The sequence below is a fragment of the Petromyzon marinus genome, chromosome 56, assembly GCF_048934315.1.
Source record: "Petromyzon marinus isolate PM22_M1 ecotype Great Lakes invasive population chromosome 56, UKy_Petmar_22M1.pri1.0, whole genome shotgun sequence".
Classification (NCBI taxonomy): Eukaryota; Metazoa; Chordata; class Hyperoartia; order Petromyzontiformes; family Petromyzontidae; genus Petromyzon; species Petromyzon marinus.
Window position 1 is genome coordinate 3,755,951 of NC_133722.1, and position 105,784 is coordinate 3,861,734.

General features: G+C 53.5%; 3 protein-coding genes across 7 annotated transcripts; 1 reads left to right on the forward strand and 2 right to left on the reverse strand.

Moving 5' to 3' along the window:
• The first annotated feature begins 2,035 nt into the window (after positions 1-2,035).
• Positions 2,036-37,897, forward strand: AGMO (alkylglycerol monooxygenase). 4 transcript variants are annotated; one of them, XM_076052466.1, is made up of 14 exons: positions 2,036-2,147; positions 10,132-10,284; positions 18,579-18,706; positions 19,516-19,667; positions 21,074-21,177; positions 27,469-27,564; positions 29,443-29,509; positions 29,928-29,993; positions 32,364-32,443; positions 33,113-33,247; positions 34,200-34,316; positions 34,559-34,641; positions 34,894-34,984; positions 35,368-37,897. In XM_076052466.1, exons 2-14 carry the CDS (start codon positions 10,162-10,164, stop codon positions 35,422-35,424), a joined length of 1,299 nt encoding a protein of 432 aa, XP_075908581.1. In that variant the 5' UTR covers positions 2,036-2,147; positions 10,132-10,161; the 3' UTR covers positions 35,425-37,897. The 4 variants fall into 4 exon arrangements, with proteins under 4 accessions (XP_075908581.1, XP_075908582.1, XP_075908585.1 ...); XM_076052467.1 differs by lacking the exon at positions 2,036-2,147 and adding an exon at positions 8,274-8,373; XM_076052470.1 differs by lacking the exon at positions 2,036-2,147 and adding an exon at positions 9,602-9,790.
• A 7,504-nt stretch (positions 37,898-45,401) lies between these two features.
• LOC116954742 (tetraspanin-31-like) lies at positions 45,402-62,217 on the reverse strand. Of its 2 annotated transcripts, XM_076052473.1 has the most exons (7): positions 62,039-62,217; positions 61,728-61,987; positions 53,188-53,355; positions 49,013-49,093; positions 47,449-47,565; positions 46,701-46,802; positions 45,402-45,787 (listed from the first exon to the last, which is right to left on the reverse strand). In XM_076052473.1, exons 2-7 carry the CDS (start codon positions 61,788-61,790, stop codon positions 45,713-45,715), a joined length of 606 nt encoding a protein of 201 aa, XP_075908588.1. In that variant the 5' UTR covers positions 61,791-61,987; positions 62,039-62,217; the 3' UTR covers positions 45,402-45,712. The 2 variants fall into 2 exon arrangements, with proteins under 2 accessions (XP_075908588.1, XP_075908587.1); XM_076052472.1 differs by having other exon boundaries at positions 61,728-62,217.
• Positions 62,218-99,815: 37,598 nt separating this feature from the next.
• LOC142905648 (cyclin-dependent kinase 5 activator 1-like) lies at positions 99,816-104,160 on the reverse strand. The gene has a single exon (XM_076052471.1). The coding sequence runs from the start codon at positions 103,584-103,586 to the stop codon at positions 102,570-102,572; it is 1,017 nt and encodes a 338-aa protein (XP_075908586.1). The 5' UTR covers positions 103,587-104,160; the 3' UTR covers positions 99,816-102,569.
• Between the last annotated feature and the right edge of the window lie 1,624 nt (positions 104,161-105,784).

The window sequence follows — 105,784 nt, forward strand, 5'->3', positions numbered from 1 at the left end:
GGAAGTTGCACGCATGCGTTCGTTGTGAGTGTTCGCGCAGGAATGCGACGCCGATGCCGAAGTCCTCAGTTCTCAGGACGGAGTCCCTGCTACGTTGGGATGGTATTTGGCCAATGCCAGGGCTACGTTGTGTGGCCTTTGGGAAGAGACCGGGCAAGCCCTGGGGAATACACTCCACGCGGTACAGGGGCTGGGGGAGAACTTGTCTCCGTTTCCACGGAGAGAGCGGAACCAGAGTCCGGAATCTTTCCCCGGAGACTTTTCTTGCTGTGCGGCACAAGTGTGTCATACCACTGCGCCACTCGGCACGCCGCGGTTCGGTATGCGGCGTTTTTTTAAAACTACGGGCGGCTCCTCGGACCTATGTCGGGTTTACGTTCCTCGTAAAGGTTGCCGTTAAGTCGAAACTACGTAAGTCGAGACCAGGGGCGGAGCCACGAGGGGGGGGGGGGCTGGGGGGGGCTCAGCCCCTCTCTGAAATTTTGTGAAAGTCGGTAATCGGGATAACCGGATATCCGGCTGCTGCAAAATGCTGCAGGCTGCCACTTTGTGCTGCCCTGCTGGTTGCTACCTTGTGCTGCTGCCCTGCAGGCTGCCAACTCGTGCTGCCACCTCGTGCTGCCCTGCAGGCTGCCACCTTGCGCTGCCCTGCAGGCTGCCACCTTGTGTGCTGCCCTGCAGGCTGCCACCTTGTGTGCTGCCCTGCAGGCTGCCACCTTGTGTGCTGCCCTGCAGGCTGCCACCTTGTGTGCTGCCCTGCAGGCTGCCACCTTGTGTGCTGCCCTGCAGGCTGCCACCTTGTGTGCTGCCCTGCAGGCTGCCACCTTGTGTGCTGCCCTGCAGGCTGCCACCTTGTGTGCTGCCCTGCAGGCTGCCACCTTGTGTGCTGCCCTGCAGGCTGCCACCTTGTGTGCTGCCCTGCAGGCTGCCACCTTGTGTGCTGCCCTGCAGGCTGCCACCTTGTGTGCTGCCCTGCAGGTTGCTTGAGCGGCAGCCTTTCGAACTTATTAGCCACATCGGCGGCTCCGACCTATTAATAAACTCCGCGTTCAAATCCAATAAAATGTGTTTTATACATTTGTGGCGCCCATTGTAAAACAAACACACTGGATATCTCAGAATATTGAAGTCAGCCCCCCCCAAAGTCAAAATCCTGGCTCCGCCCCTGGTCGAGACCCATTTCCCCCCCCCCCCCATCAGAAACAATGAGATAATAGCGAGACACGTTCCTGGCCAAGGGTTCTGATATGCCACTTTTTTTTGTTTAAATACGTATGAATACCTCCAGCATATTTAATCAACTACCGATCGTATATAAGGTACAATAACAGCCTTTGTAAAGTGTTCATCCATTTTTAAGGATGACATCGATAAATGAAAAATTATCTTTGGTTCTTTTGGTAAAGTTCATCACGTAGCTAGAAATAAAACAAAGTCGCGACGTTTCGATCGCAACACAAGCCGTTGCCTGATGACGGCCGCTTGTGTTGCGATCGAAAGGTCGTGATTTGTTTTTATTTTATTTCTTAACTACGTGATGACTTTACCGAAAGAACCAAAGAGTATGGATTCCTGCAGTCACGAAGGCTTCAAATCAAAAATGCTTTTTAAAAAAAAAATCAACGAACGATGGATGGAGAGAGGTCGTGGCCGTGGTGAGGCGGACTGAGCCGCAGAAATAAACCATGGCCCAGAGTCTGCCGTCGTGCCGTGAGTCACAAACTCGGGCCTGGGCAAGCTGCGACCGGGCGACGTGAGTCCGGATCGACGACGCAAATCCGAACAGCACTTAAGTGGAGGACCGCCTGGCACGAGGAAAACAAAACGTCAAGCCACCATCCACTGTTCCGCACCCACCACCCACCCTCCCCTCCCATCACCACCCAAATACCAACTACCCTCCCATCCACTGGTCTGCACCCATCCACCCACCACCCTCCCATCTCCACCACCCACCCACCCTCCCCTCCACTGGTCTGCACCCACCCACCACCCACCAACCCTCCCATCTCCACCACCCACCGTCCCCACGGCGACTTGGTCCATCCTACAGTGCTCTCTTGAGGACGCGCTGACTTCCGCATTTCCGAACGAAGAAGACCTCGCTAGCAGGGGACTCGTCACTCGTCACACGCGCGCGCACCAAGGTGAGTTGGGTGGGAGGGGGTGAGTTGGGTGGGAGGGAGTGAGTTGGGTGGGAGGGTGAGTTGGGTGGGAGGGTGAGTTGGGTGGGAGGGTGAGTTGGGTGGGAGGGTGAGTTGGGTGGGAGGGTGAGTTGGGTGGGGGGGTGAGTTGGGTGGGGGGGGGTGAGTTGGGTGGGGGGGGGTGAGTTGGGTGGGGGGGGGGTGAGTTGGGTGGGAAGGTGAGTTGGTTGAGAGAGTGAGTTGGGTGGGAGGGTGAGTTGGGTGGGGGGGGGGTGAGTTGGGTGGGAGGGTGAGTTGGGTGGGAGAGGGTGAGTTGGGTGGGTGAGTTGGGTGGGGGGGGGGTGAGTTGGGTGGGAGGGTGAGTTGGTTGAGAGGGTGAGTTGAGTGGGAGGGTGAGTTGGGTGGGAGGGGGTGAGTTGGGTGGGAGGGGGTGAGTTGGGTGGGAGGGGGTGTGAGTTGGTGGGGGGGGGTGAGTTGGGTGGGAGGGGGTGAGTTGGGTGGGAGGGGGTGAGTTGGGTGGGAGGGGGTGAGTTGGGTGGGAGGGGGTGAGTTGGGTGGGAGGGGGTGAGTTGGGTGGGAGGGGGTGAGTTGGGTGGGAGGGGGTGAGTTGGGTGGGGGGGGGGTGAGTTTGGTGGGGGGGGGGGTGAGTTTGGTGGGGGGGGGGTGAGTTTGGTGGGGGGGGGTGAGTTGGGTGGGAGGGGGTGAGTTGGGTGGGGGGGGTGAGTTGGGTGGGGGGGTGAGTTGAGTGGTGGGGGTGAGTTGGGTGGGGGGGGGTGAGTTGGGTGGGGGGGTGAGTTGGGTGGAGGGGGTGAGTTGAGTGGTGGGGGTGAGTTGAGTGGTGGGGGTGAGTTGGGTGGGGGGGTGAGTTGGGTGGGGGGGTGAGTTTGGTGGAGGGGTGAGTTGGGTGGAGGGGTAAACACGCGAGGTGCAGTCTGCACTGCGCTTGTTGGAGAGCCAAGCCACAACATTTACAATCTTGAGTCCGACGTTTCGCCAGCAATCACAACCGGCTTCGTCAGGCGACAAGCCATATTTGTGGAGAAATCTTCCGACACACAATCGATGCGTCGGAGGTGGATTAGACAAACCTTTACTGGTTGGCTGTGTCGGGTGGTGGCGGTGTTTGACGACACATTTATACATTTGTAGTGGTCGACTTGACGCGGACAACTTTATTGTTTTCTCCGACACCACTTTTATTACAACTCTTCACATCACGTCTGTGACTCTTCACGTCACGTCTGTGACTCCGTCATGCCGCTTAGCCGCAGCTAGCTCGCCGCCCGTCTCGCTCACTCTGCTTCCTCCCCTATCCCTCACTGTCACTCTGCGTCGTCCCTGTCTCTCTTCATCACTCGCTGTCTCACGCTGTATCCCTGTCTCTCTTAGTCGCTCGCTGTCTCTGTCTCTCTCTGTTGCTCGCTGTCTCTGTCTCTCTCCCGCTGTCTCTCTCACGCTGTATCTCTGTCTCTCTCTCTGTCTCACGTTATATCTGTCTCTCTCCCGCTGTGTCTGTCTCTCTCTCTGTCTCTGTCTCACGTTGTATCTCTGTCTCTCTCTGTCTCTGTCTCACGCTGTATCTCTCTCTCCCGCTGTATCTCTGTCTCACGCTGTCTCTCTCTCTCTGTCTCTGTCTCCCGCTGTATCTCTGTCTCTCTCCCGCTGTCTCTCTGTCTCTGTCTCACGCTGTATCTCTGTCTCTCTCCCGCTGTGTCTCTGTCTCTCGCTCTGTCTCTACCTCACTCCGTCTCTGCTTGCCTCTACTACTCTACTGCTAGCCTGTTCTGTCTCCGTAGTCTTCGCTCCGCTTCTCCCCGACCTGCTTCGTTCTAGTCCCAGCGACAACAACTCCCCTCGTTCTTCCCGTCTCACGAAATATACATCCCCGTTCTCATTACCAACCAATCAACTCGGCCGCGTGCCCCCGACGCCCCGCGTCCGCCCCCCCCCCCCCCCAGCACGTGTTACTTGCCCCCCTCTATTCCCAGACATCCCGGCTCCACTTCGCCCTTGACAGCAACCCCAGCCAATCACAGCCCTACATCGCTCCCCAGCTTAGTTGGCCCGTCAGTACCGCACAGGTTCACGCCGCCGCAACCTGGGCCGGCCCAACGTGACCCCACCGTCCGTAACTCGCGCGTCTTGAACGTCCAACGTGTTAATCCGCCGCACATTTACGCGATCTTAACCCGCGACAACAACGAAACCCTGCGTTATGCTCAATGTCTCTCAGAGAGGCAGCCACCCAAGAAGAAATAGGCCCAGCTCAAGCTGAGAGCCAGCAGCAGCAGCAGCAAGCCCTGCGTCTTGGATGATGTTGGTCGCGGCGGCAGCAGCTCTGCTGCGTGACAGACAGACAATGAGCACTGGGCAAGCGGCCTTCTCGCCAAACAGAGATGTCCCTTGCCTCTCTCGGTCTCGTGCTCGCTCTTTGTTCACGCGTAGAGCAACTCGGCCGTGCACCCCTGCAGAACGCGCGCAAAGTGACGCACGCACTACAAGTCACACACACACAACAAGTCACACACACACAACAAGTCACCCACACACACACAAGTCACACACACACACAAGTCACCCACACAAACAAGTCACACACACACAAGTCACACACACACACAAGTCACACACACACACAACAAGTCACACACACACACAACAAGTCACACACACAACAAGTCACACACACACAACAAAGTCACCCACACACAACAAGTCACACACACAACAAGTCACTCACACAACAAGTCACACACAAGTCACACACACAACAAGTCACACACACACAAGTCACACACACACAAGTCACACACACACAACAAGTCACACACACACAAGTCACACACACACACAACAAGTCACACACACACACAAGTCACGCACACAACAAGTCACACACACACAACAAGTCACACACACAACAACAAGTCACTCACACACAACAAGTCACACACACACACAAGTCACACACACACAACAAGTCACACACACAACAAGTCACACACACAATAAGTCACACACACACAACAAGTCACACACACACAACAAGTCACACACACAACAAGTCACACACACACAAGTCACCCACACACACACAAGTCACACACACAACAAGTCACCCACACACAAGTCACACACACACAACAAGTCACACACACAACAAGTCACACACACACACAAGTCACCCACACAAACAAGTCACACACACACAAGTCACACACACACACAAGTCACACACACACACAACAAGTCACACACACACACAACAAGTCACACACACAACAAGTCACACACACACAACAAAGTCACCCACACACAACAAGTCACACACACAACAAGTCACTCACACAACAAGTCACACACAAGTCACACACACAACAAGTCACACACACACAAGTCACACACACACAAGTCACACACACACAACAAGTCACACACACACAAGTCACACACACACACAACAAGTCACACACACACACAAGTCACGCACACAACAAGTCACACACACACAACAAGTCACACACACAACAACAAGTCACTCACACACAACAAGTCACACACACACACAAGTCACACACACACAACAAGTCACACACACAACAAGTCACACACACAATAAGTCACACACACACAACAAGTCACACACACACAACAAGTCACACACACAACAAGTCACACACACACACACAAGTCACCCACACACACAATAAGTCACCCACACACAACAAGTCACACACACACAACAAGTCACACACACACAAGTCACCCACACACACACAACAAGTCACACACACAAGTCACCCACACACACAACAAGTCACACACACACACAACAAGTCACCCACACACAACAAGTCACACACACACAACAAGTCACACACACACAAGTCACACACACACACACAACAAGTCACCCACACAGAACAAGTCACACACACACAAGTCACACACACACACACAACAAGTCACACACACACGTCACACACACACACACACAAGTCACACACACAACAAGTCACACACAACAAGTCACACACACAAGTCACACCCACACACAACAAGTCACACACACAACAAGTCACACACACACACAACAAGTCACACACACACAACAAGTACACACACACACACAAGTCACACACACACAACAAGTCACACACACACACACAACAAGTCACACACACACACAACAAGTCACACACACACACACAAGTCACACACACAACAAGTCACACACACACAACAAGTCACACACACACACAACAAGTCACACACACACACAACAAGTCACACACACACAACAAGTAACACACACACACAACAAGTCACACACACACAACAAGTAACACACACACACAACAAGTCACACACACAACAAGTCACACACACAAGTCACACCCACACACAACAAGTCACACACACAAGTCACACACACACAACAAGTCACACACACACAACAAGTACACACACACACACAAGTCACACACACACAACAAGTCACACACACACACAACAAGTCACACACACACACAACAAGTCACACACACACAAGTCACACACACAACAAGTCACCCACACACAACAAGTCACACTCACACACAAGTCACCCACACACAACAAGTCACACTCACACACAAGTCACCCACACACAACAAGTCACCCACACACAACAAGTCACACACACACACACAAGTCACACACACACACAAGTCACACACACACACAACAAGTCACACACACACACAACAAGTCACACACACAACAAGTCACACACACACAAGTCACACACACACACAACAAGTCACACACACAACAAGTCACTCACACAACAAGTCACACACAAGTCACACACACAACAAGTCACACACACACACAAGTCACACACACACAAGTCACACACACACAACAAGTCACACACACAACAAGTCACACACACACAAGTCACACACACACACAACAAGTCACACACACACACAAGTCACGCACACAACAAGTCACACACACACACAACAAGTCACACACACAACAACAAGTCACTCACACACAACAAGTCACACACACACAAGTCACACACACACAACAAGTCACACACACAACAAGTCACACACACAATAAGTCACACACACACAACAAGTCACACACACAACAAGTCACACACACAACAAGTCACACACACACACACAAGTCACCCACACACACAATAAGTCACCCACACACAACAAGTCACACACACACAACAAGTCACACACACACAACAAGTCACACACACAAGTCACCCACACACACAACAAGTCACACACACACACAACAAGTCACCCACACACAACAAGTCACACACACACAACAAGTCACACACACACACAAGTCACACACACACACAACAAGTCACCCACACAGAACAAGTCACACACACACAAGTCACACACACACACAACAAGTCACACGCACACAAGTCACACACACACACAAGTCACACACACACAACAAGTCACACACAACAAGTCACACACACAAGTCACACCCACACACAACAAGTCACACACACAACAAGTCACACACACACACAACAAGTCACACACACACAACAAGTACACACACACACACACAAGTCACACACACACAACAAGTCACACACACACAACAAGTCACACACACACACAACAAGTCACACACACACAAGTCACACACACAACAAGTCACACACACAACAAGTCACACACACACAACAAGTCACACACACACACAACAAGTCACACACACACAACAAGTAACACACACACACAACAAGTCACACACACAAAAAGTCACACACACACAAGTCACACACACAACAAGTCACCCACACACAACAAGTCACACTCACACACAAGTCACCCACACACAACAAGTCACACTCACACACAAGTCACCCACACACAACAAGTCACCCACACACAACAAGTCACACACACACAACAAGTCACACACACACACACAACAAGTCACACACACACAAGTCACACACACACAACAAGTCACACACACACAACAAGTCACACACACACAACAAGTCACACACACACAACAAGTCACACACACAACAAGTCACACACACACAAGTCACCAACGCCCCTGACGTACCATTGGACTGTGGGCTGGACCTTTAGACTCCGCGACATCCACCGTGCCGCCACTGGGTCACGGCGTTGCTGGGACGCACAGCGGTGTGACAGAGAACAGTCGGACAGAGGTGAAGGGAGTGAGTCTGTGAGGCTGTGTCTGTCGGTGTGACAGAGAACAGTCGGACAGAGGGAAGGGAGTGAGTCTGTGACTGTCTGTCCGTGTGTGCTGGCAGAGGTGAAGGGAGTGAGTCTATGAGGCTGTGTCTGTCGGTGTGACAGAGAACAGTCGGACAAAGGTGAAGGGAGTGAGTCTGTGAGTCTGTGTCTGTCTGTCTGTGTGACAGAGAACAGTCGGACAGAGGGAAGGAAGTGAGTCTGTGGGGCTGTGTCTGTCGGTGTGACAGAGAACAGTCGGACAGAGGAAAGGGAGTGAGTCTGTGAGGCTGTGTCTGTCGGTGTGACAGAGAACAGTCGGACAGAGGTGAAGGGAGTGAGTCTGTGAGTCTGTGTCTGTCTGTCTGTGTGACAGAGAACAGTCGGACAGAGGTGAAGGGAGTGAGTCTGTGAGTCTGTGTCTGTCGGTGTGACAGAGAACAGTCGGACAGAGGTGAAGGGAGTGAGTCTGTGAGTCTGTGTCTGTCTGTCTGTGTGACAGAGAACAGTCGGACAGAGGGAATGAAGTGAGTTTGTGAGTCTGTGTCTGTCGGTGTGACAGAGAACAGTCGGACAGAGGGAAGGGAGTGAGTCTGTGAGTCTGTGTCTGTCGGTGTGACAGAGAACAGTCGGACAGAGGTGAAGGGAGTGAGTCTGTGAGTCTGTGTCTGTCTGTCTGTGTGACAGAGAACAGTCGGACAGAGGAAAGGGAGTGAGTCTGTGAGGCAATGTCTGTCGGTGTGACAGAGAACAGTCGGACAGAGGTGAAGGGAGTGAGTCTGTGAGTCTGTGTCTGTCTGTCTGTGTGACAGAGAACAGTCGGACAGAGGAAAGGGAGTGAGTCTGTGAGGCTGTGTCTGTCGGTGTGACAGAGAACAGTCGGACAGAGGTGAAGGGAGTGGGTCTGTGAGTCTGTGTCTGTCTGTCGGTGTGGCAGAGCACAGTCGGACAAAGCGAAAGGAGTGAGTCTGTGAGTCTGTGTCTGTCGGTGTGACAGAGAACAGTCGGACATAGGGAAGGGAGTGAGTCTGTGAGTCTGTGTCTGTCTGTCTGTGTGACAGAGAACAGTCGGACAGAGGTGAAGGGAGTGAGTCTGTGAGTCTTTGTCTGTCTGTCTGTGTGACAGAGAACAGTCGGACAGAGGGAAGGGAGTGAGTCTGTGGGTCTGTGTCTGTCTGTCGGTGTGACAGAGAACAGTCGGACAGAGGTCAAGGGAGTGAGTCTGTGAGTCTGTGTCTGTCTGTCTGTGTGACAGAGAACAGTCGGACAGAGGGAAGGGAGTGAGTCTGTGGGTCTGTGTCTGTCGGTGTGACAGAGAACAGTCGGACAGAGGAAAGGGAGTGAGTCTGTGAGGCTGGGTCTGTCGGTGTGACAGAGAACAGTCGGACAGAGGTGAAGGGAGTGGGTCTGTGAGTCTGTGTCTGTCTGTCGGTGTGGCAGAGCACAGTCGGACAAAGCGAAAGGAGTGAGTCTGTGAGTCTGTGTCTGTCGGTGTGACAGAGAACAGTCGGACAGAGGGAAGGGAGTGAGTCTGTGAGTCTGTGTCTGTCAGTGTGGCAGAGAACAGTCGGACAGAGTGAAGGGAGCGAGTCTGTGTCTGTGTGACAGTAAACAGTCGGACAGAGGTGAAGGGAGTGAGTCTGTGAGTCTGTGTCTGTCTGTCCGTGTGTGCTGGCAGAGGGAAGGGAGTGAGTCTGTGAGACTGTGTCTCTCTGTCTGTGTGTGCGAGACAGCGCGTAGGGCTGTCAGAGGCGAAGGCAGCGATGTCGCCAGGAAGAGACGCTCCGCTCTCCGTCGGAGAGGGAGTGCGCATGATGTTTTACGCCCTCTCGCCGAACGAGTCCTCCTTCGAGACTCTGCACGAAGTCCCCAATTACGTGGCGCAGGTAACCCAGCCCGGAGGGCACAGGCAGGTGCCGCGCTGCGACTCGGAGAGCCTTTGAATCGCTCGAACTCCACTTTTTTTGTTTGCTTCATTGCCGCGCTGAAGTTCGATTCGTTTGCCTTGTTTTGTTTTGTGTTTGCCTTCGTCATTTCGGGTGAGAGCCGTCTGTGTGTGTTTGTGTGTTTGTGGTGTGGTCACTCGGCCTTGAACGAGACGATAATTCCCCTGTTTCACCCCCCACCTCCACACGGCAACCCCTGGGTGGCAGGTGGTGTCTGTGGCAAAGTGGTGTCTGTGGCAAGGTGGCAGGTGGTGTTTGTGGCAAAGTGGTGTTTGTGGCAAGGTGGCAGGTGGTGTCTGTGGTAGGTGGTGTCTGTGGCAAGGTGGCAAGTGGTGTTTGTGGCAGGTGGTGTCTGTGGCAAGTTGGCAGGTGGTGTTTGTGGCAAAGTGGTGTTTGTGGCAAGGTGGCAGGTGGTGTCTGTGGCAGGTGGTGTCTGTGGCAAGGTGGCAGGTGGTGTTTGTGGCAGGTGGTGTCTGTGGCAAGGTGGCAGGTGGTGTTTGTGGCAGGTGATGTCTGTGGCAAGGTGGCAGGTGGTGTTTGTGGCAAAGTGGTGTTTGTGGCAAGGTGGCAGGTGGTGTCTGTGGCAGGTGGTGTCTGTGGCAAGGTGGCAGGTGGTGTTTGTGGCAGGTGGTGTCTGTGGCAAGGTGGCAGGTGGTGTTTGTGGCAGGTGGTGTCTGTGGCAAGGTGGCAGGTGGTGTCTGTGGCAGGTGGTGTCTGTGGCAAGGTGGCAGGTGGTGTCTGTGGCAGGTGGTGTCTGTGGCAAGGTGGCAGGTGGTGTCTGTGGCACGGTGGCAGGTGGTGTTTGTGGCAAAGTGGTGTTTGTGGCAAGGTGACAGGTGGTGTCTGTGGCAAGGTGGCAGGTGGTGTCTGTGGCAAGGTGGCAGGTGGTGTCTGTGGCAAGGTGGCAGGTGGTGTCTGTGGCAAGGTGGCAGGTGGTGTTTGTGGCAGGTGGTGTTTGTGGCAAGGTGACAGGTGGTGTCTGTGGCAAGGCGTAGGTGGTGTCTGTGGCAAGGCGTAGGTGGTGTCTGTGGCAAGGTGGTGTCTGTGGCAAGGTGGCAGGTTGTGTCTGTGGCAGGTGGTGTCTGTGGCAAGGTGGCAGGTGGTGTCTGTGGCAAGGTGGCAGGTGGTGTCTGTGGCAGGTGGTGTCTGTGGCAAGGCGTAGGTGGCAGGTGGTGTCTGTGGCAAGGTGGCAGGTGGTGTCTGTGGCAAGGTGGCAGGTGGTGTCTGTGGCAAGGTGGCAGGTGGTGTCTGTGGCAAGGTGGCAGGTGGTGTCTGTGGCAAGGTGGCAGATGGTGTCTGTGGCAAGGTGGCAGGTGGTGTCTGTGGCAAGGTGGCAGGTGGTGTCTGTGGCAAGGTGGCAGGTGGTGTTTGTGGCAAGGTGGCAGGTGGTGTCTGTGGCAAGGTGGCAGGTGATGTCTGTGGCAAGGTGGCTGGTGGTGTTTGTGGCAAGGTGGCAGGTGGTGTCTGTGCCAAGGTGACAGGTGGTGTTTGTGGCAGGTGGTGTCTGTGGCAAGGTGGCAGGTGGTGTTTGTGGCAGGTGGTGTCTGTGGCAAGGTGACAGGTGGTGTCTGTGGCAAGGTGACAGGTGGTGTCTGTGGCAAGGTGGCAGGTGGTGTTTGTGGCAGGTAGTGTTTGTGGCAAGGTGACAGGTGGTGTCTATGGCAAGGTGACAGGTGGTGTCTGTGGCAAGGTGGCAGGTGGTGTCTGTGGCAAGGTGGCAGGTGGTGTTTGTGGCAAGGTGGCAGGTGGTGTTTGTGGCAAGGTGGCAGGTGGTGTCTGTGGCAAGGTGACAGGTGGTGTTTGTGACAAGGTGACAGGTTGTGTCTGTGGCAAGGTGGCAGGTGGTGTCTGTGGCAAGGTGGCAGGTGGTGTTTGTGGCAAAGTGGTGTTTGTGGCAAGGTGGCAGGTGGTGTCTGTGGCAGGTGGTGTCTGTGGCAAGGTGGCAGGTGGTGTTTGTGGCAGGTGGTGTCTGTGGCAAGGTGGCAGGTGGTGTTTGTGGCAAAGTGGTGTTTGTGGCAAGGTGGCAGGTGGTGTTTGTGGCAGGTGGTGTCTGTGGCAAGGTGGCAGGTGGTGTTTGTGGCAGGTGGTGTCTGTGGCAAGGTGGCAGGTGGTGTCTGTGGCAAGGTGGCAGGTGGTGTTTGTGGCAGGTGGTGTCTGTGGCAAGGTGACAGGTGGTGTCTGTGGCAAGGTGACAGGTGGTGTCTGTGGCAAGGTGGCAGGTGGTGTTTGTGGCAGGTAGTGTTTGTGGCAAGGTGACAGGTGGTGTCTATGGCAAGGTGACAGGTGGTGTCTGTGGCAAGGTGGCAGGTGGTGTCTGTGGCAAGGTGGCAGGTGGTGTTTGTGGCAAGGTGGCAGGTGGTGTTTGTGGCAAGGTGGCAGGTGGTGTCTGTGGCAAGGTGACAGGTGGTGTTTGTGACAAGGTGACAGGTTGTGTCTGTGGCAAGGTGGCAGGTGGTGTCTGTGGCAAGGTGGCAGGTGGTGTTTGTGGCAAAGTGGTGTTTGTGGCAAGGTGGCAGGTGGTGTCTGTGGCAGGTGGTGTCTGTGGCAAGGTGGCAGGTGGTGTTTGTGGCAGGTGGTGTCTGTGGCAAGGTGGCAGGTGGTGTTTGTGGCAAAGTGGTGTTTGTGGCAAGGTGGCAGGTGGTGTTTGTGGCAGGTGGTGTCTGTGGCAAGGTGGCAGGTGGTGTTTGTGGCAGGTGGTGTCTGTGGCAAGGTGGCAGGTGGTGTCTGTGGCAGGTGGTGTCTGTGGCAAGGTGGCAGGTGGTGTTTGTGGCAAGGTGACTGGTGGTGTTTGTGGCAACGTGGCAGGTGGTGTCTGTGGCAAGGTGGCAGGTGGTGTATGTGGCAAGGTGGCAGGTGGTGTCTGTGGCAAGGTGGCAGGTGGTGTCTGTGGCAAGGTGGCAGGTGGTGTCTGTGGCAAGGTGGCTGGTGGTGTTTGTGGCAAGGTGGCAGGTGGTGTCTGTGGCAAGGTGGCAGGTGGTGTCTGTGGCAAGGTGGCAGGTGGTGTTTGTGGCAAGGTGGCAGGTGGTGTCTGTGACGAGGTGGCAGGCGGTGTCTGTGGCGAGGTGGCAGGTGGTGTCTGTGGCAAGGTGACAGGTGGTGTCTGTGGCAAGGTGGCAGGTGGTGTTTGTGGCAAGGCGTAGGTGGGAGGTGGTGTCTGTGGCAAGGTGGCAGGCGGTGTCTGTGGCGAGGTGGCAGGTGGTGTCTGTGGCAAGGTGACAGGTGGTGTCTGTGGCAAGGTGGCAGGTGGTGTTTGTGGCAAGGTGACAGGTGGTGTCTGTGGCGAGGTGGCAGGTGGTGTCTGTGGCAAGGTGACAGGTGGTGTCTGTGGCAAGGTGGCAGGTGGTGTTTGTGACAAGGTGGCAGGCGGTGTCTGTGGCGAGGTGGCAGGTGGTGTCTGTGGCAAGGTGACAGGTGGTGTCTGTGGCAAGGTGACAGGTGGTGTCTGTGGCAAGGTGACAGGTGGTGTCTGTGGCAGGTGGTGTCTGTGGCAAGGTGGCAGGTGGTGTCTGTGGCAATGTGACTGGTGGTGTCTGTGGCAAGGTGGCAGGTGGTGTTTGTGGCAAGGTGACAGGTGGTGTCTGTGGCGAGGTGGCAGGTGGTGTCTGTGGCAAGGTGGCAGGTGGTGTCTGTGGCAAGGTGACAGGTGGTGTCTGTGGCAAGGTGGCAGGTGGTGTTTGTGGCAAGGCGTAGGTGGGAGGTGGTGTCTGTGGCAAGGTGGCAGGCGGTGTCTGTGGCGAGGTGGCAGGTGGTGTCTGTGGCAAGGTGACAGGTGGTGTCTGTGGCAAGGTGGCAGGTGGTGTTTGTGGCAAGGTGACAGGTGGTGTCTGTGGCGAGGTGGCAGGTGGTGTCTGTGGCAAGGTGACAGGTGGTGTCTGTGGCAAGGTGGCAGGTGGTGTTTGTGACAAGGTGGCAGGCGGTGTCTGTGGCGAGGTGGCAGGTGGTGTCTGTGGCAAGGTGACAGGTGGTGTCTGTGGCAAGGTGACAGGTGGTGTCTGTGGCAAGGTGACAGGTGGTGTCTGTGGCAGGTGGTGTCTGTGGCAAGGTGGCAGGTGGTGTCTGTGGCAATGTGACTGGTGGTGTCTGTGGCAAGGTGGCAGGTGGTGTTTGTGGCAAGGTGACAGGTGGTGTCTGTGGCGAGGTGGCAGGTGGTGTCTGTGGCAAGGTGGCAGGTGGTGTCTGTGGCAAGGTGACAGGTGGTGTCTGTGGCAAGGTGGCAGGTGGTGTTTGTGGCAAGGTGACAGGTGGTGTCTGTGGCAAGGTGGCAGGTGGTGTTTGTGGCAAGGTGACAGGTGGTGTCTGTGGCGAGGTGGCAGGTGGTGTCTGTGGCAAGGTGACAGGTGGTGTCTGTGGCAAGGTGGCAGGTGGTGTTTGTGACAAGGTGGCAGGCGGTGTCTGTGGCGAGGTGGCAGGTGGTGTCTGTGGCAAGGTGACAGGTGGTGTCTGTGGCAAGGTGACAGGTGGTGTCTGTGGCAAGGTGACAGGTGGTGTCTGTGGCAAGGTGACAGGTGGTGTCTGTGGCAAGGTGGCAGGTGGTGTCTGTGACAAGGTGACAGGTTGTGTCTGTGGCAAGGTGGCAGGTGGTGTCTGTGGCAAGGTGGCAGGTGGTGTTTGTGGCAAAGTGGTGTTTGTGGCAAGGTGGCAGGTGGTGTCTGTGGCAGGTGGTGTCTGTGGCAAGGTGGCAGGTGGTGTTTGTGGCAGGTGGTGTCTGTGGCAAGGTGGCAGGTGGTGTTTGTGGCAAAGTGGTGTTTGTGGCAAGGTGGCAGGTGGTGTTTGTGGCAGGTGGTGTCTGTGGCAAGGTGGCAGGTGGTGTTTGTGGCAGGTGGTGTCTGTGGCAAGGTGGCAGGTGGTGTCTGTGGCAAGGTGGCAGGTGGTGTTTGTGGCAGGTGGTGTCTGTGGCAAGGTGACAGGTGGTGTCTGTGGCAAGGTGACAGGTGGTGTCTGTGGCAAGGTGGCAGGTGGTGTTTGTGGCAGGTAGTGTTTGTGGCAAGGTGACAGGTGGTGTCTATGGCAAGGTGACAGGTGGTGTCTGTGGCAAGGTGGCAGGTGGTGTCTGTGGCAAGGTGGCAGGTGGTGTTTGTGGCAAGGTGGCAGGTGGTGTTTGTGGCAAGGTGGCAGGTGGTGTCTGTGGCAAGGTGACAGGTGGTGTTTGTGACAAGGTGACAGGTTGTGTCTGTGGCAAGGTGGCAGGTGGTGTCTGTGGCAAGGTGGCAGGTGGTGTTTGTGGCAAAGTGGTGTTTGTGGCAAGGTGGCAGGTGGTGTCTGTGGCAGGTGGTGTCTGTGGCAAGGTGGCAGGTGGTGTTTGTGGCAGGTGGTGTCTGTGGCAAGGTGGCAGGTGGTGTTTGTGGCAAAGTGGTGTTTGTGGCAAGGTGGCAGGTGGTGTTTGTGGCAGGTGGTGTCTGTGGCAAGGTGGCAGGTGGTGTTTGTGGCAGGTGGTGTCTGTGGCAAGGTGGCAGGTGGTGTCTGTGGCAGGTGGTGTCTGTGGCAAGGTGGCAGGTGGTGTTTGTGGCAAGGTGACTGGTGGTGTTTGTGGCAACGTGGCAGGTGGTGTCTGTGGCAAGGTGGCAGGTGGTGTATGTGGCAAGGTGGCAGGTGGTGTCTGTGGCAAGGTGGCAGGTGGTGTCTGTGGCAAGGTGGCAGGTGGTGTCTGTGGCAAGGTGGCTGGTGGTGTTTGTGGCAAGGTGGCAGGTGGTGTCTGTGGCAAGGTGGCAGGTGGTGTCTGTGGCAAGGTGGCAGGTGGTGTTTGTGGCAAGGTGGCAGGTGGTGTCTGTGACGAGGTGGCAGGCGGTGTCTGTGGCGAGGTGGCAGGTGGTGTCTGTGGCAAGGTGACAGGTGGTGTCTGTGGCAAGGTGGCAGGGGGTGTTTGTGGCAAGGCGTAGGTGGGAGGTGGTGTCTGTGGCAAGGTGGCAGGCGGTGTCTGTGGCGAGGTGGCAGGTGGTGTCTGTGGCAAGGTGACAGGTGGTGTCTGTGGCAAGGTGGCAGGTGGTGTTTGTGGCAAGGTGACAGGTGGTGTCTGTGGCGAGGTGGCAGGTGGTGTCTGTGGCAAGGTGACAGGTGGTGTCTGTGGCAAGGTGGCAGGTGGTGTTTGTGACAAGGTGGCAGGCGGTGTCTGTGGCGAGGTGGCAGGTGGTGTCTGTGGCAAGGTGACAGGTGGTGTCTGTGGCAAGGTGACAGGTGGTGTCTGTGGCAAGGTGACAGGTGGTGTCTGTGGCAGGTGGTGTCTGTGGCAAGGTGGCAGGTGGTGTCTGTGGCAATGTGACTGGTGGTGTCTGTGGCAAGGTGGCAGGTGGTGTTTGTGGCAAGGTGACAGGTGGTGTCTGTGGCGAGGTGGCAGGTGGTGTCTGTGGCAAGGTGGCAGGTGGTGTCTGTGGCAAGGTGACAGGTGGTGTCTGTGGCAAGGTGGCAGGTGGTGTTTGTGGCAAGGCGTAGGTGGGAGGTGGTGTCTGTGGCAAGGTGGCAGGCGGTGTCTGTGGCGAGGTGGCAGGTGGTGTCTGTGGCAAGGTGACAGGTGGTGTCTGTGGCAAGGTGGCAGGTGGTGTTTGTGGCAAGGTGACAGGTGGTGTCTGTGGCGAGGTGGCAGGTGGTGTCTGTGGCAAGGTGACAGGTGGTGTCTGTGGCAAGGTGGCAGGTGGTGTTTGTGACAAGGTGGCAGGCGGTGTCTGTGGCGAGGTGGCAGGTGGTGTCTGTGGCAAGGTGACAGGTGGTGTCTGTGGCAAGGTGACAGGTGGTGTCTGTGGCAAGGTGACAGGTGGTGTCTGTGGCAGGTGGTGTCTGTGGCAAGGTGGCAGGTGGTGTCTGTGGCAATGTGACTGGTGGTGTCTGTGGCAAGGTGGCAGGTGGTGTTTGTGGCAAGGTGACAGGTGGTGTCTGTGGCGAGGTGGCAGGTGGTGTCTGTGGCAAGGTGGCAGGTGGTGTCTGTGGCAAGGTGACAGGTGGTGTCTGTGGCAAGGTGGCAGGTGGTGTTTGTGGCAAGGTGACAGGTGGTGTCTGTGGCAAGGTGGCAGGTGGTGTTTGTGGCAAGGTGACAGGTGGTGTCTGTGGCGAGGTGGCAGGTGGTGTCTGTGGCAAGGTGACAGGTGGTGTCTGTGGCAAGGTGGCAGGTGGTGTTTGTGACAAGGTGGCAGGCGGTGTCTGTGGCGAGGTGGCAGGTGGTGTCTGTGGCAAGGTGACAGGTGGTGTCTGTGGCAAGGTGACAGGTGGTGTCTGTGGCAAGGTGACAGGTGGTGTCTGTGGCAAGGTGGCAGGTGGTGTCTGTGGCAAGGTGGCAGGTGGTGTCTGTGGCAATGTGACTGGTGGTGTCTGTGGCAAGGTGGCAGGTGGTGTCTGTGGCAAGGTGACTGGTGGTGTCTGTGGCAAGGCGTAGGTGGCAGGTGGTGTCTGTGGCAAGGCGTAGGTGGCAGGTGGTGTCTGTGGCAAGGTGGCAGTTGGTGTCTGTGGCAAGGTGGCAGGTGGTGTCTGTGGCAAGGTGGCAGGTGGTGTTTGTGACAAGGTGGCAGGCGGTGTCTGTGGCGAGTTGGCAGGTGGTGTCTGTGGCAAGGTGACAGGTGGTGTCTGTGGCAAGGTGGCAGGTGGTGTCTGTGGCAAGGTGGCAGGTGGTGTCTGTGGCAAGGTGACAGGAGGTGTCTGTGGCAAGGTGACAGGTGGTGTCTGTGGCAAGGTGGCAGGTGGTGTCTGTGGCAAGGTGGCAGGTGGTGTCTGTGGCAATGTGACTGGTGGTGTCTGTGGCAAGGTGGCAGGTGGTGTCTGTGGCAAGGTGACTGGTGGTGTCTGTGGCAAGGCGTAGGTGGCAGGTGGTGTCTGTGGCAAGGCGTAGGTGGCAGGTGGTGTCTGTGGCAAGGTGGCAGTTGGTGTCTGTGGCAAGGTGGCAGGTGGTGTCTGTGGCAAGGCGTAGGTGGCAGGTGGTGTCTGTGGCAAGGCGTAGGTGGCAGGTGGTGTCTGTGGCAAGGCGTAGGTGGCAGGTGGTGTCTGTGGCAAGGCGTAGGTGGCAGGTGGTGTCTGTGGCAAGGCGTAGGTGGCAGGTGGTGTCTGTGGCAAGGTGACAGGTGGTGTCTGTGGCAAGGCGTAGGTGGCAGGTGGTGTCTGTGGCAAGACGTAGGTGGCAGGCAGTCCCGTGGCATCTGCGCACTCACGTCCTCACCCTCCCGGGCGCGCCACGCGGGCCGGCGTGCGAGGACGCGGGAAGTCGCTCGCAGCCCAACGGAGCGCGCCGCTCGGCGCTGTCCGCGTGCCGCACGCAGGCGGTGCCGTACTTCTGGGCCATGATCCTGCTGGAGGTGACCCTGTGCTGGTACAAGGGCACCCGCCTGCCGCGCGTCAACGACACCGTGAGCTCCGTGTCGGCCGGCATGCTGTCCCAGCTCGCCAAGTGCGTCGCACGCCCCCTGCCAGCGACACCCGCCGATGGCAAACGGGGGACAAAAAGATGTCCCCCCGCCCCGCCGCACACCCGGGTAGCCTCCGGACGGGCTGGGTGGGGGGGGGGGCTGTTAGCGAGCACCTGTGAAGGCGCACGAGAGGGGGGTGGGTGGCCGGCACCACGCCTGGCCGCCTTTGTATCACCCCAGTGGCGATGTTCACGCGCCGCACCGCGCACTCATTTGAGGTTGAGTCGACCTAGGGGACGCCCAGGGACCAGTTCAGATAATCGTCACCGGTGTTGGCCGTGAGTGGGAATCGAACTCGGGTCGCCGGGTTTGTAGCGCAGCGCGCACACACGCACACACACGCACACACGCACACACACGCACACACACGCACACACGCACACACACGCGCACACGCGCACACACGCACACGCACATTCACGGAGGGCTGCCACCTCTGAGATCAAAACACAACCGGGGACACCAATCATGGGCCAGGTCACATCCTTTGCAATGTCGCCAAGCCGGGCCTGACACCGAACAGAACCGCACTTGCCCTTTTTCCACTTGTCGTGCACGGGGGCCGTGCCAGAGCCAGGCTAGAGCCAGCTCGGCACGCGTTGCTTCTCCACCGCGCATAACCGTGCCACGCCTCCGTGTCCTCACTTGCCCTGCTCGAGCCTCCCCCCAACCCCCGCCTCGCCGCGGCGCGCCCCCTTACCGTGCCGGCGGAAGGAAAACAAAAACCGTGCCTCGCTGGCACCCGTGCTGGCACGGCTTGCCCAGGCTGCGCTCCGCCTTCCGCTCCCAGGTTGCTGACGCGCAGCGTGGAGCTGTCGGCGTTCATCTTCGTGCACGACCGCTACCGCGTCGCCTCGCTGCCCTGGGACTCGCCGCTCACCTGGGGCGTGACCTTCCTCGGGGTCGATCTCGGCTACTACTGGTTCCACCGTCTCGCGCACGGTGAGGGCGCCCGCGTGCCGAGGCGACGGGGAGGCGCGCCCGCCGACGTGAACGCCGCCGGCGCCGTGCACAGTCTCGGTGCGGGGCAATCGGCCGCGTTCTGTTTGGGCGACTCGGAGCCTCGGACGATCGGGCGGCGGTGGTCGGCGGTGGTCGGGTTTGACGGCACGCGCTTGCATCCGCGCGATCTCACCCGGCGTGGAACTGAAAAAGTCATGGCACACGTGGGCAAAGGCGCGTGGCGATCAAACGCCCAGGTCGCCACTGTCTTCCAGATTTTGTTTTTAATGGCGCAAACCTCCGGTCGGTGATGTCGACCGGGCGCCGTGACGCGATCGAATTGCAGCGCAGGCCGAGATCGGAATCTTGATCATTCGTCCTGTCCTGGAGGCATCCGATGAGCTGCGACCGTCTTTGTCTTCACAGATGTCCAGTAAGGGGCACGGCGGCGGGGGGGGGGTCAGCGAGTTGTCTGTGTGTGTGTTTGTACATAATGTGTGTGTGTGTGTTTGTACACACACACGATAGTGTAGCGGCTAGCACGCTGCGCTATGAACCTGGCGTCCCGGGTTCGATTCCCGCTCACGGCCAACACCGGTGACGATTATCTGAACCGGTCCCGGGCCTCCCCTAGGTCGACTCAGCCTCAAATGAGTACCTGGTGCGGTGTGTAAACATCACCACTAAAAAGACAAAGGCGGTCGGGCGTGGTGCTGGCCACCCACCCCCTCGTGTACCGTTCCGGCCTTCATAGGTGCTCGCTAACAGCACTTGCCCCTACAGTCTGTTACAAGCTATATGGGGGATCTTTGTCTTTGTTTGTACATAATGTGTGTGTGTGTACGTAGTGTGTGTGTAGCACAAGCGTCGTGGTGACGTCACCGCCACTTAGGGGCGAATGGCGGGTGTTGTTATTATTGTTTACACACGCTTTATATTTAACTCGCTCCGTCTGTTGTCGTTGTTGTTGTATCCTCAAATCTTGTAACGTAATTTTAACCCACTTGCCAATGTGGTATCGACTGCAAAACTTGGTATACTTATGTCATACTGACGACAATACGATATTCTATAAAGAAATATATGTAAAACAAATATTTAAAACAATTTTTTTATGTTAAGTTTCGGCTTGGGTCTAATTGTCCACGCTCAACTGACGTTGGCTGTAAATCACCACGGGCCCCTTACGTTGTGGCAAGCTTTGCGGCCACTTCATATAGTCGTGGAGTTCTGCCATTACGAGTACGGTACATTTCATTAAAGCGTGTTTTAAAACAAGTATTTTAAAATATATTTTTTATTTTAAATAGCCGGCCGGTTCTCGCGTGTGACGCAAGGCCCACAAGGAGCGGACTCCATCGCTCCATCTCTCTGTCTCCCTCCCTCCCCTCCCCGTTCTCGCGCAGAGGTCAACGTGATGTGGGCAGCTCACCAAGTCCACCACAGCTCCGAGTACTACAACCTGTCCACAGCGCTACGGCAGTCCGTCGTGCAGCCGTACACTTCCTGGGTGTGTGTGCAGTGTGACACTCCACCTACAACACCTGTGTGTGTGTGTGTGATAGTCACCTGTGTGTGTGTGTGATAGTCACCTGTGTGTGTAGTGTGATAGTCACCTGTGTGTGTGTGTGTGTGATAGTCACCTGTGTGTGTGTGTGATAGTCACCTGTGTGTGTGTGATAGTCACCTGTGTGTGTGTGATAGTCACCTGTGTGTAGTGTGATAGTCACCTGTGTGTGTGTGATAGTCACCTGTGTGTGTGTGTGTAGTGTGTGATAGTCACCTGTGTGTGTGTGCAGTGTGACACTCCACCTACAACACCTGTGTGTGTGATAGTCACCTGTGTGTAGTGTGATAGTCACCTGTGTGTGTGTGATAGTCACCTGTGTGTGTGTGTGTGATAGTCACCTGTGTGTTTGTGTAGTGTGTGATAGTCACCTGTGTGTGTGTGATAGTCACCTGTGTGTGTGTGATAGTCACCTGTGTGTGTGTGTGTGAGGTGTGTGATAGTCACCTGTGTGTGTGTGCAGTGTGACACTCCACCTACAACACCTGTGTGTGTGTGTGATAGTCACCTGTGTGTGTGTGTAGTGTGTGATAGTCACCTGTGTGTGTGTGTAGTGTGATAGTCACCTGTGTGTGTGTGTAGTGTGATAGTCACCTGTGTGTGTGTGTGATAGTCACCTGTGTGTGTGTGTAGTGTGTGATAGTCACCTGTGTGTGTGCAGTGTGACACTCCACCTACAACACCTGTGTGTGTGATAGTCACCTGTGTGTGTGTGATAGTCACCTGTGTGTGTGTGAGGTGTGTGATAGTCACCTGTGTGTGTGTGCAGTGTGACACTCCACCTACAACACCTGTGTGTGTGTGTGTGTGATAGTCACCTGTGTGTGTGTGTGTGATAGTCACCTGTGTGTGTGTGTGTGTAGTGTGATAGTTACCTGTGTGTGTGTGTAGTGTGTGATAGTCACCTGTGTGTGTGTAGTGTGATAGTTACCTGTGTGTGTGTGCAGTGTGACACTCCACCTACAACACCTGTGTGTGTGTAGTGTGTGATAGTCACCTGTGTGTGTGTGTAGTGTGTGATAGTCACCTGTGTGTGTGTGTGTGATAGTCACCTGTGTGTGTGTGTGATAGTCACCTGTGTGTGTGTATGATAGTCACCTGTGTGTGTGCAGTGTGACACTCCACCTACAACACCTGTGTGTGTGTGATAGTCACCTGTGTGTGTGTGATAGTCACCTGTATGTGTGTGAGGTGTGTGATAGTCACCTGTGTGTGTGTGCAGTGTGACACTCCACCTACAACACCTGTGTGTGTGTGTGTGTGATAGTCACCTGTGTGTGTGTGTGTGATAGTCACCTGTGTGTGTGTGTGTGTAGTGTGATAGTTACCTGTGTGTGTGTGTAGTGTGTGATAGTCACCTGTGTGTGTGTAGTGTGATAGTTACCTGTGTGTGTGTGCAGTGTGACACTCCACCTACAACACCTGTGTGTGTGTAGTGTGTGATAGTCACCTGTGTGTGTGTGTAGTGTGTGATAGTCACCTGTGTGTGTGTGTGTGATAGTCACCTGTGTGTGTGTGTAGTGTGATAGTCACCTGTGTGTGTGTGTGTGATAGTCACCTGTGTGTGTGTGTAGTGTGATAGTCACCTGTGTGTGTGTGTGTGATAGTCACCTGTGTGTGTGTATGATAGTCACCTGTGTGTGTGCAGTGTGACACTCCACCTACAACACCTGTGTGTGTGATAGTCACCTGTGTGTGTGCAGTGTGTGATAGTCACCTGTGTGTGTGTGTGTAGTGTGTGATAGTCACCTGTGTGTGTGTAGTGGGTGATAGTCACCTGTGTGTGTGTGTGTACTGTGATAGTCACCTGTGTGTGTGTGTGTGTGATAGTCACCTGTGTGTGTGATAGTCACCTGTGTGTGTGTGTAGTGTGTGATAGTCACCTGTGTGTGTGCAGTGTGACACTCCACCTACAACACCTGTGTGTGTGTGTAGTGTGATAGTCACCTGTGTGTGTGTGTAGTGTGATAGTCACCTGTGTGTGTGGTGTGATAGTCACCTGTGTGTGTAGTGTGATAGTCACCTGTGTGTGTGTGCGATAGTCACCTGTGTGTGTGGTGTGATAGTCACCTGTGTGTGTGTAGTGTGATAGTCACCTGTGTGTGTGTGTGTGATAGTCACCTGTGTGTGTGTGTAGTGTGTGATAGTCACCTGTGTGTGTGTCTGGTGTGATAGTCACCTGTGTGTGTGTGTAGTGTGATAGTCACCTGTGTGTGTGTGTAGTGTGATAGTCACCTGTGTGTGTGTGTAGTGTGATAGTCACCTGTGTGTGTGTGTAGTGTGATAGTCACCTGTGTGTGTGTGTAGTGTGATAGTCACCTGTGTGTGTGTGTAGTGTGATAGTCACCTGTGTGTGTGTAGTGTGATAGTCACCTGTGTGTGTGTGTGTGATAGTCACCTGTGTGTGTGTGTGATAGTCACCTGTGTGTGTGCAGTGTGACACTCCACCTACAACACCTGTGTGTGTGTAGTGTGATAGTCACTTGTGTGTGTGTGTAGTGTGTGATAGTCACCTGTGTGTGTGTGTGGTGTGTGATAGTCACCTGTGTGTGTGTGATAGTCACCTGTGTGTGCAGTGTGACACTCCAGCTACAACACCTGTGTGTGTGTGTGATAGTCACCTGTGTGTGTGTGTGTGATAGTCACCTGTGTGTGTGTGTGAGGTGTGTGATAGTCACCTGTGTGTGTGTGCAGTGTGACACTCCACCTACAACACCTGTGTGTGTGTGTAGTGTGTGATAGTCACCTGTGTGTGTGGTGGTCACCTGTGTGTGTGCAGTGTTACACTCCACCTACAACACCTGTGTGTGTGTGCAGTGTGAGACTCCACCTACAACACCGGTGTGTGTAGTGTGTGATAGTCACCTGTGTGTGTGTGTGATAGTCACCTGTGTGTGTGTGATAGTCACCTGTGTGTGTGTGTGATAGTCACCTGTGTGTGTGATAGTCACCTGTGTGTGTGTGTAGTGTGTGATAGTCACTTGCGTGTGTGCAGTGTGACACTCCACCTACAACACCTGTGTGTGTGTGTGTAGTGTGTGATAGTCACCTGTGTGTGTGTGTAGTGTGATAGTCACCTGTGTGTGTGCAGTGTGACACTACACCTACAACACCTGTGTGTGTGTGATAGTCACCTGTGTGTGTGCAGTGTGAAACTCCATCTACAACACCAGTGTGTGTGTGATAGTCACCTGTGTGTGTGTGATAGTCACCTGTGTGTGTGCAGTGTGACACTCCACCTACAACACCTGTGTGTGTGTAGTGTGTGATAGTCACCTGTGTGTGTGTGATAGTCACCTGTGTGTGTGCAGTGTGACACTCCACCTACAACACCTGTGTGTGTGTGTAGTGTGTGATAGTCACCTGTGTGTGTGTGTAGTGTGATAGTCACCTGTGTGTGTGATAGTCACCTGTGTGTGTGTGCAGTGTGACACTCCACCTACAACACCTGTGTGTGTGTGTAGTGTGTGATAGTCACCTGTGTGTGTGTGTGTAGTGTGTGTATTGTGTGATAGTCACCTGTGTGTGTGTAGTGTGTGATAGTCACCTGTGTTTGTGTGTGTGGTGTGTCATAGTCACCTGTGTGTGTGTGTAGTGTGATAGTCACCTGTGTGCGTGTGTGTAGTGTGTGATAGTCACCTGTGTGTGTGTAGTGTGATAGTCACCTGTGTGTGTGTGTAGTGTGATAGTCACCTGTGAGTGTGTGTGTGATAGTCACCTGTGTGTGTGTAGTGTGTGATAGTCACCTGTGTGTGTGTCTGGTGTGATAGTCACCTGTGTGTGTGTGATAGTCACCTGTGTGTGTAGTGTGTGTAGTGTGTGATAGTCACCTGTGTGTGTGTGATAGTCACCTGTGTGTGTGTATGTGATAGTCACCTGTGTTTGTGTGTGATAGTCACCTGTGTGTGTGTGTGTGATAGTCACCTGTGTGTGTGTGATAGTCACCTGTGTGTGTGATAGTTACCTGTGTGTGTGTGATAGTCACCTGTGTGTGTGTGTGCTAGTCACCTGTGTGTGTGTGGTGTGATAGTCACCTGTGTGTGTGTAGTGTGATAGTCACCTGTGTGTGTAGTGTGTGTAGTGTGTGATAGTCACCTGTGTGTGTGTGTAGTGTGTGATAGTCACCTGTGTGTGTGTGGTGTGATAGTCACCTGCTTGTGTGTGTGTGTGTGATAGTCACCTGTGTGTGTGCAGTGTGACACTCCACCTACAACACCTGTGTGTGTGTGGTGTGTGATAGTCACCTGTGTGTGTGTGTGTAGTGTGATAGTCACCTGTGTGTGTGATAGTCACCTGTGTGTGTGCAGTGTGACACCACCTACAACACCTGTGTTTGTGTGTGTGTAGTGTGATAGTCACCTGTGTGTGTGTAGTGTGTGATAGTCACCTGTGTGTGTGATAGTTACCTGTGTGTGTGTGATAGTCACCTGTGTGTGTGTGTGCTAGTCACCTGTGTGTGTGTGGTGTGATAGTCACCTGTGTGTGTGTAGTGTGATAGTCACCTGTGTGTGTAGTGTGTGTAGTGTGTGATAGTCACCTGTGTGTGTGTGTAGTGTGTGATAGTCACCTGTGTGTGTGTGGTGTGATAGTTACCTGCTTGTGTGTGTGTGTGTGATAGTCACCTGTGTGTGTGCAGTGTGACACTCCACCTACAACACCTGTGTGTGTGTGGTGTGTGATAGTCACCTGTGTGTGTGTGTGTAGTGTGATAGTCACCTGTGTGTGTGATAGTCACCTGTGTGTGTGCAGTGTGACACCACCTACAACACCTGTGTTTGTGTGTGTGTAGTGTGATAGTCACCTGTGTGTGTGTAGTGTGTGATAGTCACCTGTGTGTGTGTCTGGTGTGATAGTCACCTGTGTGTGTGTAGTGTGATAGTCACCTGTGTGTGTGTGCAGTGTGACACTCCACCTACAACACCTGTGTGTGTGTGTAGTGTGTGATAGTCACCTGTGTGTGTGTAGTGTGATATTCACCTGTGTGTGTGATAGTCACCTGTGTGTGTGTGATAGTCACCTGTGTGTGTAGTGTGTGATAGTCACCTGTGTGTGTGTGTGATAGTCACCTGTGTGTGTGTGTGATAGTCACCTGTGTGTGTGTGTGTGTGATAGTCACCTGTGTGTGTGTAGTGTGATAGTCACCTGTGTGTGTGTGTAGTGTGTGATAGTCACCTGTGAGTGTGTGTGTGTGATAGTCACCTGTGTGTGTGTGTAGTGTGTGATAGTCACCTGTGTGTGTGTGTAGTGTGATAGTCACCTGTGAGTGTGTGTGTGATAGTCACCTGTGTGTGTGTAGTGTGTGATAGTCACCTGTGCGTGTGTGTGATAGTCACCTGTGTGTGTAGTGTGATAGTCACCTGTGTGTGTGTGTAGTGTGTGATAGTCACCTGTGAGTGTGTGTGTGATAGTCACCTGTGTGTGTGTGTGTGATAGTGTGTGTGTATGATAGTCACCTGTGTGTGTGTAGTGTGATAGCCACCTGTGTGTGTGTGTGATAGTCACCTGTGTGTGTGTGTAGTGTGATAGTTACCTGTGTGTGTGTGTGATAGTCACCTGTGTGTGTGTGTGTGTGATAGTCACCTATGTGTGTGTGTAGTGTGTGATAGTCACCTGTGTGTGTAGTATGTGATAGTCATCTGTGTATGTGTAGTGTGATAGTCACCTGTGTGTGTGTGATAGTCACCTGTGTGTGTGTGGTGTGATAGTCACCTGTGTGTGTGTGTAGTGTGTGATAGTCACCTGTGTGTGTAGTATGTGATAGTCACCTGTGTGTGTGTGTAGTGTGATAGTCATCTGTGTGTGTGTGTAGTGTGATAGTCACCTGTGTGTGTGTGATAGTCACCTGTGTGTGTGTGGTGTGATAGTCACCTGTGTGTGTGATAGTCACCTGTGTGTGTGTGATAGTCACCTGTGTGTGTGTGTGTGTGGTGTGATAGTCACCTGTGTGTGTGTGGTGTGATAGTCACCTGTGTGTGTGGGATAGTCACCTGTGTGTGTGATAGTCACCTGTGTGTGTGATAGTCACCTGTGTGTGTAGTGTGATAGCCACCTGTGTGTGTGTGTGATAGTCACCTGTGTGTGTGTGTGTGTAGTGTGATAGTTACCTGTGTGTGTGTGTGATAGTCACCTGTGTGTGTGTGTGTGTAGTGTGATAGTCACCTGTGTGTGTATGTAGTGTGATAGTCACCTGTGTGTGTGATAGTCACCTGCGTGTGTATGCGTGTGGTGTTGCAGGTCTTTTATCTGCCAATGGCCCTGTTCATTCCACCACCAATCTTCATCGTTCACATCCAGTTGAACCTCCTCTACCAGTTTTGGATCCACACGGAGGTACCCCAAGCCCATCCCTCCACGGCCAGTGGCTGCGGAGCGGCAGCGCTGCATCCCACACTTTTTACGGATTTTAAATCTGGGCTGGTGACGCGTCGACGCCGCTCGACTCTCGACGCCGGCCGGACGCGTCACGAGCATCCTCAGATCAGCGGGGAACGGCGGGGTGGGGGTAGCCAGCCGAACGGTGAGCCGGTGCCGAATTTCTCCTCCAAGCTCTGTCGTTCCTCTAGCTATGAAGCTGTGGAACTCTCGAATCAAAAGGCCTCCTCTCGCTGTCTGTGTTGGCTGAGGGCTTTCGAGCAGTCCTGAGCCTGGCACCGCGCCTCTGAGTTGTTCACTTGTCTGCAAAAAAAATCTGTCCCGTGATAAATGAATATTATCACTGGGGGGGCGGGGGGGGGGGGTGGCACGTGCCCCCTCAATGATCCGACCAAAATCCCTAATTTCGATCGGATCATTGGGGTTTATTAGTAATAAATCGGTTATCTTGCGACCCCCACTGCCACTGTGTAGCGTATTATTACGTGCCAAGGACTCTATGAAATGATAGGACAATAGTCTGAGTCCATAATTGGCAATAAGTGACGGCAAAGCGGTTAAAAGTGACTCACAGAATTGTGCTCAGCTGCGTCTACAGAGTCCACGACTCCCCTGAAGGCATCGACACCTTCAGCGAGCGCCATGCCGATCACTAACAACGCGGTTCCAATTCGACCCTCGATCGATGGCTGTGTTATCGCCACACAAGCGTCGAATAACAAGCAAGGGACAAGTCCTTACTTACTAACAACTCCTTACTTACTAACAAGTACTTACTAACAAGTCCTTACTAAGAACTCCTTACTTACTAACAAGTGCTTACCTACTAACAAGTACTTACTAACAACTCATTACTTACTAACAAGTACTTACTTACTAACGCTTTACTAACAACTACTTACTAACAACTCCTTACTTACTAACAACTCGTTACTTACCAACAAATCATTACTTACCAACAACTCCTTACTAACAAGTAATTACTAACTAACAACTCCTTACTTACTAACAACTCCTTACTTACTAACAACTCCTTACTTATTAACAACTCATTACTTACTAACAACTCCTTACTTACTAACAACTCCTTACTAACAACTCCTTACTAACAACTCTTTACTCACTAACAACTCCTTACTTACTAACAACTCCTTACTAACAACTCTTTACTCATATTCTTAGTTTTTTCGGTAAAGTCACGTTGAAGAGAAACAACAAAATAACAATATATATATAAAACAATAAAAAATTCTCACGACGTTTCGACCATAACTCAAACGGTCATCATCAGGTGTGATGATGATGACCGTTTGAGTTATGGTCGAAACGTCGTGAGAATTTTTTATTGTTTTATATATATTTTGTTATTTTGTTGTTTCTCTTCAACGTGACTTTACCGAAAAAACTAAGAATATGAATTACTGCAGTCACGAAAGCTTTAAATCAAAACTCTTTACTCACTAACAACTCCTTACTAACAACTCCTTACTAACAACTTATTACTTACTAACAACTCCTCTGTCATTTTTCATTTCTGGAGGGGTTGCCCCCCCCACCTGAACACCTGAAAATCCTGGCTCCGTCATTGTCTATTATTGTTCTTCGTCTTTTTCTTTGGCCGATTGAATTCGAAGGGCGACGAAACCCCGGGCGCCCGGGATCTTTCGCACCCCTCGTGAGCGCGACGGACGACGCGGAAGCGTTTTACGGTTTCATGCCACGGCACCGCAGTGTTAAACCGGGGCGGCCCGCTGGATTCGAACCGCACAAAAAAAAACACCCCCTCCGTGACGACAGCCGCCGCGCGAACTCACGCGCGGGACGTTACCGTTGCAGATGATCTCTTCCCTGGGACCTCTCGAGCACGTCCTGAACACCCCGAGCCACCACCGGGTCCACCACGGTGAGCCCGCCGCGTCTGCGGCGCGAGCGGGCGGGCGGTGACGCGCGTCCCGCTCGTGTCAGACGTTTCACATCACGCCACACGGCCTTCCTTTCTGGGAGTGCATTGGTTCGACGTGAGCAGCAGCAACAAAACAACAACAACAACAACAAAACAACAACAACCCCGGGGGCTGGTTTCGGCAGTCGGTGCCTCGTCGGCGGAACGAGACGCGCTCGTGTGATTGGCCACGTTGGAGGTTGGCCCCACAAATTGATTGGTGGGTCAAAGTCAACCGCAGTTCGAACCTCACTCAAAGGGTTCGGGTACACGCCCAGCAAGATGCAGCGTCTCTCGCCGTTGTTGTTGTTGTCGTCGTTGTCATTGGTGTGGTTGTTGTTGTTGTTGTCTTACCACGCGTGTCGTGATCGTGCCCTAGGCCGCAATCCGTACTGCATCGACAAGAACTACGGTGGCACGCTGATCATCTGGGATCGCTTGTTCGGTAACTCGCTCCCCTCCAAGGCACCCACGCACGCTCCTACACACTTACACACGCACGCTCCTACACACACACACACACGCACGCTCCTACACACACACACGCACACACACGCACGCTCCTACACACACACACGCACGCTCCTACACACACACGCACGCTCCTACACACGCACACACGCACACACGCATGCTCCTACACTCGCACGCCCCTACGCACGCACGCTCCTACACACACACACAAGCACGCTCCTACACTCACACACAAGCACGCTCCTACACACGCACGCTCCTACACACACACAAGCACGCTCCTACACACACACACAAGCACGCTCCTACACACGCACGCTCCTACACACGCACACACGCACACATGCACGCACGCCCCTACGCACGCACGCTCCTACACACGCACGCTCCTACACACACGCACGCTCCTACACACGCACGCTCCCACACACACACACGCACGCTCCTACACACACACACAAGCACGCTCCTACACACACACACGCATGCTCCTACACACGCACACACGCATGCTCCTACACACACACACGCACGCTCCTACACACGCACACACGCACACACGCATGCTCCTACACTCGCACGCCCCTACGCACGCACGCTCCTACACACACACGCTCCTACACACACACACAAGCACGCTCCTACACTCACACACAAGCACGCTCCTACACACGCACGCTCCTACACACGCACACACGCACACATGCACGCACGCCCCTACGCACGCACGCTCCTACACACGCACGCTCCTACACACACGCACGCTCCTACACACGCACGCTCCCACACACACACACGCACGCTCCTACACACACACACAAGCACGCTCCTACACACACACACACAAGCACGCTCCTACACACACACACAAGCACGCTCCTACACACGCACGCTCCTACACACGCACACACGCACACATGCACGCACGCCCCTACGCACGCACGCTCCTACACACGCACGCTCCTACACACACGCACGCTCCTACACACGCACGCTCCCACACACACACACGCACGCTCCTACACACACACACAAGCACGCTCCTACACACACACACACACGCACGCTCCTACACACACACACACACACGCTCCTACACACACACACGCACGCTCCTACACACACACGCACGCTCCTACACACGCACACACGCATGCTCCTACACTCGCACGCCCCTACGCACGCACGCTCCTACACACACACGCTCCTACACACACACACAAGCACGCTCCTACACTCACACACAAGCACGCTCCTACACACGCACGCTCCTACACACGCACGCTCCTACACACACACAAGCACGCTCCTACACACACACACAAGCACGCTCCTACACACGCACGCTCCTACACACGCACACACGCACACATGCACGCACGCCCCTACGCACGCACGCTCCTACACACGCACGCTCCTACACACACGCACGCTCCTACACACGCACGCTCCCACACACACACACGCACGCTCCTACACACACACACAAGCACGCTCCTACACACACACACGCATGCTCCTACACACGCACACACGCATGCTCCTACACACGCACGCACGCGCTACACAAGCACGCTCCTACACACACACGCATGCTCCTACACATGCACGCTCCTACACACACACACTCCTACACACGCACACACGCCCCTACGCACGCACGCTCCTACACACACACACACACGCACGCCCCGACACACGCACACACGCACGCTCCTACACACGCACGCCCCTACACATGCACACATGCACGCTCCTCCACACGCACGCACACACGCACGCATGCCCCTACGCATGTTCCTACATACGCACACACACACGTTCTTACACACACACACCCGTACGCTTCTACACTCGCACGCACGCTCCTACGCATGCTCCTACGCATGCATGCTCCTACGAACACACACCCGCACCCACGCCAAAGTCGGCGCAGGCCAGCGGTGGCGCGTCCGGTTACCGCTTGCGGCAGAGGCTCGCGGTTTCGACTCCAGTGGCCGCCCTGGTTAATCCTGCTGTGCGGTATTAACCATAGATATACCACGTGCCATCGTCCGCAAGAGCTGCCCATCGTGGCCTAAACTTTCCAGATTACGAAAAGGAATGGCCCCCTTAATTACTCAACCGGGATTACGCATCTCGGAATTACTGCCCCCCCCCCGAGCCTCCCTACCGGCGAAAATAATTCCCGCCTGCGGGCCCAGCTGGCGAAAGTCACTTTACACCGCACGGGGACAGCTGCCGCTGGGGGTTCTCCTCTTTGCGACGATGGCCCGGCGTGGAGGCGGGCGGGGGCCCCCTTCAAACAAAGGCGGCTCATTATCGTCGCTGTCTCTTGAAGGGACCTTCCAATGGGAGAGCGAGAAGGTCGTGTACGGACTCACTCACAACATCAACACCTTCAACCCCTGGGTGGTGCAGGTTAGTCATCGACCCTGCGTGTGAAGGTCACATTTGGAGTTTGCGTCTCTCTCTCTCTCTCTGTCTTCCCACCGTGGTCCCGTTAATTTTTGCCCGGGCCCTCCGGTTTTTCCCCTCCACATTTAGAATCAACGTCACGCGCTTAGAGAGTATTCGGCTGCTGTAAATTTCCACGTGATGATGACGACAAGCCACTTCGTTGAGCAATCATTCGTGATAGCCAGGTCACTTCTGAAAAAGAGCTATACAGCTCAGTGGGGCTTTACCTAGTAAAGTAAAAAAATATATAGTTGAGTTCAAAGGCGCAGCCCTGCAATTGCTGGCTCCCGCTACTGCTGGCTGGCAGCAGGACTTCCTACACAAGACTGAGCGAGTTCAGAGAGCCACTCTCGAGGGTTTCTGGAACCGACTCTTCATACGCCGCCCAGATGCCGAGAGAGGTTTAATGAGTTATCTTACGCTCGTTAATTCGCTCCTTGTGTTCTTATAAGATTTGATTTCGAGCCGATGTCTGACGCAACCGATTTTTTTCTTCGGGTCGTGAATTTGAAACAGGGGACCCCCCGTGAGCTTTTAGGGTCCCTACGTTTTTGCTTGGGTTCGCTTCTGCCTACCACCACCATCACCACCACACGTTGACTCGTCTTCTGCCAACGTTTCGGTTCTCAGTACGTCCACTTCCGGCACATCTGGCGCACATTGTGGACCACGCCAGGCTGGTGCCACCGCCTCTGGGTTGTGATCAAGGGCCCCGGTTGGGCCCCCGGGAAGCCCAGGCTGGGCTGCCTCGAAGACATCCCCAAGGTCTCTGTCTTCCGTCCCTCGTGACATCTGGCGTGGCGACCCCTGGCCGTGACCCCTAGTATAGCGACCCCTGACCGTGACCCCCTGGCATGGTGACCCCTGGCCATGACCACCAGCATGGCGACCCCCAGGCGTGACCCCCTGGCATAGCGACCCCTGCCCGTGACCCCCCGGCGTAGCGACCCCCGGTCACGACCCCCTGGCATGGTGACCCCTGGCCATGACCCCCCGCATGGCGACCCCTTGCCGAGACCCCCAGCATGGTGACCCCCGGCCGTGACCCCCCGGCGCGGCGACCCCTTGGCCGTGACCCCCCCGGTGCTGCGACCCCTTGGCCGTGACCCCCCCGGTGCCGCGACCCCCGGCCGTCTTCAGGATCCTGAAGACGCTCGACGCAGGTTCAAGCGACGCGTCGCGAGCCTCGTGCAGCTCAGGCTGGTCGTGAGAATCGCTCTTCGACTCCACCGGCGGCTGGGCTGAAGCAAAAGCCGCGTGGCGCCACTCCGCGCGGCGGCTTTGCTGGCTTGCGTGAGCCGGGTGGCGGAGGGTTGCGCCGCGGAAACGTGACCCGATTATTTCGTGGCCCAGCCGATATATTGTTTTTTTTTTAGTTCTTTACACGGATCAGTGGCTCCGGAGTCTCGCGTTTGACCCAGACAACGAATCGGCATCCACATCTGGCGTGGCCGGAATTGATCTGTACAAGAGATCTGGTGCGGTATACGGGTCTTAGCTGCAGCCAACTGACCGGCGCCGACAGGGCCGAGAGGCTCACTGGGAGACGTCTCGGGTGGGGCCCTCGCTCGACAAAAAGTGAAGCGAAGCTCGACCGGCACGGAAACGGCGCCGTTACGGCTCGGTCGAATCCCCGGCACGGCGTGCGGCCGGGGAGGCCGGCTCCCATCCAGCGGCGGGTTGACGAAGGCGGGGGCGTGCGTGCGCCCGTGTGCAGATAACGGGGGGCGAGGCGCCGTACGACCCCGCGCATCCCGGGTGGGTGCAGGCCTACGTCGTGGCTCACTACGCGCTCGGCTTCGGTGCCTACGAGAAGCTCATGGCCGGCGGCGAGGTGAGGACGGGGCGGTAGGGCGCCTCGCCCCTCCCCCGGCGAGGGTGAGGGGCGACCGGAGCGCTCTGCGCGCTGCTCAGTGGATTTTAGATCCAACGGCCCCGTTCTCACGTGGCCACCTCCCCCCCACACACACCTCACCCCCCCCCCACACACCTCACCCCCTCCACCCCACACCCCCCCCCCACACACACCTCACCCCCCCCCCCACACACCCCGGATGTCGCCCTCTGCCCCCACAGGCGGCCACGCAGGCTGAAGTTCTCGCGCTCCTCACGTCCATCCTGCTGGCACTCAGCAGCTACAGCTTCATAATGGACAAGCGGTGAGCGTCCTCCCCCCCCCCCCCCGTCTCGCCCCTGTTCCCCCCCCCCCATCCCTCGCCCACCCTGGTGCAAGATGCGATTTGGCGCTCGGCCGTGCCACCGTTCGATCCGTGGGCGGGGGGGGGCGAGCGGAGAGGGTGGCAATGGGCACGGGCCCCCTCGCGATACAGCACTTGCCCTAGCAGCCCGTGTCAGCGACGCGGGGGCGGGGGGTGGTTGGTGGTCTGTGTCTTTGCCCGCGTGTGTCGCAGGCCGTACGCTGCCCCGGCGGAGGCTGCGCGCTGCGCGCTCCAGCTGGCCTGCCACCTGCTACAGCTCGTGGAACTGGGACTCGCCGCGCAGGTACCGGTCGTCCGCCGGCGGGGAGATCGTGCGGCCCGCGGCGTCGCCGTCGCCGCCCCCTCGCCGCGTGGCCCCCGGAGGTCACTTGGAGGAGGGGGGGTGGGGGGGGGGGGACCTCGAAGGCGGCTCTGCGAAGGCCACTTCCGCGGGCCCGTTCAGCCTGACGTTTTAGAATCTCGCCTCCCGTTTTGGCACGGTCGGCTACGCGCGTCGCGAAAGAAGTTCTGCGTGCACACATAGACCGCGCCTCCGGTTGGCACGGTTGTTTATGTACGGTGCAAAAGAAGTTCAACGTACTTACACACACAGAGAGCCCGGACGTGAATTTTCAACTCTTGGTGAAAAGGTTTCTGTGTCCTTCCCCCCCCTCCCCCCCCCGCCAGGTGGTGTTTGCATCCTCGATGGTGATTTGGAGCCTGAGAAGCCTGAGAGTGATTTAGCTTCCGTCACCAGAATCTCCAGCCAGCCGACGAGAAGCCGCAGCCGGATCCGTGGGACGTCATCGAGGACAGAATGCGCCGGAGGGCGACGTGGCACGACCACAATGCCCCACGGTCCAGGTGGTCGCTCCCCCAGCTGACTTGATCACTACCCACAAGGCCCGGTCGTGCACGACGCCATCATCCCTCGCAGCCACCGCTTCTCAGCCTCTCTCTCCTCACTCACTCCACTCACTCACTCCACTCACTCACTCAACTTACTCCACTCACTCCACTCACTCCACTCACTCACTCAACTTACTCTACTCACTCCACTCACTCAATCACTCACTCCACTCACTCACTCCACTCACTCACTCCACTCACTCACTCCACTCACTCACTCAACTTACTGCACTCACTCCGCTCACTCCACTCACTCACTCTCACTCACTCACACTCACTCACTCACTCCACTCACTCACTCACTCAACTTACTCCACTCACTCCACTCACTCTCACTCACTCACTCCACTCACTCCACTCCACTCACTCAATCACTCACTCACTCCACTCACTCACTCAACTTACTCCACTCACTCCACTCACTCAATCACTCACTCAATCACTCCACTCACTCACTCCACTCACTCACTCCACTCACTCCACTCACTCACTCAACTTACTCCACTCACTCACTCCACTCACTCTGCTCACTCCACTCACTCACTACACTCACTCACTCACCCCACTCACTCTACTCACTCTACTCACTCCACTCACTCAATCACTCACTCACTCCACTCACTCACTCCACTCACTCACTCCACTCACTCACTCCACTCACTCCGCTTACTCCACTCACTCACTACACTCACTCACTCACCCCACTCACTCTACTCACTCCACTCACTCACTCCACTCACTCACTCACTCCACTCACTCAATCCACTCACTCCACTCACTCACTCACTCCACTCACTCACTCACTCCACTCACTCTACTCACTCACTTACTCCACTCACTCACTCCACTCACTCACTCCACTCACTCACTCCACTCACTAACTCCACTCACTCCACTCACTCACTAACTCCACTCACTCACTCACTCACCCCACTCACTCACTCCACTCACTCACTCCACTCACTCTACTCACTCACTTACTCCACTCACTCACTCACTCCACTCACTCACTCCACTCACTAACTCCACTCACTCCACTCACTCACTAACTCCACTCACTCACTCACCCCACTCACTCACTCCACTCACTCACTCCACTCACTCACTCCACTCACTCTACTCACTCACTTACTCCACTCACTCACTCACTCCACTCACTCACTCCACTCACTAACTCCACTCACTCCACTCACTCACTAACTCCACTCACTCACTCACTCCACTCACTCCACTCACTCTACTCACTCACTTACTCCACTCACTCACTCCACTCACTAACTCCACTCACTCACTCACTCCACTCACTCTACTCACTCACTTACTCCACTCACTCACTCCACTCACTCACTCCACTCACTCCACTCACTCACTCACTCCGCTCACTCCACTCACTCACTCCACTCACTCACTCCACTCACTCCACTCACTCACCTCACACACTTACTCCACTCACTCCACTCACTCTACTCACTCACTCCACTCACTCACTCACTCCATCTCTTGTAACGCCCCGCACAAACTGGACACCTTTATTGATTAGTTTCAGTAGTTTACAATTAAGAATTAAAAATAAATTGTATGCGCCCACGATTCATGATGTGAGGGACAAAGAAAACCTCTGCCCCCCCCCCCCCAAAAAAATACCCAACCAAGACCCCCACCCCACCCCCCCCCCCATATGGGAGTGGGTCTGGGTGGACCCTCGGGTGCTTAGGGCTGCATCGAGAACATGGAAGGGGAAGGATATCATCTGTTCCTTTCGGGGGGGTTGATAAAATGAAGTACCAGCCGGTGTGGATTTTACATGATCATAGAGACCGTCCATAAATGACGTCACGCATCTCGGGGGGGGGGGGTCAGATATTTGTGACGATGTGTGACGAGGGGGGGGGGGGGTTTGAGAAATGTGACGTCACATCAAAATGCGCAACTTTAAATAAATGTACACGTTCTACTTAATTTAATAGACTTTTTAATAAATGTGTTCTCCTACAACATCAGAGTGCAGCGCCACATTAAATACCCACTACAATGACAATAGTTTAAAGCGATTTGAAGCATGGTTTTTTTTTTGAGGGGGGGAGGGGGCGGGGCAGAGCTTTGTGACGTCATATTTGAGGGGGGGGGTCTGACTTTTTGTGACGCCGTGTGACGAAGGGGGGGTGGGTGGTCAAAAATCGTCCAAAATCGCGTGACGTCATTTATGGACGGCCCCAAAGCAAAACGGAATATCAATGAGCAGTTGTGATCGGAGGCCATGGACTTCGTGTGCTATCGTCGTTTGTAACAATAAACGATATTTTCTTGACGCGTTTGGCCGTGTCAATTTTGCTACAATTTGGCTGCTTGTGTGGGCAGGTGGAATCGAACCGGCCCCTCGTTGGATTGCAAGCCCAGTGTGGTGACCCATCACATCACTGTGGCAGCATACAGATATTTAAAGCTGTCTTGATGTGAGTCTACGGGTCTCTGTGCGAGTCCATGGGCGTCTGTGTAAGTCTATGGGTGTCTGTGCGAGTCTATGGGTCTCTGTGCGAGTCTACGGGTCTCTGTGTGAGCCTACGGGTCTATGTGCGAGTCTACGGGTCTCTGTGTGAGTGTACGGGTCTCTGTGTGAGTCTACGGGTCTCTGTGTGAGTCTACGGGTCTCTGTGTGAGTCTACGGGTCTCTGTGTAAGTCTACGGGTCTCTGTGTAAGTCTATGGGTCTCTGTGTGGGTCTACGGGTCTCTGTGTAAGTCTATGGGTCTCTGTGCGAGTCTACGGATCTATGTGGGAGTCTATGGGTCTCTGTGCGAGTCTACGGGTCTCTGTGTGAGTCTACGGGTCTATGTGCGAGTCTACGGGTCTCTGTGCGAGTCTACGGGTCTCTGTGTGAGTGTACGGGTCTCTGTGTGAGTCTCTGGGTCTCTGTGTAAGTCTACGGGTCTCTGTGTGAGTCTACGGGTCTCTGTGTGAGTCTACGGGTCTTTGAGTCTACGGGTCTCTGTGTGAGTCTACGTGTCTCTGTGCGAGTCTACGGGTCTCTGTACGAGTCTACGGGTCTCTGTGTGAGTCTCTGTGTCTCTGCGTGACACGCGAACTCATCCCAATCGATTTGCCCAACTCACCCACCCACCAACTCACTCGACCCTAACTCACTCGCTCACCCACCACCTCACTGGTCCTCGCAAAACAAGACTGCCATTCTCTCTCTCTCGAGCGCTCGGCCGCTTAAATAAGACAGATGTGGGGGGCTGGGTGGGGGGTGGCAGCTCCGTGGTTGATCGACAGTTCCACAGGAGTTGGGTGACGCGCGATGCAAGGTCGGCCGCGTTAGATCGTGAGACACAACAACAATTATCTTACGCTCGTTTAACCTTCGCGGCGTCAATCATTTACCGATTAAAAGCGCTCAACCAACATTCAGCTGCTATAAATTGCCACGTGATGACAAGCCACTTCGTTGAGGTTGTCGTCTGTGGCCAGGTCGCTTCTGAAACAAGAGCTATTGAAGCTCAGTGGGGCCTTACCTGGTAAAATAAAATGAGTTTAGTTTGGTGAGTGACCGACCGCAACCTCCAAGCAACTGTCACATAGACAGTGCCCGATTATCCCAGTAGCAAAAATAGCTACATATGTAGTAGTAGCTACATATGTAGCTACTACTACTATATGTAGTAGTAGCTATTATGTAGTAGTAGCTATTACATGTGTAGTAGTAGCTACTACATGTGTAGTAGTAGCTACTACTACATATGTAGTAGTAGCTACTACTACATATGTAGTAGTAGCTTCTGTGTCGAGGTCTTAAATAGAGAGAGGGGGGGAGCAGAGAGAAGCGGGGGGGTAGAGAAACTAGCATGTCAATGAGAGAGATGTGTGGATATTCACCCCGTAGCGGCCGAGGGAGAGAGAGAGAGCAACTGGACCTGTAGACGTCGACGCCTGGCAAATATTTAGTGAGAAAAATAGGAAGTTTGAGAAAACAAACTCAGTCAAATTTGGAAGTGTAATGCAATCCAACACAGAGAGTCGGTCAACACACAGTTAACGCATAACCTGGTTGATTACGTTCTTCCAAAGATTGTTAAATTAGAAGTTAAGTGTGAAACTTGAGAGAGAGACAAAACACAGATACGGAGACACGCAGACAGACACACAAGCAGAGAGAGAGAGACAGCACAGACATACACAGAGAGAGACACAACATAGACACACAGAGACACACAACATAGACACCACAGAGAGAGACAACACAGACACAGAGAGACAAACAGAGACACGGAGAAAAAACTAACTTAAATCCTCCCCGTAGAAGTGGTTCAAAGTTAATTTGAAGCTTTCGTGACTGCAGGAATTACTCTGTGTTATATTGCATTATATTTCTAAGTTTACTAGGTTTATTTTCTATCTGATGACGGTTGCCTGTGTTGCAATCGAAACGTCGTATTATATGATTTTATTTATTTGCTTTACGTGACTTTACCGAAAGAACCAAAGAGGAATTACTGACGATTCGCTTCCAAGCAGCACTAAGCCTGTAGCTATCCGAACGGTTATATTTATTTTTCTATTTCTCTCAATTTTGATAGATTATCTCATTAGTCTTGGCCAGTAGTTACTATTTTTTTCCCCTCCAATCATTTCAACGCTCAGCCTCCCGACCAATCACCGTGAAGGCCTCCTTTCAGCCAATCGGAGCCCTTGGTTTATCTATGAATAGTCGTTAGGCTGCACATTGGCTTGGGGTCATTTTCGATCATTCCATCGGTACCAGGTACATTGCCCCGTGATGCAGAGTCTTTGAGATTAGAGTGGTAAGGTACGGTATAGTAAATACAGTAACTTTTTTTATAGTAGGATATTTTTTTTTGCCTGTGTGTAGGTTTATTTATGCCCAATTTCATAGAGTAAACACGTTATAAAACACACACAAAAAACACATACAACACCTAAAACGTATTGTTACGCAAGAATGTGCAAAAATAAGCTATCTTAAATAATGATGATGTAGTGATCATCCGTTTTTTTTATTCAATGTCCTGTCAGAACATTGAATTTGTCATCGATGAAAATGAACGGCATACTTTTGAAGCTGCGTCATCCGACATAAATAATCATAGTAAAAAATAGTCGAAGACATTTTCGCTGAAAATATTTCTAGGCATACCTTGATTTTTGTTTGTCAATCATTTCAAATTCGATATGCTTATGTGCGGCACACAGCGCGTTCGAAAGAAATCACTGAAGTCCTACGAAACAGAAGTGCATTGGGCCTACAAGAACCTTACTCTGGCCCTACCTCCACCCGAGTTCTCCTCTCGCCCTTCCAGAAACCTTCCCTGCGTCTCTCATTCCTCATCGCACGGTGTCTGGGTCTATTACCCCCCCTCCCCCCACTTAGACTCGACTCCTCGTGAACTCTCTCGCCATCAAACACGCCGCCTGATGTCTGTCCTGTACAACCCCCCACCACCCCCGCGCCACCTTGATCAACTAAGGGGGGGGACCATAGCAGCACGAAGAGTGCAGTACAACAATGGAGCTCACGGCGAGAACCTGAAAGAGGTAGACACGGACGAGCGGCTGAGAGAGAGAGAGCACGCGGGCCTTGGAGTAAAAGTTCAAAGGTTTCGGCCCGGCCAGCGGGGTCGGCGGACGATGTGGCCCAGACGCGGGGACTGGCCCAGAGCTGCAGCCAAGAGGCGAGGAAACGCGGCCCAAAGCGGGTCACAGCACCTCCCCCATGGAGACGGAGCGATGAAATTGGCTCCGGTTGGATTTGGCAGTCATCGCATGGCGGCTTGTGGGGGGTATGTCAGGCAGGTTCGCCTTCATCCAGCAGTGGATGATGCATCATGGCTGTTGGCGATGCCGATGTTCGATAAACGTTGCCGCTGTGAACGTGTCAAAGGTTGAAAAGCTGTAAAGATTGCGGGGGTGGTGGTGGTGGGGGGGTGGTGAACGAATTATTTGCTGGTGCTGCGTTGGCAGTTGGCGCACGAGCAGAGCCGACATGATCAACAACGTTTCGGGCAACGACCCTTCTTCATACCGCACGTGCAATTTTCCTACGCAAGGAACGTTGCCCGAAACGTCGCCCCCGTTACCACCGCCACGACGCGGCCGCTATCGACTCCCCAGTGCGCCGAGTTGTTTTTTTTTATTTTTGCTTCGGGAGGGTCAAAGGTCGCCTTCTCGGGGGCCAGAGTTCGCCGCAACGCGGCGCGCGCGCGCTTGCCAAGGTGCGGTCACAGTGACGTCACAGTGGCGTCACGTCCCTTACTGACCACGTCCACCGCCACCGCCAGCTCCGTCCACCCGGCAGCCGCGGGGTAAAGTGTGGTGGCTTGTCGCACCACGCCGCCCAATGTGCCGCGGGCAAAGCAGTCGCGCAGGCGACGATGTCTGCGACGTTGCGCCGCTGTGCACCGCGAGCGGGCGACGCGGTTGCTTGAACCTCAGCAGCTGTTTGACCCGCGTCGACCGAGTTGAAACTAAACAAACTTTGTTATTATTTTACCAGGTAAGGCCCACTGAGCCATGAAGGGGCAGTTCGTAAATGACGTCACTGCGATTTTGGACGATTTTTGACCCCCCCCCGCTTCGTCACACGGCGTCACAACAAGTCAGACCCCCCCCCTCAAATGACGTCACAAAGCTCTGCCCCCCCCCCGCCCAAAAATAAAACATGCTTCAAATCGCTTTAAACTATTGTCATTGTAGTTGCGTATTTAATGTGGCGCTGCACTCTGATGTTGTAGAAAACATTTATTAAAAAGTCTATTTAATTAAGTAGAACGTGTTGTCTATATTTATTTAAAGTTGCGCGTTTTGATGTGACGTCACATTTCTCACCCCCCCCCTCCCGTCACACATCGTCACAAATATCTGACCCCCGCCCCCCCCCCCCAGGTGCGTGACGTCATTTATGGACGGGCCCCAAAGCTCTTTTTTTCAGACGTGACGTGGCTATCGCAAAAAATGACAGCTCAACAAAAGTTGCTTTCATCGTCACGTGGAAATCTAAAATCTATAGCATCCAAAACGCAACCAAAACGCGAGATGTTGGTTCTAAATGTGGATGGGGGGGGGAGGAAACAAAATGGAGGACCCGGAGAAAAATCCACGCGACCGCGGGGAGAGAGACGCCGCAAACTCCACACAGCAGCAGCAGCAGGCGCCGTCAGGGTCGAACCCACGACCCCCGCCCTGTTACATCACGAGGAGTGGAGTCGGGGAGATTGCTGTACGGGAGAAAGTGGAAGGCAGAGAAGGAAGAGAGAGAGAGAGAACGGGAAGGGGGAAGACGGTGGGAAGGCGAGCGGAGAAACGGGAGCCAAGGGTCAGGAGAGACGAGGAGGAGAGAGAGAGGCTGCATCAGGGCCTCCACGCTGCTGCTACTGCACGGAGCGGAGTCTGTTTTCACAGCGGGCGGTGACGGGGAGCGGGGAGGGGGTTCGAACTGGGTGGGGGGGGGGGCAGGTAGAGGTCACGTGCTCCACGTGGTGAGTGCTCCCCTGCTGGTCAGCACGAGCATGGCATCATCGGTGGCAGGGCCACCGTGGCCAGCTGGCTCACGAGGTCAGAGAGACGCTTATTCTGGGCTACGCGAGTTTCAGCCGCCCAACCACAGTGATTAAACAGAGTTTCTCAAGTGTAATGCGTTGATGGTCTCAGCCAGGTCCCCAGTGACTCACACAGACACCCGTAGACTTAGAGGCAGCGCTCCGAGTAAACCGCTCTTCTCAAGTGGAGTGAGTTGATGCTACTGATTTGAAAACGTTCAGAGCGGGTGGGAAATTGCTACAGCAATTTGTACGTGCAACTTCTTTCGCACCATACATAGCCGACCGTGCTAAATCAGAGGTGCGGATTTGGACCAGAGATCACTTGCAGGGGGGATATCGGAGGAGGCTCTGCGATATCGGAGGAGGCTCTGCGATATCCGCTTCCGCGGGCTGTTTCACGAATGCGAAGGTGTCGCGATGCTCCCTGCAACATCTCCAGCTGTGGTCCTCTCGTGTCGACTCGACGGCTGTGGGACAACCGGGATATATTCCATCTACCTGGTTGTGTTCCCACCCAGCACACCAAAGACAAAGATCCCCCGTGTAGCCTTAACAGACCGTAGGGGCAAGTGCTGTTAGCGAGCGGCACCAATGAAGGCCGGCACGGCGCACGAGGGGGTGGATGGCCAGCACCACGCCCGGCCGCCTTTGTCTCCCCAGTGGCGATGTTGAGATACCGCACCAGGTACTCATTTGAGGCCGAGTCCGCCAAGGAGAGGGCCCAGGACCGGTTCAGATAATCGTCACTGGTGTTGGTGGCCGTGAGCGGGAATCGAACTCGGGTTTGACAGGTTCGTAGCACGGCGTAGCGCTAACCGCGACACCACCGCACCCGGCACACCACGTCCACTGTGACACTCACTATGGGCTGTGGCTGCAGCTCATGCCTTGCCACCTCGTCCAGGCGGTGAGAAATGCTTATCGCTTCTTCGGCTCTTGATGCGAGACGGCAGAGTGGCACCGCGTACCGGTGAGAGACATCGACCAGTGTGTGACCCCCGTCTCCACGTGACCACGTTTATTCAATGATTTTGCTCCCCTTGCAGACAGAAGCACGACATTCCAACTCCCACACATCATCTCCCACCCACGATGCCCCCCCCCCCACCACCGTCCACAACTCGCACAGGTCGCCTCCCGGCGACGATACCTCCATCTCCTACGGAGCCTGGCTCTCGTAATCTCCGGTTCACGCCCGTCACCGCCCCGCACCAACTCCCGCCGAGCATCTTCGTGCCAGCGCAGACACGGACCGTCAAACGACAGGAGCGTTACATTCACCGAACATTGCAGTACAAGTGTCAACACGTTCGTCAGTAAGGCTGCGTGGGGCCTTAAAAGAGAAAAAAAAAACCATGTTAATAATTGGCGACGCTACAGGCAATGGGCCCGTTTCTTTATAGCACGTAAATGATTTTAGATTCATTTATGACCACACAGCGTCACTTATGAACGTATTGAGTCTTCTGTCATTTATCTGGGCTGGTGTGAACCACTGCCAACCCAGCGGCGGCGGCGGCGGCGGAAGCATCACCGCATAATTTGTTAAAGTAAAAATGCGATCCGCATTTTAAACTGGAGACGTGAGGTCACTGCCAAATGCCGTTGCGCTGTGACGTCGCCTGGAACCTCTCCCTGGTGTCCCGCGGTAACCGGCGACGGTGACGACGCTCGCGTCGGGCGTCGAGGAGCCACTCGCATCGCGCAGTGAAAACGATCGGGGGGAAAAAAATGTGAAAACAAAAGCTCAGAAATTGTCCTGAAAAAACGTGAAAGCGTTTAATCCGAAACTCATCCCCGCTCACCCACCCACCCGCCCCCCACGCACTGTTAAATCTACAGAGCAACATAAGCAGGTGGAAATTACGACGCAAACCCAAACCCATGCCGGTTTTCCACAAAAATAACGCGAGCGGATATATACCGGGTCCCGCGCACACGAGAGAGAGAGGGGGGTGGGAGAGGCTTTTTGGAGGACCCCTTACAAAGGTGCAGCGGGGAAAAAAAAATAACTGAAAAAGCGGTCGCTCGCCAAAGTTCCACAGCGTTAACGGCGCAGGGAACTCCTCTCGGTCGCTCGCCGAGCGAGCCTCGCGTGCACGGCGCCCACCGCAGACTTGACGTGAAACCGCGTCTCCACAAACGCGCGCAAAAAGACAGTCGCACGCCCGACATTCCCGGTGTAGTTTTCGTGCACAGCCAGTACAAATATCACCCACAGGGACAGCGCTGTGGTGCGGCCTTCTCCGCGAGCCCCCCCCCCCCCCCCCAAATGAGTTTTTTGCATTTACTCCCGACAGGGTCAACTACGCAGGCTGCCGCGCATCGAGCAACGAGGCCGTAGGACGTGAACAAACACGGGCCCGAGCAACGGCCTCCGTGGAATTAACGGGGTTTAGTTTTAGAAAACCGATACCGACTTAATCGTCGTCATGTGACCAACCCCCCCCCCCCGCCCTGCCCACCGGGAGATAAACGGCTGTGGGGAGGTGGTGAGGGTGGCAGTGAGGTGGGTGGAGGAGGGAAGGGAGGTGGAGGAGGAGGTGGAGGAGGCGAGGGAGGTGGAGAAGGTTACAGGAATGCCCCGGAGTGACCTCGTGGATCCTTCTGGTTGCGGTAGCGGTGGGTCAGCCACAGTCCCAGCAACTGGCGGACAACATACGGGGGGAGACCGCAACGGGGAGGGGAGGAGAAGCGGGTCAGACACGGGGAGTGGGAGACGTGGGAGATTTGGGGAGTGGGAGACACGTGGAGAGACACGGGGAGTGGTACAGCGGGAGACAAGGGGAGGTGTGACGTGGGAGATTTGCGCAGTGGGAGATTTGGGTAGTGGGAGACACGTGGAGACACACGGGGAGTGGTACAGCGGGAGACACGGGGAGGGGTGACGTGGGAGATTTGGGGAGTGGGAGATACGTGGAGAGACATGTGGAGTGGTACAGCGGGAGACACGGGGAGGGGGAGACGTGGGAGATTTGGGTAGTGGGAGACACGTGGAGACACACGGGGAGTGGTACAGCGGGAGACACGGGGAGTGGGAGACGTGGGAGATTTGGGGAGTGGGAGACACGTGGAGAGACACGGGGAGTGGTACAGCGGGAGACACGGGGAGTGGGAGACGTGGGAGATTTGGGTAGTGGGAGACACGTGGAGACACACGGGGAGTGGTACAGCGGGAGACACGGGGAGGTGTGACGTGGGAGATTTTCGCAGTGGGAGATTTGGGTAGTGGGAGACACGTGGAGACACACGGGTAGTGGTACAGCGGGAGACACGGGGAGGGGTGACATGGGAGATTTGGGGAGTGGGAGATGTGGGAGACGTGGGGAGACACGGGAAGCGGGAGACACAGGGAGTGGGAGACACGCGGATTGGTGACGTGGGCGATTTGTGGAGTGGGGGATGTGGGGCACACGGGGAAACGGAACGGTGGGAGACACGGAGAGTGTGAGACACGCGGAGGGGTGACGTGGGAGATTTGTGGAGTGGGAGACTCGGGGAGAGTGAGAGCCAAAGATGGACGAGAAGGGGAGAGTGAGAAACAAAGATGGGGACGCACCAGGGTGAAGGCAAAGAAGAGTCCAATGCCCCCGACTGCGCGTAGGAGTCCGTCTAGAGACTTGCCAAAGACTAAGCGGCAAGGCGTGTACTCGGGGTGAGCCTGCACGACACACGGTACACAGACACAGGTTAGCACGGCACCTGTACCAGGCAAGGTGCACTCTCAGGCTTTCACTTCAGGTGTGGAAGGCTCACAGGAGGCTCACAGGACAGGGCCAGGAGACGACTGCCAGATGTGCCACCTGTTGCTCTCCCCACTGTCACCGTTCTGCGTTTTATCCGCCCGGCGGTCCGCTCGTTGTCGTGAGCGTCGCACCGCCATCCTCCACTGTTGATGTAGGGGGCGACTGCCTCTTAACTGCCCCAATAGCGCCGGTACCAGTCACCGGCAAGTCCACTCGGCTCCACATCCTCCTGTAACCACCGTCAGCCCACCTCTTCTCCAGCCCGTGCCGTGCCCGTAGAGCCCCCTCTATTCTGGCCAAAGAGACGCTGCTTGGGCATGCGGTGGCAGGGCATGCGGTGGCAGGGGAAGCGGACCACGTGACGAGTCCCCGCCTGCCAGAGGAGCTCACCGATGGGAATGTGCGAGTTCGCGCGCGTTTCTCCCGAGGATTCAAGCCGATATTTACAAATAGATCCGGTTCCCCTTGACCAGACGTTGAGCCTGTAAGCTCGCTCAGTTAGCTCAGCGTTGGTGGTCGTGGGGTTGTTGTTGTGGCGGGGGAGTGTTGTGGTCGGCAAACCTCAGCGCAGAGCGGATCTTCCGTGGTGTTGGTGAAGCCACAACACTGCAGGTACTTCTGAACGTCTTCCCGGGTCTTGTTGTTGGCGTTGGCCCAGCTCAACTCCAACAGGGTGTCCTACCGGAACACAAAGACAAAGATCCCCCACGTAGCCTTGTAATAGACTGTTGGGGCAAGTGCTGTCAAGCAAATATCTATGAAGGCCGACACATCGCGCCTTCACCAGTGGACCCAGAGAAAGCCCAGGGTCCGTTCAGATATTCGTCACCGAAATAGCTTTTGAGCAGGAATTGAACTCGGATGGCCAGGGTTCGTAGCGCAGCGTGCTAACCACTGCGCCACCACCCTCCAGCACAAAGACAAAAGATCCCCCATGTAGCCTTAACAGATTATTGGGGCAAGTGCTGTTAACGAGCACCTATGCAGGCCGGCACGGCCCACAAGGGGTTGGAGGTGGCCAGCACCACGCCAGCCCGTTTTTGTCTCCCCAGTGGTGATGTTTACACACCGCACCAGGTACTCGTTTGAGGGTGAGTCAACCTAGGGGAGGCCCAGGACTGGTTCAGATAACCATAAGCGGGAATCCAACCCGGGTCGCCAGGTTCGTAGCGCAGCGCACGAACCGCTACACTACCGCTCCCCAGCACACACACGTACAGACACACACATACACACACACATACACACATACACACACATACACACATACACACACATACATACACACACATACACACACACGTACAGACACAAGGGTACACAAACACACACCCAGGACAAAGACAAAGATCCCCCCCGTGTAGCCTTAACAGACTGCTGAGGCAAGTGCTGTGTGGCATCATGACCATCAGCCATGGTCACATCCACTGCTGGATGAAAGCCTCCCGAATTCCACTGCCATCTCTCGCTAATAATAATCCACTCCCTCCCTCGCCCCCACATGGCTCTGCTTGACCCCCCCCCCCCCCCCCGAGCCAGACTCGGACAGAGGCCAGCAGCATCGCCACGGTTTGGTTCTGGTTTGGTTCTGGCTCGGCTCGGCAAAATAGCCGGTGGGGAATTTTTTAAGATAATAATCCCACCGTGGACCGGGAGGGTCAACCGTGCGCTGACCCGGCTGGGATCTGGCACCGGAAAACAAGCCGTAAGGGAGATGGGGGGGGTCACGCCGTATGTCAGCTGGGGGAGCACGGGAACACGTGCCCACACGCAAGGGAAATCATTACAGAGGACAGTGGAAAGGAAGGCCTCGTCCTGGCCTCCTGTAGAACCTCCACCGCTACCGCTACCTCCACCTCCATCCTCGCCTCCACCCCCACCGCTACCCCCACCCCCACCCCCACCGCTACCCCCACCTCCACCCCCACCGCCAGCCCCCCGCTACCCCCATCTCCACCCCCACCCCCACCGCTACCCCCACTGAACTCCGGCCGTGGGTCGCTGGCCCTTGCGCGGTTCCCGTCTCACCACCTGCTGGTTCCCTTAATCTCACCTGCTGGTTCTCATCATCTCACCACCTGCTGGTTCCCATCGTCTCACCACCTGCTGGTTCCCATCATCTCACCTGCTGGTTCTCGTTGAGGGCGAGGCAGGTGCAGGACACGCCGAGCTGCACGATGAACATGGGCACCAGGATCACCATGTACTGCACACGCTCCGTCAAGGACAAAGGGGACTGCGCCGGAAGGAGCCCCACGTGACCCACGGCCGCGCCCTCGCTCGCCCCTTTGGCCGCCTGTACAACCGTCGTCCCCGACATCTGTCCAACGTTTCACCCCTTCCACGTTCCGAGACGTACGCAAGTTGGAGGGCGCTGCCGTCCCCCGCTCACCGCCGAATCTCGGGGAGAACGCGGGCGGCCCAGCGTTCATTTCGCTTAGAGGAGGCGAAGCGGCGCCGCTGTTTTTTGAAGGATGCTGTACAGTACTCACCGCGGAGAACTGTAGCGGCACGACCGCCGCCAGGCTACGATAGCCGACGGCCAAACTGGTGCCACGCGCCTTCCCGCGTGGGCCTTTCACTCCCGAATCGATTACCGTTCCGCCGACGTAAACGTCCGGAATCGGAAGAAAAACCGATGACGTATGTGTACATCATTGGGACGGGAAAGGGTTAATAAGCAACTTCTTATGATTAGAGGTTTTTTTGGGTTAGAGCGCGTGAATATAAAAGTGTCCTTAAACCCGCCACTAGTACAGCACGCCGGTGTTGGAGAGCAGATAGACGACATTTACAATCTGAGTAGATTGAGGAGATTGTAAATGTCGTGGATTTACACAGCGACGTGCTGAACCAGTAACGAGATTGGCACGTTCCGTTGACGTGACAAACCTTATTAATTGGATGTCGAGTAGTGGCGGGTTTCACGACACATTTATATTTGCCCAATATAACCCAAAAAAACCCGCTGTATTATGGATGATATTGGTCACGAAACTAAGCAACTTTTTTTTAGTAACTTAAAAATAGATACAGTAGAACCTTGGAGATCGAATGCACCAGAACTCTTAACAATTCGGTGTTCGAACCATATTTCCGAACATTTCTTGCCCCGGAAACCGAACGAAATACGGAGGTCGAATGGCAATCGCGACTTGAAAGAACCTGTGTACGGCTGAAACGCTGATGGCCAGCAGCGTGCATGGCGCTTGCCCAGACAAAGGTTTTACCGTATGGGACTCCCCTTCCAAACATTAACACCACCAACACCACCTCCTCCTCACCACCTTCCACTCAAGCCATCGACTCTCCTTTCTACAGGTAAAGTGAAGTTCAATGTTCATTTAGTCCATTTATTCCGTGTATTTATTCATTTATTCCATTTGTTTATCGTGTTTCTTGGTTTTTTAAAATTATTTTATGCGTGTAATTACTGTAAACTTCGTGTAAAAATGCTTTATAACGAGAGATTCCTTGTGTATGGAACCAATTAATGTAATTTACGTTAATTCTTATGGGGAAAATTAATTCGGTGTTTGAACAAATCGGTGTTCTAATGGCCTTCTGGAACGAATTAAGTTCGATCTCCGGGGTACCACTGTACATTTCCACGTACATTTACATCCATACCAATGAACCCCACCCCGCCCCCCCTCCTGCCCACTACTGTTTTAGGCTCTCACAGCTGTACCGACGGTGAATATTTATAAAGCGACCCGCTAACTTTTTCCTCTTCTTTGCAGTCCGATGGTGTTTTTCTGTTGTTTGTTGTTGTAACTTTCTGACCGCCCCCCCCCACCTACTGGACATCTGTGAAAAAAAAGCTTCATAGTTCATCGGATTCCTCCGGTCATAAATAAATATTCTGATTCTGACACAGTTGGCTTAGCTGTGTGGCGATTGGGTCCAGATAAGGAGCCAAAGGTTACGAAACATTTTCTTTAAAACTGCTTTTTGTGTTGAGTTTGTCTTCCTTCCCCCGCGGTTGGCCCGTACCACCGCCAACCACCGCAACAGCCACCGCTCAGGGCTGCTGTGGCACCAGAACCGCTGGAGACAGGAAGCGGAGGCAGGATGTCAATCCGAGACGACAGGATGCCGGGCAGTGAAAAATCCAATGCAGCTCACAACCGCGCCAGCCCCTATCCCCCCCCGCGTGCTTTTGTGAGCGACTGTACTGACCCCCCCCCACCGCCACACCCCCCCCCCGTGGTGGCGTTACCCAGCATGCACCCTGCAGAGCGGGGGACCCAGCGGCGGCGGCGGCCGTGTCAATCGCGGAAGCGAGCGCCGGTGACGGCGGGCAGCGGCACTCCAGCACACGTCTTGAGTGAATGTCATCGACACAGGGAGGGATACATCAATGGAAGGAAAAGCGCAATCGCTGACGTACTTGAGAAAGGACGTGGCTCCTGTAAACAGACTCGCATGAGCACCTGTGTTACACCAGCAGCAGCAGCAGCAGTACCAACACAACCCCTACAACCACCACCAGCAGTACCAACACAACCCCTACAACCATCACCAGCAGTACCAACACAACCCCTACAACCACCACCGCATGCAACAGTAGTACTAACACAACCCCTACAACCACCACCAGCAGTACTAACACAACCCCTACAACCACCACCAGCAGTACCAACACAACCCCTACAACCACCACCAGCAGTACCAACACAACCCCTACAACCACCACCGCATGCAACAGTAGTACTAACACAACCCCTATAACCACCACCAGCAGTACCAACACAACCCCTACAACCACCACCGCATGCAACAGTAGTACTAACACAACCCCTACAACCACCACCAGCAGTACCAACACAACCCCTACAACCACCACCGCATGCAACAGTAGTACTAATACAACCCCTACAACCACCACCACCAGTACTAACAGAACCCCTACAACCACCACCACATGCAACAGTAGTACCAACACAACCCCTACAACCATCACCACATGCAACAGTAGTACTAACATAACCCCTACAACCACCACAATAACCACCACCAGTACTAATACAACCCCTACAACCACCACCGATACCCCTACCACCACCACCATTAACAGTACCAACACAGCGACCACCACCACCGATACCCCGACCACCAAAACCACAACCATCAACACAACCCCTACAACCACTACCGATACCCCCTACCACCACCAGCAGTATCCATACCATGACCACCACTACCTCTACCGCCACAAAAAACAAAGATCCCCTGTGTAGCCTACGCAGGCTGGAGGGGCAAGTGTCGCAGTGAGTATGAAGGCCGGCACAGCATACGAAGGGGGTGGGTGGCCAGCACCACACCCAGGCCATTTTCGTCTCCCCGGTATGGATCCTTACAAACCGCACCAAGTAATACATCTAAGGCTGAGTCGACCTAGGGGGAGAGGGGGAGGGGGGAGGCTACGGGACCGGTTCAGATATTCATGAACCGAAGTTGGCCGTGAGTGGGGAAATTGAACACGAGAACGTCGAGGGGGGGTGGCTGTGGGTTTGTTAGCACGTCAACCGCTGCACCGCCACACCACACAGCGACGACAACGACGATGACTCAAATAATTTAAAAAAACGCTGAAATCGCGAGCGGCGCGGAAGAAAATCGGCGTCCAGTTTTCGCGACGATTCATCGCGGCGACGATTCATCGCGACGCCGGTTCACGATCAGCCGACACAAAACCCCCCGATCACGGTTCACGACCACAGGACACAAACCCCCCGATCACGGTTCACGACCACAGGACACAAAACCCCCCGATCACGGTTCACGACCACAGGACACAAACCCCCCGATCACGGTTCACGACGCCGCCTCTCCGCCCCGATGGCTGCCACCACCTGGCCGCGCACAAGCGGCAGGCTCGCAATGAGACGCGGCCGGTTTGAAAATCATCAAGAAGATCGACTCCCCCCCCCCCGCCTCCCTTGGCTACCACCACCGACTGCCGCAGGGGTAGGTGGGCAACGCCGAGCCACCCGCACGGGCAGAGCCGGCGTGTCAACCTCCAACTCCCTCCGTCCCCCCTGCGCCTTCCACTTCACGATCGCGAGACGCTCAACGTTGTCAGAAACCCGAGTTTCGGGGGGGTGACGGCGACCCCCGGGGGGGTGACGACGACCCCCGGGGGGGTGACGGCGACCCCCGGGCGTAACGGCGACCCCCGATGGTAAGGACGACCCCCGATGGTAACACCCCTCGAGACACTACCGCGTCCGGCCGCGCGACGTGCCATGGTGCCGCCCCTGCCTCGGTGGCCCCGCGCCCGGCCGGTGAGGATACGAAGAAGAGCAGCACCTGGTGGTGCTTGACGGCACCGACGAGGCCGACGATGGAGACGAGGAAGAGGAAGAAGCCAACGGAGATGACGCCGCCCACCACCGAGATGCTGGAGATGATGCCGAAGCCTGCGCCGTAGGCCGCGACCCCGATCAGCAGCAGCCCCACGAGCTGCACGGTGGAGGGGGGTCGGGGGGGGAGAGAAGGGAGAGGTGAGAAAGGTTGGGGTTGAGGTAGGGAGGTGGGAGGGAGGGGAGAGAGGGAGGCGATGGGAGACGGGCGATGAAGTGACGACGTGAGGGGAGCGTGTCGCGGGTGAGAAGGGAGAGGGGGTGAGGGAGGGAGGTTGACACGGAGGTTGACACGGAGGTGGGAGAAGTTTGAGGGAGACGATGTCGAAGTGGATTCAGGAGCAGAAGGGAGGAGAGATGCAAGAGGAGAGGGAGGAGGGTGACAAGGAGGAGGGGACAGACGACGAAGGAGGATGACGTGGAACAGGGTTAAGAGGTCAGAGGACATCAAACAGAAATGCTTCATCCGATTGCAAACCCACTTTTGAACAATCATCGCACACTGCGGTCACTTACAGTGGTCGCTTTACCGTCACGCCAAAAGCCCACGTCTATCTGAGCGGGAGTCCCAAGGCGTCCGCTCGGGGCCACCTCTTCACACTCCCGCTGCCTTGCATCCCAACCGGGAAACGTACGCACGTACGCACGCACGCATGCACGCATGCACGTGTGTGTGTGTTTAACTTTTGTTGCACCGTACGTAGCCAACCGTGTGCTAATCGGAGGTGATGGGAGTGTAGGTGTGTGTGTGTGTGTGTTGAACTTCTTTCGCACCGTACGTAACCAACCGTGCTAATCGGAGGTGTGGCTGTAGGCAAGCAGTTCAGATTCGCTAGCCTCCTTACCATAGCGTTCTGGTGGGGGTGGCGGTGACCATTTAAGCTGCAAAGAGGGCACCAGTCACACAGGAAAATGCCAAGTGGCACGGGCAATCGCATCTCACGCAAAATTTATCTAATCTTTAAATATATATTTTTTTGGATTGTGCTGCTATTGGTGCTGCCTCGTCACGAGACGAAGAATCCCTTTGGAGCTCTCGCAGTGAGAAGTGCGACCCCCTTCGCGTTAGAAAACGGCCCACTGAAGCAGATATCACAGAGCTACCGCTGAGATCGCCTTCTTCTTCAAGTGACAACTGGTCCACACAGAATAGCCCACTGAAGCAGATATCACAGAGCTACCGCTGAGATCGCCTTCTTCTTCAAGTGACAACTGGTCCACACAGAATAGCCCACTGAAGCAGATATCACAGAGCTACAGCTGAGATCGCCTTCTTCTTAAAGTTCCACTCTGGTCCACACAGAATGGCCCACTGAAGCAGATATCATAGAGCTACCGCTGAGATTGCCTTTTTCTTCAAGTGACAACTGGTCCACACAGAATAGCCCACGTAAGCGGTGATCACAGAGCTACCGCTGAGATCGCCTTCTTCTTAAAGTTCCACTCTGGTTCACACAGAACGGCCCACTGAAGCAGATATCACAGAGCTACCACTGAGATCGCCTTCTTCTTAAAGTTCCACTGTGGTCCACACAGAACGGCCCACTGAAGCAGATATCACAGAGCTACCACTGAGATCGCCTTCTTCTTAAAGTTCCACTGTGGTCCACACAGAACGGCCCACTGAAGAAGATATCACAGAGCTACCACTGAGATCGCCTTCTTCTTAAAGTTCCACTCTGGTCCACACAGAATGGCCCACTGAAGCAGATATCACAGAGCTACCGCTGATATCGCCTTCTTCTTAAAGTACCGCTCTGGTCCACACACAGAACGGCCCACTGAAGCAGATATCATAGAGCTACCGCTGATATCGCCTTCTTCTTCAAGTTCCACTCTGGTCCACACAGAATAGCCCACGTAAGCAGATATCACAGAGCTACCGCTGAGATCGCCTTCTTCTTAAAGTACCGCTCTGGTCCACACACAGAACGGCCCACTGAAGCAGATATCACAGAGCTACCACTGAGATCGCCTTCTTCTTAAAGTACCGCTCTGGTTCACACACGGGAGCAGGCAGCGCCTTCCCGCCCCGCCGCCCGAGAGCAATGTGCCGCCGTCGCATGACAGCCAAAACCAAATGTGGTGCAGAGAAGCACAGTGTGATGGTGGGGGTTGTTGTGCAGCCATTGGTGACCGGGCTGAGCCCAAAAACTCGCTCCAACACTTGAGGAACCGGTTTCACCACAGGCGACTGAACCCCGATTTCAAATCTCGGGGAGGGGGGGGGAGGGCAGGGGGAGGGTCTCAGCAATGCTGGGCTCGACTCCCTGAGTTGTGTGCGAGCCACCTGGCCCCTCCTTGGTTCAAAATAATTCACGCCTACACTTCGGATGAATGCGGCTTGTGTCGACGGTGGCTAGGAGATGTTAACTACCTCGCCTGGTATACAGGAAGTCGTGGGTTCGATCCCAACCCTGATGCCTGCTGCTGTATATTTGGAGTTTGCGTGTCTCTCTCTCATCATCACGGTGGCTAGGAGATGTTAACCACCTCGCCTGGTATACAGGAAGTCGTGGGTTCGATCCCAACCCTGATGCCTGCTGCTGTATATGTAGAGTTTGCGTGTCTCTCTCTCTCATCATCATCACGGTGGCTAGGAGATGTTAACTACCTCGCGCGGTATACAGGAAGTCGTGGGTTCGATCCCAACCCTGACGCCTGCTGTGTATTTTGAGTTTGCGTGTCTCTCTCTCATCATCATCACGGTGGCTAGGAGATGTTAACTACCTCGCCTGGTATACAGGAGGTCGTGGGTTCGATCCCAACCCTGACGCCTGCTGTGTATTTGGAGTTTGCGTGTCTCTCTCATCATCATCACGGTGGCTAGGAGATGTTAACTACCTCGCCTGGTCTACAGGAGGTCGTGGGTTCAATCCCGACCCTGAGGCCTGCTGTGTATTTGGAGTTTGCAGTCTCTCTCTCTCCCCATCCACGCTCAGAATCAACACCGCGCGTTTCGAGTATTTGTCTGCTGCAAAACGTCCACGCAATAATAATAATAATCCACATTTCGTTGAGCTATCGGAGAGGGAGGAATGGGATGGAGGAGATGGGGGGGGGGCACGGCAGAGGGGAGAACGAACGAAATATGACGTCGAGGCGAGGGGGCAGGAGGAGGTGAGGGGGCAGGACGAGGTGAGGGGGCAGGAGGAGGTGAGGGGGCAGGACGAGGTGAGGGGGCAGGAGGAGGTGAGGGGGCAGGACGAGGTGAGGGGGCAGGACGAGGTGAGGGCGAGCGGGGACCAAGCGAGAAGTTGACGAGGGCAGACAGTTGGCGTTGAGGTGACGAGGCGAGGGGTGAAGAGGTGAGAGAGGGTGAGGAGAGAGGGGGGTTGAGGCGAGAGAAGGCAAGTTGATGAGGTGGGGATTGGGTGTGAGGGGGTGATGCTGAGAAGAGGGGAAGGCGAGGGGTGAAGAGGTGAGAAGTGATGAGGGGGGGGGGGGTGAGGAGGGAGGCGAGAGAAGGCAAGTTGATGAGGTGGGGATTGGGTGTGAGGGGGTGATGCTGAGAAGAGGGCAATGGAAGAGGTGAGGTGTGAGGAGAGCAATGAGGTTGGAGGTGCGGGCGGGAAGAAGAGGCGGAGGGAATGGCAAGCGATGAGGGGCGAGGGGGAGGGGTAGTGTAGCGGTGAGCGCGACCCGAGATCCTGCGTCTCCCCTAGGTCGACTCGGCCTCAAATCCGTATCTGGTGCTGCGTGTAAACATCGCCACTGGGGAGACAAAGGCGGCCGGGCGTGGCGTTGTCCACCCACCCCTCCTTCGTGTGCCGTGGTGGTCTACTTCGGTGCTACTCGCTAACAGCACTTGCCAAGTCTGTTATAGTCTACTTATATTGTTATAGTCTACTTATATTGTTATAGGCTACTTATATTGTTATAGTTTACTTATATTGTTATAGTCTACTTATATTGTTATAGTCTACTTATATTGTTATAGTCTACTTATATTGTTATAGGCTACTTATATTGTTATAGGCTACTTATATTGTTATAGTCTACTTATATTGTTATAGTCTACTTATATTGTTATAGTCTACTTATATTGTTATAGTCTACTTATATTGTTATAGTCTACTTATATTGTTATAGTCTACTTATATTGTTATAGGCTACTTATATTGTTATAGGCGACTTATATTGTTATAGTCTACTTATATTGTTATAGGCTACTTATATTGTTATAGTCTACTTATATTGTTATAGTCTACTTATATTGTTATAGGCGACTTATATTGTTATAGTCTACTTATATTGTTATAGGCTACTTATATTGTTATAGTCTACTTATATTGTTATAGGCTACTTATATTGTTATAGGCTACTTATATTGTTATAGGCTACTTATATTATTATAGGCTACTTATATTGTTATAGTCTACTTATATTGTTATAGGCTACTTATATTGTTATAGTCTACTTATATTGTTATAGTCTACTTATATTGTTATAGGCTATTTATATTGTTATAGTCTACTTATATTGTTATAGGCGACTTATATTGTTATAGTCTACTTATATTGTTATAGGCGACTTATATTGTTATAGGCTACTTATATTGTTATAGGCTACTTATATTGTTATAGGCTATTTATATTGTTATAGGCTATTTATATTGTTATAAGCTACTTATATTGTTATAGGCTACTTATATTGTTATAGGCTACTTATATTGTTATAGTCTACTTATATTGTTATAGGCTACTTATATTGTTATAGGCTATTTATATTGTTATAGGCTACTTATATTGTTATAGGCTATTTATATTGTTATAAGCTATTTATATTGTTATAGGCTATTTATATTGTTATAAGCTACTTATATTGTTATAGTCCACTTATATTGTTATAGGCTACTTATATTGTTATAGGCTACTTATATTGTTATAGGCTACTTATATTGTTATAGTCTACTTATATTGTTATAGGCTACTTATATTGTTATAGGCTACTTATATTGTTATAGTCTATTTATATTGTTATAGGCTACTTATATTGTTATAGGCTATTAATATTGGGGGGGACACACCCCTCCCCCATAATCAAATATGCTCAAAATGCCCCCCCCCCAATATATTGCTATAAAATAGATTTCTGTTTACATGATTGTGGTTATGGTTGTACTTTATTAATCCCTAATCTCTGCCATTACATTCAATGAAACAAGAAATGGTAAAAAACAGAGCAATGTAATACAATACACTATTATACATTAATTAAAAAGTCCATCCTATGTAATAGTGATTTTTTTTATATTTTAGGCAGGAAGTTATTTGGTCCTCCCCAATGTTGACTCCATGGCTACGGCCTTGATGGGGTGGGTGATGGGGGGGGTGATGGGGGGGTGGTGATGGGGGTGGTGATGGGGTGGGTGATGGGGGGTGGTGATGGGGGGGTGATGGGGGGGTGGGTGATGGGGGGTGGTGATGGGAGGTGGTGATGGGGGGGTGGGTGATGGGGGGGGGGTGATAGGGTGGGTGGTGGGGGGGGGTGGGTGATGGGGGGGTGATGATGGGGGGGTGATGATGGGGAAGATGGTGATGGGGGGGTGGTGATGGGGTGGGTGATGGGGGTTGTGATGGGGGTTGTGATGGGGTGGGTGATGGGGTGGGTGATGGGGTGGGTGATGGGGGTTGTGATGGGGTGGGTGATGGGGGGTGGGTGATGGGGTGGGTGATGGGGTGGGTGATGGGGGGGTGGGTGATGGGGGGGTGGGTGATGGGGGGGTGGTGATGGGGTGGGTGATGGGGGGGTGGGTGATGGGGGGGTGGTGATGGGGTGGGTGATGGGGGGGTGGGTGATGGGGTGGGTGATGGGGTGGGTGATGGGGTGGGTGATGGGGGGTGGGTGATGGGGGTGGTGATGGGGGGGTGGGTGATGGGGTGGGTGATGGGGGGGTGGGTGATGGGGGGTGGTGATGGGGTGGGTGATGGGGGGGTGGGTGATGGGGGGGTGGTGATGGGGTGGGTGATGGGGTGGGTGATGGGGGGGGTGGAGATGGGGTGGGTGATAGGGTGGGTGATGGGGGGGGTGATGGGGGGGTGGTGATGGGGGGTGGTGATGGGGTGGGTGATGGGGGGTGGTGATGGGGTGGGTGATGGGGTGGGTGATGGGGGGGGTGGAGATGGGGTGGGTGATAGGGTGGGTGATGGGGTGGGTGATGGGGGGGTGGGTGATGGGGGGGTGGTGATGGGGTGGGTGATGGGGTGGGTGATGGGGGGGTGGAGATGGGGTGGGTGATGGGGTGGGTGATGGGGGGGGTGATGGGGGGGTGGTGATGGGGTAGAGGCCGCAGCCAGGTGAACGGCACAGACGCGGAGGGGATTTCCAGGAGTCGTCGCCTCAGCTCACAGAACCACCCCACCCCACCCCCCACCCTCCGAGACCAGCCAGGCTCGATCCACAGTTCCATGTCAAAAGTCTGACATGGAACTGCGCGCTTCCACCATTCTGCGATTCTCTCGCCAACGCCGACCGCTGTCCCTCCGCGTGCGAGGTTAAAACCCGCGCGTTTATTAGACTCGTCAAAAGTTCGCGTGTTTTTGTAACGGAATCAAACGCCCTCGTCTCGCCGTATCGATATCGCATGAGACGCGTACGGAACGGACAAACAATCGATTTAAACGCGCGGCGATTCTCCCACCGGGAAACATCGGGGGCCCCCCCCATTTAAACGCCACCGCATCCCTCGTGACGGAAACTTCTCGAAGCCCCCTCCCCTCCCCCCCCCCTTTTATTTTTGGTCACGGCCCCCCAAGTCCCCTTAAGACCCCGATGATACCGAGACCCTCAGACCCAGATACACCCCCCTCATAAGAGACCCCCCCCCCTATGAGTCCCCGCTTCTCATAGAAACACCAATCCCAGGTCACAGATATGTCCTCCCTTATTAACCCCCCCCCCAAATCCTACACTCAAGAGAGACCACTTTTTCTAGAGACTACCTTGAAAATTTATTTACTTTAAAACTGCTTGTTTGTTGTGTGTTAGTTTGTGAGCGCGGTTGGCTACGTACGGTGCGAAAGAAGTTTAACAAACATACATTTTCACAGGGAACCCACCCCTATAGACCCCTGCAGAACCTCTTTAGACATCCCCAGAGACCACAAACAGACCCCCCTAAACAGACCCCCCTAAACAGACCCCCCTAAACACTCAGACCCCCCCTAAACACTCAGACCACACTCCGAGACAGACCCCTAAACAAACCACAGGGACCCCTGACACCCCCGCCCAGAGACCCCTAGAGACAGAACCCAGAGACTCCTAGAGAAGAACCCAGAGACCCCTAAACAAACCAGAGACCCCTGAACAAACCACAGAGACCCCTGACTCCCCCACGCCCAGATACCCCTAGAGACAGAACCCAGAGACCCCTAAACAAACCTCATGGACCCCTGACTCCCCACGCCCAGATACCCCTAGAGACAGAACCCAGATACCTCTAGAGACAGAACCCAGAGACCCCTAAACAAACCACAGAGACCCCTGACTCCCCACGCCCAGAGACCCCTAGAGACAGAACCCAGAGACCCCTAGGGACAGAAACCAGAGACCCCTAGAGACAGAACCCACAGACCCCTAGAGACAGAACCCAGAGACCCCTAAACAAACCACATGGACCCCTGACACCCCACGCCCAGAGACCCCTAGAGACAGAACCCACAGACCCCTAAACAAACCACAGAGACCCCTAGAGACAGAACCCACAGACCCCTAAACAAACCACAGAGACCCCTAGAGACAGAACCCAGAGACCCCTAAACAAACCACATGGACCCCTGACACCCCACGCCCAGAGACCCCTAGAGACAGAACCCAGAGACCCCTGAACAAACCACAGAGACCCCTGACACCCCACGCCCAGAGACCCCTAGAGACAGAACCCAGAGACCCCTAGAGACAGAACCCAGAGACCCCTGAACAAACCACAGAGACCCCTGACACCCCACGCCCAGAGACCCCTAGAGACAGAACCCAGAGACCCCTAGAGACAGAACCCACAGACCCCTAAACAAACCAGAGACCCCTAGAGACAGAACCCAGAGACCCCTGAACAAACCACATGGACCCCCGACACCCCACGCCCAGATACCCCTAGAGACAGAACCCAGAGACCCCTAGAGACAGAACCCACAGACCCCTAAACAAACCACAGAGACCCCTAGAGACAGAACCCAGAGACCCCTAGAGACAGAACCCAGAGACCCCTAAACAAACCACATGGACCCCTGACACCCCACGCCCAGAGACCCCTAGAGACAGAACCCAGAGACCCCTAAACAAACCACATGGACCCCTGACACCCCACGCCCAGAGACCCCTAGAGACAGAACCCAGAGACCCCTGAACAAACCACTGAGACCCCCGACTCCCCACGCCCAGAGACCCCTAGAGACAGGACCCAGAGACCCCTAGAGACAGGACCCAGAGACCCCTACACAGACCCCCCGGGAAACCCCGCCGCCTCACCATGTAGAGGGTGTTCAGCGCCCCGAGGGCGTTCTTCGAGCAGACGAAGCCTCCGCACACCATCTTGGCGTCTTGCTGTATCCGGGCTCTTGTCGGGGATGAAGCGGTGAGAGAGGAGGGGGAGGAGGAGGAGAGGAGGAGGAGAGGGGGTTCTCCTCGGCTCGATTCGCGGGGTCCGCTTGGGGTCCGGTGGGGGATCCCGATGGGAGGAATCGGGGAAGGCGAGGGGGGAAGATGGAATGGACGTCGGCAGAGAGACCCTCGACCAGGTGTCTGTGTTGAACCACCTCGACCAGGTGTCTGTGTTGAACCTCGACCAGGTGGGTGTCTGTGTTGAACCTCGACCAGGTGCCGGATAGGTGACGCAGACCGAGGAGGGGACTGCACCGTCGGTGAGCTCTGACTGGAGCGGGCGGAGGAGGAGGATGAGGCGGCGAATCGACGAGGTTCCGGTGTGAGCCCGGGACGGTGTCGAGGAGGGGGAGAGGGGGGAGGAGAGGGGGGGGGAGAGGGGGGGGCAACCCACGCCCCGCCCCGGTCTCCACGTCGCGCATTTCGCGTGGCCCGGCCGCACCTGCGCGCTCCCTTGGCCAGGGCTGTTGCCAACTCAGCGGATTTTGTCGTACACCCTCGCAGGGACCCACGGACTCGCACAGAGACCCACAGACACGCACAGAGACCCACAGACTCGCACAGAGACCCACAGACACGCACAGAGACCCATTAGACACGCACAGAGACCCACAGATACGCACATAGACTCACGGACTCGCACAGAGACCCACAGACACGCACAGAGACCCACATATACGCACAGAGAGCCATCAAACACGCACAGGGACCCACAGACACTCACATAGACCCACAGACACGCACAGAGACCCACAGACACGCACAGAGACCCACAGAGACGCACAGAGACCCACAGACACGCACATAGACTCACGGACTCGCACAGAGACTCACAGACACGCAAAGAGACCCACGGACTCGCAGAGACCCACAGACACGCACAGAGACCCACAGACATGCACAGAGACCCATCAGACACGCACATAGACTCGCGGACTCGCACAGAGACCCATAGACTCGCACAGAGACCCACAGACTCGCACAGAGACCCACAGACACGCACAGAGACCCATTAGACACGCACAGAGACCCACAGACACGCACAGAGACCCTCAGACACGCACATAGGCCCACAGACTCGCACAGAGACCCACAGACACGCACAGAGACCCACAGATACGCGCAGAGAGCCATCAGACACGCACATAGACCCACAGACTCGCACAGAGACCCACAGACACGCACAGAGACCCACAGACTCGCACAGAGACCCACAGACACGCAGAGAGACCCACAGACTCGCACAGAGACCCACAGACTCGCACAGAGACCCACAGACACGCACATAGGCCCACAGACTCGCACAGAGACCCACAGACTCGCACAGAGACCCACAGACTCGCACAGAGACCCACAGACACGCACAGAGACCCACAGACACGCACAGAGACCCACAGATACGCGCAGAGAGCCATCAGACACGCACAGAGAACCACAGACACGCACAGAGACCCTCAGACACGCACATAGGCCCACAGACTCGCACAGAGACCCACAGACACGCACAGAGACCCATTAGACACGCACAGAGACCCACAGATACGCACATAGACTCACGGACTCGCACAGAGACCCACAGACACGCACAGAGACCCACAGACTCGCACAGAGACCCACATATACGCACAGAGAGCCATCAAACATGCACAGGGACCCACAGACACTCACATAGACCCACAGACACGCACAGAGACCCACAGACACGCACAGAGACCCACAGAGACGCACAGAGACCCACAGACACGCACATAGACTCACGGACTCGCACAGAGACTCACAGACACGCAAAGAGACCCACGGACTCGCAGAGACCCACAGACACGCACAGAGACCCACAGACATGCACAGAGACCCATCAGACACGCACATAGACTCGCGGACTCGCACAGAGACCCATAGACTCGCACAGAGACCCACAGACTCGCACAGAGACCCACAGACACGCACAGAGACCCATTAGACACGCACAGAGACCCACAGACACGCACATAGACTCACGGATTCGCACAGAGACCCACAGACACGCACAGAGACCCACAGACTCGCACAGAGACCCACAGACACGCACATAGACCCACAGACACGCACATAGACTCACGGACTCGCACAGAGACCCACAGACACGCACAGAGACCCACAGACACGGACAGAGACCCACGGACTCGCACATAGACCCACAGACTCGCACAGAGACCCTCAGAGACGCACAGAGACCCAGAGACTCGCACAGAGACCCACAGACACGCACATAGACCCACAGACTCGCACAGAGACCCACAGACTCGCACATAGACTCACGGACTCGCACAGAGACCCATAGACTCGCACAGGGACCCACAGACTCGCACAGAAACCCAAGGACTCGCACAGAGACCCATAGACTCGCACAGGGACCCACAGACTCGCACAGAGACCCATAGACTCGCACATAGACTCACGGACTCGCACAGAGACCCACAGATACGCACATAGGCCCACAGACTCGCACAGAGACCCACAGACTCGCACAGAGACCCACAGACACGGACAGAGATCCATAGACTGACAGACCCATAGACTCACACAGACCCACAGACTCGCTCAGAGACCCACAGACTCGCAAGAGACCGACAGACTCGCACAGAGACCCACAGACTCGCACAGATAGCCATAGACTCATACAATAACACATTGACCCATAGACTCTCAATGAGACCCACAGACTCTCATAGAGACCCACCGACTCTCATAGAGACCCATCGACTCTCATAGAGACCCACCGACTCTCACAGAGACGCACAGACTCGCACAGAGACTCGCACAGACACCCATACACTCTCACAGAAACCCATACACTCCCAGAGACCCATATACTCGCACAGAGACCCATAGACTCGCACAGAGCCCATAAACTCGCATCGATACCCATAGATTTATATTTGAATCCATATACACTACTCACAGAGACCCACAGACTCGCATAGATATGCAGAGGTGCTGAAACCCCAAACTAAAAGTTACTTGATCAGGTAAGGCCCACTGAGCTATATAGCTCTTTTTCAGATGCAACCTGGCCACAAATGACAGCAGCTCAACGAAGTGGCTTATCACGTGGACATGTGGAGCAGCAGCCAAATACTCTAAACGCGTGATTTTTGATTCTGAATGTGAAGAGAAATACCGGAGCACCCGGATAAAAATGCATGCGACCACGGGGATAAAGAAAAAGAGAGACGCAAACTCCAAATATACAGCAGCAGGCCTCAGGGTCAGGATCGAACCCACGACCTCCTGTAGACCAGGCGAGGTAGTTAACATCTCCTAGCCACCGTGATGATGATGAGAGAGAGACACGCAAACTCCAAATCTACAGCAGCAGGCGTCAGGGTCGGGATCAAACCCATGGCCTCCTGTAGACCAGGCGAGGTAGTTTACATCTCCTAGCCACCGTGATAATGATGAGAGAGAGACACCGCAAACTCCAAATCTATAGCAGCAGGCGTCAGGGTCGGGTTCGCACCCACGACCCCCTGTATACCAGGCGAGGTAGTTAACATCTCCTAGCCACCGTGATGATGAGAGAGAGACACACACGCCGCAAACTCCAAATATACAGCAGCAGGCGTCAGGGTCGGGTTCGCACCCACGACCCCCTGTATACCGCGCGAGGTAGTTAACATCTCCTGGCCACCGTGATGATGATGATGAGAGAGACAGGCAAACTCCAAATCTACAGCAGCAGGCGTCAGGGTCGGGTTCGCACCCACGACCCCCTGTATACCGGGCGAGGTAGTTAACATTGTTTTCGTTTGTCAATCTGACTGTAAGATTGTTGCGTCATCAGTTCACAACTGAGTGGAACGCCAGGTAAGGTTTCGTGACGTGTACCGTTGATGACTTTAGGATGCCTCTCTGGCAACATCTAGAGATCGTGTGCGGTTCGAACTCGGACAGAGACGACCCTGGATTCAGGTGAGCTTGACTCTGCTGCTGATGAGAGACTGAATGTGGAAACCCCGGTCCTTGCCTTTGACATCTGGGGCAGTTTACCAGCATTGATTCAGGCGAGCCTGACTGCTGCTGCTGATGGGAGACTGAATGTGGAAACTGGTACTCGCCTTTGACATCTGGGGCAGTTTACCAGCATTGATTCAGGCGAGCTTGACTCTGCTGCTGATGAGAGACTGAATGTGGAAACTGGTCCTCGCCTTTGACATCTGGGGCAGTTTACCAGCATTGATTCAGGCGAGCTTTGACTCTGCTGCTGATGAGAGATTGAATGTGGAAACTGGTCCTCGCCTTTGACATCTAGGGCAGTTTACCAGCATTGATTCAGGCGAGCTTGACTCTGCTGCTGATGAGAGACTGAATGTGGAAACTGGTCCTCGCCTTTGACATCTGGGGCAGTTTACCAGCATTGATTCAGGCGAGCTTGACTCTGCTGCTGATGAGACTATGAATGTGGAAACCCGGTCAAGAGTTGTTTGTATTGCTTAAACAATTGTTGCCGCTCCGGGGTGATGCCGGCCTCGTCTGGGAAGCGAATGGAGTCGGTGTACGCACGCTCGTATTATAATTATTTTGAAAGAATTTCGTGTTTTTCTTGGAGGGCCCCAGCAGATGGCGGTCATCGGCCAGGAACGGGAAACCTGGACCCCGGAACGAGTCGCCCGGCTCGGTGGGACGACTACGAACGACTCTGGGAGTGAACTCTCCCCCACCTCACTCCACTGCTGGCCGAAGGGTGGCCAGTGGAGGCAGCTCGAGTTTGATTTTGTTGAGAGCTGGGGGAGAACTCCAGAGGCCGGGATAGCGGAGTCTCGTTTGGAAGAGTTCAGTGAAATGGGTGGGGTGGATGATTGTGATGGTGAGTGAATGAGTGGGGTGGTGAGTGAGTAGGGTGAATGAGTGATGGTGAGTGAGTGAATGAGTGATATAGTGTGTGAGTGAATGAGTGGGGTGGTGAGTGAGTGGGGTGGATGATTGTGATGGTGAGTGAATGAGTGGGGTGGTGGGTGAGTGGTGAGTGGGTGGTGAGCGAGTGGGGTGAATGAGTGATGGTGAGTGAGTGAATGAGTGATATAGTGTGTGAGTGAATGAGTGGGGTGGTGAGTGAGTGGGGTGGATGATTGTGATGGTGAGTGAATGAGTGGGGTGGTGGGTGAGTGGTGAGTGGGTGGTGAGTGAGTGGGGTGAATGAGTGCTATGGTGGGTGAGTGAATGAGTGGGTGGGGTGGTGAGTGAGATGGTGAGTGAGTTCAGGTCTAGAGTGTATTTTATTTCACCATACTGGGTGAGAACTCCAGAGACCAGGATAGAGGAGTCTAGTTTGGAAGAGTTCAGTGAATGAGTGATGGTGAGTGAATGAGTGATATAGTGTGTGAGTGAATGAGTGGGGTGGTGAGTGAGTGGGGTGAATGAGTGATGGTGAGTGAGTGAATGAGTGATATAGTGTGTGAGTGAATGAGTGGGGTGGTGAGTGAGTGGGGTGAATGAGTGATGGTGAGTGAATGAGTGATATAGTGTGTGAGTGAATGAGTGGGGTGGTGAGTGAGTGGGGTGAATGAGTGATGGTGAGTGAGTGAATGAGTGATATAGTGTGTGAGTGAATGAGTGGGGTAGTGAGTGAGTGGGTGAATGAGTGATGGTGAGTGAGTGAATGAGTGATATAGTGTGTGAGTGAATGAGTGGGGTGGTGAGTGAGTGGGGTGAATGAGTGATCGTGAGTGAGTGAATGAGTGATATAGTGTGCGAGTGAATGAGTGGGGTGGTGAGTGAGTGGGGTGAATGAGTGATGGTGAGTGAATGAGTGATATAGTGTGTGAGTGAATGAGTGGGGTGGTGAGTGAGTGGGGTGAATGAGTGTGGTCGTGAGTGAGTGAATGAGTGATATAGTGTGGGAGTGAATGAGTGAGGTGGTGAGTGAGTGGGGTGAATGAGTGTGATGGTGAGTGAGTGAGTGAATGAGTGATATAGTGTGGGAGTGAATGAGTGGGGTGGTGAGTGAGTGGGGTGAATGAGTGTGATCGTGAGTGAGTGAATGAGTGATATAGTGTGTGAGTGAATGAGTGGGGTGGTGAGTGAGTGGGGTGAATGAGTGTGATCGTGAGTGAGTGAATGAGTGATATAGTGTGCGAGTGAATGAGTGGGGTGGTGAGTGAGTGGGGTGAATGAGTGATGGTGAGTGAATGAGTGATATAGTGTGTGAGTGAATGAGTGGGGTGGTGAGTGAGTGGGGTGAATGAGTGTGATCGTGAGTGAGTGAATGAGTGATATAGTGTGTGAGTGAATGAGTGGGGTGGTGAGTGAGTGGGGTGAATGAGTGATGGTGAGTGAGTGAATAAGTGATATAGTGTGTGAGTGAATGAGTGGGGTGGTGAGTGAGTGGGGTGAATGAGTGATGGTGAGTGAATGAGTGATATAGTGTGTGAGTGAATGAGTGGGGTGGTGAGTGAGTGCGGTGAATGAGTGATGATGAGTGAATGAGTGATATAGTGTGTGAGTGAATGAGTGTGGTGGTGAGTGAGTGGGGTGAATTAGTGTGATCGTGAGTGAGTGAATGAGTGATATAGTGTGTGAGTGAATGAGTGGGGTGGTGAGTGAGTGGGGTGAATGAGTGTGATCGTGAGTGAGTGAATGAGTGATATAGTGTGTGAGTGAATGAGTGGGGTGGTGAATGAGTGGGCTGAATGAGTGATGGTGAGTGAATGAGTGATATAGTGTGTGAGTGAATGAGTGGGGTGGTGAGTGAGTGGGGTGAATGAGTGATGGTGAGTGAGTGAATGACTGATATAGTATGTGAGTGAATGAGTGGGGTGGTGAGTGAGTGGGGTGAATGAGTGATGGTTAGTGAGTGAATGCGTGAGGTGGTGAGTGACTGAATGAGTGATATGGTGAGTGAGGGAATGAGGTGGTGAATGAGTAGGTGATTGATTATTAAAACACACATTTTTTAGTTGCATAGTAAAGTTATTGTATGTTTTCATTTGCTATACAGCCAGGTAATACGACAAATCGCTAACCTTAAACACCCAGTCGTTGTTCATAAAAGTTGAAGGAATGACCGAAAATTACCCCAAGCCAATGTGGGTAGCCTCACGACTATTCAAAGACTAGGACGGAAGCTGTAATATTAAATATGTAAATTAACGTTTTATTGTGTGATTGTTACTTGTACAGTCTTAGGAAATGTAGCATGTAAAGAAAAATGTCTTAACTTACTAAATTGAATCTCTTATCACTGTTAAACAGGTTTCCCTGCAGTTGGCTATCCTTGATGAACACTTTGATCCGCGCTGAGCCACGTACAACTGGCCATGGGAAAATACGGGTCCATTGAGCCTAAATACCCACATTTGTAAAACTCTTTACCCCGCCACTTGTTGATCGTCATCGCATACGCAGGAATTATGGGAAATTGTCGTCGTTTCAGTACGAAAGAAAGAGTGGCATCACTTGGGGCCTGGTCGGGTCTAGGGATGACTACGATTTCGCCTCGGTTGCAAAGGTGAACGCTGTCTGTGTCTGTATCATTAGAAAAACAAACCCCCCCCCCCCCCCCGTAACTTCACTTGAGCACTGTTTTCAAATCACTTGAAGCTGTTAACTGACAAATTTAAACTCTTTGGGTGTTTCGGTAAAGTCGCGTAGATAGGAAAGTAATAAAATAATAATTAAAAAACCACGACGTTTCGATCGCAACACAAGCCATCGTCTTCAGGTGTTGCGATCGAAACGTCGTGATTTATTTTATTTTATAAAAAAAATTTCTATCCACGTGACTTTACCGAAAGACCCAACGAATATGAATTCCTGCAGTCACGAAAGCTGTAAGTCGAGATTCGACTAAATGTATCTTCACCGATGGACGCTTGATAGCGAAGAGTTAATAAAAGTGCTGATACTGTCTGAAGTAACTTAGCAAATAACGAAGAGCAAAGCGAAGCATTCCAGTGCACGACTAAACTGACCAGATTATCATTTAATCTTTTCTAAATGTAACGGCAGTGAATGTTGCACAAAAGGAAGTTGTAAAACACCGCACAGCATTTGACAGCAGCACTGCATTAATGTCAGTGGTTGTCGCACGCAGCAAAGTCATCAGACACCTCACGTAATGTCACAGTAGCAATGTATTACTGGTAGGAACCTCCTGGTTACACCACCAGCCCACAGGGGATTATTGTGTCCGTCTGTCCGTCGTGCATCCAAACAATGGGAGGGGTGGGGCTGGGTGGAGAGGGGAGGGTGGGGAGGGGCTGGGTGGGGAGGGTGGGGCTGGGTGGGGGGTGGGAGGGGTGGGGCTGGGTGGGGAGGGGCTGGTCACCCCGTGGTGCCCTTATAAAACTCAACGTTTAACCTACACACGCCGGCTTGTGCCCGCCCTCACAGTCCGGGCATATTGTGCTGAATACACCACGTGGTGCCGCCGCTGTTGACCCTGGCCATTGACCGAGCAACCCAACGTTCCTACCAGCTCCCTCCGTAAGGAATGTGTTTAACGGACGTTCAATTACTTGCAACTCACTGCTCTGATGCTTGCTGGTCTTCCGCTTTCGTCCGCTGGGGTTGAAAACAATTGGAATTCGATGCGGTGTCTGCAAAGCAGCAGAGAAATGTTAATTGTAACGTAATTTGGAAGCGTGAAGTCGACTTGCCTTGCGTTGTACGTGCAGGAAGAAATAGATGAAGGCACCCAAATGCACCGAGATGCGGCGTAGAATTATTTACAGCCTTCACTTTCTATAAAGTTACGTAAAATCGAAAGCGGATTTGCGTTAAAAATTTTTTTTTATCATCGCCGCTCGACCTTCTGCGTTAGTTTGTCAAAAAAATGCAGGCACATTAATAATAATAGAGGGGACGTGGGGGGGGGGCATGTGGAGTGACGTCACGCGCGGGACACACAGACTTTTGCGGCTCGTGATATTCGTTGCTGTGTTGATTTCTTTATCAGCTCAACTTTACACGAAGAAAGGTCAAAATGACATCCGATTTGCGTCAACTCATTTTCGTTTCCGCTCCACCGTCGTCATGCGGAGTGACGTCACCCATGATTATTAATGACGGTGGGGGTGGGGTCCATGTGGAGGACCCCCACCTGTTTGTGATTATTAATGAGGGGGGGCTGGTCGACGTGGAGTGACGTCACGCGCGTTACACACATTAGTGAAATGAACAAAGGTCTCCTATTGGCGAACAGAGACCCCCCACGGGGATTGTTCGGGAGGCAGGGCTGTTGAAATGATTGGAGGGAAAAAAAAAATAGTAACTACTGGCCAAGACTAATTAGAGAATCCATTAAAATTGAGAGAAATAAAAATTATTTTAACCGTTCGGATAGCTATAGGCTTAGTGCTGCTTGGAAGCGAATCGTCAAATAATACTTTGCTTAAATGCATGCCTATGCAGGCCACCATACATCAATAGGGATGACCGTTGGTACGGCTATTTTAATACACACGATGGACCGGAAGGACAGGATCAATGGCCTCGCATAATAACATCAAAATGCACAATGTTAAATAAACATAGACACCACGTTCTACTTCATTAAATAGACTTCTTAATAAATGTTTTCACCCACAACATCAGAGTGCAGCGGCACATTAAATACACACTACAATGACAATAGTTTAAAGCGATTTGAAGCATGTTTTATTTTTGGGGGGGGTGGGGGCAGAGCTTTGTGACGTCATATTTGAGGGGGGGGGTCTGACTTTTTGTGACGCCGTGTGACGAAGGGGGGAGGGGGGGGTCAAAAATCGTCCAAACTCGCGTGACGTCATTTCTGGACTTCGTCGTCCGGGTCGTGACACCACCACCACGCTCTTGTTTCAACAACAACAATAACAACAACAATAACAACCACCACCACCATGATTTCGTGTGACGATCGCCGGACTGGGTTACGACCTTTGGAGCGGTTTTGCCGGATCGGCCCCGGATTAGTGTTGGAAGCAGCCGGATAATAAAATAATTGACGATCAGCTGCATTGTACAATCGCTGTTTTCAGTCGTGGCGAAAGAGGCTGAGCAGTAGGATGGGGGTGCTGTGTGCAATGCCGGACTAAGCTAGTGCGAGGCCTGTAGCATATGTTGTTATAAAGGGGCTCTAAATAATAATTTAAAAAACACGTAAATATTAAAACACATACATTTTTTTACTTGCATCGTAAAGTAATTGTATTTTTTCATTTGCTATGCAGCCAGATAATACGACAAATCGATACCCTTGAACACCGAGTCATTCATTAAAAGTTGAAGGCGGTATAGTACTATAGTAATAGAGCAGGTGCAGAATCGCTGAGCCGGAATTGATAGCTTCAAAGCGTTTAGCGCGGGGCCCTTTAAAGTGCGGGGCCCGTAGCTGTAGCCACAGGCCCCGCTACTACATATCGTAGTAGCTACTTTTGCGACTACGATAATAATCCGGAACTGGGATAGAGGAGTCTCATTTGCAAGAGTAAAGGGGTTCAACCACTGTGACAAACGCAAAATAAGTTCAAAGGTATCCAGCAATGAGGCAGATAGAAATCAAAGCACAACCGAACGCGTTGTCACCACGTGGAGAATCGAAAATAAAACATCGCACAAAGGGGCCGTCCATAAATGACGTCACGCACCTAGGGGGGGGGGGTGGGCAGATATTTGTGACGATGTGTGACGAGGGGGGCAGGGGGGTTGAGAAATGTGACGTAACATAAAAATGCGCAACTTTAAATAAATATAGACAACACGTTCTACTTAATTAAATAGACTTTTTGATAAATGTTTTCTCCTACAACATCAGAGTGCAGCGGCACATTGAATACGCACTACAATGACAATAGTTTAAAGCGATTTGAAGCATATTTAATTTGGGTGGTTGGGGTGGCAGAGCTTTGTGACGTCATATTTGACTTTTTGTGACGCCGTGTGACGAGGGGGGGGGGGTCAAAAATCGTCCAAAATCGCGTGACGTCATTTATGGACGGCCCCAAACACTTGCACACTGCAACATCGCCCAGTCATTATTACAATTAAGTTACGCGGGGAGGTTTAGATTTGTAAACAGACGAGGGGGGAGGGAGGGCATGTGCACGATGCCAAATGCAACTGCAAAGTGAAGTTATAAAGAATCGAAGGCTCCATCATCAACCTGTGATTGGGATGGGAGGGCAAAGGTTATCTGGGGGACCTTTGCCTTTGTGTCTATGTGTGCGCAACGTGTGTGTGTGTCAGTGTGTGTCAGTGTGTGAGTGTATGTGTCAGTGTGTGTATGTGTGTCAGTGTGTGTGTCAGTGTGTGTATGTGTGTGTCAGTGTGTGTGTGTCAGTGTGTGTATGTCAGTGTGTGTGTGTCAGTGTATGTGTATGTCAGTGTGTGTGTGTCAGTGTGTGTGTGTCCGTGTGTCAGTGTGTGTGTGTCAGTGTGTATGTATGTGTGTAGTATGTGTGTATAGTGTAGTGTGTGTGCAGTGTGTGTGTAGTGTGTGTGTAGTGTGTGTGTAGTGTGTGTGTGGTGTGTGTGTGTAGTGTACTGTGTGTAGTGTGTGTAGTGTGTGTGTAGTGTGTGGTGTGTGTAGTGTGTGTAGTATAGTGTGTGTGTAGTGTGTGTAGTGTAGTGTGCGTGTGTAGTGTGCGTGTGTAGTGTGTGTGTAGTGTGTGTGTAGTGTGTGTGTTTGTGTAGTGTGTGTGTGTAGTGTGTGTGTGTGCAGTGTGTGTGTGTTTGTAGTGTGTGTGTAGTGTAGTGTGTGTAGTGTAGTGTGTGTGTTTGTGTAGTGTGTGTGTAGTGTGTGTGTAGTGTGTGTATTGTAGTGTGTGTGTGTGGTGTGTGTCGTGTAGTGTGTGTGTAGTGTGTGTGTGGTGTGTGTGTGTAGTGTGTGTGTTTGTGTAGTGTGTGTAGTGTGTGTGTAGTGTGTGTGTGTAGTGTGTGTGTTTGTGTAGTGTGTGTAGTGTGCGTGTGTAGTGTGTGTGTTTGTAGTGTGTGTAGTGTGTAGTGTAGTGTGTGTAGTGTAGTGTGTGTAGTGTGTGTGTGTAGCGTGTTTGTAGTGTAGTGTGTGTAGTGTGTGTGTGTAGTGTGTGTGTGTAGTGTGTGTATTGTAGTGTGTGTGTGATGTGTGTAGTGTAGTGTGTGTAGTGTAGTGTGTGAATGTAGTGTAGTGTGTGTGTGGTGTGTGCAGTGTAGTGTGTGTGTAGTGTGTGTGTGGTGTGTGTAGTGTGTGTTTGAGTAGTGTGTGTAGTGTGTGTGTGTAGTGTGTGATTGTGTGTGTGTGGGGAGCGATAGTGTAGCGGTTAGCGCGCTGCGCTACGAACCTGGCGACCCGGGTTCGATTCCCGCTCACGGCCAACACCAGTGACGATTATCTGAACCGGGCCTCCCCTAGGTCGACTCAGCCTCAAATGAGTACCTGGTGCGGTGTGTAAACATTGCCACTAGGGAGACAAAGGCGGTCGGGCGTGGTGCTGGCCACCCACCCCCTCGTGTACGGTTCCGGCCTTCATAGGTGCTCGCTAACAGCACTTGCCCCTACAGTCTGTTAAGGCTATATGGGGGATCTTTTTTGTAGTGTGTGTGTGTAGTGTGTGTGTGTAGTGTGGTGTGTGTGGTGTGTGTGTGTGTGGTGTGTGAAGGAGCGGCCATATCCTGGGTCTCTTCCCCTAGATCGACGGTGTACAACCATGAAGAAGACAAAGGCGGTCAGGAGTGGTGGTGGTGGTGGACACCCCCTCCCTCACGTACTGTACATACAGTATTTTAAACTTCTTTTGCTGCTCCGCTTGTCCTTCGCGCGCACCTCCGATTAGCGCGCTTGGCTACGTACGGTGCGAAAGAAGTTCAAGATACGGACCGAAACGTAGCCAACCGTGCTAAGGGGCCGTCCATAAATGACGTCACGCGATTTTGGACGATTTTTGACCCCCCCCCCTTCGTCACACGGCGTCACAAAAGTCAGACCCCCCCCTCAAATATGACGTCACAAAGCTGTGCCCCCCCCCTCCCAAAAAATATATATAAACCATGCTTCAAATCGCTTTAAACTATTGTCATTGTAGTGTGTATTTAATGTGGCGCTGCACTCTGATGTTGTAGGAGAAAACATTTATTAAAAAGTATATTTAATTAAGTAGAACGTGTTGTCTATATTTAAAGTTGCGCATTTTGACGTGACGTCACATTTCTGAAACCCCCCCCCCTCATCACGTACCCACCCCCCCTAGGTGCGTGACGTCATTTATGGACGGCTCCTAAACGTAGCTGTGGGTCACGTGCGCCGCACTGACTTGAACATCGCGCGTACCGCCAACGGCACGTGCTCAGTCGCCAGTGGCAAACGGAATTGGGAACCTCCCCTAGGTAGACTCGGCCTTAAACTTATTGTTGCTATCCAGTGCCGTGCGCAACCATCAACACCGGGGGGAAGACAAAGGCGGCCGGGGAGTGGGGGAGGGCAGGGTGTTCCGGCCACAGCGAGCGAGCGCACGTACGCAACGTAGGTCAACAAAAAGTCTGCGAATTGGCACGAGCGTCGGGATCGGTCCTGCTGCATTAGCGCTCGTCTCGCTGCGTGAGCTCATCTCGCCTTGAGCGTCAGCTGGCCACGATGACGACCGCAACAATCAGAGAGAGAGAGGGAGAGAGGGGAGGGACAAAGACGGATTGGTGGGTGGTGGTGGGTGGTGGTGGTGAAGCACAGAGTGACTCAGCGGGCATGCGCTCAGCACCAAACGCAATCGCCTCCCACCCCCAACCCCCCGAAAGTTAATGCGGTGGCACATTGATTATGGAGCGGAAAGGACGTTAAAGGTTTCACGTGACTCATTATCGGTTGTGCCTCGGGAGCTGGTGGTGGTGGGTCATAATGAGCGGTTGTGTAGTGGTGGGGAGCCGTGGTCGTAGCGGATTTAGCGCGACGCTGCGATACGAACCCCAAACGCACCGAGTTCGATTCCCGCTCCACGGGCCAACGCCAGTGACGATTACACTGTGTAACACGTTTTTGTTTTGTTCCTGGGTAGTAAGTGTTATTTCCTAATTGCGTATGCCTCAAAAGTACAGAGAATGGCTATTATTCCCCACAAACTTTGCTTTTGTGACCAGGACAGTGATATTTTTCAACTGACCTGTTTTACAGAACATTCCAGATAGATTCAGTGCTGAGTAAACTTGGAGTTACTTCTAGAACATTCTAGAACTTTCCAGTAATATAAATAGTAGTATAAATACAGGGGCCTTAAGCCCACCAGTTCAGTTTAGTTCCAGCTGCCTAAGTGGATACATATCTGCATTTTTCTGAGATGGCATCAAGAGGCTGCAAGCAACCGGCACACACATTTTGCTATGTCTGCGGCCAATTTATCAAGACAAGAGCGAAAAAATACTCTGTGGAAGATGTGTGAGGCCTGCAAGGCATATTTCGGCATGCCTGTCGGGGATCGAGGCAAACCCTGGGCACCTCATTTCACCTGCGAGCAATGCAAAAACAACTCTGGAAGGTAAGATGGACAATTGTTGCTCGGAATTTGACGTTATAAAATTTGTTTAAAATTGTAAAAGTTTAACATTTTTAAATGTTGTACAATTTTTATTGTTAGTGAAATATATATCACGTATGAAAAATGTTGCGAGAATCTCTTACACATTAGTCATGGGTGAAATAAATGTATTTTTGTAGGATGGTACAGAGGGGAAAAGAGAGCCATGAAGTTCACTATCCCAAGAATTTGGCAGCAACCCACTGACCATTCAAGCAACTGCTACTTCTGCATGGTGGACCCTTCCAAACGTCGGACTGGCAAGAATGCACCTGCTGTCACGTATCCGGACCTTCCTTCACCCATCGCCCCGGTGCCACACTGCCATGAGCTCCCCGTACCCACTCCTCCGGAGAGAGAGCAGCCGTCTTTAGAAGAGAGCGGCAAGTCAGAGAGCGAGGAAGACGTTGTAGATCCAGATTACAATTTTAGAGGTGGAGCTGAGGAGAGAAACCCATACTACCCCATCCAACAAGACCTCAACGACTTGTTCAGAGATCTTGGTCTCACCAAGTCCAATGCCGAGCTTTTGACGTCTAGGCTCACTGGAACTTGTTGGATGAAAGTTTGCAAGTCGCAGATCAGAGAAAGCGTCACCAACCTTTTTGCAGCTTCTTCACCCGCCAAGATGGGCTCTGCTTCTGCCACAATGTGACCAGTCTGTTCGAAGCAATTGGAATCGCCTGTAACCAGAATGAGTGGCGCCTCTTCATTGACAGCTCATCCAGGAGCCTCAAAGCCGTGCTGCTGCTCCATAATGGTAACAAGTACCCGTCTCTTCCCCTGGCTCACTCGGTGCGCCTCAAAGAGGATTACAACAGCATCAAGACCTTGCTGGACGCCTTGAAGTATGATGAGTACGGCTGGGAGGTCATCAGAGACTTCCAAATGGTGGCATTCCTGATGGGTCTCCAAGGCGATTTTACCAAGTTTCCCTGCTATCTTTGCCTTTGGGACAGCAGGGACACCAAGGCGCACTACCACAAGCGGGACTGGCCACAGCGGACCGAGTTCTCTGTGGGGAGGAACAACGTCAAGTGGGAGCCACTGGTGGACCCCCGGCAGGTGCTGATGCCACCACTGCACATCAAATTGGGCCTTATGAAACAATTTGTCAGAGCTGTAGATAAGGAGGCGGCACCCTTCAAGTACCTTCAAGACTTCTTCCCTAAGCTGTCTGAGGCAAAGGTCAAAGCCGGTGTCTTCATCAGACCACAGATAAAGAAGATCCTGGAGTGGAATGAATTCCCCAAGCAGCTCACTAGTAAGGAGAAAGCGGCTTGGAACAGCTTTGTCGCAGTGGTTCGTGGCTTCCTGGGCAATCGCAAGGCCTAAAACTACTTTAGCTGGTTGAGACTCTGGTGAAGCACTACGGCACAATGGGCTGTAGGATGTCCCTCAAAGTCCATGTCCTTGATGCTCATCTTGATAAATTCAAGGAGAACATGGGAGCGTACTCGGAGGAGCAAGGCGAGCGCTTCCACCAGGATACACTGGACTTTGAACGCTGCTACCAAGGACAGTATAACGAGAACATGATGGGAGACTACATTTGGGAGCTGATTCGTGAAAGTGATTTACAGTATAATCGTAAATCTCGAAAAACTACTCACTTCTAAATCTTTTGTAGTAATTTTTGTTTTACTTTAGTATAAATACACGTTAATTTTGATTCATATGTTGTGTTTTTCTGACTTTATGTGAACGAAAAGACATAAATTCGCCCGTTTTCTCATTGAAAATTATTAAATTTCAAAATATCAATGTCCTGATCACAAAAGCAAAGGTTGTGGGGAATAATAGCAATTTTCTATACTTTTTAGGCATATGCAATTAGGAAATAACACTTACTACTCAGGAACAAAAATTGTGTTACATAGTTTAACCTGAACCGGTCCTGGGCCTCCTCCCCTAGGTCAACTCGGCCTCAAGTGAGTACCTGGCGCGGTGTGTGAGCATCGTCACTGGGGGAGACAAAGGCGGTCGGGCGTGGTGCTGGGCACCCACCCCCTCTCGTGTGCCGTGCCGGCCTTCATAGCTGCTGCTCGCTAACTGCACACAGTCTGTTTGTTTACAGGCTACACGGGGGGATCTTTGTTCACGATGATTGTGGTCATGATGACCGCACTCCTGAGAAACCCGGGTTCACGCCCTGGCTTATGGGCGCGTTCCCCCTCCTCCTCGTGGGGTCCACAATGGCCTGGTTCGGGGCAATGAGCCGGCGTCGAATCCGGATTTCATTCAAATCGGGTTGCCCTCCAGTCTCGGCTCGCCACTCGTTCGTCGTTCATCGTGGCCGTGCAGAGTGTTAAACAAACGTCCTCGATAATAATAATTAAAAAAAACACACAGACGCCGCGTCTCAATGACGCCTGCCCCGGCATGTTTCAGTTTTCAGTTTCATTTATTTTGGTATAGCCCTGTGAGCCATTCGGCTCTTGAATCGGGTGTGTGTGTGTGTCAGTGTGTGTGTGTGCCAGTGTGTGTGTCAGTGTGTGTGTGTGCCAGTGTGTGTGTCAGTGTGTGTGTGTGTGCCAGTGTGTGTGTGTGCCAGTGTGTGTGTCAGTGTGTGTGTCAGTGTGTGTCTGTGCCAGTGTGTGTGTCAGTGTGTGTGTGTGCCAGTGTGTGTGTGTGCCAGTGTGTGTGTCAGTGTGTGTAGGAGCAAGTGTTGTTAGCGAGCACCTATGAAGGCCGGCACGGCACACGAGGGGGTGGGTGGCCAACACCACGCCCGGCCGCCTTTGTCTTCCTAGTGGCGATGTTAAGGCTATACGGGGGATCTTTGTTTTGGCAATGTGTGTGTATCAGTAGTGTAGCGGTTAGCGCGCTGCGCTACGAACCTGACGACCCAAGTTCGATTCCCGCTCACGGCCAAAATCAGTGACGATTGTCTGAGCCGCTCCTGGGCCTCCCCTAGGTCGACTCAGCCTTAAATGAGTACCTGGTGCGGTGTGTAGTAAACATCGCCACTGGGGAGACAAAGGCTGGCTACCCACCCCCTCGTGTGCCCTTCTGGCCTTCATAGGTGCTCGCTAACAGCACTTGCCCCCCTACAGTCTGTTCAGGCTGTACGGGGGATCTTCATATTTGTGTATCAGTGAGTCCGTAACTACGCTGCGTCTCTCCCGTGCACCTCACGCCAGCCACGCGACAGCCTCAAAGTGCACCTAGCCTGGCACGAGAGCTGCAGTGGCGTCGCCTCACGACCACGCCATCGCCAATCGCAGAAAGAACAACCCTCGGTAGCTGGCTAAGCGAGTGAGGCGGTGTGACTCCTGGCGAGACTCACAGCCGCTTGGGGGGGGGGGGGGGGGAGATCGTGGGGGGGGGTCCCTCCTGTGGTGGCTCCCCCTTAGTCGCCCCTACCAACCCCTCCAAATTCCCCTTCCACCCCAGGGGGCCCCGTGGTCCCTTCGCCGTGACCCCGTCAGGTTCAACGTTCTGACCCAACAACGCTGGCCTCAAAATGTCTCTCGCGACACTCTGCGCTTGTGAAGTCTCTCGTGGTCTGCGGGGGGGAGGAGGGGGGGGGATCAGAGAGGGGATCAGTGAGGGGGTCACCGGGGAGGGGGGGGGGGTCCCTGTGGGAACAGGTGCGGATCGGGTATCCCGCGGTTCCACAAATCTCACAGCGTCCACGGCCACCTGTGGGAGGGGGTTGGCAACGTACGGTGCGAAAGAAGTTCAACATACGCAAACACACGTACATGTACAGCACACATACAGAACATGTATACACTACATACATAACACACGTACATACACAACACACATACACAACATGTATACACTACATACATAACACACGTACATACACAACATGTATACACTACATCCATAACACACGTACATACACAACACACATACACAACATTATATACACTACATACATAACACACGCACATACACAACATGTATACACTACATCCATAACACACGTACATACACAACACACATACACAACATGTATACACTACATACATAACACACACAACACACATACACAACATGTATACACTACATACACAACACACGTACATACACAACACACATACACAACATGTATACACTACATACATAACACACACAACACGCATACACAACATGTATACACTACATACACAACACACGTACATACACAACACACATACACAACATGTATACACTACATATATAACACACACAACACACATACACAACATGTATACACTACATACACAACACACGTACATACACAACACACATACACAACATGTATACACTACATATATAACACACACAACACACATACACAACATGTATACACTACATACACAACACACGTACATACACAACACACATACACAACATGTATACACTACATACATAACGCACAACACACAGATGTAGAGGGGGGGGAGGAGATGTAGAGTGGAGGTGGAGATGTAGAGAGGAGGAGGGGGAGATGTAGAGTGGAGGAAGATGTAGAGTGGAGGAGATGCGTAGTGGAGACATCACCACAAGCCAGGGGCTGTCTCAGCACTTCAACCAAAGTGGCCTCTAGCCCCCCCACCCTCGGCGCCAGCAGCAGCAGCAGCTGCTGCCATCATCGGCAACTCTGAACATTCCTGGAGGAATCCGTTTCCTCCGGACACCACCCGGGGCTCCAGACATCGTGATCATCATCATCAGCAGCAGCAGGGGCAGCGGCAGCAGGGGCAGCGGTAGCAGGGGCAGCAGCAGTGGTAGCAAGGGCAGCGGTAGCAGGGGCAGCAGCAGCAGGGGCAGCGGTAGCAGGGGCAGCAGGGGCAGCGGCAGCGGTAGCAGGGGCAGCAGGGGCAGCGGTAGCAAGGGCAGCAGCAGCGGCAGCGCGTTCGTGTAAGAGTGGGCGACTGTGCCAGGCAGGGCAGCAGCAGCAGCGTCACCACCAGTGGCGGTCCGAGGCCACGAGCGATCTGCGGTCCACACAGCGGGAGACGACGTCACAACGTCGTCACAAAGTCGTCACAACGTCGTCACAACGTCGACGCCGCAGCAGCGACGGTGCCGGTCGACCCGAAGAGGGTTGGAAGCGGCACGGAGCAACGGGAGCACGAGGCTGCAGGGGCGACGAGGGGAGGCAGGAGGAGGGGGAGGGAGGGAGGCTGCGTCGGGGCTCTCGTGCTGCTGCTGCTGCTGCTGCACGGAGCGGCGTCTGTTTTCACAGTGGGCGGTGACGGGGACAGGGGAGGGGGTTCAGAGTGGGAGGGGGGGCACAGAAGTCACGTGGTTTACGGGAGGCTTTGTCCTTGATGCAGTCGTTGCCGACCGCGTTGAGGCCATCGACGACAAATGTTGTATGGTGCCATGCTCCTACGTCTATGCTCCCCCGCATTTACCATCGGACACTGGCTGGCCAACGTGGCGATATCATACCGCCACGGCGTCTCCGTTTGTGTGTCTCTGTGAGTGTCAGTGTGTATCTCTCATTGTGTGTCTCTCTGTGTGTCTCTCTCATTGTGTGTCTCTCTCATTGTGTGTCTCTGTGAGTGTCAGTGTGTCTCTCTGTATCATTGTGTCTCTTTCCGTGTTTCTGTGTCTCTGTGTCATTGTGTCTGTGACTCTGTGCGTCTCTGTGTGTGTCTCTCCCATTGTGTGTCTCTGTGTCTCTGTGTGTGTCTCTCTCATTGTGTGTCTCTGTGAGTGTCAGTGTGTCTCTCTGTATCATTGTGTCTCTTTCCGTGTTTCTGTGTCTCTGTGTCATTGTGTCTGTGTCTCTGTGTGTGTCTCTCTCATTGTGTGTCTCTCTCATTGTGTGTTTCTGTGTCTCTGTGACTGTCAGTGTGTCTCTCTGTATCATTGTGTCTCTTTCCGTGTTTCTGTGTCTCTGTGTCATTGTGTCTGTGTCTCTGTGTGTCTCTCTCATTGTGTGTCTCTGTGTCTCTGTGTGTGTCTCTCTCATTGTGTGTCTCTGGGTCTCTGTGAGTGTCTCTCTCATTGTGTGTCTCTGTGTCTCGCTGTGTCTCTCTCATTGTGTGTCTCTGTGTCTCTGTGTATGTCTCTCATTGTGTCTCTGTGTGTGTCTCTCTCATTGTGTCTCTCTGTGTCTCTGCATCGTCTCCGTTTGTGTGTCGCTGTGAGTGTCAGTGTCTCTCATTGTGTCTGTGTCTCTTACCGTATTTCTGTCTCTCTGTGTCTCTCTGTGTCTCCGTGTCTCTCTGTGTGTCCCTCTGTGTGTGTGTGTCCCCGTGTCTCTCTGTGTCTCTCTGTGTGTCCCCGTGTCTCTCTGTGCTCATTATTTCCTTTCCCCAAGATTCGCGGCGTTCTTCCGAGGCTCGCGCCGTGGGGAACCCAAATCTAAAAATAGACGCGGGGTGGGGAGGGTGGAGAGGAGTGGGGGGGGAATAGGAAGAGAAAATAAACGGTGGAGAGAAAGAGGAAGGGAAAGAGGGGAAGGGAGCGATGCGAGCAGAGGAGTGAATCGGAGTAGGTAGGAGAGAGAGAGAGGGGATGAAGAGGGGATGAAGAGGGGGTGAGAGACGAGCGGCTGAGACCCGGACTAGAGCCCAGGCTCTCAGGTGGCGCGGGGTTTTGTGTCTCTGGCACGGCCGCTGTGAACCTTCTCAGGCAGGGTCTGCTGCTGCCGCTGAAGCTGCCGCCGCATCTTCTTGAACTCCCTTCTTATCACGACTCACAGCAGCGAACAGTTCCCAACCACCTCTCTCTCTATCACACTCTCACCTCTCTCTCTCTCTTTGTGTTTACGATCAGAGGAAACAAGAAGATGCTCGGTGTAGTCGGCATTATGCTTCGTTCATCATTTCGGTTTTTGTTTCAATGATTTGCTTCATGTAAACCGCCCCCACCCCACCCCACCCCCTTTTTAAATGAAATATTTCACAAAATATTTCACGCTCTGCTCTCCTCCTTCTTACCCCCCCTCTCACTCTCTCTACCCCACGTCTCTCTACCCCACGTCTCTCTGCCCCCCCTCTCTCTACCCCCTCTCTCTACCCCACGTCTCTCTACCCCCTCTCTCTACCCCCTCTCTCTACCCCCTCTCTCTACCCCACGTCTCTCTACCCCACGTCTCTCTACCCCCCCTCTCTCTCTACCCCCCCTCTCTCTACCCCCTCTCTCTACCCCCTCTCTCTACCCCCTCTCTCTACCCCACGTCTCTCTACCCCCCCTCTCTCTACCCCCCCTCTCTCTACCCCCCTCTCTCTACCCCCTCTCTCTACCCCCCTCTCTCTACCCCACGTCTCTCTACCCCCCCTCTCTCTACCCCCTCTCTCTACCCCCTCTCTCTACCCCTTCTCTCTACCCCCCTCTCTCTACCCCCCCTCTCTCTACCCCCTCTCTCTACCCCCCTCTCTCTACCCCCCCCTCTCTCTCTACCCCCTCTCTCTACCCCCTCTTTCTCTACCCCCTCTCTCTACCCCCCTCTCTCTACCCCCCTCTCTCTCTACCCCCTCTCTCTACCCCACGTCTCTCTACCCCCCCCCCTCTCTCTACCCCCCCCTCTCTACCCCCTCTCTATACCCTCTCTCTCTACCCCCTCTCTCTACCCCCTCTCTCTACCCCTCGTCTCTCCCCTCTCTGTATTCGTCTCTTCATCCCATCCATCTCTCCCGCTCTCCCTCACTCTCCCCTCGCTCGCCGTGCTTCGTGTATCTCTCCCCAAGGTGATGGGAGTGGGTGGGGTGAGAAATGAAGACGCGAAAGGAAGATTCGAGGTGGGAGAAATCACAGAGATGAGATGAGAGAGAGTCGCTAGTGTGGTTCGGTCGTGTTGAAAGACGACATGAAGATGATGTGGGGCTCAGAATGCGGCGCGTGGTGCAAGTGGAAGGAAAGAGGTGGAGAGGAAATGTAGAAGAAGAGGTGGAGGGTGGGGGAGGGGGTGGGGCAGGGATGTGGTGCGCTCGGACGCGTTGACCCAGGCAGCGTAAAGTAGAGATGGCTCAGGACAGGGCAGCGTGGAGACAGTGCGGCAAGTACAGCGGAATACCCCGCAGGCGTGATGGTCACACTCTCTGCGTCACTCCCTCGCCTCTCACCGTCCACCGCCACATCTCTCACATCCCTCCATCTCCCATTCCTCCTTCTGCCCCGTGTCTGCCTTTGTAGAGTCGTGGTGGTTTGGGGCACGGCGCTACGAGGCCAGAATCAGTGACAAATACACCAGAATCAGTGACAAATATACCAGAATCAGTGACAAATACACCAGAATCAGTGACAAATAAACCAGAATCAGTGACAAATATACCAGAATCAGTGACAAATACACCAGAATCAGTGACAAATACACCAGAACCAGTGACAAATATACCAGAATCAGTGACAAATACACCAGAATCAGTAACAAATGTAGCAGAATCAGTGACAAATACACCAGAATCAGTGACAAATACACCAGAACCAGTGACAAATATACCAGAATCAGTGACAAATACACCAGAATCAGTAACAAATGTAGCAGAATCAGTGACAAATACACCAGAATCAGTGACAAATACACCAGAATCAGTGACAAATATACCAGAATCAGTTAAAAATATAGCAGAATCAGTGACAAATACACCAGAATCAGTGACAAAAACACCAGAATCAGTGAAAAATAAACCAGAATCAGAGACAAACATAGCAGAATCAGTGAAAAAGATAGCAGAATCAGTGACAAATACACCAGAACCAGTGACAAATATACCAGAATCAGTTACAAATATACCAGAATCAGTAACAAATATACCAGAATCAGTGACAAATACACCAGAATCAGTGACAAATAAACCAGAATCAGTGACAAATACACCAGAATCAGTGGCAAACATACCATAATTAGTTACAAATTAACCAGAATCTGTCACAAATAAACCAGAATCAGTGACAAATACACCAGAATCAGTGACAAATAAACCAGAATCAGTGACAAATAACCAGAATCAGTGACAAATATACCAGAATCAGTTACAAATTAACCAGAATCAGCAACAAATAAACCAGAATCAGTGACAAATACACCAGAATCAGTGACAAATAAACCAGAATCAGTGACAAATAAACCAGAATCAGTGACAAATATATCAGAATCAGTAACAAATAAACCAGAATCAGTGACAAATACACCGGACTCAGTTACAAATATACCAGAATCAGTAACAAATAAACCAGAATCAGTGACAAATGTACCAGAATCAGTAACAAATACACCAGAATCAGTGACAAATATACTAGAATCAGTAACAAATAAACCAGAATCAGTGACAAATACACCAGAATCAGTTACAAATACACCAGAATCAATAACAAACATACCAGAATCAGTAACAAATAAACTAGAATCAGTGACAAATACACCAGAATCAGTGACAAATATACCATAATCAGTGACAAATATACCAGAATCAGTGATAAATATAGCAGAATCAGTGAGAAATATACCAGAATAAGTGACAAATACACCAGAATCAGTGAGAAATACACCAGAATCAGTGACAAATACACCAGGATGAGTGACAAATACACCAGAATCAGTGACAAATATACCATAATCAGTGACAAATATACCAGAATCAGTGATAAATATAGCAGAATCAGTGAGAAATATACCAGAATAAGTGACAAATACACCAGAATCAGTGAGAAATACACCAGAATCAGTGACAAATATAAAAGAATCAGTGACAAATATACCAGAATCAGTGACAAATATACCAAAATCAGTGATAAATATAGCAGAATCAGTGACAAATATAGCAGAATCAGTGACAAATATACCAGAATCAGTTACAAATACACCAGAATCAATAACAAACATACCAGAATCAGTAACAAATAAACTAGAATCAGTGACAAATACACCAGAATCAGTGACAAATATACCATAATCAGTGACAAATATACCAGAATCAGTGATAAATATAGCAGAATCAGTGAGAAATATACCAGAATAAGTGACAAATACACCAGAATCAGTGAGAAATACACCAGAATCAGTGACAAACACACCAGAATCAGGTACAAATATACCAGAATCAGTGACAAATATACCAGAATCAGTGACAAATACACCCGAATCAGTGACAAATACACCAGAATCAGTAACAAATATACCAGAATCAGTGACAAATATACCAGAATCAGAGACAAATATACCAGAATCAGTGACAAATACACCAGAATCAGTGACAAATATACCAGAATCAGTGACAAATATACCCGAATCAGTGACAAATACACCAGAATCAGTAACAAATATACCAGAATCAGTTACAAATACACCAGAATCAATAACAAACATACCAGAATCAGTAACAAATAAACTAGAATCAGCGACAAATACACCAGAATCAGTGACAAATATACCATAATCAGTGACAAATATACCAGAATCAGTGATAAATATAGCAGAATCAGTGAGAAATATACCAGAATAAGTGACAAATACACCAGAATCAGTGAGAAATACACCAGAATCAGTGACAAATACACCAGGATGAGTGACAAATACACCAGAATCAGTGACAAATATACCATAATCAGTGACAAATATACCAGAATCAGTGATAAATATAGCAGAATCAGTGAGAAATATACCAGAATAAGTGACAAATACACCAGAATCAGTGAGAAATACACCAGAATCAGTGACAAATATAAAAGAATCAGTGACAAATATACCAGAATCAGTGACAAATATACCATAATCAGTGACAAATATACCAGAATCAGTGATAAATATAGCAGAATCAGTGAGAAATATACCAGAATAAGTGACAAATACACCAGAATCAGTGAGAAATACACCAGAATTAGTGACAAATACACCAGAATCAGTTATAAATACACCAGAATCAGTGACAAATACACCATAATCAGTGACAAATATACCAGAATCAGTGGCAAATACACCAGAATCAGTGACAAATATACCAGAATCAGTGACAAATATACCAGAATCAGTGACACATACACCAGAATCAGTGACAATTATACCAGAATCAGTGACAAATACACCAGAATCAGGGACAAATACACCAGAATCAGTGACACATACACCAGAAACAGTGACAATTATACCAGAATCAGTGACAAATATACCAGACACAGTAACAAATATACCAGAAACAGTAACAAATATACCAGAATCAGTGACAAATGCACCAGAATCAGTGACAAATATACTAGAATCAGTGACAAATATACCAGAATCAGTGACAAATATACCAGAATCAGTGACAAATACACCAGAATCAGTGACAAATACACCAGAATCAGTAACAGATATACCAGAATCAGTGACAAATATACCAGAATCAGTGACAAATATAGCAGAATCAGGGACAAACACACCAGAATCAGGTACAAATATACCAGAATCAGTGACAAATATACCAGAATCAGTGACAAATACACCCGAATCAGTGACAAATACACCAGAATCAGTAACAAATATACCAGAATCAGTGACAAATATACCAGAATCAGAGACAAATATACCAGAATCAGTGACAAATACACCAGAATCAGTGACAAATATACCAGAATCAGTGACAAATATACCCGAATCAGTGACAAATACACCAGAATCAGTAACAAATATACCAGAATCAGTGACAAATACACCAGAATCAGTGACAAATATACCAGAATCAGTGACAAATATACCCGAATCAGTGACAAATACACCAGAATCAGTAACAAATATACCAGAATCAGTGACAAATTCACCAGAATCAGTGACAAATAAACCAGAACCAGTGACAAAAAAACCAGAATCAGTGACAAATACACCAGAATCAGTGACAAATACACCAGAATCAGTGACAAATATACCAGAATCAGTGACAAATTCACCAGAATCAGTGACAAATAAACCTGAACCAGTGACAAATAAACCAGAATCAGTGACAAATACACCAGAATCAGTGATAAATTCACCAACCGGCCCCGGGCCTCCCACTAGGTTGGCTCAACCTTAAAACGAGTAGCCGGTGCCATGCCTAAAACGTCGGCACTGAGGAGACAAAGACGGCTGTGGACGCTTTGGGCCCATCCACCCCTCCTCGTGAGCCGTCCGGCATTAAGAGGTGCTCGCTGACGGCCCTTGCCCCAGCAGTCTGTTCAGGGCTACCCGGGCCACCTTTGCCTTTGCCGCAGGCACTGCGCTCCGCTGGGCTGGCACGGCGCAGCGAGTTGGGAGGTTTTCGTTCTCCGCTTTCACGGAAACCTCGGACGAATAACGCGAAACGGAATCAAATCGATTTCCGCCGGCCTCCATTTCCATCACCGCAGCTTCCACCCCCCCCCACCCCCGCTTACGTCTTGCAGAGAGCTTCCAAAACACAACAACCAGCTGGGGCGATAGCTGGGGCTAGTAAAAGTAGTAGTGCTAAAGGTAGTGCTAGTAGTAGTGCTAGTAGTAGTGCTAATGGTAGTGCTAGGGGTAGTGCTAGGGGTAGTGCTAGGGGTAGTACTAGGGGTAGGGGTAGTGCTAGGGGTAGTGCTAGGGGTAGTGGTAGTGCTAGGGATAGGGGTAATGCTAGTGCTAGTAGTAGTGCTAATGCTAGTGCTAGGGGTAGTGCTAGTGCTAGGGGTAGTTCTAGGGGTAGTGCTAGTGGTAGTGCTAGGGGTAGTGCTAGGGGTAGTGCTAGTAGTAGTGCTGGGGTAGTGCTAGGGGTAGTGGTAGTGCTAGGGGTAGTGCTAGTGCTAATGCTAGTGCTAGGGGTAGTGCTAGGGGTAGTGCTAGAGGTAGTGCTAGTGCTAGGGGTAGTGCTAGGGGTAGTGCTAGGGGTAGTGGTAGTGCTAGGAGTAGTGCTAGGGCTAGGGGTAGTGCTAGTGCTAGGGGTAGTGCTAAGGGTAATGCTAGTGCTAGTAGTAATGCTAGGGGTAGTGGTAGTGCTAGGGGTAGTGCTAGGGGTAGTGGTAGTGCTAGGGGTAGTACTAGGGGTAGTGGTAGTGCTAGGGGTAGTGCTGGGGATAGTGGTAGTGCTAGGGGTAGGGGTAATGCTAGTGCTAGGGGTAGTGCTAGGGGTAGTGTTAGGGGTAGTGCTAGTGCTAGTAGTAGTGCTAGGGGTAGTGCTAGGGCTAGTGGTAGTGCTAGTGGTAGTGCTAGGGGTAGTGGTAGTGCTAGGGGTAGTGGTAGTGCTGGGGGTAGTGTTAGAGGTAGTGCTAGGGGTAGTGCTAGAGGTAGTGCTAGGGGTAGTGCTAGTAGTAGTGCTAGGGGTAGTGCTAGTAGTAGTGCTAGGGGTAGTGCTAGGGGTAGTGCTAGGGGTAGTGGTAGTGCTAGGGGTAGTGCTAGGGGTAGTGCTAGGGGTAGTGGTAGTGCTAGGGGTAGTGCTAGGGGTAGTGCTAGGTGTAGTGCTAGGGGTAGTGCTAGTAGTAGTGCTAATGGTAGTGCTAGGGGTAGTGCTAGGGGTAGTGCTAGTGCTAGGGGTAGTGCTAGGGGTAGTGCTAGTGCTAATGCTAGTGCTAGGGGTAGTTCTAGGGGTAGTGCTAGGGCTAGGGGTAGTGCTAGTGCTAGGGGTAGTGCTAGTGCTAGTAGTAATGCTAGTGCTAGGGGTAGTGCTAGGGGTAGTGCTAGTGCTAGTAGTAATGCTAGGGATAGTGGTAGTGCTAGGGGTAGTGCTAGGGGTAGTGCTAGTGCTAGTAGTAATGCTCGGAGTAGTGGTAGTGCTAGGGGTAGTGGTAGTGCTAGTGCTAGTAGTAGTGCTATGAGTAGTGGCAGTGTTAGGGGTAGTGGTAGTGCTAGGGGTAGTGGTAGTGCTAGGGGTAGTGCTAGGGGTAGGGGTAGTGCTAGGGGTAGTGCTAGGGGTAGGGGTAGTGCTAGGGGTAGGGGTAGTGCTAGGAGTAGGGATAGTGCTAGTGCTAGGGGAAGCGCTAGGAATCTGGCTCTTGGTAGTGCTAGGGGCAGCGCTAGGAATGTGGCTCTTGGTAGTGCTAGGAGTAGTGGTAGTGCTAGGGGTAGTGCTAGGGGTAGTGGTAGTGCTAGGGGTAGTGGTAGTGCTAGCGCTAGTAGTAGTGCTAGGGATAGTGGTAGTGCTAGGGGTAGTGGTAGTGCTAGGGGTAGTGGTAGTGCTTGGGGTAGTGCTAGGGGTAGTGCTAGGGGTAGTGCTAGGGGTAGGGGTAGTGCTAGTGCTAGGGGCAGCGCTAGGAATCTGGCTCTTGGTAGTGCTAGGGGCAGCGCTAGGAATGTGGCTCTTGGTAGTGCTAGGAGTAGTGGTAGTGCTAGGGGTAGTGCTAGGGGTAGTGGTAGTGCTAGGGGTAGTGCTAGGGGTAGTGGTAGTGCTAGTGCTAGTAGTAGTGCTCGGGGTAGTGGTAGTACTAGGGGTAGTGCTAGGGGTAGTGCTAGGGGTAGTGGTAGTGCTAGGGAGAGTGCTAGGGGTAGTGCTAGGGGTAGGGGTAGTGCTAGTGCTAGGGGCAGCGCTAGGAATGTGGCTCTTGGTAGTGCTAGGAGTAGTGGTAGTGCTAGGGGTCGTGCTAGGGGTAGTGGTAGTGCTAGGGGTAGTGCTAGGGGTAGTGGTAGTGCTAGGGGTAGTGCTAGGGGTAGTGGTAGTGCTAGGGGTAGTGCTAGTGCTAGGGGCAGCGCTAGGAATCTGGCTCTTGGTAGTGCTAGGAGTAGTGGTAGTGCTAGGGGTAGTGCTAGTGCTAGGGGTAGTGCTAGGGGTAGTGGTAGTGCTAGGGGTCGTGCTAGTGCTAGGGGCAGCGCTAGGAATCTGGCTCTTGGCAGTGCTACGCCTGCTGGTGCAGAACTCGCACGTGTCTGGGCTGACGTCGCCAGGTGACAGCCCAACGGCACCTGCGGTCATGACGTCAACTGGGGTGCTGTCTCAGGTGGGGCGCCTGAAAGTCGCTTCACAGCAGCACTGCTTCTTCCTAACCTGGGGGGCAGGCTGCACGCCCTGGGGGAGCACCCTGCACGCCCTGGAGGGGGGGGGGGCAGGCTGCACGCCCTGGAGGGGGGGCTCGCTGCAACTCGCTGGGGGTGCGAAATGCCCTTATTGGGGGAGGCGAGACGTGTCCAGATATTTATTTTTTTAGAAGGTAAATAATCCAAAACACAAATTAAGGACGGGCACGGTAAGTTACAACTCACTTTGTTTCATCAAACCTCGACGTATTTGTTTAAAAATGTACATTGTTACGACTGAGAACCAAAGGGGTAGGAGGTTGCAGTAAAGGTTACGAACAACTACACTACACACTACACTACACTATACACTACACACTACACTACACTATACACCACACTAAACACTACTATACACTACACTATACACGACACTACACACTACAATATACACTATAATACACTACACTATACACTACGCTATACACTAGTATACACTATACACTCTACACTATACACTACACTATACACTACACTATACACTACACTCAACACCACACTATACACCACACTATATTCCACACTATACACTACACTATACACTACACTATACACCACACTAAACACTACACTATACACTACACTATACACGACACTATACGCTACACTATACACTACACTATACACTATACTTACACTACACTATACACTACTATACACTACACTATACACTACTATACACTACACTAAACACTACACTCTACACGATTATACAATACACTGTACACTAATATACACGAGACTATACACTATACTATTCACTACACTATACACTACACTATACACTACACTATACATTAATATACACGAGACTATACACTACACTATACACTAATATCCATTACACTATACACTACACGATACACTACACTATACAATACACTAAACACTAATATACACGAGACTTTACACTACACTATGCACTACACTAAACACTACTATACACTACACTATACACTCCACTATACACTAATATGCACAAGACTATACACTACTATATACACTACAGCGTAGTGTATAGTGTAGCGTATAGTGGAGTGTATAGTGTAGTGACTACACTATACACTACACTATACACTACACTATACACTAATATACATGAGACTATACACTACTATACATTACACGATACACTACATTACACAGTAAAGGTGAAGAACCACTGCTTTAAAGTATTCGTCAGGGAGCACTCTGTGAGGACACGTGGCCCCAGCCGCTGAACCGTGCGGTCTACGAGAGCTGGGTGGGAGCGCAGTACCGCTAACCACTGCGCCACCGCTCCCCACAAGACTGGCATTCAGAATCTTTAATTTCTACTGCACGAGGAATCCGATGAGCTATGAAGCTCTTTTGTTTTAGCCACAGATGTCCAGTAGGGGCACAATAATGAGACACGTTACGTTTTTGGGTTAGATCGCGTAAATATATAAATGTTGTGTCGTCAAAACCCGCCACCACCCGACACAGCCAACTAGTAAGGGTTGTCACGTAAACAGAACGTGGCCAATTTCGTCACTCGTACAGCATCACCAGAGGTGTTGGAGAGCCAAGCCACAACATTTAGCCATGTAGCTAGTAGTAACGAAACGTCGTACTCAGATTGTAAATGTTTGGCTCTCCAACACACAACCGGTGAGCTGTACTAGTATACTACACTATACACTACACTAAAAAACTACACTATACACTAGTGCTGTACTAGTGACGAATTGGCCACGTTCTGTTCACGTGACAACCCTTACTAGTTCGCTGTGTCGGGTGGCGGCGGGTTTTAACGACACAACATTTGTACATTCATAATAAAGGTTTTTGGGTTAGATCGCGTTTATTTATAAATGTGTCGTAACCCTCCACCACCCGACACGGCCAATCAGCAAAAAAAAAGTGTCACGTTGACAAAAGACAAATAATTCACTACTTCAGCCCACCACACCGGTGTGATTGGCCGTGTCGGGTGGTGGAGGGTTACGACACATTTATAAATAAACTCGATCTAACCCAAAAACCTTTATTATGAATAATATTGGTCGCGAAAGCCTACGTGTTAAACTGAACATTTGTACATTTACGCGATCGAACCCAAAAACCTCTACTGTATTATGGGTGAACAAATCACCGAACAAAAATATACAAATAAAAATAAACTATATATTTTTGTACCTTAACAGGTAAAGCCCACACACGCGCACAAATGCAAAGATCCCCCATATAGCCTCAACAGACTGTTGGGGCAAGTCCTGTTAGCGATGAGCACCTATGGAGACCGAAACGGTACACGAGGGGGTGGGTAGCCAGCACCACGCCCGGCCGCCTTTGTCTCCCTCAGCGGCGATGTTTACACACCGCACCAGATACTCATTTGAGGCTGAGTTGACTTAGTGGAGGCCCAGGACCGTTTAAGATAATCTTCACTGGTGTTGGCCGTGAGCGGGAATCGAACTCGGGTCGCCAGGTTCGTAGCGCAACGCGCTCACAACAAAACAACAACCGCCATTCGCCACTAAGTGGCGGTGACGTCACCATTACGCTTGTGCCAGGCTAGGTGCACCTTGAGGCCACGTGAAGTGTCGCACGCTCGGTGGCAGGAGGTCACGGGGCAGACCCAAGTGCCACGGGTCGACTGACTGAGATCACTGAGATGACTGGCTGATGCACCACCTGTGCCCCCTACTGTGCCAACCTGCTGTGCTTTAGCCACCCGGCGCTCCGCTCGTTGTTGTGAGCGTCGCTCCTCCGCCCACCGTTGTTGGAGGGCGACTACCTCCAATTGCCCAGTAGCTTCCTTCACGAGCCTCCTCCACAGAGGCCGATCTTGACACCGCTGGTACCAGTCATCGGCAAATCCACTCAGCTCCACGTCCTCCTGTACCACATCACTCCATCTCTTCTCTAGCCCGTGCCGCGCCCGTTTAGCCCCCTCGATCCGGCCGAACAAAAGCTGCTTCGGCATGCGGTGGCTGGGCATGCGGGCTACATGACCCAGCCAACGCAGCCTTTCCTGCCGGAGGAGCTCACCGATGGGACCTTGCCCAGATCTTTCAAAGATTTGTGAGCTCCTCACACAATCTAGCTTAGTTAAACCCAGGATGGATCGTAGGCAGGCCAGCCTAAATGTTTCTAACCGGCAAAGATGTTCCATTAGGGGGGTCCACGTTTTGCAAGCGTAGAGAAGGGAGGGAATGACCGTGGCCGAGAAGACCTGAAGCTTCGTGCGGAGTGATAGACCAGGTAGCTTCCACACAGCGTTACGCAACCGATGAAAAGATAATGCCGCTCGACTGATTCGGAGTGAGACCTCTGCTGTTAAACCGCAGCCGGTCATGAGCACACTGCCCAGGTATGGGAAACTCTCCACTCTCTCCACAACTCTCTCCATAACTGCCCTAACTCCCATTGGGAGTTAGGAGTTAGGGCAGTGGAGTGTCCAATGGTAAAAAATACCCAGGCAGGTGCTTAGTTTTGGTGGGGCTGATGATAAGGCCACACCTCTTCGTGGCAAACTCCAGGTTCAGCAGCAGCGCCTCCAACTCCTCCTCTGAATGGGCAGCAATTACCAGATCATCGGCATACATAACGTGGTTGAGCAATAGGGAGCCATCATTTGACTGCACCCGGGCATCGATCAGCCTCCCATTAAATCTGTACCAAATGGGAATTCCTCCGGTACAGCTATTGAAGGCTTCAGGGACGACGTGGTCTAAATAGATGTTAAATAATGTGGGAGCCAGAGGACATCCCTGTCGCACCCCGAGGTGTACAGGGAATGGCTCTGACTTCCGGCTTGCTGACCACACACACACAAAGACAAGCAACCCCCAATATAGCCTGCACATGATGTCGGTCAATCACATTGTGGCTATTAAAAGATAAATAGAAAATAGGCGACGTTTCGGGTCATGGCCCTTCTTTATATGGCCATGTACAGCGTTGGTGGTGAACGTTTTCAGTTTTGAACGTTGTTTGAGCAGCAGAATCACCTGGTCGTGTGTTGGGGTAAGTGCTGTTTGCGAGCACCTATTAAGGCCACACACACACACCACTCATACACACACCTTCACCACCCCCGCCCCTCCATCCCCCACTTCTAACTAGCCCCTCCCCCTTCCCCCCCTAGCCCCCACCCCCCATCACAATCTCGCTCGCGACTCTTTATCGCGCGCTTCAGGAGCGCTGCGGTGACGTCACTGCAGGCCGCACCTGTGCCCGCACGCACCCCGCACTCACCATGAGCCCCCCCCTTCACCCCCCCCCTCGTGTATGTTTCATTGTTACAAAGACCGACCACATAGAACTTTAATAGACTGTTGGGGCAAGTGCTGCCAGCGAGCAGCACCTATGAACGCCAGCACGACACACACACACCACACTGACACACAGACAACAACAACCGCCATTCGCCACTAAGTGGCGGTGACGTCACCACGACGCTTGTGCCAGGCCATGTGCACCTTGAGGCCACGTGAAGTGTCGAACGCCCGCTGGCAGGAGGTCACGGGGCAGACCCAGGTGCCACAGGTCGACTGACTGAGATGGCTGGCTGATGCACCACCTGTGCCCCCTACTGTGCCAATCTGCTGTGCTTTAGCCACCCGGCGCTCCGCTCGTTGTTGTGAGCGTCGCTCCTCCGCCCTCCGTTGTTGTTGGAGGGCGACTGCGTCCAACTGCCCAGTAGCGTCCTTCACGAGCCTCCTCCACAGAGGCCGATCTTGACACCGCTGGTACCAGTCATCGGCAAGTCCACTCACACAGACCAACACACACACGCAGACACACACACAGTGTCGGTCTGTGTGTGTGTCGGTCTGTGTGTGTGTGTGTTGGTCTGTGTGTGTTTTTTCTGGAAGATTTGCTGGTTTGTCCCAGGATGTTTCTGTTGCGCGTCGTCTACGCTTTAAGATGTTTCTCTCTTCATGTTTTTGTTTGTTGCGGTTGCACCCGACTCAAGAGCCGCGTGGCTCACAGGGCTATACCAAATACATGAAACTTGAATCTTGTGCGTGTCACCTGTGCGTGTCACCTGTGCGTGTCACCAGTGCGTGCGAGTGCCACCCTTGCCACCCGGCACGCCGCGGTGTTGGGCCGAGCACCGACCCGAGATGTCTGCGAGATATCTCGAGAACCGCGTGGGGGGAGGGGGAGGGGCTCGTGAGTTGTGCGAGCCGAGCGATTGCGGCGGCGGTCGGAGCGGTGAGCGCCGCGGTGGGCGTTGAGGTGCCCGCAGCGCACCTGAAGTGGCCGATAACGAGGTGGAGTGGTGGGGGGGGGTGGTGGTGGGCAGCTTGCTAGCGGTGTTGGTGGAGTCGCGGGTCCAGCGTCGCCTGCGCTACGTAAACCTCGGCGAGCCGGGGTTCGATTCCCGCTCACGGCCAACAGCGGTGGCGATTATCTGAACCGGTCCTGGGCCTCCCCTAGGTCGACCCAGCCTCGAACGAATGCCCGTCGCGGTGTGTAAACGTCGCCACTAGGGAGACAAAGGCGGTCGGGCGTGGTGCTGGCCAACCACCTCGTCGTGTGCCATTCCGGCCTTCATAGGTGCTCGCTAACAGCACTTGCCCCTACAGCCTGCTGAGACTACACGGGGGATATTTTGTCTTTGTTCCCTCGGTCGACTCAGCCTCAAATGAGTACCTGGTGCGATGTGTAAACGTCGCCACTGGGGAGACAAAGGCGGCCGGGCGTGGTGCTGACCACCGGTCCCCATCGTGTGCCGTGCCGGCCTTCATAGGTGCTCGCCAACAGCACTTGCTACAGGCGATTCGGGGGGGGGGGGGGGTATTTGTGTGTGTGTGCGTGTGGGAATGGAAGGATTAATAGATGGATACAGATTGGGAGAGTGGGGGAGAGAGGGGAGGGGCTGTCAGCTGCTGCCAGTCGTGGATGAGGGGGGCGAGCAGGAGGAGGGGGAGGAGGAGGGGGAGGAGGGGCAGCCGCAGACCCCGACACGCGGCGCTTCCCCGGGAACTTGCACCGATGTCCACCCTGGGCGCGTGACCCGCGGGGTCCTCGCGAGTGAAACGGGGGGGGGGGGGGGGAGCGGTGGCGCGGCGGTTAGCGCACTGCGCTCCGAGCCAAGTTCTAGACGCCGCTCACGTCCACCGTGGGCGGAGATCGACTCGCGGTGGATAGGTCATGGCTGACGACGATGATGGTGATAATGATGGTGATAATGATGGTGATCATGGTGGTGGTGGTAATGGTGGTGGTGGTGATGATGCTGATGATGGTGGTGACGTGCGCGCGCGCGCCAGCTGGCTGCGTTTCCATCGGCACGCGGCTGAGAGGGAGCGACGCGAACCGGGGTCGCGGCGAGGTAATCGCCGCCACTGCGGGTGGGAATTTCAACTCGGGTTGACGCAGCGACGCAGGGTTTCTGTATCGCGGCCTCGGGGCTCCGTGACTCACAAGCCCCGACTCACGCTCTCGCTCACTCGCTCACGCTCCCGCGCAGAATATAGCTCAGATATAGAGAGATTTTTTTAAAAAAATATATAACAAAGCTCACCCGTGTAGCCCCCAACAGTTTGGCCAAGTGCCCCCGAGCAAGCCCACCGAGCCTACGGAGACCCACGGCCCGGCCGCCTTTATATCTCTCCTGTGGTGAAGGTCACACACACACACTTTAAACAGGCACTCATGCAAGGCGGAGTGGACCCAGCAAACGTGGACTCTGAAACATTTCACGAGCGCCTTCGTTGGCGCGGTGGCGCTAACCGCGGCGCCACCGCTCTCCCGGTGGTTGTGCGCCCATCCGCGGCGTGGATGCGATGCGATGTCCCTGCGCGGTCGATGGAACCAATGAACTGGGACACGGAGGCGGGCAGTCGAGAGTGGTTCTTTATAACGCCGCGCCGTCACAGCGTATTCGTCACGTCCACCCGAAGCCATCGTCCAACATCACCGGAACACATTCGCCGGAACGCATCACCCGACATCGCCTCCACGAACATCAACATCATCGCAACATCACCACCCGACATCACGGCTCATAGAGCCCAGCCTATCAGAGTTTGGTGGGGGGGGGGTGTCAGGATAATGTGTCACGGCTAGGGTGAGGATCAGGCTCAGGGTCACGGTTGTTGTTCGGGTCAGGGATAGGTTCAGGGCTATGGTTAAGGTCACAGTTGGGGTTAGCGTCAGGTTTGGCCGTAGGTGTTCGGGTCAAGGTTACGGATAGGGCCCGCGTTAGCGTCAGGTTCAGGTTAGGCATTGGTGTTAGGGTTATGCTCATGGTCGAGGTCACCGTTGGGGCGGGAGAGTCAGGATTCAGGATGGGTGTTCAAGTCACAATAAATAGCGGGGGTGGGTGGGGGCATGAGTTAAGCGAGCATGGGGAATCAATTAAGCGTTATTATTAACAGTATAATGACACAGTGTGAGATGAAACACACACACACACACTCCCGTGCGCGCGTGTGTGATGGATATATATACACAGACGCAGGACGTACCGACGGCTCCGATTGAACAGCGGTTCTGTTTGAACCGGTTTGTAATTGATCCGGTGTTTAATTGAACCGGTTTTTTTGTATTATTTAATCGGTCAGCCATGGTTGTGAATTCAAATCCCTGCCTGGGAAGGGGAGCGGGACGGGAGCGGGAGGGGGGGGGAATCATTCCACTTTGTGGAGAAGTCAACCAGCGGTTCCTGCCATCTGTATAAATTCACCCCCGCCATACGAACGTGGAATTTCCACCAATGGCTCGAGAGCTGTAAACGGAAAACTAGCACCGCCCCCACAATGTGCATCAGAGCAGGACAACGCTGACCTCTGGCTTTACAAAAGGTGGCCTCGAAAAGACAGTTGGGACTTGCCAGCACCTATGAAGGCCGTCACGGCGCACGAAGGGCGTCGGGGTGGCCAGCCCCACGCCCGGCCGCCTTTGTCTCCCCCAGTGCCGATGTTTACACACCGCACCGGCTACTCGTTTCAGGCCGAGTCGACCTAGGGGAAGACCCACCACGGGTTCAGATCATCGTCACGGGACACCCCCACGCGTGCACGTCCGCACAGACGAACTCGCCCGATGGAGCTCAGTTCCCCGTCAACTCATTAACGCCGGAGCCGACATCGCTGCCAATTAGCGGTAATGAGCGCGATGCCGGGCGGAAGGTCGCTCGATCCCCCGCCGCCGCGGGGGTGTGTGGGGTGGGGGTGTGTGGGGTGGGTGGGGTGTTGTTTGGGTGGGGGTGTGGAGTGGGTGGGGGTGGGGTGTTGTTTGGGTGGGGGTGTGGGGTGGGTGGGGGTGGGTGGGGGTGTGTGGGGTGGGGGTGTGTGGGGTGGGTGGGGTGTTGTTGGGGTGGGGGTGTGGGGTGGGTGGGGTGGGTGGGGGTGTGGGGTGGGTGGGGTGTTCTTGGGGTGGGGGTGTGGGGTGGGTGGGGGTGTGGGGTGTGTTGGGTGGGGGTGGGTGGGGTGTTGTTGGGTGGGGGTGTGGGGTGGGTGGGGGTAGGTGGGCGGTGGGGTGGTGGCGGTGAGTGGGGTGGGGGGTAGGTGGGGTGGGGGTGGGTGGGGTGGGGTTGTGGGTGGGGGGGTCTGCGTGTTGCGGGTCACATCTCGGCGACGTCACTGAAGCGCTGCGGCAGACCGTCTCCCGTGAAAGTAGAACATCAATTTTTATTATTCCGGGTCCGTGTGCGGCCGAGGTTAAAGCGCGTGCGGCCCGTGCACTCGCTGGCTCGCGGCCACTGCCGGCTGTACGGTCCCCTACGAGAGAGTGGACTGAAGCACCCCCCCCCCCCAACTCCACAGGGTACTTGGCCTACTCTTCCACGCTGTGGGGTAAAGCGGTGGGTATTGAATTTCCTCACCAAAGGTTTTCCGGCTCGCTGGTGACTCGCGGCCGCAATCAATGAGGGAAAACCTATAAACTACTAGATGTGGTGTGCCGGGTGAGAATTATTTGTTGTTGAAGTTAAAAAGATCTCGCTCAGATGATGCCCCTGCGCGTGGGAGCAGCCGAGGGACCACGGAGCCAGTGGTGGAAATTCCACATTCCCATGGCGGGCTGTCGGTTCGGGCAGAGATCCTCTCCACACCATAGGGGGCATGCCCCTGCAACGTCTCGCTCCACAAGAGGCCGCTCTAGACACCCTCTTCTTAACTGGTAACTTGGCCTACTCTTTCGCAGTCCGCATACGCCTTTGGATAGAGGTGGGATCACCTACGCTTGACCCCACCACACGCGACATGGAGGAGAGGGATGACGGTGATGATGATGATGATTCTGATGCTGCTGATGAGATGCGCAATAATCGAAGACGGTTGGAGAAGCATTTTTTTCCCGGGCTACATGCATACATACAGGCTCTTACAAGCAGTGGCTACACAATGCTGAGGAGCGTCGTTTAAGTGGAAACCACAACACGATGATCATTACGGGAGGACTGTAGCGACTCGAAGCTAGACGGAATATTGATTTTTGGATAGCTGTCCAACTACCACTATCCTTCACAATAACCTTAAATATTATAATAATTTACACATACCCTTGATCGATCCACTGCTAAATGAAGGCCTCCTCCGCGCCATATTGGTCGTGCGGCTTGTTTGACCATACTTCACCACACTGGTCACTTGCAGGTTGACGAAGTGGACCTGAACCGGCTCAGATATCTCACGCCACTTATGTTAGCCGTGGCATTCACGCAGAAATGCAGGTTATAAGTGCATACAGTATATAATTGTATACTGCACGTATTTACATGTGATGTGTTTAAATACGCAAACTCACGCTTGGTTCTTAAACGCTCTGAAGAAGTGAGTAAATGAGTGATGGTGTGAGAGAGTGTGATTGAATGAGTGATGATTGAGGGAATGATTAAATCAATGAATAAATACGTACATTTGTGAATACATGATACATTTAATGATTAAATGAATCACCGAGGGGTTTGTTTATTTAATAAATTAACGGGTGTAAGAACTTTGGAGTTATTTATTTCGTGAATGAGACAATTTTGGTGAATAAATGGGTAAATGAGACGTATGAATGAATGATGGAATGAGTGAGTGAAGGGTAGATTAAGTGAATGAATGAGTTAACGGATGAATGAGTGAATGAATGAGTTAACGTGAGAATGAGTGAATCACATATTTAATGAGTGAATCAGAGCCAGCCGGACTGCATTAGTGAGTGAATGCGTGAGTGAATTACGCGAATCCGGCAGGCAGCGTGCATCTCGTCTCAGTCACGCAGCCAGGGGGTACCCTGCACTTCAAGGAACCAGGAACTCAAGTGCTGCAGGACTCGAAAGATCGAGCAGGCCCAGGACTTGAACACTCCATGCCCACACCAGGACTCCAGCAAACTCCTATGATGGCTCTTCGACTTCTGAGGCCTGGGGGTTTGATGATTTCAGGGCGTCAGATGCAGCAGGCCCTTCCACAGCTTCAGGGGGCCCCTTGCGAATTGTTGAAGTCATCACACTTGAGGACCCCAGTATCTCCAACACATCGTGGGCGCCGGGCCCTCGATGTTGAGACCGTGCACTCGAGGCCTCTGGGACATTTCCCCACCCTCCCCCCCCCCCAACGTTGGCAACCCCTCTGAGCTGCTCGCGTAGCAACGGGGTCACTGGTCGGGGTTGGTGGTGGTTGGTGATGGTGGCGTGGCGGTGGGAGATGAAGAGGGAGAGGATTGGGGGGGGGGGTTACCCAAACCCTAATCGCCCCTCGTCTGCCCTCCGATCTCCCCCTTTTTCTCGCCATCTCTCTACATTCAGCAGCGCAAGAACTCCCATCGCTGCGAGGAGAGAGCGAGCGATCGAGTGGGGGAGAGAGAGAAGCGAGCAAGAGAGTGGGAGAGAGACAACGTGCGACAGAGAGACAGCGTGTGAGAGACAGCGTGTGAGAGAGACAGCGTGCGAGAGAGAGAGGAGAGAGACAGCGTGCGAGAGAGGACAGAGACAGCGTGCGAGAGGAGAGAGACGAGACAGCGTGCGACAGAGAGAGGAGAGAGACGAGACAGCGTGCGACAGAGAGAGGAGAGAGACGAGACAGCGTGCGACAGAGAGAGAGGAGAAGAGGAGGCAGCGTGCGAGAGCGAGAGGAGAGAGACAGCGTGCGAGAGGAGAGAGAGGAGACAGCGTGCGAGAGGAGAGAGCGTGCGAGAGGAGAGAGCGCGCGAGAGGAGAGAGACAGCGCGCGAGAGGAGAGAGACAGCGCACGAGAGGAGAGAGAGGATACAGCGTGCGATAGAGAGAGGAGAGGAGAAGAGGAGGCAGCGTGCGAGAGCGAGAGAGAGGAGAGAGACGAGACAGCGTGCGACAGAGAGAGAGGAGACAGCGTGCGAGAGAGACAGCGAGAGAGGAGAGCGAGAGAGACAGCGTGCGAGAGCGCGAGAGCGGAGCTACCGATCCAGGACCAACGTCCAGGGCGCGGCGAGGCCATCCGAGCGACTCCCCTCGGCCTTCAACTCGGCGAAGAGCTGCGTGAAGAAGTGCGGGTCCGAGTTGAGGCGCAGCATCTGCGCGCTGCACCTGGCGATGACCCCGAGGCACCGCTCCCAGAAGTCGTCGCGCCTCCCGCCGCTGCCCTCGCCGAGGAACGGCTTGAGCGGGTAGGAGATCTCGCTGCCCATGTACGAGTAGGAGAGGTAGAGGCAGGTGAGCAGCGTCGAGCGCAGCTCCGACTCGGTGGCCAGCGAGTCGGCCACCGAGTCGCGGCAGAGCAGGTAGAGGAAGACGACGTTCGAGGGCGTGATGAAGCACTGCTCCTGCCAGCCCTGCAGCAGCAGAGCGCGATCCACCGCGCGGAGCCAGAGGCTCGGCTCGGCGGGCGACAGCTGCTTGAGGCGGTAGCAGCGGCGGCAGAGGAACTCGCCCAGGCACCGCAGCAGCTCCGCCGTGGACGCCTGCACGACGACACGACGCGGCGTGCCCGAGATGGGCAATGACCCCACGGAGGGCAAGCCGCCGGGCCCGCTGCCCTTCTTGGAGGAGGGCAGCGCGGTCGCCGAGGCGGGCAGGGATGATGCCGACAAGGGCGGTGGCGGCAGGGGCAGTCGCACGAGATGGTTGTGCGGCTGCTGCTGCTGCTGTTGTTGGTGGTGGTGTTGGTGGTGGTTGGCAATCCGCATGGAGTTGTTATGGCGCGGCGCTCCTCCGTTCTCGTTGTTGTTGACGCCCACGCCGCACGGGTTCGCGGCCGGGTTCGCCTTCTTGGCGTTCTTCTTGCGCGTGGAGGCGGCGACCAGCGTCTTCCAGGCTTGGCCCGGCGTGAAGATGGAGTGGCGCTTCAGGGACTTCTCCTTGGGCTTCTTGCCGAGCTGGGGAGCCGCTGGGATCCCCTTGGGAACCCCGCCGCCGTGCTTCGCGTGGACCCCCTTGCCGGGTCCCGAGGGGGACAGCGAGAGGGAGGTGCCCATGGTCTCGACTCGGCCGAGAGATCTCGAGATGAGTCGAGGAGGAGGCCGGAGGTTAGAGGGCGAGGCGGAGGAGGCGAGAAGGTGGACGAGATGGCAGGGTGGAGGAGTCAGAGATCAGAGGAACGTGGGTGGAGGAGTTGTCGAGGGGGGGGGGAGGGGGGTGGACGAGATCGATGGAGGAGCGAGAGCGAAGGACTCGCCTCGTCCTCCTCCTGCTCCCCGCAGAAGGAGGGAGGATGGAGACGCATGGGAGGATGCAGAGGCAACGAGGAGAGTCGCCTAGGAGAGTCGCCTAGGAGAGTCGCCCTCCCACCTCACTCTCCCCGCGTCCGGCAATGGAAATTTCTCCGGGCGGGACGCGTGGGCAGAGAGCGAGACGGCATCTCCCTCCTCCTCCTGATGCTGCTGATGTTTTATCTCCTCCAGCGCCTCTTCTCCCTCCTCCTCCTCCTGATGTTTTTTTTGTATCTTCTCCAGCGCCTCTTCGCCCTCTTCTCCCTCCTCCTCCTGCTGCTGCTGCTCCGCGTTACCGCCCGGCTCGGCACCAAACCCAGGTCTGCATCACCCGGCGTGACGTCGACCGCCCATGTGTCCAGGCCCCGCCCCCTCTCCCCTGCATCTCCGTAGCCCCCGCCCCTTTTCCTGCATTAATTATGCAAATTAACGCGCGGGACAGCGGCGCGCGATTTGCCGCAAGGCGACAGCTGCTGCTGGGAGCGGAGAGGCGCGGGGGAGGGGGGGGGGATGCCGCAGAGAGGGAGGGAGCCGATGATGAAAGAGTGGGAGGGAGAGTGGGAGGGGGATGGGAGGGAGAGTGGGAGGGGGATGGGAGGGAGAGTGGGAGGGAAAGTGGGAGGGAGATGGGAGGGAGATGGGAGAGTGGGAGGGAGATGTGAGGGAGAGTGGGAGGGAGATGGGAGAGTGGGAGGGGGATGGGAGGGAGAGTGGGAGGGAGGTGGGAGAGTGGGATGGAGATGGGAGGGAGATGGGAGAGTGGGAGGGAGATGGGAGGGAGATGTGAGGGAGAGTGGGAGAGAGATAGGAGGGAGAGTGGGAGGGAGATGGGAGGGAGAGTGGGAGGGAAAGTGGGAGGGAGATGGGAGGGAGATGGGAGAGTGGGAGGGAGATGTGAGGGAGAGTGGGAGGGAGATGGGAGAGTGGGAGGGGGATGGGAGGGAGAGTGGGAGGGAGGTGGGAGAGTGGGATGGAGATGGGAGGGAGATGGGAGAGTGGGAGGGAGATGGGAGGGAGATGTGAGGGAGAGTGGGAGAGAGATAGGAGGGAGAGTGGGAGGGAGATGGGAGGGAGAGTGGGACGGAGGTGGGAGAGTGGAAGGGAGATGGGAGGGAGATGTGAGGGAGAGTGGGAGGGAGATGGGAGAGGTGGGAGGGAGATGGGAGGGAGAGTGGGAGGGAGATGGGAGGGAGAGTGGGAGGGAGATGGGAGAGAGAGTGGGAGGGAGATGGGAGGGAGATGGGAGGGAGAGTGGGAGGGAGATGGAAGAGTGGGAGGGAGATGGGAGGGAGATGGGAGGGAGAGTGGGAGGGAGGTGGGAGGAGATGGGAGGGAGAGTGGGACGGAGGTGGGAGAGTGGGAGGGAGATGGGAGGGAGATGTGAGGGAGAGTGGGAGGGAGATGGGAGAGTGGGAGGGAGATGGGAGGGAGAGTGGGAGGGAGATGGGAGGGAGAGTGGGAGGGAGATGGGAGAGAGTGGGAGGGAGATGGGAGGGAGAGTGGGAGGGAGATGGAAGAGTGGGAGGGAGATGGGAGGGAGAGTGGGAGGGAGATGGGAGGGAGAGTGGGAGGGAGGGGTGGGGAGGGAGAGTGGGAGGGAGAGTGGGAGGGGGATGGGAGGGAGAGTGGGAGGGAGAGTGGGAGGTGGATGGGAGGGAGAGTGGGAGGGGGGAGAGTGGGAGGGAGATGGGAGGGAGATGTGAGGGAGAGTGGGAGGGGGGGAGGGAGAGTGGGAGGGAGGATGGGAGGGAGAGTGGGAGGGAGGTGGGAGGAGATGGAGGGTGGGGAGGGAGGAGTGGGAGGGATTGATGGAGGGTGGGATGGGTGGTGGGAGAGTGGGGGGAGATGGAGGAGGTGGGGAGGGATGGTGTTGGGGGTTGGAGAGTGGGGGGGAGGTGTGTGGGTGGGGTGTTGGTTGGGGTATGGTTGTTGGGGTGGGTTGGTGTGTTGGTTGTTTGGTGGTG

Bases quoted from the DNA above. Each gene is read 5' to 3' on its own strand.
- AGMO (XM_076052466.1), top strand. From the start codon at position 10,162: ATGTCGCCAGGAAGAGACGCTCCGCTCTCCGTCGGAGAGGGAGTGCGC. The intron at 10,285-18,578 runs GTAACCCAGCCC...TGCCGCACGCAG, and splicing joins TCCCCAATTACGTGGCGCAG to GCGGTGCCGTACTTCTGGGC. The intron at 18,707-19,515 runs GTGCGTCGCACG...TTCCGCTCCCAG, and splicing joins ATGCTGTCCCAGCTCGCCAA to GTTGCTGACGCGCAGCGTGG.
- LOC116954742 (XM_076052473.1), bottom strand. From the start codon at position 61,790: ATGGTGTGCGGAGGCTTCGTCTGCTCGAAGAACGCCCTCGGGGCGCTG. The intron at 49,094-53,187 runs GTATCCTCACCG...GAGCGTGTGCAG, and splicing joins ACCAGGTGCTGCTCTTCTTC to TACATGGTGATCCTGGTGCC. The intron at 47,566-49,012 runs GTGAGATGATGG...GTGTTCCGGTAG, and splicing joins CCCTCAACGAGAACCAGCAG to GACACCCTGTTGGAGTTGAG.
- LOC142905648 (XM_076052471.1), bottom strand. From the start codon at position 103,586: ATGGGCACCTCCCTCTCGCTGTCCCCCTCGGGACCCGGCAAGGGGGTC.